Source organism: Salmo salar, chromosome ssa26 (assembly GCF_905237065.1).
Source record: "Salmo salar chromosome ssa26, Ssal_v3.1, whole genome shotgun sequence".
In the NCBI taxonomy this organism is placed as follows: Eukaryota; Metazoa; Chordata; class Actinopteri; order Salmoniformes; family Salmonidae; genus Salmo; species Salmo salar.
This window is the reverse complement of record NC_059467.1, coordinates 10,646,799-10,790,977: the sequence shown is the minus strand read 5'-3', so window position 1 is coordinate 10,790,977 and position 144,179 is coordinate 10,646,799. Positions and strand designations below refer to the sequence as shown.

General features: G+C 42.6%; 5 protein-coding genes and 2 long non-coding RNA genes across 11 annotated transcripts in view; 2 read left to right on the top strand and 5 right to left on the bottom strand.

Moving 5' to 3' along the window:
* Positions 1 to 2,621, bottom strand: part of LOC106587134 (apoptosis regulator BAX) — a 6,039-nt gene extending 3,418 nt beyond the window's left edge. The window contains exons 1-4 of the mRNA XM_014175180.2: positions 2,546 to 2,621; positions 2,254 to 2,406; positions 1,510 to 1,558; positions 1,258 to 1,419 (exon numbers count right to left, since the gene is read on the bottom strand). Of these exons, the coding sequence (XP_014030655.1) occupies positions 1,258 to 1,419; positions 1,510 to 1,558; positions 2,254 to 2,320 (278 nt within the window). The 5' untranslated portion in view covers positions 2,321 to 2,406; positions 2,546 to 2,621. The remainder of the gene's footprint in view (positions 1 to 1,257; positions 1,420 to 1,509; positions 1,559 to 2,253; positions 2,407 to 2,545) is intronic.
* A 34,965-nt stretch (positions 2,622 to 37,586) lies between these two features.
* Positions 37,587 to 91,152, top strand: LOC106587130 (anoctamin-1). 5 transcript variants are annotated; one of them, XR_006762250.1, is made up of 27 exons: positions 38,874 to 39,289; positions 43,557 to 43,729; positions 54,329 to 54,673; positions 66,286 to 66,384; positions 66,806 to 66,957; positions 68,942 to 68,996; positions 69,399 to 69,450; positions 69,638 to 69,693; positions 69,780 to 69,821; positions 73,101 to 73,165; positions 73,348 to 73,482; positions 76,236 to 76,396; positions 78,158 to 78,240; positions 78,364 to 78,375; positions 79,674 to 79,745; positions 80,903 to 80,977; positions 81,868 to 82,069; positions 82,335 to 82,446; positions 82,637 to 82,694; positions 83,047 to 83,147; positions 83,378 to 83,520; positions 85,528 to 85,680; positions 86,208 to 86,260; positions 86,420 to 86,604; positions 87,602 to 87,707; positions 87,869 to 88,628; positions 88,761 to 91,152. XR_006762250.1 is itself a non-coding variant. In XM_014175175.2 (26 exons), exons 2-26 carry the CDS (start codon positions 43,622 to 43,624, stop codon positions 88,079 to 88,081), a joined length of 2,838 nt encoding a protein of 945 aa, XP_014030650.1. In that variant the 5' UTR covers positions 37,587 to 37,826; positions 43,557 to 43,621; the 3' UTR covers positions 88,082 to 91,152. The 5 variants fall into 5 exon arrangements, 4 of the variants coding, with proteins under 4 accessions (XP_014030650.1, XP_014030648.1, XP_014030647.1 ...); XM_014175175.2 differs by lacking the exon at positions 38,874 to 39,289 and adding an exon at positions 37,587 to 37,826 and having other exon boundaries at positions 87,869 to 91,152; XM_014175173.2 differs by having other exon boundaries at positions 78,367 to 78,375; positions 87,869 to 91,152.
* On the bottom strand, positions 37,862 to 38,854 carry LOC106587133 (uncharacterized). Its single transcript, XR_001324374.2, has 2 exons — positions 38,498 to 38,854; positions 37,862 to 38,028 (listed from the first exon to the last, which is right to left on the bottom strand). It is a non-coding gene; the product is annotated as an uncharacterized lncRNA (long non-coding RNA).
* LOC106587132 (uncharacterized) lies at positions 78,372 to 82,005 on the bottom strand. The gene is made up of 2 exons (XR_001324372.2): positions 81,804 to 82,005; positions 78,372 to 81,576 (listed from the first exon to the last, which is right to left on the bottom strand). It is a non-coding gene; the product is annotated as an uncharacterized lncRNA (long non-coding RNA).
* Positions 91,153 to 92,342: 1,190 nt separating the features above from the next.
* LOC106587129 (FAS-associated death domain protein) lies at positions 92,343 to 93,776 on the top strand. The gene is made up of 2 exons (XM_014175171.2): positions 92,343 to 92,703; positions 93,139 to 93,776. The coding sequence occupies exons 1-2, from the start codon at positions 92,406 to 92,408 to the stop codon at positions 93,426 to 93,428; spliced, it is 588 nt and encodes a 195-aa protein (XP_014030646.2). The 5' UTR covers positions 92,343 to 92,405; the 3' UTR covers positions 93,429 to 93,776.
* A 142-nt stretch (positions 93,777 to 93,918) lies between these two features.
* LOC106587128 (low choriolytic enzyme) lies at positions 93,919 to 117,273 on the bottom strand. Its single transcript, XM_014175170.2, has 10 exons — positions 117,220 to 117,273; positions 117,032 to 117,122; positions 105,715 to 105,721; positions 105,525 to 105,599; positions 105,287 to 105,433; positions 105,072 to 105,189; positions 104,135 to 104,313; positions 94,637 to 94,718; positions 94,338 to 94,462; positions 93,919 to 94,079 (listed from the first exon to the last, which is right to left on the bottom strand). Coding segments are annotated over exons 2-10 (813 nt in total). The 5' UTR covers positions 117,110 to 117,122; positions 117,220 to 117,273; the 3' UTR covers positions 93,919 to 94,077.
* Positions 117,274 to 133,551: 16,278 nt separating this feature from the next.
* Positions 133,552 to 139,342, bottom strand: LOC106586996 (high choriolytic enzyme 1-like). The gene is made up of 9 exons (XM_014174780.2): positions 139,241 to 139,342; positions 139,051 to 139,135; positions 135,780 to 135,786; positions 135,613 to 135,687; positions 135,379 to 135,519; positions 135,164 to 135,281; positions 134,738 to 134,883; positions 133,964 to 134,088; positions 133,552 to 133,703 (listed from the first exon to the last, which is right to left on the bottom strand). Exons 2-8 carry the CDS (start codon positions 139,120 to 139,122, stop codon positions 134,006 to 134,008), a joined length of 642 nt encoding a protein of 213 aa, XP_014030255.2. The 5' UTR covers positions 139,123 to 139,135; positions 139,241 to 139,342; the 3' UTR covers positions 133,552 to 133,703; positions 133,964 to 134,005.
* Between the last annotated feature and the right edge of the window lie 4,837 nt (positions 139,343 to 144,179).

The following is a 144,179-nucleotide window of genomic DNA, read 5'->3' as shown; positions in this document are numbered from 1 at the left end:
ATCTATGCATAGTCACTTTAATAACTCTACATATATGTAAATATTACCTCGACTAACTGGTCCCCCCGCACACAGACTCTGTACCGGTACCCCCTGTATATAGCCTCGCAATTGTTACTTTACTGCTGTTCTATCAGCGCATGTGACGAATACAATTTGATTTGATTTAAATAGATGGAAGCCTGTACAGAAAACAAATATTGCAAAACATGCATCCTGTTTTCAACAAGGCACTAAAGTAAGGCAAATCCAATACAAAACATTACTGAGTATCACTCTCCATATTTTCAAGCATAGTGGTGGCTGCATCATGTTATGGGTATGCTTGTAATCGTTAAGGACTGGGGAGTTTGTCAATATAAAACAGAAATGGAATGGAACGGAGCTAAGCACAGGCAAAATCCTAGAGGAAAACCTGGTTCAGTCTGCTTTCCACCAGACACTGGGAGATTAATTCACCTTTCAGCAGGACAATAACCTAAAACACAAACCCAAGTCTACACTGGTGTTGCTTACCAAGAAGATAGTGAATGTTCCTGAGTTGCTGATGTAACCGATGTGAAATGGCTAGTTAGTTAGCGGTGGTGCGCGCTAATAGTGTTTCAATCGGTGACGTCACTTGCTCTGAGACCTGAAGTAGGGTTTCCCCTTGCGTTGCAAGGGCCGTGGCTTTTGTGGCGCGATGGGTAACGATGCTTCGTGGGTGTCAGTTGTTGATGTGTGCAAGGGTCCCTGGTTCAAGCCCAGGTTGGGGCGAAGAGAGGGACGGAACCTACACTGTTACACTGAGTTACAGTTTTGAGTTAAATCTACTTGAAAATCTATGGCAAGACCTGAAAATGGTTGTCTAGTAATGATCAACAACCAATTTGACAGTGCTTGAAGAATTTTGAAAACAATAATGGGGAAATGTCCAGGTGTGGAAAGCACTTTGAGATTTACCCAGAAAGACTCACAGCTGTAATCACTGCCAAAGGTGATTGTACAAAGTATTGACTCAAGGGTGTGAATAGTTATGTAAATGAGCTATTTCTGTATTTAACTTTCAATCAATTTGCAAACATAAAAAAAAAAATATATATATACACACTTTTGTCATTATGGGATATTGTGTGTAGATGGGTGAGAAAAACAAAAATGTAACCCATTTTGAATTCAGGCTGAAACACAACAACACTTTGAATAAGTCAAGGGCTATGAATACTTTTTGAAGGCATTGTAGCTAATATGCTAATTCAGAAGAAAATCATGTCATACTGTTGTAGCTCAGCATTTCTGTTCAGGTCATCAGCGATCAGCAGCAGCTGGTGTACCACGTCTTTGACTTGGTGGTCCTCTTGTTCGTTGGGTCTGCCACCAAGGTCCTCTGGAGCCAAATGCCTCGCTGGGTTTTCTGCACTGATCCTCTCTATGACATACCTTCATGGATTAAAAAAATATTTTTGTGTTAAAATGGATAATGTGATAATCAGGATGGATACTAATGGTAATAGTGCCAAGTTTATTTACCCTCTTAAAACAATAGCTCCTTGTTCCATAATTCTGTCGTCGTTGACATCTGTTACAAAGATTTTGTTAGTGATTTTATGTTTTTATTATCAATGTTTAATGACATGACAGTTTATTGTGGTGATTCGATAGACGTGTTTAATCACGCATTGTGCTCCAATTCAATTGGTATATACTTTCTCACTCCCAGGACCTACATGTTTACTTTATGATGTAGACTTTGTACTTCACTGTACTTGGGGGTTAGAGTTATGCCGCGTTCAAAACAACTGGGAACTCGGGAAATCTGACTTCCAACTTCAGTGCATTCAAAACCACTGGGAACTCGGGAAAAAAAAATCTATTTGAACAGTCATACAACTCGGAATTCCAACTCTGGCCTCTTTCTAGAGTTCCGACCTCGTACTACACTTTTTGATTCACATTTGTTACAGTGAAGTGACGTCAGAGGATATTCCTATGGACTTCCAAGCCCAAAGTGTGTAGGCCAAAATAGTTCTAGATTGTTAGTGCTAGATTTTTTTATTTTTGAAATAGCCGACCTCACTAAGACTTTTCACCATTTCGCTAATTAGTCTAGAACTAGGCCTACATGCTGAGAGAGCAGAGAACAACATGAAGTCTAGCTTCGACCGCAAGTAAGGATTCTGACGGGAGCTCATAGTTAGTTAGTTGACAATATTTTTGATTTTAAGACATTTAGGTGACGACCTTTCAAAGTCTCATGCGCCTATTCATATTTACCTTCACCCCCGAATGCACCCTGAGGCTCATCTTCGCCAGTTTTCCTTCTTTCTCGGGAGTCTGCCATCGACGAGAAGTACTGGGGCGAAGAAGTCCTACAGCTCCTGATCTCCTCAGCGGGTCTGTCCCAATCAGTAACCGCAAGCCGGGGATCTAAAGAAAAAAACGATTAGACTTATGTAGACGAATCAAAAAATGTTACCGCTGTTTACATATTTCTCTCCGGAAAAACACCAGAGACTAGACAGAACAAGGAAGTAACACGGAAATAAACAGTGGGTTGTGCAAGTACCCAGGGCTGCTTGTGTGTCTGAACTGCGCCTCTTCTTCCTGTGCTTTCTGGCAGAGTAGATACTATGTTGCGTATTGCTGCCTCTCACAGTTTGGAACGTGCATTGCACATTCGTTCACAAAGAAAAGGGAAATGGAAAAATAAACAAATTGCACCACCATCTAACCCAGGGATGGGCAACTCAAGTCCTCGGAGGCCTGGTTGGTGTCACACTTTTGCCCCAGACCCAGATAACACACGAACTCCAGTAATCAACTATTCATGATCTTCAGTTTAGAATGCAATTTGTTTAATCAGCTGTGTTTTCTAGGGATGGGGAAAAACTGACACCTCTCTGGCTCCTGAGGACCTGATCTAACTGAGTGTAGAAAACATTAAGGCCACCTTCCTAATATTGAGTTAATTTAACATGTGACATCGATAAGGGATCATAGCTTTCTCCTGGATTCACCTGGTCAGTCTATGTCCTGGAAAGAGCAGGTGTCCATTTCTGATCTCCAGCAATATTGCCACCCCCACAATTGAAACACTACATTTTTTCCACCGAAACTGCGTCGCACCAAATGGCACGCATCACAGACAATGGGGATTTCCAACTTCCGTCGATCCAACTTAACACTCAACCCCACCCCAGTTATCACTCCTTTCAGCGGCGCTCTGCTCCGGAGAGCAAAGCAGGACCGGTGGCGTGACACTGCTTTCATCCCGAGTCTTGAAACGCCTTCTCCCTCTGAGCAGCAGACACACAAGAAATCCCACTCAGGATACTTTGATTGAATTGACCGAACCCAACTCCTTCCATAAACGGATCATCCAAAAGGCATGGATCCACTTTCTCCACAAATCGTACTCCCACTGGGCCAGAGTCATCCAGGGCATTTTCCTGATCATTGGGGTGACCTGGCGACGCAGGTTCTTTCTCCTCACTTGTCAGGTTCAATTTCAAGTTCACTATCCGTCGACTGCTCAGTGTTTAAGTGTGTAACATGCAATTTTATCTCCTGAACTTGACCCAAAGGAGAAAGTCCTCGGCTTGTATTTCGCAGTCGGTTTGGGTTTGTACCTCGCACTCTTCTTTCTGCTTCTTCTCGCCATCTGACCTCTTCCTTGACTGGGCCTCCAACATGAATTCCATCTCCATGTGGGACTTCAGGAAACTCAGGATCTAGCCACTGGTACTGCCATGCTCCCTTCCCGGTCCTACATTGTAGTACAGTGTAGCCCAGGGGTTATCCAACTGGGATTTGCCTGCCAGATAGAAAGCATGCAGAAAAGATAAGCTATTTTAAAATTTTTATAATACCATCTTTGAGAACTAACAATAAAATAAAGACTAGATAGTCAGGGAGAATCGAAAATGAAAAAAAGGGGCATTCATAACAAATGCTCATTGATTTTGTTGTTTGAGCAGAAGATCACAGCATTAACTATGGCAAAATGCATAGATTTGCAGGAAATTAGCTTACAAACCGCAAAATTGTCTCTCAGCTCCATGCGAAACTGTGTAGCATTGCTGGAAATTAGCTTCAAATCTGCGAAATGTTCTCTCAGCTCAATGGAAAAATGTGTAGAATTGCAGATCATTAAGCATTACAACAAACAGAAAAATGTCTCTCCACTGCAATGATACCTTTCTAGCTAATAGACTGTTAGAGTTTACACTTCCTTTTCCAATGTTCTGTGGGGAGGTCAAATAATGAAACTGTCTAACAAATCTATTAATTTAAAAATGGATTACTTCTACTTGACAAGACATTCATTTTGTGCTAACATATGATGGGGTCCCTAGGTTGCTGGTTTGCCTGGGCGGGGGTCCCTGTGGAAGAAAAGTTTGAAAAACCCTGGTGAAGCCTAGGCTAAATTATTGTCTTTCATGATTTAAAAGGTACAGGCATTACACTGACTGAGACTCACATCCTTAAATTAACTTAATTCAATTACACAATAAAACAGAACATTCACGCACATTATTTAAATTAACATTTTAGTTAACAAAGTTGTGAATTTGGGTTTATGCAGACACTGCAATGCTTTATTAGTTTGAACTGAATCAATACACTGCATTCATGGGATTTACCTTTTCACAATTTTTTTAACTCAAACTACAAACTTGTTGGGGATGTCGCTGTTGCCCTATGGAATTCTCCTCTACTAGAAATAGCCTATCAAGGAGGCAATCTGTAGGACGACACCGACGCAGAGCAGCACCAAAATAAACACAGCATTGTTACATGGTCACTAATAGCCTAGCCCTAGGTGGTGCTGTGTCACTTCTGTTTTGATGAGCAGACATGGGATTTTAGTGTCCCAACCCCCCTCCTTCACACTCCACCTGTTTCCCTCCAGCCATCTTGCTTGTCTGGTTTTTCTACCACATAACAAAAGCCCAGTGGACTCTGTCTCACTATGCCCGCATGGAAGACACGTGGGGTATTAGGCTCTACTACCAGCTCCCACATTGCCATATGGTGTGATGTTGATAGATTTCCACTACCAGTGTAAGCAGGTAGCCTATTGTGGCTAGGGGAGAGCCTATTGGTTTACTGGACACCCCTGAGCATCAGACTGGTTCGGTACACCACTTTAGGCCTGTCCTAATGTAATTATGTGGTGTGTGTTTTGGACAACAATCACTCGAGCCATTGTCTGTTCACCCCGCTACCATCCATAGGCGAGGTCAGCACAGGTGCAACAAAGCTGGGACCGAGAGACTGAAAAACAGCTTCTATTTTAATTTTTTTTGACCTTTATTTAACTAGGCAAGTCAGTTAAGAACAAATTGTTATTTACAATGACGGCTTACCAAAAGGCAAAAAGCCTCCTGCAGGGACAGGGGCTACGATTAAAAATAAAAAATAAATAAAATATAAATACATGATAAAACACACATCCCGACAAGAGAGACAACACTACATAAAGAGAGACCTAAGTCAACATATCAAGGCAGCAACACATGACAACACAGCATTGTAGCAACACAACATGACAACAACATGGTAGTAACACAACATGGTAGCAGCACAAAACATGGTACAAACATTATTGAGCACAGACAACAGCACAAAGGGCAAGAAGGTAGAGACAACAATACATCACACAAAGCAGCCACAACTGTCAGTAAGAGTGTCCATGATTGAGTCTTTGAATGAAGAAATTGAGATAAAACTGTCCAGTTTGAGTGTTTGTTGCAGCTCGTTCCAGTCGCTAGCTGCAGCGAGCTGAAAAGAGGAGCGACCCAGGGATGTGTGTGCTTTGGAGACCTTTAACAGAATGTCACTGGCAGAACGGGTGTTATATGTGGAGGATGAGGGCTGCAGTAGATATCTCAGATAGGGGGGAGTGAGGCCTAAGAGGGTTTTATAAATAAGCATCGACCAGTGGGTCTTGCGACGGGTATACAGAGATGCCCAGTTTACAGAGGAGTATAGAGTGCAGTGATGTGTCCAGTAAGAAGCATTGGTGGCAAATCTGAGAGCACCCTTACCTGCCGATCTATAAATGATGTCTCCATAATCTAGCATGGGTAGGATGGTCATCTGAATCAGGGTTAGTTTGGCAGCTGGGGTGAAAGAGGAGCGATTACGATAGAAGAAACCAAGTCCAGATATAACTTTAGCCTGCAGCTTTGATATGTGATGAGAGAAGGAATGTGTACCGTCTAGCCATACTCCCAAATACTTGTATGAGGTGACTACAGCAGGTAGCCTAGTGGTTAGAGCGTTGGGCCATTAACCAAAAGGTTGCTAGATTGAATCCCTGAGCTGACAAGGTAAAAATCTGTCGTTCTGCCCCTGAACTAGGCAGTTAACCCACTGTTCCTAGGCCGTCATTGTAATAAAGAATTTATTCTTAACTGACTTGCCTGGTTAAATAAATAAAAAAGCTCTAAACTCTCAGAGGTAGTAATCACACCTGTGGGGGGAGGGGCATTCTTCTTACCAAACCACATTACTTTTGTTTTGGAGGTGTTCAGAACAAGGTTAAGGGTAGAGAAAGCTTGTTGGACACTAAGAAAGCTTTGTTGTAGAGTATTTAACACAATATCCGGGGAGGGGCCAGCTGAGTATAAGACTGTATCATCTGCATATAAATGGATGCGAGAGCTTCTTACTGCCTGAGCTATGTTGTTGATGTAAATTGAGAAGAGCGTGGGGCCTAGGATCGAGCCATGGGCTACTCCCTTGGTGACAGGCAGTGGCTGAGACAGCAGATTCTGACTTTATACACTGCACTCTTTGAGAGAGATAGTTAGCAAACCAGGCCAAAGACCCCTCAGAGATACCAATACTCCTTAGCCGGCCCACAAGAATGGAATGGTCTACCGTATTAAAAGCTTTGGCCAAGTAAATAAAAATAGCAGCACAACATTGCTTAGAATCAAGAGCAATGGTGACATCATTGAGGACCTTTAAGGTTGCAGTGACACATCCATAACCTGAGCAGAAACCAGATTGCATACCCGAGAGAATATTATAGACATCAAGAAAGCCAGTCAGTTGATTATTGACGAGTTTTTCCAACACTTGATAAACAGGGCAAAATAGAAATAAGTATATATCAGTTAGGATCAGCTTGATCTCCCCCTTTAAATAAAGGATGAACCATGGCTGCCTTACAAGCAATGGAAACCTCCCCAGAAAGGAGAGACAGGTTAAAAAGGTCAGAGATGATAGGGGCAGCAACCTTAATGAAGAAAGGGTTTAAACCATCTGACACAAATGTTTTTTTGGGGTCAAGTTGAACCGTTTCACATGTACCAACAAAAGCCTGTGATCATTCTACAGTGGTCCCTACAGCGTATGATCAAACCGGTGTGATTAGAACGCTTATTTAGAACGTCCAGTTTCAATTGACGCAACAATCAGCATATGAGCTGGCCACTGTTTTTTTCACATAATTTTTTTTCACAAACACAGTCCTTACAAAGTTATGTCCAGAATGTGACCAGTTTATTTTTTGGATGCAATGTTCAGACATTCACAGAAGTTGCTACAGCATAACACAATCATTCAAACCGCAAAATGTAGGCTACATTTGTCCTAGCGCTAACTGAGGAAAGATTTACGGAACACATGCGGTCATATTTTTATAACTCTCAGCTGACAGAAACTACAATATGAATTAGCTGATAGCAATTACTATTTATAATTAATCACATCACGAGTGAGCTCACCATTGATCGAAATAATTGAGTAAAACACTTTCTAGAAATCAAAAGTAATTCGACGATGGGTAGTTTGTGCGCTCCAGCATGTTTGTTTTTTCGCATCAACCAAGAGAAGAGACAAGATGAGTTTGGTCTGTTTATGGTATGCATGTTGAAGGGGGTGTGTCGTCTACGATAATTCACTTCCCTTCATTCACATTCTCCTCCTCACAGCTGCCCATGTACCTTAATGTTGATGATGTGGTTGTTACTGACAAGATGCACTTTTCTGAGCTCTTTAATCACCACTTCATTAAGTCAGGATTCCTATTTGACTCAGCCATGCCTCCTTGCCCGTCCAACATTTCCTCATCTCCCACCCCTTCTAATGTGACTATCCCCGATGCTTCTCTCGCTTTTTCCCCTTCACCGTTACAAAGTTTCTCCCTGCAGGCAGTCACTGAGTCCGAGGTGCTAAAGGAGATCCTTAACCTTTTCATACACGAGTTCCAAATATTTCTAATGGTCGCCCCAGCGTGAGTTGTTTTATGCTTGCGATATCAGAATGCACTCACTGTTCCAACAGGACAGTAAACACGCACTGCCTGCTAATTATCTATAGGCTATGTTTCAACTTGTCAATTTGAAATGATTTTCTAACAACAGTTTGAATTGAGGTGTGTTCCGCCTCCTCATTAATTTACATAGAAGTAGCCCATTTCAATGTTGCCAATGCCATCCTCCTCTCTTTCATGTTGACAAAAGGGCCTATGACTCTGTCATACATTACATGCTTTTGGTTTTTGTTGTCCTGGGCTACCTGGCTAAAATGCTTGCTCAATAGCCTAGCTTCATGGGCAACGATGAGCCAACTAGTTAACATTAGCCTACTACATCTAGCTACATATTGAACTTCCATCCTCTCAGGCCAGGGACACAATGTATGAATTTATGGTTGAATCAGAACCGCCATTATAATCAATGGCCAGTATGGAGAATTAAGGTAAAACCACAAGTCCAAATCCCTATTTCCATCCATATCCATGGCTAATTTAGGAAAGGGACAATTTTATCTGCCTAGTTAGCCACCAGAGGACAACAAAACAACGAGATGCAACAATTCAAGTTTTTTCTGTCAATTACCTTTTGCTTTTGATGTGATTGGTGTGAAGCCAAATCCAAACTAGCTTCCCTTGACACTTTCTTTTGGTGCGCCAGGAACATTCACAGTTGAACTCACTCAGTTTAGCTCAATGCTGACTGGCTATTATTTTATGCTTTTTTATCAAGGGAAGCCAAATGCTCGCTGGCTTCCTTTGCATTCAATGCTATGGTTGGCAACAATGTCATACTCTTTTTAACCAGACAGCATTAGATATATGGGCTACACATACAGAGACAGACAGGCACTGTTTCGCTCGCTCGGATGCTTTCTCTGGTGACATACATTCAGCCTGTTGCGAGTTTAAGGAAAATAATTCAACACAGAAAGACGAAAGATACATCGTCTTTTTCTTGTTAGATTTTTTGGGGGAAGCCTGGCATCCATGAATACATGTCACTGTCACAGGTACACATAGGCATGTGACAAAATCACACAGACACATACTAAGGCAAAACGAATATCTAAACAAAGTCTATTGTATAATGGTCACAGTACCAAACCCTATGACACACGAAACACTTAACATGCTTGGAGCAGTACAGGGTCAGCATTGCCCTTAGCAGTTTAGGGGCAAAGTGACTTACTCATGGCGGTAGGGGATGGCACCTGAAAAAGTGATGTAGGTGTGGAGTAAACTTGTCTGAGAGCTCAGAGCTGAAGACCTAGATTATGCCTATACTTAAGCTTATCAGTGTGATGCAGTCTTGTGGCCTGAAGAAGACCTATGTGAGAAACCAGTCTGTCCCGTTGGTGACGTAACCCAGATTTGTGAGGAGGAGGTGAAATGAGTGGTGGAGCGTAAAGCATGCTTTTGTGTTGAGTAACCTGTCTTGATACCTAAAGAGGATAGAGTGGCAGGCCAGTAGCTGGAAGGTTGCCAGTTTGAATCCCATGGCTAACAGAAATAATCTGGGGGGTGTGAACCAGACAATTGCTGGTTTTATCAAACCTGGGGCCTCTTGTTACCTTGCTGAACTATGTTGGTTTAAATTCTGGGTATGATGGGGAAAATCTAGTGAATGTGACCCTGCAACTGGAAGGTTGCTGGTATCTAATCTCAGATGCTATCTCCTGCCATTGTAACTCAGTTGGTAGAGCATGGTGCTTTCAATGTCAGGATTGTGGGTTCAATTCCCAATGGAGACCAGTAAAAAAAAAAAAAAAAATGTATGCATTCACTACTGTAATTCGCTCTGGATTAGAATGTCTGCTAAAATGTAAAATGTTGTGCCCTTGAGCAAGGTACAACCACAAAATGGTTCCAAGGTGTAATCTTCTTAATCTCGGGGGAACTAACGCAAGTCTTCAGGTATCACACAAGGTTACTCCACACAAAACTACCAAACCACCTCTGTTACACAGAAGAGACCCATCCTGGCACAGACTCGAATCTAACCCAGGTCTCAAGCAAGGTGACTCATCATGATACACAGCCTGTTTTGTGTTTGGTGTGTCAGGGGTTGGATAATGTGACATGAAAAATATAAGTTCCAGTTATACAATGAAACTTTTATTTAGAAAATCTCTATCCACTGATGTCATGACTGATTTCATAAAGGTGCTATGAATGCCTATCTATAATCATGTCACGACTTCCGCCGAAGTGGGCCCCTCTCCTTGTCCGGGCAGCGTTCGGCGGTCGACGTGACCGGCTTTCTAGCCATCGTCGCTCCATTTTTCATGTATCCATTTGTTTTGTCTTGTTCCCTGCACACCTGGTTTTCATTCCCCAATCAATTCATATGTATTTATTCCTCTGTTCCCCATCATGTCTTTATGCAGGATTGTTTGTGTTACATGTATTTTGATATTGTGGATATTGTTACGCGCATAACTTTTTTCCTATGTTCCGTGTTTTGGGCACATTTTATGTTATTTTTGTGCTGTCATTTTGACCGGAATAAAAAGTGTGCCAGTTCACTATGCTCTGCTCTCCTGGACCAGACTTCGCCTCCGATACACACTCTTAACCTCTCTGGTATAAGTGGGACGGTAGCGTCCCACCTCAACAACAGCAAGTGAAATTGCAGGGCGCCAAATTCAAAACAACAGAAATCCCATAATTAAAATTCCTCAAACATACAAGTATCATACACCATTTTAAAGATAAACTTCTTGTAAATCCAACCACAGTGTCCGATTTCAAAAAGGCTTTACGGAAGCACACCACGTGATTATGTTAGGTCAGCACCCAGTCATAGAAAACCATACAGCCATTTTCTAGCCAAGGAGAGGGCTCACAAAAGTCAGAAATAGCGCTTAAATTAATCACTAACCTTTGATGATCTTCATGAGATAGCACTCACAGGACTTCATGTTACACAATAAATGTGTGTTTTGTTCGATAAAGTTAATCTTTATGTCCAAAAATCTCAGTTGAAATTGACGTGTTATGTACAGTAATCATTGTCTCAAACAAACATCCGGTGAAATTTCAGAGAGCCACATCAAATTACAGAAATACTCATCATAAACATTGATGAAAAATACAAGTTTTATACATAGGATTAACTATAAACGTCTTGTTAATCCAGCCACTGTCTGTAACGGCTGTCTGAAGAGAGAGTAGACCAAGGTGCAGCGGAGTTAGTGTTCATCTTCAGGAATTTATTAAACAACGTGAACACTATACAAAAACAAGAAAACCGACAGCCAAACAGTACTGTCAGGTGCAAACACGAAACAGAAACAATCCCCCACAAAACCCAAAGGAAAAACAGGCTCCTTATGTGTGACTCCCAATCAGCAACAATGAACTACAGCTGTGCCTGATTGGGAGCCACACACGGCCCAAAACAAAGAAATACAAAAACATAGAAAAATGAACATAGAACGCCCACCCAATGTAACACCCTGGCCTAACCAAAATGAAGAACAAAACCCCTCTCTATGGCCAGGGCGTTACACTGTGTCAGATTTCAAAAAGGCTTTATGGCGAAAGCACACCACGCGATTATGTTAAGAAAACCATACAGCCATTTTCAAACCAAGGAGAGGTGTCACAAAAGTCAGAAATAGTGTTAAAATTAATCACTTACCTTTGATGATCTTCATCTGGTGGCACTCCCATGTCTCCATGTTAGACAATAAATGTTCGTTGTGTTCGATAATGTCCCTCTTTATGTCCAAAAACCCCAGTTTTGTGTTTAGTTCAGTAATCCAAAGGCACAATGCGCGCTCTCAACATCCAGACGAAAAGTCTAAAAAGTACAATAAAAGTTAGTAGAAACATGTCAAACGATGTTTAAAATCCTCAGGCTGTTTTTGTCATAAATAATCAATAATATTTCAACCGGACAAAAGCTTCGTCAATAGAAAAGGAGAAACAAGAAAGGCGCGCTCCCGATCACGCGCTGGGCTCATGTCTGGAAATGTCCACTGTCCACTCATTGAAAGTGCTGTATCTCCCTCATTTTTCAGAGTAAAAACCTGAAACAATGCCTAAAGACTGGCCACATGTAGAAGAAGCCATAGAGATAGTGAACTGGGTCCTAAGTCTTTGTATGGTGGATAGGCTTTCAATGGAAAAACATCCTTTCAAAATAATAGTACTTCCTGGATGGATATTCCTCAGGTTTTCACCAGCCATATCAGTTCTGTTATACTCACAGACATTATTTTAACAGTTTTGGAAATTTTAGAGTGTTTCCAATCCAAATCTACTATTATATGCATATCCTAGCTTCTGGGCCTGAGTAGCAGGCAGTTTAATTTGGGCACGCTTTTCATCCAAAATTCCGAATGCTGCCCCCTACCCTAGTGAAGTTAACAAATCAAGTATAGTGTTACCAGAGAACGTGTGTTTGTTTGTGTGTGTGTGTGTGTCAGTGTGGTCATCGCAGGGGCCAACAGGCAGAATTTCATCAAGACTGCCACAGAGGCAGCCGATAGAGCCTTTATGTGGCTGTGGATCAAGAGAAATGATCAGTGAGCGGCATAGTGCTACTTGGACACATGTCTGGGCTTGATCAACCCCGGCTGGGTCACCTGGGTGAGGGTGTCAGATGTTGAAAGACCCAAAACACCAAATTGACCCCATGTTACATCACTGATGATGTGTCCAAGTGCATCGCAAGATGTATATTTCAAAACCCTTCAGTATAACTGATAAGGGAATTTATATGTTTAAGGTAATGACTAAAGAATTTCACCCTGAAACGTAATTATTAGATTATGTAACATGTATTATGAATAATTAGACAAATGTAACTATTAGTAATTATTAGATTATGTAACATGTATAATGAATAATTAGAGTGATAAACTTAAGTCCAATAAGGTTTGGCCGAAACAAGTAAGGGAGAGAAATGTGTGTGTGTGACTAAGAAAATACAGAGGACAATTAAACTATTCATGACCTAACCTGGTTAGAACTCTAAGAAACTTACGACAGGAAGGGAGTCCTGTCAAGGTCCCTCTAATCTCGGGAGGATAGAACTGCCAGCTTGGTAGTGATAGACGAGGAATGCGGACTGTGGGGAAAGATACATCCCACCTACTGTTTGTGTGTCTGTATGTGCGTGTAAGGAGGTGGGGGAAATGGGAGTTATAAAATGTCATGTCTTTGCATTCTGGACTTTAGAAAATTCTCTGAATAAACTGTACGGACCTTTTGCATAAGCTGAGTCTTTGCCTAATTATTATTAAACCCAAGGTCTTACAAACCTCGGGGATTGGTCAAAGCTTAAATAATTGTTAGTTATCATCATTGGGATTGAAAATTCTCATGACAGCTTGGTCCTTCGAGCCGGATCTCAATATATGCTTCTGTCGGTCCATGTAGACACCGAAACCATGCACGGGTGGATGAAATATCCGTAGATTAAAGACCTGGCACCAGTTTGAGGGTTCTTTACAGGCCGGTGGCGAACTGGTATACGACAGAAACGGTGACGAGATCCAACCAACATTGAAACCTCAGCTGCAAAAAATAAGGTCAGTGCTCTTTATTCACGGATTCAGGGGATAATATCTGTATGATTGCATTAAATTATGTAAAGGATTTTAATGTACTCTGGGTGTTAGACACTAAAATATCCGAAGGAGTTTATATCTGGTGACCTGTCTTTAGAATTTTGTGTGGAGAAAAAATGTTTTGAAGGGAACCAAATATTCTGTGCAAATGGAAGATAGGAATTAGGTGTAAATTCAACAATGAAGTAGGGTCCGAAATTACCCTAGGCAACTGTGGTCACTGCCGATTTAAAATAGCTAATGGTGAGACCTAAAACATATAATAGGGTCAAAAGACGTAGGCAGAAAAACGTAAATTGGAAGGCGAAATATAATAATACAATTACAAGAGAGGAGGTTAGAAACATGATTATATTAACCTGTTGGGGCTAGGGGGCAGTATTTGCACAGCCGGAAAAAAACGTACCCGATTTAAACTGCTTACTACTCTTGCCCAGAAACGAGAATATGCATATAATTAGTAGATTTGGATAGAAACCACTCTAAAGTTTCTAAAACTGTTTGAATGGTGTCTGTGAGTCTAACAGAACTGATATGGCAGGCCAAAACCTGAGAAGATTCCATACAGGAAGTGCCCTGTCTGACAATTTGTTATCCTTCTGTTGCATCTCTATTGAAAATACAGCATCTCTGCCGTAACGTGACATTTTCTAAGGCTTCCATCTGCTCTCAGAAGGCGCCAGAAAGTGGAATGATATGTCTGCAGTCTCTGGGTGAAGTACAGCAGCTCTGTTTGTTACTGGTCAGGCTGGGGACAGTGACACTGGAGATGTGCGTTCATGAGAATTCTCCATTTTGTTCTTTCAGCCTTTGAATGAATACAACGTCGCCCGGTTGGAATATTATCGCTATTTTACGAGAAAAATCGCATAAAAATTTCTTTTAAACAGCGTTTGACATGCTTTGAAGTACGGTAATGGGATATTTTGAATTTTTTTTGTCACGAAATGCGCTCGCGCATCACTCTTCGGATAGTTACCTGAACACATGATCAAAACGGTGCTATTTGAATATAACTATGGATTATTTGGAACCAATACAACATTTGTTGTTGAAGTAGAAGTCCTGGGAGTGCATTCTGACGAAGAACAGCAAAGGTAATCCAATTTTTCTTATAGTAAATCTGAGTTTGGTGAGGGCCAAACTTGGTGGGTGTCAAATTAGCTAGCCATGATGGCCCGGGCTATGTACTCAGAATATTGAAAAATGTGCTTTCGCCGAAAAGCTATTTTAAAATCTGACACCGCGATTGCATAAAGGAGTTCTGTATCTATAATTCTTAAAATCATTTTTATGTATTTTGTGAACGTTAATTGTGAGTAATTTAGTAAATTCACCAGAAGTTTGCGGTGGGTATGCTAGTTCTGAACATCACACGCTAATGTAAAAAGCTGTTTTTTGATATAAATATGAACTCGATTGAACAAAACATGCATGTATTGTATAACATAATGTCCTAGGAGTGTCATCTGATGAAGATCATCAAAGGTTAGTGCTGCATTTGGCTGTGGTTTTGGTTTTTGTGACATATATGCTTGCTTTGAAAATGGCTGTGATTATTTTTGGCAGGGTACTCACCTGACATAATCTAATGTTTTGCTTTCGCTGTAAAGCCTTTTTGAAATCGGACAATGTGGTTAGATTAACGAGAGTCTTGTCTTTAAAATGGTGTAAAATAGTCATATGTTTGAGAAATTGAAGTTATAGCATTTATGAGGTATTTGTATTTCGCACCACGCGATTCCACTGGCTGTTGTTGGGCAAGCGTCCCACCTTGCCCAGGGAGGTTAATATAGGTTGCCTGTCTAAATACATTTAAATAGAAGGGGATAGTCAGATCTCTCGGAGGAGCACATCTAGGTCTGATTATCCAGTGAAGAAGGGAAACCTAATATAGCAGTGTGAGATACGAGATATTAATCAGTCAAAAGTCGCAAGGAACAACGGAAAAATGGGCTGTCAACTAGGACCTTACAACCCATGGGAAATAGCTTATAGTTGTATACGTGTGAGACCTAAAGTCCGATCGAAAGACACCTCTATAGATAAAGTTTCAAGAAAGGAAAAGAACACACATAGATTGTGAGAAGGGAAACACATAGATTGTGAGAAACAATAGTCGGATTTTTAAAAAGGCACACACATAGAAAGTTTTAAACAAGGATAAGAAGATAATTATTTGCATGCGAGATAGATGTATTGATCAGTCAAAAGTCATAAGGAACAGCAAATAAAAGTAGAACTTATTGTTGTATACGTGTGAGAACTAAGTAATATATCAAAAGTCATATCAATAATTATTCTGAAGATCCTAGAAGAAGTTAACGGGAGGTATTTATAATCATAGAAAGTAAAAGTACACACACATAGATTAAGGATAATAACAGATTATAGAAACACACACATAGATTGTGAGAAGAAACATAATAACAACAATAGTAATTGAATAAACATGGGTAGTAAATCCTCTAAGGGGATTCCGGAATTAACCGGAGATAAGAGATATATGGAGGGCAAGGTTAAAGAAACATTTATTTTGGCCCAAAATGGAGAAAGAAGTACGAATTTGATGGACGGTTAAATATAGAAAAACTAGAACTCATGGTGAGGACAGAGAAGCAACAGGCAGAAGGGCTTGATACCGCTAGGGTGTAGCTGTCTGAAGCCCGGAAAAGAAGGCAAGAAGGCAAGTGTAGAGAAAGAGAGAGAGAGAGAGAAAGTTTCTAGTAGGATATCAGCAGGGGAAAATGATGTGCGTGTGAGACCTAATAACTTATCAAAAGTCACAATAGTAATTATTCCTAAATTCTGAGAAGGAGATAGAGAGAGGGACACAAGTTCGAAAAGAAAGAGACAACGAGAGCAAGAGTAATGAGAATCATCGCCGGAGTAATGCTTGGACCTTTAAATTAGGGCTATTTTCTGGGAATTGTCTCGGCAGTACGTGCCTGATTATACGACTATAGAGAATTGTAGATAGGGTTATTTTCGGGGAGTCTTCGTCATTTCAATAGCTTTGGTGGTTCAGTGGTAGAATTCTCACCTGCCACGTGGGAGGCTCGGGTTTGTTTCCCAGCCTATGCATCAATGGACTAAAATCTGGGTTTCTGATTGTAATTCAACTATTGGTTTTGCCTGGAAAGATACGGTCGCTAGTGTTTAAGATATAAACTGAACGTTTTAATAGCTTGTTTAGTTTAAATTGAACGACTAATTCATTCAAAATAATAGCGAGGCCATTTCGATGTAATACGTTGTCTGTTGCCTAAATGGTCTGCTGGAAATAACATATTGAGAATGGAGTCGTATTTAAATAACTGAATCAAAGAAGAGACAGTTATCTAAATCTAATGAATTCTAATAATAAGCAGATAGGTAATTGCGATAGAGTTGTGCCCACCGAAATGTGTTTTTTATTCTAAAAGAGTTGACTGATGCATTTTATAAATTTGGCGATTTACATGTTATTTTTAAAGTCTTGGAAAGAAAAGTTAAGTTTCCGTGGAGCATGGAGGAGGAGGTGTGGGGTGCTTTGCTGGTGACGCTGTCTGTGATTTATTTAGAATTCAAGGCACACTTAACCAGCATGGCTACCACAGCATTCTGCAGCAATACGCCATCCCATCTGGTTTGTGCTTAGTGGGACTATCATTTGTTTTTCAACAGGACATTGACCCAACACACCTCCAGGCTGTGTAAGGGCTATATGACCAAGAAGGAGAGTGATGGAGTGCTGCATCCGATGACCTGGCCTCCACAATCACCCAACCTCAACCCATTTGAGATGGTTTGGGATGAGTTGAACCGCAGAGTGAAGGAAATGCAGCCATCAAGTGCTCAGCATATGTGGGAACTCCTTCAAGACTGTTAGAAAAGCATTCCAGGTGAAGCTGATTGAGATAATGACAAGAGTGTGCAAAGCTGTCATCAATTAAAAGGGTGGTTACTTTGAAGAGTTGTTTAAAACTTGTTTGGTTACTACATGATTCCATATGTGTTATTTCATAGTTTTCCCTACAAAGACTATGAAATATCATTTGATGTCTTCACTATTTTTCTACAAAGAAGAAAAAAATAGTAAAAATTAAAGAAAAACCCTTAAATGAGTAGGTGTGTCCAAACTTTTGACTGGTACTGTAGTGTCTTCGGAAAGTATTCAGACCTCTTTACTTTTTCCACATTTTGTTACGTTACAGCCTTATTCTGAAATGTATTAAGTAAAACAATTCCCTCAGCAATCTACACTCAATACCCCATCATGACAAAGCAAAAACAGGTCTTTGAAAATGTGTGGAAATGTATTAAAAAAAAAAAACGATATGGCCCTCGAGCCAAAAAGTTTGCCTACTCCTGCTCTAAGGTGAAGGGTAGAGTACCGGGTGGTTGCCGGCTAGTAACAGTGACTAAGGTTCAGAGCAGGATGTTCTAACTCACCTCCACTGTACACGCAATCCCATATTTTTGTTTATATTTTTATTTCACCTTTATTTAACCAGGTAGGCTAGTTGAGAACAAGTTCTCATTTACAACTGCGACCTGGCCAAGATAAAGCAAAGCAGTGCAACACAAACAACAACACAGAGTTACACATGGAATAAACAAACCTAGAGTCAATAACAAAATAGGAAAAAAATCTATATACAGTGTGTGCAAATGAGATAAGATTACGGAGGTAAGGCAATAAATAGGCAGTAGTGGCAAAGTAGTTACAATTTAGCAATTAATATACAAAACGTTATGGCCTATACTTATTGGCCTAAATCTCCAGGAAACCAAAAGGTTTAGCAGTTACAGACGGTATAATACAATGAGGGTCAGACGGAAATACAGCAGTCGTGTAGACACAACAAATTGTAGACACATTATATTTATGGAGCCACCACAGGTTCCTCTCGGTTCCTCTAGATTCCAAGATGGCATAGCAGTTCAGACGTCTTTGTCTTCGTCTTGTTGTGTCCCGTGTATATATCTTTTTTTTCCCTTCGTATGTATTTTTTTACATTTTAACCTCAGTTTCAACATACTCTCCTGGAACCTGCCTCACCCAATGTGGTATGGATCTGCTATTTTCTATACTTTAGAACAGGAACCTCCAACAGAAGCTAGCCAGCTAATTAGCTACTAGCTAATAGTCAGTTAGCCACGGCTAGCGGTCATCAGCTAACCTTAGCCTGGTCAACTCCTGCCAGTCTGCACAGCGCGTTTCAACCCAGAGCTTACCGGACTGCTCTATCTCCACATCTCCAGTTTCCTACCGGGGTTCCGCTGGCGGAACGGGGTTCCGCTAACAGAACTCCTAGATGTAAGAGGTTAAATGTTTGTAAAATAGTGGTACAGTCTGCGGCCATTTAGGAAGATGGCTGCCATGGCTCCCAGGGACCAAATCTGTGGTGGCTCCATATCTAAATCTTTTTAGGGTCCATAAATCAAGCTTTGTGACATATTTGGTGCCATTACCTCAAAGCAGTCTCTCTGACGTGAAATGGGGGCCAAATATGTGGTGGCTCCATATTCAATTATTTTAAGGGTACATAAAACAGCATCTCTTCCAAATGTTGTGCTTTTATCAAAAAGTGAATGATTTATCAGCTTAACTGCCCCACTAGAGGTTATAAGTGAACTAAACATAAGCTTGTTTAGTTATGTTAAAATGGCAGCTGAAAACAGTCATACTATAACTGTGTGTTATTCAAATATGCATTTATAAATAAGCCTTAACAACAGTAGATAATATGATTTAATAATGACCCCTAACATACTGGGCTCAATCATGGCAACAAAAAAAAAAGTATGTCAAAATGTTACCTTAATTCATAATGCCCAGGCACTTTGATGTCTCTTATAGACTATCTTCCAATAGGGAAGTGTTTAAAATGTATTACTGATTTCATCCACAGTTGTTGCCTTTTAGAGTATTTGTTTTTCATGTGTCTTTATGGCTGCAAGAGGACTTTAGAGAGGCAGTATACTGTGGTCGAATAACCTGAAATGTGTGCCACCCACATGTTAGGGCACGGCTTTATCTAACATCATCACATTGTGTACACCATGTCTGGTCATTTGTGGAAAGGCATGTATGACTACTATGCAGAGCAGACATACTGATTCCCCATAAAATAACACTTCACTTGCCCTTAGGGCATCAAACTAACCAAAGTGATTAAGTCGTGTCTGAGAATTAGCCTGTGATATTTGCCTCCAAGTCTCCAGAAATGAGAGTCAAAGCATCATAGCCACAATGCACTACACTGCCCCTGTACTAGAGGCTTGTAGAGTACGTTTCTATTAAAGGGGCAGTGCAGTGTTTTGATGACATTATCACACTATGTGGTCGAAATGATACTCTGAAATTGTGAAAATTATGATAATGCTCTTTTAGTGTAAGAGCTTTTAAAAAAAACAACAACTGGAATTTCAGCCTGTTCAGGTGGGATGGAGTTTTTGGCCCACAGCACGACACAATCTGATCTCATTATTCTGACCAATGACCAGTCATCTTTAATTTGCATATGTATCCTCCTACTTTCAAGGGGTAAGCGGGGTAGGCTCTAGTCTAGAGTCTAGACAATCCTATCCACCAATCCGGGCTGTGTACTGTATGTAAATACACTGCTCAAAAAAATTAAGGGAACACTAAAATAACACATCCTACATCTCAATGAATGAAATAATCTTATTAAATACTTTTTTCTTTACATAGTTGAATGTGCTGACAACAAAATCACACAAAAATAATCAATGGAAATCCAATTTATCAACCCATGGAGGTCTGGATTTGGAGTCACACTCAAAATTAAAGTGGAAAAACACACTACAGGCTGATCCAACTTTGATGTAATGTCCTTAAAACAAGTCAAAATGAGGCATTAGTAGTGTGTGTGGCCTCCACGTGCCTGAATGACCTCCCTACAACGCCTGGGCATGCTCCTGATGAGGTGGCAGATGGTCTCCTGAGGGATCTCCTCCCAGACCTGGACCAAAGCATCCGCCAACTCCTGGACAGTCTGTGGTGCAACATGGCGTTGGTGGATGGAGCGAGACATGATGTCCCAGATGTCACCCCACACCATGACTGACCCACCGCCAAACCGGTCATACTGGAGGATGTTGCAGGCAGCAGAACGTTCTCCACGGCGTCTCCAGACTCTGTCACGTCTGTCACATGTGCTCAGTGTGAACCTGCTTTCATCTGTGAAGGCACAGGGCGCCAGTGGCGAATTTGCCAATCTTGGTGTTCTCTGGCAAATGCCAAACGTCCTGCACGGTGTTGGGCTGTAAGCACAACCCCCACCTGTGGACGTTGGGCCCTCATGCCACCCTCATGGAGTCTGTTTCTGACCGTTTGAGCAGACACATGCACATTTGTGGCCTGCTGGAGGTCATTTTGCAGGGCTCTGGCAGTGCTCCTCCTGCTCCTCCTTGCACAAAGGCGGAGGTAGCGGTCCTGCTGCTGGGTTGTTGCCCTCCTACGGCCTCTTCCACGTCTCCTGATGTACTGGCCTGTCTCCTGGTAGCGCCTCCATGCTCTGGACACTATGCTGACAGACACAGCAAACCTTCTTGCCACAGCTCGCATTGATGTGCCATCCTGGATGAGCTGCACTACCTGAGCCACTTGTGTGGGTTGTAGACTCCGTCTCATGCTACCACTAGAGTGAAAGCACCGCCAGCATTCAAAAGTGACCAAAACATCAGCCAGGAAGCATAGGAACTGAGAAGTGGTCTGTGGTCACCACCTGCACAACCACTCCTTTATTGGGGGTGTCTTGCTAATTGCCTATAATTTCCACCTGTTGTCTATACCATTTGCACAACAGCATGTGAAATTTATTGTCAATCAGTGTTGCTTCCTAAGTGGACAGTTTGATTTCACAGAAGTGTGATTGACTTGGAGTTACATTGTGTTGTTTATGTGTTCCCTTTATTTTTTTGAGCACAGTGTATATTTCAATTTTGTATCAACATGCCCACACGATCAGACTGAGCATTTCAATGGCAAAAGGAGGCTCAGGGAAATAAATGTTAAAAATATTTTTTTTGTAATTTTCATGAAATAAATACACACTGTGATTTATTAGACACAAAGTGATGATTTAAAAATAACATAAAACACACAGCATTCCATTCCAGTTGAAAAAATCACTCCGACATCCAGCGGTGCTCTATCAATCTCGGTTGCCCTCTCTTTATCTGTGAGAAAATGTTCTCACTGTCTGCTCTAAGGGATTGGATCTGCCAGCTTGTTTTAATTTCAGCCTTGTCATGACAGGATGTGTAGGGGGCAACAGGAAAATAACAATGCATGGGAAATGGTTAATGCACTTATTTTAGACTAGAGTGTTTGCTGGTGTGAGGAGGACACTCGAAACGCTTCCCATAGAGAATTAGAACCCGTGTTTTGCAAAACCATGGCTGGTGATTTTGCCACAATCAAAATATTAGGGTATTTGTTTTGACTTTGTAACTGACAGATTAACCTTGACTTAACTCTGAGGTTACATAAATAATGTTTTACTGATGATAAAAGATAGGCTTGAAAACACATTCAAGCTGTTTCTCAGCCAAACCTAAATAAGCTGATAATCAGAATAAGATATGAACATAGATCTTCCTTCTCAAACAAACTCCAGTTATGTTTAAATTTCATTCTTTGCCATCTGTGAATGTCAACCATCAGAGTATAAAAAGGAGGAACACTGGTAGCATACAACATTCAATCCCTACCCATCTCTTTGTTTGACCTGTTTAGCAGAAGTACGATCATCCATGCAAAGAGATCCCTTACACTAATCAAAAGGCCACAGGGCATGGGTAAAAGTGGAAGCGGAGCTGGTGAAGTTAATTGTAGTCATTGCTGTGTGTGTGTGTGTGTGTGTGTGTGTGTGTGTGTGTGTGTGTGTGTGTGTGTGTGTGTGTGTGTGAGAGAGAGAGAGATAGAGAGAGCGAGAGAGATAGAGGAGAAAGTAATTCAGGCTGGGAGGGTCTATGTCTAGCAAGACACACAGATGTTGACCAGAAGGAAGCATTTGTGAAACTGTCCAATCTTCTGTTTGTCCAGCATTCTCATGGGAGTGTGTGTGTGTGTGTGTGTGTGTGTGTGTGTGTGTGTGGGGGGGGGTTCATTAAGTGTAAACAACTTCCTCTCATGCTTGTCTTCCTCTCCTATACATATCAACTTTTCCACAGTGAAGTTTATGAAATGATGGCCTTGTAACTTTCAGGGACGAAAAAAAACTAAGCCCCAGGGCGTATGATTTCTTAATCTGGCCCTTCATGCGCAAATGACAGTCCACTAAGCATTTACCATTTGGGTGCACCTCAAAGTGGAGGTGTTACTCATGGAGCAAAACATTTATTTATTTTAATAACGAAACACCTGCAACAGGACACAGACATTTTAGAAGATATATGTTTGGCCGAATCGAAAACAAAGATAGTATCACCAAGTTAAGGTTGGTTTAAAATTCTCTGTGCTACCCCAAACAGTACCTATCCTGTAAGGGTTATTGACACATCACATTAGCCCGTAACAGTCTGCTAGCTACCCTCCCCCACAACTACACACACAGCCCCAGGAAGATGTTCTGCACTCAATGGAAGCAGAAATGCCTCTTTTTATTTCATCATTCAATAAAGGGTGTGTCCAAACAAATGTCACACAAGGAAGTGTAGGGAAATATGACAAAGACAAGAGGAGTGGCAGAGAAAGCTTGGTTTGTTTAGAGTAGGGATAGGCAACACCAGCCCTTGGGGGCCGGCCAGTCGTGTATAACCGTAGCACAATTTTAGTGACCTTTTCTGCCATGTTTTGAGACATGGTTCGAACCCACCCAAGGACACATGAATTACAGGAGGAGGGAACCAACTATGATTAACTAGTTTTACAGAAGAGGAGTGTACCCACTGTGATTAACTGAGTGCCTCTTTAGAGCAAGGCATCTATATCCTGTGAGATGTAAAGAAAAAAAATCTGATGTTAACACACTTTCAATATTCTACCTTGGCAGTTACATGCTTCATGATCAACACCTATTTATTAATTTCTTCATGCAACAAACCTAGATAGTTGTTTTAGGTCTGTTTAGTGTAAACGGTTTGATATGGGAATGTAAACACATAGCTTTTGTTTTTCTTAAAAATGGGACTCGTCTCCTTTACACCTCATGTAACACCTGATTTACTTAACAAGAGGCATATCTCAATAGGATGTTCCAGGTAAATCATGACATAGCAAAAGTGGGGGCTTTCCTCTTTTGTTCTCTATTGTTCCTCTATTGTTCCTCTATTGTTCCTCAAGCAAGATTAAATCACAAATTCCCATCAGACCAACACCTTGAATGACTGAAACGTTGTGTCTAAAAAAAACATTATTTTGTTAAAAATGTATTTTGTAACCTGTGTACTTTACTGTATTTATAGTTGGGATATTGCTCAAAAGTAAAAGTTCAGACATTGCTGGAGGACATCGTGCATTTGGAGGACGTTGCATTTGCCATTGTAATGTATATATAAAGACAACACGAAAAAACAAGAGAAGATTGCTGTACGTTGAGGTTTAATTTAATGAAATCATACTTGAGTAAAAGTAAAGTTACCTTAATAGAAAATGACTCAGTAGAAGTGAGTTATCCAGTAAAATACTAGATGAGTAAAAGTCTAAAAGTATTGGTTTTAAATATACTTAAGTATCAAAAGTAAAAGTATAAATAATTTCAAATTCCTTATATTAAGCAAACCAGATGACACAATGTGTTTTTTTTCAAATTTACAGACAACTAGGGGCACACTCCAACACTCAGACATCATTTACATACGAAGAATTTGTGTTTAGTGAGTCCGCCAGATCAGAGGCAGTAGAGATTCTCCTGATAAGTGTGTTAATTGGACCATTTTCCTTTCCTGCTAAGCATTCAAAATGTAATGAGTACTTTTGGGTGCCAGGGAAAATGTATGGAGTAAGAAGTACAATCTTTTTTTTAGGAATGTAGTGAAGTAAAAGTAAAAGTTGTCAAAAATATAAATAATGAAGTAAAGTACAGACACCCCAAAAAACTACTTAAGTAGTACTTTAAAGTATTTTTACCTAAGTACTTTACAGCCCTGATAATATATCCAGTGATATACAGCAACGTATGTACAGTAAAGTAAAAGAATGGACAGTACCTGTGAAATAAATACAAACCACTTCCATCAATGGAAATCTTCAGCTCCTATTTATTTCAGTCACTCTCCCTTCCCCACCATCCATCTCTACTTTTCAGTCTCATAAAAGGCAGACTGTTGGCGCATCCGCCAATGCCCTGTGTCAGGTACAGAGAAAAAACTTTGGCTAGGCAGTAGATATTTTCCTGCCACTCAAGGAAAGCCGGTATGTGTGTGATGGCTGTTGGAGCCTTGTTTCAGCGACTGGTGGCAGAACCTGTACAGACGGACAGAGGGATGTTGCTCTAAGGATTTTCTCTTTCCTCAGTTTGCTCCTTCCTCACTGCCTCCCTCTGCTTCGAGGCCTCCAGCTCCCATTGAAAGAAGGCAGCGGCAGCAAAATTCTGAAATGGTATCCTTGAATTGGTGAGGCTTTCTGCTGTGTAAGTGCAGGTGGTAGGGTACGTGACTGGGACACTGACCATTTTACTCTCTGCAGTAAAATAATGTCACAGCTGTGTGTCCCTAGGAGCTTCTCTGGGCTGGTGTTGAGAGCAAAGCAAATCTACCCACTTCAGGATCTCTTCCTCCCCATGGTGCTTGGCCAGTAGGACATCACTGGCAGCTTTAAGGGGCTCTGTCCATCGGTCGTGGTCCAAGATGAAGAGGCAACCTCATCTCTTGATGGGTCCAGTGGAGAAGCTATCATGGGCAGTGGTGATGTGGCTGGCAGAGGTGTGCTTGGAAGATCTGAACGAGGCACAACATTATTTTAATGACAAAGTCTTTACTATACATGAACCTAAATCAAGTGTGTGTGTGTGTGTGTGTGTGTGTGTGTGTGTGTGTGTGTGTGTGTGTGTGTGTGTGTGTGTGTGTGTGTGTGTGTGTGTGTGTGTGTGTGTGAGAGAGACAGAATGAGTTAGTGCCTGCGCACACAAGTATGTGTGTGGTATCTTTCAAATGATCTGTATCCAGCAGGAACTCTTCAGAGGAATCCTCTTTTGTTGTGGCAGGAGCTGGTGCCAAAGGGGAGCGGAGCAGGACAGCCTGTAGAGAAGACCACTGTTAGAGCTGGGCCTGTTCTGCTGGGGCCTGAGCAGAGAGGAGAGCCAGAAGGTCATGCATGTCATTCCTCTCCTGAAATAGAGATCCAATTATCTTAAATGAGAATAATCATAAAGCTAAACTACGTGAGTAAGTGAGTGCATGAGTGAGTCTGTGATTGAGAGGCAAAGAGTGAACTGTGTGATCATGTCGCTGTGGTGTTTCTTTTTTGTTGCATTCAGTCACAAAATGCACAATATTAGCTTTTCCAGACTGCTCAGTGTACCCGCCCTGGCAATCCCTGGTGTGTGTGAGTTCATATGACACATAAGTTTGTCAAGCTGACCGAGTCCTTGTAGTAGGACATTCAATGAACTTCTCAGGGCTACGTGGGACGCTAGCGTCCCACCTGCGGGACACACTATTCAACAGCCAGTGAAATAGCATGGCACGAAATACAAAACAGCAAAAATCAAAAAATTTAATTTTCTCAAACAATGAACTATTTTACACCATTTTAAAGATAAGAGTCTCGTTAATCTAACCACATTGTCCGATTTCAAAAAGGCTTTACGGCGAAAGCAAAACATTTGATTATGTTAGGACATAAACTTCACAAGAAAAACCACACAGACATTTTCCAAGCAAGGACATGCATCACAAAAACCAAAAGTACAGCTAAAATATTCACTAACCTTTGATGATCTTCATCAGATGGCACTCATAGGACTTCATGTTATACAATACATGTATGTTTTGCTCGATAAAGTTTATATTTATATCCAAAAACAGCATTTTACATTGGCGCGTGATGTTCAGAAAATGTATTCCCACCAAAACCTATGGTGAATGTGCACATCAATTTACAAAAATACTCATCATAAAATTTACAACAGTTATTGAAAGAATTATAGATACACTACTCTTTGACGCAACCACTTTGTCAGATTTCAAAATAACTTTACGGAGAAAGCACATTGTTCAATATTCTGAGTACATAGCTCAGCCATCGAAGCAAGCTATACAGCTACCCGCCAAGTTCTGGCATCAACAAAACTCTGAATTAGTATTATAAATATTCTCTTACCTTTGCTGATCTTCGTCAGAATGCACTCCGAGGACTCCTACTTCCACAAGAAATGTTCTTTTTGTTTGAAATACTCCATATTTATGTCAAAATACCTCCGTTTTGTTCGTGCGTTCAGATCACTATCCAAAAGCATAACGTGCGAGCGCAGTACCAGAGACGAAAAGTCAAATAGTTCCAATACCGTTCATAGAAACATGTCAAATGTTGTTTACAATCAATCTTTAGGGTATTTTTAACATCAAAATGCGATAATATTCCAACCGGGCAATAGCGTATTCATTCCATGAGAAAAAGAAGGAACGGCATGCTCACGGGCTCGCGCATCAGCAAGCCCTTTGTCCTCAGGCAGTCCACTCATTGACTGAGCTACTATTCTCTGCCCAGTAACAGAAGAAGGATGAAAAAACTTTCTAAAGGCTGTTGACAGCCAATGGAAGCCTTAGGAAGTGCAACGTGACCCCACAGACACTGTAGTTTCAATAGGGATTCAAAAGAAGAACTACAATTCTCAGATTTCCCACTTCCTGGTTGGATTTTTCTCAGGTTTTTGCCTGCCATATGAGTTCTGTTATACTCACAGACATCATTCAAACAGTTTTAGAAACTTCTGAGTGTTTTCTACCCAAATCTACTAATAATATGCATATTCTACTTTCTGGGCCCGAGTAGTAGGCAGTTTAATCTGGGTATGTTTTTCATCCGGCCGTGAAAATACTGCCCCCTATACTCAACAGGTTTTAACTTTGGCATCAACTACTATCAACAGTGTACAGTAAAAAGGATATCAAACATTCAGATCTGTATTGACATAGGCTTAATCATGTGAAGTTACAAATCTTCTTGGGCTTAGTCATCACTCAAGTTTAACAACGGATGTAGATTACAGTGTGTACGCACTTCTCGACCGTTGTGATATGCATTAATTGGCACAACAAATGCATTACATATCCGTTTTTCCACCTGAGTGTAGACTAAGGCTGGTCATGATCCAATTCTTGTCAGTTACTCTAAATCCAAATATGAACATGAGTGATCTTAATTTTACTCAATACTAAGTCATAACTCTTAAGCCCCTTTTTTTTTTTTTAATTTCGACTAAAATTACATACCAAAATCTAACTTCCTGTAGCTCAGGCCCTGAAGCAAGGATATGCATATTATTGGTACCATTTGAAAGGAAACACTTTAAAGTTTGTGGAAATGTGAAAGGAATCTAGGAGAATTTAACATATTAGATCTGGTAAAAGATAATACAATGAAAAAAACATCAGTTGGTAGATGGCAGCAGTGTATGTGCAAAGTTTTAGACTGATCCAATGAACCATTGCATTTCTGTTCAAAATGTTGTATCAAGACTGCCCAAATGTGCCTAATTTGTTTATTAATAACTTTTCATGTTCAAAACTGTGCACTCTCCTCAATAAAATAGCATGGTATTCTTTCACTATAATAGATACTGTAAATTGGACAGTGCAGTTAGATTAACAAGAATCTAAGCTTTCTGCCAATATCAGATATGTCTATGTCCTGGGAAATGTTCTTGTTACTTAGAACCTCATGCTAATCGCATTAGCCTACGTTAGCTCAACCGTCCCGCAGGGGACCCACCAATCCTGAAGAAGTTTTAATTATGCCAAAACTTTTCTTTGGTCCTTCCTGCTAGGGTCAGGTGGCTTCATGTTCGGGAATGGAGGACCTAGGGTAATGGAATATTAACATGAACTATGCATAACTTAGGTAGGCCTAATAACTCAGTAGGCCTAATAACCACACATATTTAACTGCCAATTTACTGTTAGTTTCCTTCAGTTGGTATAGATGAGAGAGAAGTGTCCTCCCTGTCTCCTGGGACGGCACCCAGGAGACAAGGAGAGCAGTTCTCGTGTCAAGCCGAACTCTAGAAAGCAGATGCACCCCTCCTCCACTTTGGGGGAGTCTGTCTTCTGCCCGAGAAGGGTACTACGGTCTCTTGGACCGTAGTACCGTGTAAGTGGGACCATTTAAGTAAGCAAGGACGACTGACAGAAACTAGGTAAACTTTATTTAAGAGAGCTAAGCTAGCAGTGTGATAGCAAAATGAGGGGAGAAGTAACGCTACAAAGTGTAGGTAGAAATAGCTAGCACAAAGAGTGAGCTCTAATCGTGTGCTGTCCGACTTTAGCTGTGGAGCTAGTCCAGGCGTCAGCTAGCTAGCATTCACCCCTTGGGCTAATATCCTAGCTATTGCTAGCACACTGCTAGCTGGAGAGAAAGCGTGTTCTTCACGATCTAGATAGGTTAGCTTTGCCCTGCAGCGTGGCCTAACCTAATCTCAAAAATTATATTTTCTCTCTTCCTCAATGGTGTGAAAAAGCAGCAAGAAGCGGGAAGCTAAGTGGACTAGAGGGGGGAAGGCTGTGGCGCTAGCTTCGACAGGAGACTGAGACGTACATTTTTCGGTACGTGTGCTCAATTCTTATGAAGAGCTGGCCTTCTCCGCAAGGAAGAAAACTAATCATGAAGTGAAGGATGGAAGTGTGGCGCCTTATAAGGAGTGGGGTTCTCTGACAGATGTTGTGTGATTGGAGCTTCCTGTGACTCTGCCTAGAAGGGTGTGTCCCCATAGTGAGAGACCAAAATTAGTATTTGAAAGAGGACCCACTTTCACCATACCAAACTGTTAGTTGAAGGCAAAACACATATGGGTTGTTTCACAGTTGTAACTTAAAGTGAATGAAGAAGAATGCCTGAGTAGTTGGCCAGTCCGCATGGATACAGTCATCGGGATTGTGGTTCGTCACATGAGAGTTTAGCCTAGCTCAGGTTACCAATGAACTGACATCATGAAAAGGCTCCAGAAAACTCATCAAATGAACAATAGAATGAAACCAATGCTTTGATAAATTTGAAGGGAAATTATTTTTGACACCACCCAGAATGACATCCCTAGTATTATATATTCCGTTGTGGATTAAACTGATGTGTTTAATGTTAGTGGTTATCAATTGAGATAGGCCTGTAGGCTATGCACCTGCATTTGTCCAGAGCACTGCAGGAAACATTTTACATATGTAAAGTCACTGTTGTTGCAGAACCATTTGGTAGGAAAATATATTCACATCGTCCCTCGTTGAAACTTGGAGACACAAGCCAAATGGGTATACCATAGAGCATGATCGAGAGTGCTTGCCTATATACTTCCCGCTATGGTGTCTGTGAGGGCACTGGCAGTGCCATTGAGGCAATCTCCATTTTGAAGTCATCAATTTTGTTTTTCACGATTGGCTGATCCCTCCTGATGATGTAGTTGACAACATTAAAATGGTGGAAGCTCTCAGTGGCACTGCCATTGCTAAAATGGCATTTTGGCCACTAGAGGCCTCTATCATTCTCTATTTGGGGCAGGTACTGAAGATGCAAAGCATTGCGGCAAATTTGACCTTTAGGCACTATCCAATGTTTTAATTACATACGCTGACTTTCTCTGTTTCCTATTTCTATCAGAATCAAACGTCAGTAGGCCTAATAAGCACACATATTTAACTGCCAATTTACTAGTAGTTCCTTTCAGTTGGTATAGCTTTCCATTTAAACCTTTGTTCTTTACCTTAATTTGCTTCCTCTGTAAACGACGTCACGGCCGTTTGGTTGTTACTGAGAATCTCTAACAGTTTAAAATATTTTATGTAAAAAAATGCATGTAACCTACCGAGTGGTACAGCGGTCTAAGGCACTGCATCGCAGTGGTTGAGGCGTCACTACAGACCTGGGTTTGATCCCAGGTTGTGTCACAGCCGGCCGTGACCGGGGGAGACCCATGAGGCAGCGCACATTTGGCCCAGCGTCGTCCGGGTTAGGGGAGAGTTTGGCCGGCCGGGATTTCCTTGTCCCATCGTGCTCTAGCGACTCCTTGTGGCAGGCCGGGCGCCTGCAAGCTGACTCCGGTCACCAGCTGGACGGTGTTTCCTCCGACACATTGGTGTGGCTGGCTTCCGGGGTAAGCGAGTAGTGTGTCAAGAAGCAGTGCGGCTTGGCAGGGTTGTGTTTCGGAGGACGCATGGCTCTTGACCTTCGCCTCTCCCGAGTCCATAGGGGAGTTGCAGCCATGGGACAAGACTGTAACTACCAATTGGATATCATGAAAAGCGATAAAAGTACAACAACAACAAAAATATATGTAGGCTAATTAAATTATTATGGAGTGGAGCACAGACCAAGCAGTTTGAATGTGGCACATCGTGCAATACTTGACCGTGTCATCACACAGTTCCGTGGACAACAGACCAGTTTATTGTACACTATTCCCTATTATAATTCCATGTACAATAATCTTCCAACATTACCTTGGGTTAAAGAACTGAATGAATCAAACCCCCCCTTTTTTTGGCGTAAAGGTTCTCCAACCTATTTTTCCATGAGTGTCTAGGGATCATGAAAACTTCCCTAAAACTACATATTGTGAAATATCTAAGTGTTTTTAAATCTACACATGGGTTCCGAAACAGAGATATCCAATTGCGGACTTGTTTCATCGCTGCAACTCCCCAATGGGCTCGGAGAGGCGAAGGTCGAGTCATGTGTCCTCCAAAACATGACCTGCCAAGCCGTGCTTCTTAAGACCCACCCGCTTAACCCAGAAGCCAGCTGCACCGATGTGTAGGAGGAAATAGCGTTCAACTGACAACCATCAGCTTGCAGACACCCGGCCCGCCACAAGGAGTCGCTAGAGTGCGATGAGCCAAGTAAAGCCCCCCCCGGCCAAACCCTCGAACCCCAGGCTGTAGTGATGCCGCAGTGCCTTAGACCGCTGAGCCACTCGGGAGGCTATATGCCTATGTTTTGATCACTATCTACCGTTGAGCTCTAGTTGTACCTTATGAGATCTAGAAAATATTGCCATTTATAAAATTGTTCTAGAGTAGTTCAAAAAGTCAGGTATGCTCTGACCGTTGAGTGTTGAAATGTAATGCTTCCCAAGCTGAAGGTGTGCGCTGAGTATAGGCACGGTGCAGGAACCTTGCAGTCAGAATTCTAAACCAGGGGTGCCCACTGGGCACAGACATCCATTCAACATCTATTCCACATCTACTCCATGTTGTTTCAACGTAATTTAATTGAAATTATGTGGAAGCAATGTTGATTCAACCAGTGTGTGCCAGTGGATGGGCACCTCTATTCCCCAGGGGTCTGATTTGTGACATAATTTTGCACCAGACCCTGCTAACACATGTATTGTAACTCCAATAAATTGAAGACCACTAATCATGGGCTTCCATTTGGAACGCAATTACTTTTATCAGGTGTGTTAGCTATTAGGGATGGGGGAAACAGTGTGACACTAATCAGGCCCCCGAGGGCTGGAGTTGCCTATCCCTGCTTTAAACAAACCAAACTTTGCCACTCCTTTGCTATCTGTCGTATTTCCCTACACATCCATGTGTGATGTTTTTCTTGACACACCCTTTATTGAATAATATATATATATATTTAAAGAGGCATTTCTGCTTCCATTGAGTGCAGAACATCTTCCTGTGGCTGTGTGTGTAGTTGTGGGGGAGGGTAGCTAGCAGACTGTTACGGGCTAATGTGATGTGTTAATAACTGTTACAGGATAGGTACTGTTTGGGGTAGCACAGAGAATTTTAGACCAATCTTAACTTGGCAATACTATCTTCGTTCTCGATTTGGCCAAACATATATCTTCTAAAATGTCTGTGTTTAGTTGCAGGTGTTTCGTTATTAAAATAAATACAGGTTTTGCTCCATGAAGTAATACAACACGCCACTATCTTATCTATTTTAAATGTTCTCTCAGTGATCGAAACACCCCACTTAGGTACAGACGTCAGTTCAATGTCTAGTTTTGATTTTCATTTGGTTGAGTTGTCAACTAATGTGAATTCAACTACAAACGAACAAACAACGTCACCTTGTCATTGGATTTAGGTTAAAAGTTGGGTGAAGATGACATTTTGCAAATCCAATGAGTTTTCCATTTTCATTCAGGCGCACCGGTTTGTATCAAGAACTGCAACACTGCTCGGTTTTTCACGCTCAAGTTTCCCCTGTGTATCAAGGATGGTCCACCACCCAAAGGATATCCAGCCAACTTGACAGAACTGTGGGAAGCATTGGAGTCAACATGGACCAGTATCCCTGTGGCCCCGCTTTCGACACCTTGTTGAGTTCATGCCCCTACAAACTGAGGCTGTTCAAAGGGGGAAGGGGGGGGGGAACTCAGTATTAGGAAGGTGTTCCTAATGTTTGATATAATCAGTGTATCTATCTTCTTTTTTGCAGGATATAAAAAGGATAATTCAACCTTCTGAAAGATGCATTTAAGGTTGTGTATAATTTCAGCCGGTAGTGCTCACGAGCCAAAATAGGTCCCCAAAATTGTGCACAACTGTGTACAACGTCATCCATCTCATATGTTGTACACAGTTGTGCACAATTTTTGGGGACCCATTTTGGCTGAAATTATATACAAATTATATACAAAACCTTTAAACGCATCTTTAAGAAGGTTGAATTGTACCCTGACAATGGACACCTAATAGCTGTAATTTAAGGTTGCTTGTGTAACCCTGGTTCTCTGATAATATGAGTGAGGTCTCTCACTATGGGGACACGCCCTTCTAGGCAGAGTCACAGGAAGCTCCAACCACACAACATCTGTCAGAGACAGAGTGGGGAATCCCATTCATTATAAGGTGCCACGGTCCCATCCTCTAATTCATTATCAAGCATATGTTTTCTTCCTTAAGCTAGTGTGAAGGGAAACTTGGTGAGAGACCTCACTCATATTGTCAGAAAACTGGGGCTATGCAAGTAACCCTAAGTTAGCTTGAAAATACTTGTTTTGTTGTCTCACTATGGCGATATAGCCAATCCCGTAGCACTCATATATTCCCTGAAGCTAGGTAGTCGTGACAGAACCATCTCTCAGAGTCCCCGAACTAAGAGACATCTGCACCGAGCAGGGGCAAAGACATCCATTCTGTAGAAGCTATAAAAAAAATGAGGGGTAACCAACGTACCGGATAATAAGTCTCTATACAGAGATGCTGCAAGCGATGCCCTTGAGTGGTTCTGAACACGGTAGAAAAGAAACCCTCAAGACTCACCAGGGTAGCATACCAGTGCCAACTTAATGGAAGAGAGAGAGGCGTCCTGCCTCTTAGGGCGACACCCAGGAGGCAGGGAGAGCAGTTCTCGTGTCAAGCCCAACTCTAGAAAGCAGATGCACCCCTCCTCCGCTTTGAGGGTGGTCTGTCTTCTGCCTGAGAAGGGGCAGGGCCGTTCACTGTATGAGATGTGCCCTGCTCATCTCCGCCGCTGGGGACAGACCCCTAGGTCAGGACTTCAAAGAGGCTGCAGTGAAGGACCGCTTGCCCCAGGACAAAGTGGGTGGGATCTGGAGTCCCTGGATGCTGAGACCTGTCCACAAGCCTGATGACTCACGCACACCAGAGGTAGGATTTTATAGACATAACAAGGCTCTGTGCCCCTTGGCAAGGGGACATTAAGTTATATATTTCTGGAGACAGGGTGCTGTTAGCACGGAGTGGAGACAGTGCTAGGTGACAGTGCTATATACAGTGCAATATAGCTATATACAGTGCTATATTTACCCGTCTAGCCTCGGCTTGAACTTAAAGCGGAACTGAGGGGAGCTTTAGCTTGGAGAGCACTTGTGCCCAGAACAACCATGTTTTAGCTCAGCTTTGGCTAGAGGTTGTAAAAAATTGCCTTGACACAGTAGCTGTCTTGGTTTTAGAGTCTCTCGGACCGGAGGACCGCGTAGGTGTGATCAGTTAAGTAAGCAAGGACGACCAACAGAAAGTAGGTGAACTGTGCAAGAGAGCTAAGCTAGCCACGTGCTAGCTGAGGTACGCCACGTGAGAGTTTAGCCTAGCTCAGTTTAGCAGTGGTAACACTAGCCTTGCCAGGTTAGCTAGCCTGTTTAATGCTGTCTCGTGGACTGAATCACTGAATAGTGGGACCGTTTCAAAAAGTAAGCACAAGCAACTGGGTGCTAGGTGAACTATATACGAGAGTTAGGCTAGCAATTTGCCAGACGGTAGCTAATACTGAGCAGGCATTCGCCGCAAGTGCTAGTAACCTGGCTTAAGCTTGTGCCCTGGCTTAAGCTGACACAGACCAGTTCTAGATAACGCTGTACAACACTCAAAGGACTAGGGGTCGCCGAGAGCTGCCTGAGCATGTAAACTGGGTTATGCGTATGCTAGACGATGCTTAGCTGTGAGGTTCTTGTAATTGGCAATAGCTAGCTAAGTGGTCACCCAGTGGACTACTAGCTTAGCTATAGCTAGCACAGTGTTAGCTGAAGAGAACCATGTTGCTATTCGGTCTAGAGAGCCTCTTTTGACCATACTTCCCTGCTGTATAACTGGTCAGTTTATCCGTAACTAGTAATTCCAGAAATGTGAGTGCTTGGCTTAGTTCGCCCAGTACGGTGAAAGCAGTAGCCATAACTCTGAGAGAGACTGTTCTGTCAGACAGGTTATGTGTGTACTACTCAAAGCCTGAACATGAGGTCTGTAAAGATTAGCTAGCTAGTAGCAGCCTAGTGGGCTAAACGCCTAGCTGTAGTTATCACTTCGTTAGCCGGAGAGCACCGCGTGAGGGTGATACTCTAAAGGCTGAAAATCTCCCACAACTGTAGTATGGAAAGGCAAAACCAGTTAGTCTAGCCAGTGCGGGCGCTGATAAGCTAAACGAGTTGATAAGTAATGCTACCAAGTGTAGTTAGAAATAGCTAGCAGAAAGAGTGAATTCTAATGGTGTGCTGGCCAATGTTAGCTGTGGAGCTAGTCCTGGCATTAACTAGCTAGCATTCACCCTTTGGGTTAATATCCTAGCTATTGCTAGCACACCGCTAGCTAGAGAGAAAGCATGTTCTTCGTGAGCTAGCTAGGTTAGCCTTGCAGCGTGTTCTAACCAAATCTCAAAAGTCTCTTTTCTCTCTTCCACCATGGAAGAAAAAAGCAGCATGAAGCGGGTAGCTAACTAGGCTAGAGGGGTGAAGGATGTGGCGCTATCTTCGACTGGAGACTGAGAAGTACATTTTTCGGTAAGTGTGCTCAAACTTCACGACGGGATGCTGTTATCCTACACTCAGTGGCGAGTGCTGAACAGGTCACCTGTGAACAGTTAAGCAGGACAGAAGTGGTTCAAGTCGTGCTGAGGAGAGATAGAGATCTTGCCTTTGCTGTAAGGAAGAAAACAAATCATTAAGTAGAGGATGGGTGCGTGGCGCCTTATAAGTAGTTGGGTTCTCTGACAGACGTTGTGTGATTGGAGCTTCCTGTGACTCTGCCTAAAATGGTGTGGGACCCACAGTGAGAGACCAAAATTAGTATTTGAAAGAAGACCACCATACCAAACTGTTAGCTGAAGGCAAAACACACATTGATTGTTACACAGTTGATTACTACATAAAGTGAATGAACAAGAATTCCTGAGTAGTTGCACGCTCTGCATGGATACATTCATTGGGATTGTGGTTTGAGAAGACCACAGCCTCTACCAAAGGACTGACATCATGAAAAGGCTCCAGACAACTCATCAAATTAACAATACAAGGATACCAATGCTTGGATAAATTGGAAGGAGAAATCATTTTTGTTACTGCCCAGAATAACATACCTATTTGTCCAGAGCACTGTAGGAAACATTTTACATATGTAAAGTCACTGTTGTTGCAAAAGCATTTGGTAGGAAAATATCTTCAGATGGCCTTTCATTGTCCATTGATTATTTGCATTAAAAAAAGTCCATCAGCTGAATATGATTATTTATTTTTAACCTAATTACATCCATCCCCTCAACAGGTATTTCTATTCCATTTCCCATCTGTGTTTTCAACATTTTAAACAAGACTGTATTCACAGACACAGGCTACTTTTTAAAGATGTGACAGAACAGGTGGTTGAATCCAGATGTGAATGATGCACAATATAATACTTTTTATGCATGTACTGTCACTTTCCTACTGCATTTAGAAGTCTCAGGTTGTCTGGCTCTGATCTGAGAACAGCCGAGAGTGCCATCCTGTTGGACCTTATTCCCTACTGCATACCAGTCCCCACACGCCCAGGCTGGAATGTGTGTGTGCAGAGATTTTGAAAGCATTCCTAATGTGTTGAATTGCATTTCCTATTGTCATCCTAGGCTTTCCTGATATTGATATATAATTGTTCTGAATCACAGACTTGCAAGACTATTTGTAAACTTCAATGGTAATCCAATGTCAAACTCTGTAGGCTATTGTTTGTTGTGGCACTAAGGTGATGAGAACAACACATTTTTCCTGATTCATCCTCGAGGAGGGAGTAGTAGCAGGGAGGTTGCTGAGCAGGTAGACACAGGCAGAGAGGAAGAAGCCAAGGGGGAGGATTTATCCTTCCCAAAATCTGTCTGCGTGAGATGAGCCATTTTTTTGTATGGAGGTCTATAAGAGAGTGTCGAATTACGTAAGGCATATTTCATCAAATATAAATGTCATAATGTTTAGGCTGTTACAAATGTACTGACATAAGTGGAAGCAAGTGGCATACCGGTAACTTTGAGAAAAACTACTTAGTTGGTTCACTGTTGTTTTGCCCTCTCATTGGCTAGAATGGTCCCACCTGATCTCGTTTGACCCTAAACATTGAGGACACGTATTTCTTGTCGGCTATCTTGTCATTATAACATATAATCTTCGACACAGGTGAGTCGCAGAAAAAAGGTGAGACTGGAACCATGTGTGAAAGTGCAGTTTTTTATTGTGCTGAACTAAGGTAGGCCTAATTGCTGTCTTTCAGTAATTTCAGTAAATATTGTTTCGTTTTACCAAGTTCATTCAAAGCGCAGGTGCGTTTCGTTGTCGCGGTGGTGGCTTCCCTGGTGTTTCCTTGTGGCATCCCGGTTACCTAATCGTAAAGAGTATATTTTCAGGAATGTTTCGAAAATCAGATTATCCACATGTAAATATAGGGCTACGAAATGTGTCTACATATAAAAACACGTTTTTAAATATTTTGTTAAGTATAGTTCCCAAGATGAAAACAATTTGTTCCGCAATGGCGATAAAACATTTAATACTTCAACTTAACTGTGGAGGCTCACAACTTAACTGTGGGCACACAGCCAAAAGTGTAAACATGATGCAATTGACATTTTAACCTGTATACATAATTGAGATATTGGAGAGTTACATTTTGTACCATGATCATGCTCCTGACAAATGTAAGCATCTTACAGAACGAAGTCGTTCCCACGCCGGCTACGTAAAATTCCAATTCCGCAGGTATCCAGAATGTCCCCCCATAAAAGTGAGATATCGTGTGCGACTGCACATCTAAATTTTACATTCTGTACATGTTCTAGTGTACTTCTGACCTTTTTCTTGATCGCTTCATCTGTGACTGTCCCTCTGGGTTCGGACTGTCGCCTCCAGGTATTGACTTGGTGAAATGCCCTCATTCGAACTACTATATACTGGGTTCTTTCATTGAAAAAATAAATCCATTGATTTGCTCATTTTTGGGGTTCACCAAATCAGCAATCAATAATTTGATACGGTTATGAAAAGCCGAGTGCATGACAGTGCAGGTCAAATCATTACATTATTAGAACTCATAGAACCATATGCACTGTATGTAATATGTTGCCGCGTAATATGTTGCAGTCAAATGAGTATCGTAATGCATGAAACATCTGATTTTGACGGATACCCTCACACCTACCCATGTTGGAGGAGACATCAGATCGTGGCGTGGGCGGCACCAGCTGTCTTTTGCTGGTACTCTCACCACCACTTTTACCATCCTAATGATGAACTGCACTACAGCTATTTTGCGCGACGTATTGTGGGAGGGCACATAATGCACATTATATAGTTCGTAACGCGTATGGATTAGATGTCTTGTTTAGAGAGCGTGAGGCTCTGTAGTAGGCTAGCCTTCGCGGGGAAGCAGTGGGACATTTGTGGGAAACCCAACGTTTCCATGCCACACCATAGCATTGAGCCCACGGGCGCAGTGAAGGCATCGGCTAGATAGATGGTTTTCAGAGCGTGGAGGATATAGGAAATCTGTTGTGATCACCGGTTTAAATAGTCTGTTCAAATGGAGAGACATGGTGATGATGATGATCCGATGCAAGCCATAAACAATCATGATAAAGTATATGGTAAGTTAATTCTGTTTGAATAATGGTTCATTTGAAATTATTTTCTAAATGTAGGCTATAAACTCCAATAAAAAGCGCACCACAGGTAGTCTATGGTTGCATAAAGTAGAGCTTTATTTGATGGATGAATATGCGGCAGATTAGCGTTTAAGAGCGTTGGCCAGTAATTGAAAGGTTGCTGGTTAGAATCCCCGAACCGACTAGGCGAACAATATGTCCATGTGCCCTAGAGCAAGACACTTAACCCTAATTGATCCTCTAAGTCGCTCTTGATAAGTGCCTGCTAAATGACTAAAGTAAATGTAAAATAGGAAGGCAGGCAGGCTGTAGCCTTCAATTAACTATATATAAGCCCTCTCGATTTAGTTTTAACACATTATTTGTACATGTTTATAATGTAGGCAATTTTGGGGGTTTGAAAAGATTTATTACACATTTTTCATCATGACCATTCACTATAATGTAGCTTTGAGAGGTTTGTTTACCTGGATGTCAGTATTCTGAGACAAGTGTTCATTGTGGAACGAGTTGGACTACCCTAGGCTACAGTAGCTGAGAGAGACGCACAGACAGATATGTTTATGTAAGCACGACTCTATTCAAGCATGCCTTATACTATCATTCAAAAAATTCCAGCTTGAATTCATAAAAACAAATATGTTAAGAAATATGTTTCTGACAGCTTTTGGTATATATGGTATCTATCTACGACTGCTATTGAATTATTGTAATGTTGAATGGGATGAGGAATGGAATTCGCATAGAAAGGTGTTTTTTTCTGATAAGCATGAAGGCTGGTTCATAGTTGAGAAATGTCCATCTAATTGGTGAAATTTCATTTTGCATTAGCTACTCCATCACATCATATTCCTTCAGCTGTCAATAACTTCACATAGGTTTGTTTCATGTTGATATAGCATATCAAGCTTCTAAATCAGAATAAATTCACTTGACTATTTGGCCATTTTGATTCATATAGCATCTTTATGGAGCGATACAAAATATTTTTTGTATCATTACTGAATATTACTGAATTGTAAATTCCAACACAGAATTTTGCAGTACAAGACATCAGGTCACAGATTTTGATTTGAATGGAGCTGTCAGTGTAATTATATTATGTAATTCTTAAGCCTATTATGGTCCATATCAGGCTCCTCCAAATTTCAGCACACACTCCTTTTTTCTCCTACAGTGAGGGGAAAAAAGTATTTGATCCCCTGCTGATTTTGTACGTTTGCCCACTGACAAAGAAATGATCTGTCTATAATTTTAATGGTAGGTTTATTTCAACAGTGAGAGACAGAATAACAACAACAAAATCCAGGAAAACACATGTCAAAAATGTTAAGTTGATTTGCATTTTAATGAGGGAAATAAGTATTTGACCCCCTCTCAATCAGAAAGATTTCTGGCTCCCAGGTGTCTTTTATACAGGTAACGACCTGAGATTAGAGCACACTCTTAAAGGGAGTGCTCCTAATCTCAGTTTGTTTCCTGTATAAAAGACACCTGTCCACAGAAGCAATCAATCAATCAGATTCCAAACTCTCCACCATGGCCAAGACCAAAGAGCGCTCCAAGGATGTCAGGGACAAGATTGTAGACCTACACAAGGCTGGAATGGGCTACAAGACCATCGCCAAGCAGCTTGGTGAGAAGGTGACAACAGTTGGTGCGATTATTCGCAAATGGAAGAAACACAAAAGAACTGTCAATCTCCCTCGGCCTGGGGCTCCATGCAAGATCTCACCTCGTGGAGTTGCAATGATCATGAGAACTGTGAGGAATAAGCCCAGAACTACACGGGAGGATCTTGTCAATGATCTCAAGGCAGCTGGAACCATAGTCACCAAGAAAACAATTGGTAACACACTACGCCGTGAAGGACTGAAATCCTGCAGCACCCGCAAGGTCCCCCTGCTCAAGAAAGCACATATACATGCCCGTCTGAAGTTTGCCAATGAATCAAATTAATTTATATATCCCTTCTTACATCAGCTGATATCTCAAAGTGCTGTACAGAAACCCAGCCTAAAACCCCAAACAGCAAGTAATGCAGGTGTAGAAGCACAGTGGCTAGGAAAGACTCCCTAGAAAGGCCAAAACCTAGGAAGAAACCTAGAGAGGAACCAGGCTATGAGGGGTGGCCAGTCCTCTTCCGGCTGTGCCGGGTGGAGATTATAACAGAACATGGCTAAGATGTTCAAATGTTCATAAATGACCAGCATGGTCAAATAATAATAATCACAGTAGTTGTCGAGGGTGCAACAAGTCAGCACCTCAAGAGTAAATGACAGTTGGCTTTTCACAGCCGATCATTGAGAGTATCTCTACCGCTCCTGCTGTCTCTAGAGAGTTGAAAACAGCAGGTCTGGGACAGGTAGCACGTCCGGTGAACAGGTCAGGGTTCCATAGCCGCAGGCAGAACAGTTGAAACTGGAGCAGTAGCACAGCCAGGTGGACTGGGGACAGCAAGGAGTCATTATGCCAGGTAGTCCTGAGGCATGGTCCTAGGGCTCAGGTCCTCTGAGAGAGAGAGAGAGAATTAGAGAGAGCATACTTAAATTCTCACAGGACACCGGATAAGACAGGAGAAATACTCCAGATATAACAGACTGACCCTAGCCCCCCGACACAAACTACTGCAGCATAAATACTGGAGGCTGAGACAGGAGGGGTCAGGAGACATCTGAATATCTGAATGATTCAGAGGACAACTGGGTGAGTGTTGTGGTCAGATGAGACCAAAATGGAGCTCTTTGGTATCAACTCAACTCGCCGTGTTTGGAGGAATGCTGCCTATGACCCAAAGAACACCATCCCCACCGTCGAACATGGAGGTGGAAACATTATGCTTTGGGGGTGTTTTTCTGCTAAGGGGGCAGGACAAGTTCACCGCATCAAAGGGATGATGGACGGGGCCATGTACCGTCAAATCTTGGGTGAGAACCTCCTTCCCTCAGCCAGGGCATTGAAAATGGGTCGTGGATGGGTATTCCAGCATGACAATGACCCAAAACACACCGCCAAGGCAACAAAGGAGTGGATCAAGAAGAAGCACATTAAGGTCCTGGAGTGGCCTAGCCAGTCTCCAGACCTTAATCCCATAGAAAATCTGTGGAGGGAGCTGAAGGTTCGAGTTGCCAAATGTCAGCCTGGAAACCTTAATGACTTGGAGAAGATCTGCAAAGAGGAGTGGGACAAAATTCCTCCTGAGATGTGTGCAAACCTGGTGGCCAACTACAAGAAACGTCTGACCTCTGTGATTGCCAACAAGGGTTTTGCCACCAAGTACTAAGTCATGTTTTGCAGAGGGGTCAAATACTTATTTCCCTCATTAAAATGCAAATAATTTTATAACATTTTTGACATGCGTTTTTCTGGATTTTTGTTGTTGTTATTCTGTCTCTCACTGTTCAAAGAAACCTACCATTGAAATTATAGAATCATCAATTCTTTGTCAGTGGGAAAACGTAGAAAATCAGCAGGGGATTAAATACGTTTTCCCCTCATAAAGAGCACCCAAGGGCCCTTATCTGTGAAAAGTTATTACAAGGATTTGACTTACAGTATATAGGAGTCTTTGACTGTCAGAAGCTGTCCCTAGCATTGCCGAGGGTAGGGGAATCCTTGTAAGTCATTGCCCAAGAAAAGGCAGATACTTGGTGGGGTTCCATTGTATTCCCTCTAGAAGATTTTCTCAATGTACTGTGAAAGGCATCTCAATGATTCCTAATCAAAGACCAGATCTGTATGTTGTCTAGGTACGCTCAGATATTAAAATATTTATAGAAATATTGTCATACAGGCATGTGGGGTGACAAATGAACGAAAGACTAAGCGGTAAACCAAAACAACATTGGCCTTTAGGCCATGAGAGATTCATGGACGTGCTTACACAACCAGTGCTTTTACATTAGCTCTTTGAAAAAACCTTTTTTGCTCAACATTCACACAACGTGCACATAGATGTTGAGTGCAATTTAACTACGGTCAGATTCTCAGTGATTTATAGTCAGCTATATAGGTACTTCCTCATCCACATTGTTGGTTTACCCTAGAAATGAATACCCAAAGCATGTTGGTTATTTTTTTTGTGGCTGTCAAGAACCTCATCAGACAATACACAATGGTGGGATACTTCTCATGCCATTGAGCTGGACAGTACACTCTTAGCACCATTTGACCTGGAAGCACATCTCAGAGTATCAAATACTTACAGTATATTGTTCCATACTAATCATATCTCTTTCCTCCCACACAGGTAAAACTTTCCTAGTACACGACCTCTCTGGTAGTCTTCTCCCTGAGTTGGAAGAGCAAGGCGCCATGAGGAGGAATGACTATTATATCCCTGTATCCGGCGAGGAGAAGGCAGCTGACTTTGGGAACACTAAGGATGGTGGCGTTAGCCAATATAGCAAGTATGACTCCATCGTAAGTGGTCTTCTCTACATTGGGAATGTGTATTTATTAGGGATCCCCATTAGTTTTTGTTAAGGCAGCAGCTACTCTTCCTGGGGTCCAAACACATTAAAGCACTTACATCACACCTAAAACAAAAGATAAAACAGTACATCATATAACATTATTACACCACTACATATCTACAATACAAAATTCAAAAGGCACTCGCACATCTGAGCAATCTTGTTGCAGGTGCATGGCAACAGTTGAAACAGGATGAAGGAAAAAAGGAAACTGCACACTGCTCTTGATAGTATCACTGATATTTAATAAGCTTTACGTGTCGGCCTAACGGCCTTCGTCAGAGCTTTTGTGAATTTTCTGAAAACAGCACCTCTATGTAGACCTAGCTCCACCCACATCCGTTCCACGTATGGAAAGGGGTTGGAGGCAAAGGAAAAATAAATAAGTGCTACCAAACATAACAATATGCATTTCACAAATATTACAAAAGTGTATAAATAACACGCATTGAATACGTCCATAAAACCACAATGAGGACATAGCAAGTTTTCATTAATCATTGAGTACATCATACGAAAAACATCAGAGTAATCTTAAATAGGGACATATTTCAAATTCACAACATAACATACATAGGCATTTCATCATTAAGTCCTTTAGGAAATAATGTTTGGAGGGTGAAAATCCCAAAACATTCTCTTTTACTCAGAGTATTATTAATATCACCTCCCCTGTCTGATATCTTAACTTTCTCTATGCCACAAAATCTAAAGGTAGAAATGTCATGCTTTAGGTCATTAAAATGTACTGCGACTGGATAATCCCTGTCGTTTCTCCTGATTGAACTTTATGTTCACTAATTCTCTGTTTGAGAGAGCGGGAGGTCTTACCGACATAGCAGAGACCACATGGACATTTAATAATGTAAATAACATGGGTGGTGGCACACGTAATGATATCGTTTATTGGAAACCGTTTTCCTGTGTGAGGGTGGCAGAAATATTTACACTTCATCATATTGTTGCACTGTGCGCATCCTCTGCATTTATAGCTACCATTTGGTAGAGGGCGTAAAAGAGCCTGGCTGATTTTTCTATCGCGGCTGGCAGTTGGCATGAACCAATTTATCGCGTAAATTGCGACCTCTCCTTTACACAATGAGTGGTGGATTTTTAAATTCAGCCGGCAAAGCTGGGTCCGATGATAAAATATGCCAGTGTTTCTTGACCACACCTCCCACTTTTCGCGAATTCAAAGTATATGTGGTTGTGAACATTACGGAGTGTTCTTTTGCTTTAGCGGGTCTTTTTTGTAACAATTCATCTCGTGTTTTTCCCAATGCCAAATGAAGAGCTTCATCCACACATTGTGGCGAATAGCCTCTTCTTAGAAACCTAATGCGCATCTCCGCTGCTTTTTCTAGATAATCATCTTTGGAGTGGAATATACGGCGCAGTCTGAATTCTCTCAAACAGAGAATTAGTGAACATAAAGTTCAATCAGGAGAAACGACAGAGATTTTCCAGTCGCAGTACATTTTAATGACCTAAAGCATGACATTTCTACCTTTTAGATTTTGTGGCATAGAGAAAGTTAAGATATCAGACAGGAGAGGTGATATTAATAATACTCTGAGTAAAAGAGAATGTTTTTGGATTTTCACCCTCCAGACATTATTTCCTAAAGGACTTAATGATGAAAGGCCTATGTATGTTATGTTGTGAATTTGAAATATGTCCCTATTTAAGATTACTCTGATGTTTTTCGTATGATGTACTCAATGATTAATGAAAACTTGCTATGTCCTCATTGTGGTTTTATGGACGTATTCAATGCGTGTTATTTATACACTTTTGTAATATTTGTGAAATGCATATTGTTATGTTTGGTAGCACTTATTTATTTTTCCTTTGCCTCCAACCCCTTTCCATACGTGGAACGGATGTGGGTGGGGCTAGGTCTACATAGAGGTGCTGTTTTCAGAAAATTCACAAAAGCTCTGACGAAGGCCGTTAGGCCGACACGTAAAGCTTACTAATATCAGTGATACTATCAAGAGCAGTGTGCGGTTTCCTTTTTTCCTTCAACATATCTACAATACAACATGTATAATAACACCATACAACAAGATTACAATGTACGTGTGTGTAGAGTGCGTGTGTATGCGCGTGTCTGTACAGTACCTGTGTGTATGTATCTCTTCACAGTCTCCGCTGTTCCATAAGGTGTATTTGTATTTTTTTTTATCTGATTCTACTGCTTGCATCAGTTACCTGATGTGGAATAGAGTTCCATGTACTCATGCCTCTATGTGCTACTGTGCACCTCCCATAGTCTGTTCTTGACTTGGGAATTGTGAAGAGACCTCTGATGGCATGTCTTGTGGGATATAATTCAAAATAATGTGACCCCCCCCCCCCCCAAGATCAAAGTATCAAAGCATTTAATAAAGTAGTTCAAAGCGTGTAAACAGCTGATGGGCATACAGTTGAATTCGGAAGTTTACATACACCTTAGCCAAAAACATTTAAACTCAGTTTTTCACAATTCCTGACATTTAATCCTAGTAAAAATGTCCTGTCTTAGGTCAGTTAGGATCACCACTTTATTTTACGAATGTGAAATGTCAGAATAATAGTAGAGCGAGTGATTTATTTCAGCTTCTATTACTTTCATCATATTCCCAGTGGGTCAGAAGTTTTCATACACTCAATTAGTATTTGGTAGCATTGCCTTTTAATTGTTTAACTTGGGTCAAATGTTTTGGGTAGCCTTCCACAAGCTTCCCACAATAAGTTGGGTGAATTTTGGCCCATTCCTCCTGACAGAGCTGGAGTAACTGAGTCAGGTTTGTAGGCCTCCTTGCTCGCACAAGTTTTTCAGTTCTGCCCACAAATTTTCTATAGGATTGAGGTCAGGGCTTTGTGATGGCCACTCCAATACCTTGACTTTGTTATCCTTAAGCCATTTTGCCTCAACTTTGGAAGTATGCTTGGGGTCATTGTTCATATGGAAGACCCATTTGCGACCAAGCTTTAACTTCCTGACTGATGTCTTGATGTTGCTACAATATATCCACATCATTTCCCTTCCTCATGATGCCTTCTATTTTGTGAAGTGCACCAGTCCCTCCTGCAGCAAAGCACCCCCACAACATGATGCTGCCACCCCGGTGCTTCATGGTTGGGATGGTGTTCTTTGGCTTGCAAGCCTCTCCCTTTTTCCTCCAAACATAACGATGGTCATTATGGCCAAACAGTTCTATTTTTGTTTCATCAGACCAGAGGACATTTCTCCAAAAAGTACGATCTTTGTCCCCATGTGCAGTTGCAAACCGTAGTCTGGCTTTTTTTACGGCGGGTTTTGGAGCAGTGGCTTCTTCCTTGCTGAGTGGGCTTTCGGGTTATGTTGATATAGGACTCGTTTTACTGTGGATATAGATACTTTGTACCTGTTTCCTCCAGCATCTTCACAAGGTCCTTTGCTGTTGTTCTGGGATTGATTTGCACTTTTCACACCAAAGTACGTTCATCTCTAGGAGACAGAACGCGTCTCCTTCCTGAGTGGTATGACGGCTGCGTGGTCCCATGGTGTTTATACTTGCGTACTATTGTTTGTACAGATGAACGTGGTATCTTCAGGCGTTTGGAAATTGCTCCCAAGGATGAACCAGACTTGTGGATGTCTACAATTTGTTTTCTGAGATCTTGGCTGATTTCTTTTGATTTTCCCATGATGTCAAGCAAAAAGGCACTGAGTTTGAAGGTAGGCCTTGAAATGCATCCACAGGTGCACCTCCAATTGAATCAAATGATGTCAATTAGCCTATCAGAAGCTTCTAAAGCCATGGCATCATTTTATGGAATTTTCCAAGCTGTTTAAAGGCACAGTCAACTTAAACTTCTGACCCACTGTAATTGTGATATAGTGAATTATAAGTGAAATAATCTGTCTGTAAACAATTGTTGGAAAAATGACTTGTGTCATGTGCAAAGTAGATGTCCTAACTGACTTGCCAAAACTATAGTTTGTTAACAAGAAATTTGTGGAGTGGTTGAAAAATGAGTTTTAATTATTCCAACCTAAGTGTATGTAAACTTGAACTGTATCAAATCCTGGGTGGAATCTTTGTTTTGATCCTCAGTCATCATTTTTACCACACTAAGATGAAGTTCTGTGTATAATTACTGTATGTTAATAACCTACAACTGTTCAAAATAATCTCTTCAGCACTGTTCAACTGGCTTTTGAAGAAAGAAATGGTGCAAATAATGAATTCTCATAGGAAGTCGACCTCATGTACTGCCCTGTGTTAGCGGTGTAGAAGGTTAAAAAGTCAGAGTTGGTGTTCCTCTCTTGATGAGGACTACTGCCCCATCACTATGAAGACTGCATTAGGTCAAACTTGTGGACCTTCCATTGGGTCAGAGGGTCATTTGGACAGTCATTGCGGTCTTGGTCTATCTAATCACAGACACACTGGAATGATTAAGCAAGCTGATATACGCACCTAAAGCAGTTAAGAAAGGTCAAGTACGTTGTTCGAAAACAGAGTCAATTAAATCAGTGCGGAATGTGGATGTATTGTTATGTATCAAGTGACTACTAAAGCAGACACTGATGGATTTTTGTTGTTTGTTGCGAGGACCTATTTCCAGAATTAGATTTATCTATATCTACCCTCCGATGTCAACAACTACAGACCAGTACCCCTTCTTTCTTTTCTCTCCAAAACTCTTGAACGTGCCGTCCTTGGCCAGCTCTCCTGCTATCTCTCTCAGAATGACCTTCTTGATCCTAATCAGTCAGGTTTCAAGACTGGGCATTCAACTGAGACTGCTCTTCTCTGTGTCACGGAGGCTCTCCGCACTGCTAAAGCTAACTCTCTCTCCTCTGCTCTCATCCTTCTAGACCTATCTGCTGCCTTTGATACTGTGAACCATCAGATCCTCCTCTCCACCCTCTCCGAGTTGGGCATCTCCGGCGCGGCCCACGATTGGATTGCGTCCTACCTAACAGGTCGCTCCTACGAGGTGGCGGGGCGAGAATCTGTCTCCGCACCATGTGCTCTCACCACTGGTGTCCCCCAGGGCTCTGTTCTAGGCCCTCTCCTATTCTCGCTATACACCAAGTCACTTGGCTCTGTCATATCCTCACATGGTCTCTCCTATCATTGCTATGCAGACGACACACAATTAATCTTCTCCTTTCCCCCTTCTGATAACCAGGCGGCGAATCGCATCTCTGCATGTCTGTCAGACATATCAGTGTGGATGACGGATCACCACCTCAAGCTGAACCTCGGCAAGACGGAGCTGCTCTTCCTCCCGGGGAAGGACTGCCCGTTCCATGATCTCGCCATCACGGTTGACAACTCCCTTGTGTCCTCCTCCCAGAGTGCTAAGAACCTTGGCGTGATCCTGGACAACACCCTGTCGTTCTCCACTAACATCAAGGCGGTGACCCGATCCTGTAGGTTCATGCTCTACAACATTCGCAGAGTACGACCCTGCCTCACACAGGAAGTGGCGCAGGTCCTAATCCAAGCACTTGTCATCTCCCGTCTGGATTACTGCAACTCGCTGTTGGCTGGGCTCCCTGCCTGTGCCATTAAACCCCTACAACTCATCCAGAACGCCGCAGCCCGTCTGGTGTTCAACCTTCCCAAGTTTTCTCACGTCACCCCGCTCCTCCGCTCTCTCCACTGGCTTCCAGTTGAAGCTCGCATCCGCTACAGACCATGGTGATTGCCTACGGAGCTGTGAAGGGAACGGCACCTCCATACCTTCAGGCTCTGATCAGGCCCTACACCCAAACAAGGGCACTGCGTTCATCCACCTCTGGCCTGCTGGCCCCCCTACCTCTGAGGAAGCACAGTTCCCGCTCAGCCCAGTCAAAACTGTTCGCTGCTCTGGCACCCCAATGGTGGAACAAGCTCCCTCACGACGCCAGGACAGCGGAGTCAATCACCACCTTCCGGACACACCTGAAACCCCACCTCTTTAAGGAATACCTAGGATAGGATAAAGTAATCCTTCTAACCCCCCCCCTTAAAAGATTTAGATGCACTATTGTAAAGTGGTTGTTCCACTGGATATCATAAGGTGAATGCACCAATTTGTAAGTCGCTCTGGATAAGAGCGTCTGCTAAATGACGTAAATGTAAATGTAAATGTATTCATTCTGAAATTAAAATGATGCAGTATTGTTGTTCAGCTATCCTATAGTGACCCTACGGATGTTATGTTCAAACCTCTCCCACAGGACTTAGCTGAAAGTGAATGGGCATGATAATTAGGTGGCTTAGCTTCAGTAGCCATACACCTGGAAAGGTTGATATGCAAATGTGTAAGAAGATATGCATGCCTCTCTAGAATAAGGGGGCCTGTGGCTGAGTAATAACACGATTGATATGCATGCTGGTTTTACTCACAGCACAGGAGCTAGGAGGTGGGTGGCTGAAGGAAGGGTACTGGTTTTCTCCGTTCCTTTATCTATAAAATGCCGTAACCACATCCTTATTTTCCCTGTGAGGAGTGACCTTTGCTGTGACTTCCTGTTCTGAGGGGGCTGAGGCTTGTCGTCCAGTGGGATGCTTGGACTGAGATGTTTTTCCCACATCTAGAGCTCTTTTGTCTCTCGATTATCAATTAGGTTTGTTTTCCATAAGAAAACAACTGTTTGTTCTCAACAAAAGCGATGAATTGCAAGCAAATAATTGCAGAGCAAATATTGTGTTTGGGTGTGCCGTACCAGTAGAGAGAACATACAGGTGAGGCCATTCAAACTAGAGTCCTTAAACAATATCTACACATATTTAGTTTGTGTTGTCGTGTCTTTGGCATCATTAAAATGGAAGACATGTTTATCAAATAACTCTTTGTAATTATTATTACGCGATTAAACTGATTAATCGTGTAACTGTAATTAACTAGGAGGTCGGGGCACCAAGGAAAATATTCAGATTACAAAGTTATAATTTTCCTAATATAACTTTCAGATATTATAATATCTGATCGATTAGTCTCCTGATTAATGATGTTATTTACCTTGGTCAGTCTCATTCCAAATGTCGTAAATTGTTGGTTATCTGCACGAACCCAGTCTTCGCTATGAGTCATCCATTCATCAATTGTCTTAAAATCATTTATTTACTAATCTAAGTAATTCACAGAAAAGCATAACAAACGGATATGGTTACAAGGAAATGATAGGAGAATGTGCCCTAGTGGGCTAAACCGGCATGGGGGCTTGTTAGACAAAAGGGGAGTGTGGGTCAGCTGAGAAGGCACTACAGAGTTGATACATATTAACAATTGAAATGCTAATCCTTTGCATACGAATGCTCACTCATTCGGGAACAATTGCAATCAAAATATATATATTATTTACGCTCAGTGTGTCGTCGGGATCTTTGTTGGAGAGTTTTGTTCTGTTAGTCTGTCCTCTCTGTCTCTGTCTCTGTGTGTGTCGTGGTTATAATAGGTAGTTCAGAGTGACATTCATTAATGTCGTTATAGGACGGATGTTTCGTCGGTCTTCGTGTTCAATGATACCGAATTCCTAGCTGCAGACTAGTAATGAATATCAAAGACTTGTTATTATTCTGTCGGTATCAATAGTCTAAGAGTTTAACCACGTGGTATGGTTAAAGTTCAGAACGAGGAATGCATGGTCAAACCTTGGCTCTCTCTTCTCGAGGTAAGCTGGTCTGGTGATAGAAAATCTGGGTGGGATTTATATTCGGAACATAGAAAAGGCTGTCTCATGATGCCAGGTCCTGTCTGTGTCCCTGGGGGCGTGCCAAGGACTTAGTTAAGACTCCAAAGGGAATTTGAGTTTCCTTCATTAACCTCTCTGGGCTAGGCGGGACGAATTCGTCCCACCTACGTAACAGCCACTTGCAGCCTGTGGCGCGATTTTCAAAACATTAAAAATCCTATTACTTCAATTTCTCAAACATATGACTATTTTACAGCTATTTAAAGACAAGACTCTCGTTAATCTAACCACACTGTCCGATTTCAAAAAGGCTTTACAACGAAAGCAAAACATTAGATTATGTCAGCAGAGTACCAAGCCAGAAATAATCAGACACCCATTTTTCAAGCCAGCATATAATGTCACCAAAACCCAGAAGACAGCTAAATGCAGCACTCACCTTTGATGATCTTCATCAGATGACAAACCTAGGACATTATGTTATACAATACATGCATGTTTTGTTCAATCAAGTTCATATTTATATCAAAAACCAGCTTTTTACATTAGCATGTGACGTTCAGAACTAGCATACCCCCCGCAAACTTCCGGGGAATTCGCTAACATTTTACTAAATTACTCACAATAAACGTTCACAAAAAGCATAACAATTATTTTAAGAATTATAGATACAGACCTCTATGCACTCGATATGTCCGATTTTAAAATAGCTTTTTGGTGAAAGCACATTTTGCAATATTCTAAGTACATAGCCCAGGCATCACGGGCTCGCTTATTTAGACACCCGGCAAGTTTAGCACTCACCATAATCATATTTACTATTATAAAAGTTTCATTACCTTTTGTTGTCTTCGTCAGAATGCACACCCAGGACTGCTACTTCAATAACAAATGTTGGTTTGGTCCAAAATAATCCATCGTTATATCCGAATAGCGCCCGTTTTGTTCGTTGCGTCCAGACACTATCCGAAATGGTAAAGAAGTGTCGCGCGCATGGCGCAATTCGTGACAATAAAATTCTAAATATTCCATTACCGTACTTCGAAGCATGTCAACCGCTGTTTAAAATCAATTTTTACGCCATTTTTCTCGTAGAAAAGCGATAATATTCCGACAGGGAATCTCCTTTTCGGCAAACAGAGGAAAAAATCACAAAGGCGGGGGCGGTCGGGTCACGCGCATAAGCCCAGAGTCCCTTGATCGGCCACTTGAGAAAGGCGATAATGTGTTTCAGCCTGGGGCTGGAATGACGACGTTCTGTTTTTTCCCGGGCTCTGAGCGCCTATGGACGACGTGGGAAGTGTCACGTTAGAGCAGAGATCCTTAGTAAAAGATAGAGATGGAAAAGAAGTTCAAGAAATGGTCAGACAGGCCACTTCCTGTAAAGGAATCTCTCAGGTTTTGACCTGCCATTTGAGTTCTGTTATACTCACAGACACCATTCAAACAGTTTTAGAAACTTTAGGGTATTTTCTATCCATATGTAATAAGTATATGCATATTCTAGTTACTGGGTAGGAGTGGTAACCAGATTAAATCGGGTATGTTTTTTATCCAGCCGTGTCAATACTGCCCCCTAGCCCTAACAGGTTAAACAGTCCAAAATCACATTTACCCAATTTCACAAACAGTTCCATCCTTATTCATTCATTTTATACAACCATTAGATATAAGTCTCACAACTGAGGCTATTATATAAACAGAGCCATGGCAATGTGGCCGTATTGTCTCATGAGTTTCATAAAATTTTACCAAACGGACCAATTCGTAGCTGGATTCTTCACCGATCTTTTATACCTTCTCCAGAACATAAATGTCGTTCAGTTCTCCAGTCCTGTGAGGTGGAATAATTCCTTTGTCTCTCTATGAAAACACCCTGTCTTTATACTGTGGCCATGAGGCGGGACATTTTCTTAGGAATTTACGACCGCTCAAACAGGGCCTAGGTAGGGGGGGTAGGGGGATGGTACATAGAAAACCCAAAGAGGGTTAATGCATACAATCAATTTTGAATGAGTAATTTTAAAGTAAAAATAACTATATCCCTATTATATATCAATGTGTGTCACTATACCTGTTAGGTTTGCTCACGAAAGCAGGAGGGGGGGAAGTCAAGCGCAGGAGACACTAATCCGTGAACACACGTTTAATTGGTATTCACTCAGTCCAAATCTAGGTAGGGCAGGGCGCATAAAACAAATGCCCAAAATACCAGCCCCCACACAATGCAGGGACGCAGCCCACAATAAACTCTGCGAAAACCACAGGCAGAGGGAAACACCTGTTCCTCAGAAGAGAAACTTCCTGACATAAAACAATCACGCACAAACAACAAGCCTACATAGCACGACTAAATAACCCCCCCACTAAACAACTAATACAAATCATGTATTTAAGGATAATGGAGCAAAAATGTTTTTAGGTCACAGGCGAAGACAAGCACCAGAGTCACTTTGTTACCATATGTTCCTCTGAGTCGTACTGTAAAATAGCGTTTAATTGATTTGGTCACTGGTCTTACTGTACAATATGTCCTTATGAGTTGGATTAGGACATGTAGTATTATGAGAAAGTCTAACGTAATGTGTTGAAGGGTGCAAAGATTATTTTGTCATCTTTTGATGGGCATCATTTTAATCTGTACAGAATGATTAAATTTCCCCTCCTTGAAGAAGGCAGTAGCAGAGATGGGGTTGAGTGCACTGATTTATCACTGTGGAGAGAGGGGATTTGACTATCCACAAGGCTTAAGCTTTTGCAATTTAAAAGATAAGCAAATGTACATACAACAAACTCTCACAGGCTAGAACACACATGTCTTCTCCTCATGATCTGCCAACATGTCTCCATTAAAACTACAATCCCCTTTCTATCTCTTCTCAGCCATTGAACTCCCTCAAGTCAGATGAGGCAGCCTCAGACCCAAAGCAGGGGCCTACATTCCAGGACGGCCAGCGGCGGGTGGACTATGTTCTCACATATCATGTCCAGAAACCCCCGAGTGTTTGCCGCAAGACATACCGGTTTGCAGATTACCACATCCTCAGGAGCCTGCGTCGCAGTCTGAGCATGATGAGAAGTGGGGACACGCCACCTTCCAAAGAAGACCCTGAGATTGCTGCCCACAATCATCGCCTTGACTACCATGAGGATGACAAGCGCTTCCGCCAGACTGAGTTTGAGGATAACCTTCGAGAGATGGGACTGGAGCTTGAGAAGGATGAGGGGGTGAGTTAGTGGCCTTGGACTGTTTGTTTTCCCCACAGTTTGGAAGACCTCAACAGTAGAACATCTCAAGAGGTCTTTTTGGAATAACCTAGCAATTAGACTCCTTAACCTAACTGATACAAAAATGTTGATCAAACTATTCTGTAGTAGACTCTGGGGTAATATTCAAGCCCTGGTGTGGTGGTGCATTTAGCCTAAATGCTTGCTTGTAGCTGCATTCTTTCACATCTTGGCAATCAATGTTCAGATGTTGTCTTTGAGGTCAGGTTGTTCTATTGAACACAACTTAATTCTCCATTCCTCCTTACTGGTTGACATTTGTCCATCTATTTTTCATGTAGCGATTGTATCCTGTATTTTTTTCATACTGGAACAAAGCGTTGAGGGTTTACTGTGATCAATTATGATTTTTCAAATCTACAATAGACCTGCATTCGTCACGTTATTGATCTTTATCAAATGAACAGCTTTCACCAAATATATATCTGATAAGAAAGGACAACATGTTGTGGTGGTTAATTTCTGTACTATCAAATGAGGAGAGACAAACTTATCACACAAGTCAGAGTTATACTTAAACTGAATCTTTATTAGTGAGAGCTTTGCAATAGTGATGGCTGGCCGACAAATCACCGTCTCTGATGATTCGTTGAGAGCCCCGAGACAAAAGTACAAAGGTCTTTTATAGTCAAGATACACCCCTTTCAACCTACAAGATGAATTAGGATCAGTTTCACTCTCCAGATCAGAGTTCACCCGCTCCATTCACCATGGCATGATGAGAATAGTGTCAACATCTTTTGTTCATAACAACAATCAATCCCTAATACATTAATGGCTTCACTCATATAGTTATTACCATACTAAACTCAAATCAATCCTTGAGTTTTAAAAATAATTCACTTTCCAAATCATAATTAAAAACCCAATTCATTATCCAACCAAAATTTAGAATGACATTGCTCAGTGATTCAAATTGGTCCTATCACTCAAAGTAAAAAAAAACTCAATTTAACACACATCAACATTGGCAGAATGTACATTTATATTAACATCCAGTATAATTATCCCATAATTCTACTATTAACTTTTTTTATCACGATTATAATACAGATCAGTATCTCAATGCATTCTTTAATCTAAATTACAATAATTTGATGTGTTGTGTAGACCTCTACAATCAACCTGATACTGCAAAAGTCTAAAACAATTTTGGGCACAGTTGACCAACCCCCCCCCTTCAGGCACTGATTCTTCTGGCGTCCTTTTCATCTTCTTCAGATAGCATTACAGTTGAAAGTGGATGGCCATGATAATGTCTCACCGGAGGCGCCATGACCTTTACCACCCATTATGTCTTGTCCATTCGTCAACCAGTATACCAGCAACATAAGATAAGTTTAGAACAGATTTCTTCCCATGCTCACTCCACGTGGACTCCCCTCACACTCCTGAGAAAAACATGAGAGAAGAGCAGTTGATAGCTTGGATTGGGTGCTGTACACCGGTTGCTGGCTCGGACTCATTTCTCTCGGTAGAAGTGGTGCGGACAGGGCAGTATTGAACACCTTTGTCACTCTTCTTCAGTCAGTTAGAGGGGGGTTTGAGGTACACGCACTGTTCGGTCCAATTATCTCTTCCATGTATTAAGATACCGGCTGATGTCACTTTTCATGATAACCTCGAAAGGATAGATCAGTTCAGTTCATTAACTATATGATAAATTATTTATTTGACCAATTATTCTTAATACAAATGTCTAAACATATGTCAAAGAGAATAACAAAACATTCTATTGAGACTATTCTTTCAAATTTGCTCATACTCCCCATCACACTGTCAACTTCATCACAGAGCCACAGGATCAGGAAGTGTGACCTATAACCCATCAGGAATGGAACAGAACAAACACAACAATACACTCCTTCACATATTACTCCATACACTCCTACACATCACTCAAGGTGTGTAAACTTCAATCCAAAACCTCAAAGGACTGTACCCTCCCCAATTTATGACACAACTCTCCATGTGAGTAATGTGTAAAAAAAACAAAACACTGCTACTGGTCAAAAAATAAAACAGAATTTAAAATAGCAAAATCAAATTAAAATCACTAATCTTAAGAACTCCATAAAGATAAATTATTCTACCCATATGGTCATAGGAAAATAGACTTAAGGCTGCCTACCCTTAGTCAAAGGCAACGCCCTCTCCTTCTTCACATTCATCCAAATCAGAAATATGGCTAATAACTATAAACTTCATCATAATTAACAATATTACAAATGTCCTTAAATTCATTATCCAAATGGCTTTCCAATGAGGGTGATCAAACCACAATGGAAGTCATGACAGAGGTCAGAGGTCATATAAACTCTTCAAAGAAGTGCTTCTTATTATATTGGACAAATTAATGAAAAACAGTCAAACATTTCATACATATGTTGTATCTCAGTTTCCAGTACATTCCTTTATCAAAAGAATTCACGTGTTTAATTAACTCAGGAAATAAAAACTTCTGAAAATTCCATGTGTGTGCGTGCCCCTTTAAGATACCTTGGCACTAAGACAAATGGAAAACTTACTAAACCCAAAGGAAATAGAACACACAAATCAAACATAGTATTTTAAACACCAACAAATTGTCATAACAAGTGTGTGTGTGGGTATTTGCAAACCTTAAAGTAAAAACAAACAAAAAATGGCCAGGCCTTATTTAATTTGGTAGTTTACGGCCTTAATCTCACTCACTCTCCCCAAGATTATAGTCCCAGGAAACATTTCAAAGAGAGACAATGAAACCCCCATATTCCCAGAAAAAACCCCACAAAACACTTTGTTAGCATTCATTATACTACACTGATTCAGCAAGCCAAAACTTGTAACTAGAAACAAAAGTCCACTGTACTCCCTCAAATCATTAATCATTAGTTTTAAATTTCCTATATTTTTATATGCGCTTAATTTAGCATGTGCTACCCTTAGATACAATTATCCTGGTATCATTACTAGACCAATTACCAACAAATGTGATAGCTGTTTCTCCTTAGATTGTTCCTGTTATCCCTCTAAATGTAACATTGTTTTCTGTCGCAATTGTGGTACATTTCTCAGCGTAAGGAATCAGTGATATTTAATCCCAGGCATTTAATAAAATGTTTTTTGAGACGTGTTCTCCTATGTCACCTTTAACATATGTACTTTGGGTGACGTCCATCAGTCCCAGAAGGAGGAATCCTACTCAAAACACATCAGATAATACAGTGTTTCATTAAGTGAACTTGACACCGAAAATAAACAATAAATAACCCCTTTCCAGTAATCTATACATTTCAACCTGTTACATACATCTAGTAAAAACAAACATGTTGTTTAACAAATCCGACACCTTTAAAAAGTTTTTGCTGTCTCATCAGCATAATAGTCAAAACTAACCTTTTCCCACTCTTAGCCACAATGTTGGCATGCCCCAAAGGTCAATACTGTTCAGCTTGTACATTAATGATCAACCCCCTGTCTGTACTGGGTCAGAAGTTCTAATGTATGCAGATGATACAGTGATATATGCATGCAAATAGCAAACAAGTTACACAAGAACCCCCTACTGTAATGGTCCAGGTGACAAAGTTGCTCAGGGACTCATATTTGCATCTAAATGTAAAAAAAAGTCTGCATCTTCCTCACAGAGGACAACTGACAAGCTCAACTGCCACTGAGCCAGATATTTATGTGTCAGGGGAAAAGCTCCAGGTGGTATCCAATTTTTAAGTACCTTGGCAGCATACTTGATTCCAACCTCTCTTTTAAAAAGCAAATGAAAAAGGTAACTCAAATAACCAAATTCAACCGAGCTAAATTCCAAATCGTATGAAATTGTTTGACTACAGAGGTAACAAAACGGTACTTCAAATCTGATACTCCCCAACCTAACATACTACTTGACTAGTTGGGCCCAAGCTTGCTGTACAACATTAAAACCCATTCAGTCTGTCTGCAAACAGGCTCTCAAAGTGCTTGATAGGAAGCCCAATAGCTATCATCACTTACATTCTCAGAAAGCATGAGCTCCTGAGTTGAAAAAATATTGTGCAGTACACTGACGCATGTCTTGTATTCAAGATTCTAAATGGCCAGGCTCCCCCTCCACTCAGTACTTTTGTTAAACAGAAAACCCAAACCTTATGGCAGCAGATCCACAAGGTCCGCCATGAGAGGTGACTGTATAGTTCCCTTAAGGAAAAGCACCTTTAGTCAATCTGCTTACTCTGTGAGAGCTTCCCATGTCTGGAATACCCTGCCATTAGATACACACAACTGTGATTAATGTGCACTGTCCCTGTAAAAATAAAATCAAACTCAAACTGCAATCCACTTTAATGAGCTGACATTTTTCCATATAATGGAAACAGATTATAATGTACATTAACTTCCTGCTCAAATTCACTGGTGTTACCTAAACTATAAAACCAAGCAACAATAATCAGAAACTGTCACAAAACGTTTCCGATTGAACTATTCAGACCTGAATCCCTTACAGCCCAATATAGCCCAGCGAGCACAACCAACTCTGTTATTCTTACCAGTAGGAAACAATATAACCCATACTCAAACAACGTCTGCCTTAACTCTATCGTAAAATTAAAAACAAACTTTACAACTTTCTCTTCTCTTTTGGCTTCACACTTACGAAATGTCCAAGACTTTAAAAATAACATGTAATGTGCTAAATGTATAAAATACATCAGTCAATCCATAAGAATAAAAAACACATTTCGGTGGGCACAACTCTATCGCAATTACCTATCCGCTATTATTAGAATTCATTAGATTTAGATAACTGTCTCTTCTTTGATTCAGTTATTTAAATACGACTCCATTCTCAATATGTTATTTCCAGCAGACCATTTAGGCAACAGACAACGTATTACATCGAAATCGCCTCGCTATTATTTTGAATGAATTAGTCGTTCAATTTAAACTAAACAAGCTATTAAAACGTTCAGTTTATATCTTAAACAAACACTAGCGACCGTATCTTTCCAGGCAAAACCAATAGTTGAATTACAATCAGGAACCCAGATTTTAGTCAATACCATATACCCAATGCTACTGAAATGACGAAGAAACCCCGCAAATAACCCAATTTTATAATTGTCTGTAGTCGTAAAATCAGGCACATACTAACGACACAATTCCCCCAAAAAAGCCTTAATTAAAAGTCCAAGCGTTTTTCCGGCGATGATTCCCACGTGCCAAATGAATAGATTAGCAGTTAAATCGACATTCATTGGCTAGAAAACAGATCTTGCGAATTATTAATTTTTTTGTTAATTTATATATTTAAAAAAAAATAAAACTAGATTGTTTTCTCATGCAACGTATTTCAATTACTTTACTACATCACATTAATCACACTGATAATTAGTTTGATGGATACCCTAGGCTTTGTACGACGTTATAAATTAAGTCGAGATTCCATCTTAACCTCTATGGCACCTACTCAACAGCCAGTGTAATCCCGTGGCGCGTTATTCAAATTCCTCAAAAATGCAAAACCTTCAATTTTTCAAACATATGACGATTTTACACCATTTTAAAGATAAGACTCTCGTTAATCTAACCACACTGTCCGATTCAAAAAGGCTTTACAACGAAAGCAAAACATTAGATTATGTCAGCAGAGTACCCAGCCAGAAATAATCAGACACCCATTTTTCAAGCTAGCATATAATGTCACATAAACCCAAACCACAGCTAAATGTAGCACTAACCTTTGATGATCTTCATCAGATGACAACCCTAGGACATTGTTATACAATACATGCATGTTTTGTTCAATCAAGTTCATATTTATATCAAAAACCAGCTTTTTACATTAGCATGTGACTAGCATTCCCACCGAACACTGCCGGTGAATTTACTAAATTACTCACGATAAACGTTCACAAAAAGCATAACAATTATTTTAAGAATTATAGATACAGAACTCCTCTATGCACTCTATGTCCGATTTTAAAATAGCTTTTCGGTGAAAGCACATTTTGCAATATTCTCAGTAGATAGCCCGGCATCACAGGGCTAGCTATTTAGACACCCAGCAGGTTTAGCACTCATCAAAGTCAGATTTACTATAAGAAAAATGTTGTTACCTTTGTTGTCTTCGTCAGAATGCACTCCCAGGACTTCTACTTCAATAACAAATGTTGGTTTGGTCCAAAATAATCCATCGTTATATCCAAACAGCGGCGTTTTGTTCGTGCGTTCTAGACACTATCCTAAAGGCTAAATAAGGGTGATGAGCATGGTGCAATTCGTGACAAAAGAATTCTAAATATTCCATTACCGTACTTCGAAGCATGTCACCCGCTGTTTAAAATCAATTTTTATGCCATTTTTCTCATAAAAAAGCGATAATATTCCGACCGGGAATCTGCGTTTTAGATAAACAGACAAAGGAAAAGAAAGCATTCGGTCGAAGCGGGCACGCGCCTAAGCCCATAGTACTCTGAGTGGCCACTTGCCAAAAGCGATAAAGTGTTTCAGCCAGAGCCTGCCTCGATATCGTTCAACGTTTTCCCGGGCTCTGAGACCCTATGGAAGACGTAGGAAGTGTCACGTTATTGCACAGATCCTGAGTCTTCAATAAAAAGAGCCAAGATGAAACACTACTTCTCAGAGAGGCCACTTCCTGCTTGAAATCTTCTCAGGTTTTGGCCTGCCATAGGAGTTCTGTTATACTCACAGACACCATTCAAACAGTTTTAGAAACTTTAGGGTGTTTTCTATCCAAAGCCAATAATTATATGCATATTCTAGTTACTGGGCAGGAGTAGTAACCAGATTAAATCGGGTACGTTTTTTATCCAGCCGTGTCAATACTGCCCCCTAGCCCTAACAGGTTAAGGGCAGTTTTATTTCAAATGTAGTACCCAGATGGAGAAAATCCAATAAGCGTTTATTACTTACATCATTAGGGTAAGTTAACCAAAAGTGGACACACTCCAATCAGTTTTTAGACAGTTGCCCAGACTTTGTAGACAGTTTAATAATGCTTAAACCTCATCTTTATCAAATTATCCATTAAAGATACCAACTCAAAACCTACGTACGTCTACGAATGGGTGGTTTAAATTGTATCTAATTATATTCCCAGTATTACTTTATCAAATCTCTAGTAATCGATTATACACGTACAATTTTTCATATATTCACAGAATCCATATAAATCGTAAGAAATTCTTAGGTACTCACGACAACCATTCCATTAGCTTTTTCAAGGACTCTCCACAGCTACGAAGCAGAACCAAAAAAATCTACTTTTGTTTCCCGGACAATGATCATGGAATCCTCAACGGTTCTCTAACCTCCCAGGGACCGCGGCAAAATCAAGCCTCTCAGGAACTATAGACCTTCCTCTGCTTTCTAAAATATCATCCCGCTCTCAATACCACCCCGTGATATTCTATGATGGGCAGTGAAGGAACAGAACCCCAAGATAACGTTATAGCAAAGCTTATTATCCAAATTTCAATAATCTGATTAAGCATATTTCTATATGTTACTGTCCAAACGTCAGATTAAGACTAATTTACATTTTCACACAACTCTCATATCACAGTCACACAATGCTATTCTCAAACATACCCAATCAATTAGTTGTTTTTGAACAATAATTTAACCTGCAGGAATATTTTCTATCTCATGATTAGTTCATAGGATAATGCAACTCATACATTTACATCTTTCAATACTTCTAAAATGGGGTATAGGTTTAAAACAATTACAGGTTTAAAACAAGTACAGGTTCACCTTACTATCTTATACTTTATCATACATGGTCTTAACTAGTTCACACAGATTCCGGATTGTTTAACATTAAATGGTCAAAACTAGTTCACACAGATTCTAGATATTTAACGCTAAATTACCAAACCCAGGGCATACCTGGCTAGCACATTTAAAATAATTGGAATTCACCACTTCTGAGGGTCAGTTAGACAGTCACACAGACACTTTTCAGAATGAGGTTCTTCTTCCAATAGGGTTTCTCCAGGTACCGTGCTTCACACAGAACCCACAGTCACCCTGGCCTCTCACCCCTACAGACCGCACCAATCCCCACTGTGATCAATTCACTGTCAGGACGGCTCTAGGTCGCCCGCAACCGACCAATGATAGGTGTCTTTGAGTCGACTAACTCTCAGATCATCTTCCACTGACTCGGCCCTGTTTACACCTGCAAGATGCCCCCCTCACACAGGAATACACACTCAGGGCCTACGTAACAGAGGCTTTTCTTAACTCAACTTTGCGTGCTGTTCGCTCACCTCTTTTAAAAATGTTTTTAACTATGTTTGAGATGTGGTATCAGATCAAAGGTGAGATCCCAAATTTGAGGGATCCCTCATGCATGATTTACCCATGTCGTTAGGAGTGGTCACCAAGTGAAGATTCCCATCCTCGTCGCCAAATGTGGTGGTTAATTTCTGTACTATCAAATGAGGAGAGACAAACTTATTACACAAGTCAGAGTTATACTTAAACTGAGTCTTTATTAGTGAGAGCTTTGCAATAGCGATGGCTGGTTGATGAATCATCGTCTTTGATAATTCGTTGAGAGCCCCGAGACAAAGGTCTTTTATAGCCAAGATACACCCCTTTCAACCGACATGACGAACAACCGATATATAGAATGGGTCACAAGGTTAAGCTTTGTATGAAAGATACTGTCTGCTATGTATTATAGGTATTTTCTGTGTCAAGTTTTCATTGTGTTGAGCGCTCCGACTCCAAACTGGAGCCACCTCTCCCTGGTACGGTATAGAACAGAAACATTAACTCATGCTCTGGAATGTTCTTTAGGTTTGTCGTGTCTTTGGGGGTACCGTTAAACTGAAGACATGTTTATCAATTAGCTCCCTGTAATTATTATCACGCGATTAAACTGATTAATCGTTTAATTGTAATTAACTAGGAGATCGGGGCACCAAGGAGAATATTCAGATTACAAAGCTATAATTTTCCTAATATAACTTTCCTGTACTATAATATTATATTCTATTATAGTATAGGCCGATTATCTTCTGGTTTAAATGGTGTATTTTACCTCGTGTTCAGTCTCATTCCAAACGTCGTAAATTGTTGTATCTGCACGAACCCAGTCTTTACTAAAATCATCCATACATCAATTGTCTTAAAATCATTTATTTACTACACTAAGTAATTAACAGAAAACATACAAACATTAATTATCGTCACAAAGGATTGGTATAGTAATGTGCGCTAATGGCTAACAGGCATGGCTGGTCTGTTAGACAATGGGTCATAAACGGTCAGCTGAGAAGGTACACAGAGTTCATTAATATTAACAATTGACAATTGAAGGCTCGCTCATTCGGGAACAATTGCAATCAATATATATTTACGCTCGTGTCGTCGTTCTTTGTTGGAGTGTCTGTTCTGTTGGAGAGTCTCTCTCTAGGTTAGAATGGATCTTTCAAAGCGACATTCATTAATGTCGTCATAGAATGGATGTTTCGTTGATCTTCGCATTCAATGATATAATTTACTTAGCTGCAGACTAATAATTAATATCAAAGACTTGTTCTTATTCTGTCGATATCAATAGTCTAAAAGTTAACCACGTGGTATGGTTCACTTTCAGTAGAGGAATTGGATGGTAAAACCTATTGGCCATGGAGTGGAGGCCTGGTCTAAAGAAATATAAATCAGGGAGGGTTTTATAGTGACCCTTGAACAGGCTTGTCAAATGACGCCTGGTCCTGTATGGGTCCCTGGGGGCGTGCCTATGACTGAGTTAGACTTGGTTACAGAAATACAATTCTATCACATTACATCAGTACATCGCATCTCAATGTATTACAAAAGCTTTATCCTTATTAATACATTCTATACACCCATTATGATGCAAGTCTCAAGCTGAGGCTATTATATAAACAGTTTTATGGTAATATGGCTATATTGTCTCTTCTGAGTATCACAAAATTGTACCAAGCGGATCAGTTCGTAGCTGGATTCTTCACCAATCTTCCATACCTTCTCCAGAACACACATGTCGCTCGGTTCTCCAATTCTATGAGTTGGAAGAATTTCCTTTGTCTCTCTATGAAACATGTGGTAGGAGATTCTCCTCTTAGGGTTTTTACAACCCTTTCACACAGGGCCTGGGTTGGGGGGAAGGTAGGTTGGGTGGTGGTGAAAAAGGGAGGGGGTCAACTGTCCTCCCTGTACCAAAAGAGGCCAACGTCATGACAGGTTTTATCACCCAAAAGACATCGTAAATCTCCTGTCAGAGTTCTCTGCCAGAGGCCCATCCTCAGTAGAACACACACACAATAGTTAAGAATACTCTATTCTGTTGAATAAAACAACCATTTGATGCAATAAAAGTATTATAAGATAATATTGCAATTTTGCCACCATAATGTGCAATAGTAATTATTTTCAGCCTTACAAGCAAAAAGAGGCCTATTGTCATAGGTAATTGCATACTGTACCCCCTAGAGTGGCTATTGACCCATTAATCATTACTCATTCATCATAAATCATTGCATTGATCAAGATACATTGTGTGTCCCATTCAGATTGAAAGACCTTTACAGCGTAAAACATATTTGGTTTTTAAAATCCATGGGAAACTGCCCTGTATGAAAGAGTAATGGTAAGGCCTAGTTCCTAACCACTCCATTTTGCAGACCACTACTGAAACCACTTTAAAAAAGCTTTGACATGTGTTTGCTGTTCTATCTTTTATCGTCGATATGTGTTTCGTAATGTCTGTTACGCGACATTTCGCAGATAAATGGTAGGAGGCATGTGGTTCTGTGGGAGTTGGTTTCCCATTGCATGCATGAAGAGGTCTCTTACCATTTAGTGAGTGTTGCTAACAAAGGAGTTTTGTTTTGAGTGATATTAAGGCAAATTCAAAATGATTTCATACTTGTTGACAACATCCTTATGCATTGTTGAGTAAGTCTGAACATAGTTTATTCAACCCTCCTTGTTTTCTTTTATTAACTTACTTTGTCCATGAATGAGGGTTGTTTGTGGATAATCGAACCAGAGGCCCAAAATAGAATTGGCAGGATCTTTTCTGCTTGATATTGCTGTGGAAAGTGTAGTCTGCCACGGTGTTCTCAACAGACAGGGCCAGGACCCTGAAGTGGGCTGGGAGGTATGAGGAAGTATGTCAGGAGCATATGAGAGGGACTTACATAACCACTGTTGTTGTTTTATAGAGGAGATTGTGGAGAGAGAACTTTTGTCCGGTATATATTAGACTATCAGACATCGTTTTGTATTCAAGTGGATACAGTCTTTGACTGACACTAACCAACAACAATCCTTGCTACTGTAGCATTGCGACTTCTTTTCAGTTGCAATGCTGCAGTAGCATTTCTGTGCTTTACCTTGGAAAGACTTACTGTAGTCCTTAGAGACGTGACAGTAGCTTTATTCTAGGTATGCATGTATCACCCAGATAAAACAGGGGAAACTTATTTCAATACACATAAAATATCCATGAAAACCTTTTGCCTGATTTTATTATTGTTATTATTTTATTCAACATCACATTCTCTGTTTTCCAGAACAAAATCCCAGGAATTGGCTTCCTGAAGATCCATGCTCCCTGGAATGTGCTCTGTCGGGAGGCAGAATTCATGAAGCTCAAGATGCCCACCAAAAAGGTATGGCCTGCCTTTAGATGGATCACTGATCCGTTTCTATGGGAGGGCAACACCCGCTCAGCCCAGTCGAAGCTCTTCTCTCTCTCTTAGCACCCCAATGGTGCACAACTTCCGAAAACATGTACAACTCTTTTTTGAAGAGTATCTCCCCACCCCAAAAAAGTAAAAAAGCGACTTTTTCTACTAGCACTGACGTTGCTGATAAACACATTGTTGAAGGAACATGTCCTTGATACGATTGTGATGGGTTGTTGTCTCACCTAGCTATCATAAGATGAATGCACTAAATGTAAGTCGCTCTGGATAAGAGCGTCTAATTGACAAAAAAAAAAAATGTTTTAAAATAAGAATAATGTAACTGATAGCCTTTCATGCACTCATTTCTCAACATGTCTTCTTCCTGTTTCCCCTTTCCCTTCAGGTGTACGAGGTCAAACAGGGAAGTAATGTGGTGGAGAGGATCAATCTGTTCATCCACAAAGTGACTGCGCCACTTCATCCTAAAGTGGAGCCAAATAGACCCCAAAATGTGAAGCATCTTTCTCACCCGTTCTCCCGGGAAAAGCAGCACCTGTGAGTACAGTAGTAGCACTGAGACCTGTGGCATGGGTTCAGGGGTTTAGGCTCACCATTGAACACATTCTGACAAGTGATCAATGACGCAGAGCTCAAAGGTTAATGGGTTTACTTCCAGTACTATGCATGTGAGAAATTCAAAGTGGCCTGAAATGTTTGTGATGCAATAGGAAATAAATGTATTTGCAATTCAAGACATGGGTACACTGCAAGGGTATAGCTATTGAAATTATTACAGTACTGGTTGTGGCGTTATTAACACTATAACCGCTAAAGCAGTCATTTTGACTGCGCATGAGTTTAAAACAATTATTACTCTGCCATTTTTTAAAGTTTTGCCGCCTCAGTCCTTGACTTTTCCTAAATAAGAATATATAACACACTGCCGTCGTTAGAATCTCAATATGACAAACAGAACTGGAGTTCTAACCAGTTTTATGAGGACATGCCATAAAACTAATAATTGGGTGGAGTACACAGTGAGAGGGTGCGTAATTTACAATGGCGAGACGACCAAGATGAATGGATGCGCATGTTGCGTTAGCGATGCTACAAGATCCGATTGAAAACAACTCAGATGGCGGGAGGAAATTAATCATGACATCTCTGATGATGATTCTTCTGATTCTGAGCCTCAGCCTGAATAACCTACACCTTCTAGAGATGAGCGCAAAAAAAAGCCAGAATGGTGGGCACTGCGTAGGTTCCCCCGCCATTACCAAATGTAACAGTGAGACAGGAGAGCGGAAAGGATGGCACCATTTAGATAGAACAAGCCGATGACATTTGCTACATGGCGATTATCAACTCAAAATGTCACTACGGGGTAAGAAGACACTGCCTGGGATCTGTCTGTTGAGCTGAAAGCGTTCATTTTAATCCTGTTTGTCCGTGGAGCATTCGGTGGAAAGAGTGTGCATATGGAGAGCTTCTGGTCAGACTTGTATGGGATACTTTTATTTGGAGAAAACATGTCACGGGATCGTTTCAGAGAGATCATGCATTACCTGCATTTTGATAACAAACTATTTATTAAGCACATTTGGGCTTATAATGATGTTTAGGCTACTGATGTTTTCGTCGTTAGACACAATCAAATGATAATTTTTGCGATCGCATATATGAAATATATTAATTACACTGTTAGTGTTGCAGTCAAAATGACTGATCATTAGCTTGAAGGGGTGTCCCACAAGGCCCAGTGGTTTCAATGTTCAAATATTTTAATTAGTGAGCTGGATGCTTTATGTGCAGAAGATGTGATTATGTATGAATGATACTGGCTGCTACCTGTAATTATTCATCTCAGTAGGTGCATTTCCCCATAATGTGATCTGTCTGAGTTGAAATAAATGGAATTTAAATTGTTCTTCTACCCGCAGTCTTCACCAGGCTTGAGCTCTTTGTCATTTTTGACATGGCTAATGGCCCCACTGTGCCTTGACAGTAATAATGTAGAGGTGCAATCACCAGGCACAAAACCAACGGATACAAAATCAACAGAAACAAAATCTGAACCATGATGTTGTTTGGAAGACATCCACACTGCGATTTAAATATTATTTTTAATCCGAGATTTATCCTCTGTTCCGGGAATAGTTCATCTGCATTTGGATGTTAGAATATTATGTATTGTAAAAAGCACAACATTTGAATGTGTTTTGAGGGAGGCTAGTAAACAAGCTAGGTTTTATTCAAGAGAGTGGGCATAGAGGTTACAGGCTATTTTGAGCTCCTGACTCAATGAACACTGTGTAGGCCAGGCTTCTGACTAACACTAGCTACCAAGACATGTTGCAACCGTATTATCCCTGTAGCCACCCTGTGTTGTATGTTTGGTCTAAATAATGACAATGTGTGTGACATCCTGGCCACAAAAAAAACTGCTCTCTACGTACCTACAAAACTAACATACTTTCTCCTGGTTGAGTACATGGCTCTTTAAATAAACCGCTGACAGAAGGCTCCTCTGTATTAACAGGTTTGATCTCTCAGACAGAGAGTCTTTCTTCGACAGCAAAACCAGGGCCTCAATAGTAAGTACTATAGATCTGCTTGAATTATGGGCAAGTCAATAAAAAGCCCTTCTCACCACAAGTAAATGTATGATTTGTTCATGTAATTGACTTTTCATTGGATTCCTTCTCAATCAGCGTATGTTGCTCCCAGTGGAGATGGTGTAGAACTTTACTGCTCAACATAAACATCAGTACTGAGCTAAAATGACTTTTGGAGATTGCTGTGAAGTTTGAAAACAACTTGTCCATCAATGCATTTAGAGTTGTTCATTAATGGCCGGGAGCTGAGGTCCATTTCTTAACAAATTCATGGCACAGGGCAGAAATCCTGTCTTATTTGGATGGGATTCTTACCTGAGATCATCTTAATACATTGCAGAAGTACTTTTGTATTTATTTTCATGTTTTTTACCCATTTAGGTATATGAAGTGTTGAAACGTACAAGATGCACTAAAGCCAAATACACCATGGGTAAGCCAAGCCATGTCCCCTATCTCTTAGGGATATTACAATGAATTTGGATCCTTTAGGGATGTAAATGACATCTGTCTTATCTTTCTAGACAGCACTACATGTAGTATGCTGTAGTAGAATATTATTGCTATTGCATGCCTTCTGTTTGATAGTAAATTTGATCTCTTGAAAATGACGATTACAGGAATCACCAGTCTCCTTGGCAACGGTGTTTACACTGCTGCGTACCCTCTTCACGATGTGAGCATATTACCACACATATCAATACCCATGCGAAGCCATGTACTCTGTAACCAGATATCATTGTGTCATTACTTGTCTTGCAGGGGGATGTTGACGGCATGGGGGCGGAGGCCAATGACAGAAAGGTGAGACGAGCAAATCATCGGTCATGTCAATATGCAATCAATGAAACTACAAACCAATCCATTATTTGTGTCACTGTTAGCGATTCTCATAAACCATTTTCTTTTTGTGAGGACAGGAAAGTCTTGTCGATAGCGTCAGAGCATATTGAAAAGGTTAAAGCACAGAATTCAAACGCTTTCTAAACACAAGCCGTCAGCAACGCTGGAGAGGAAAAGCCCCCTTTGGCTTAGATAATAATTATACTGTATGTATTGAAAGTGTCACCACGGCAACAGGCTTAATCCCTTTTTACCATCCTCAAGCATTGTACGACAACCAGTCTGGTCGAATCTAAGCGATTTAAGCCCAGAGCAAAGGAAATCTAAATCCTCAGAGAAATCCTCAATTTCCAAGCTGCCGTACGGCAGTGGTATGTTTTTTCCCACCCATCTGGTGTAGTCCGTGCACAGAGCAAATCGAGTGCTCTGTCACAGAAATGACTTATGTCCTTGAGATGACGACATGATTACATTTCAGAAGCGACGTCGTTATGAGTTGTTCCATGGTTTGTTGTTTTTCCAGTCCTGTGTTCTGTTACGCTAGGCTGGTCTATGATGAGTCACGAGCATCACTAATTTGTCTTGCAAAGTGGGAGCTCTGTTTGGGAACAGACAGGGCCATTTGGGTGGGGGATAGTAACCTACTGAAGCTCTGTTCAGTGATGTGCCATTGGGACTACTGTTCAGTGTTCAGTAAAAAAATAAAATATTTGTGAGGCTCTGATGGCATGACCCCTGGGTGCCCATTTCCCAGCCTGACAGTGATGCCACTTCATTAGTGAAACCTCATGTATGACAGGCAGATGAGTGCAACATGAGACCAACAGTGAAATTCACTTATATTATTTCATGCAGATGCACGCTAGGGACTACTGAGGGGCAATATAAGCGTAATCTAAATAACATTTGATGCGCAAGGATGACCTTGACCTGTCAGACCACAGCAACCTGTCCCTACATGCTGATCCTGGGCCCAGTTGCATAAAACATCTTAAGTGTTTCCCTTAAGTACGAAAGTCCAGAGAGGACATATGAATACAAATAATTCCCTCGTTATCGAGATCACAACTTATTTATCCCATGATCACTACATAACAAAAGTTGTTTTGTGGAGATCACGAGAAACTCTATAAATAGGAGTGGACGTAATGATGATAGACTGTCAGTGTGGCTGGGCGGCAGAGCCCACAGTGGATCGGCGCATGCGTTTTTATTGATTGCTACACTGAGGGATGGTACATTTCATGCTAACATCATGCTTTCATTTGTGTATGGCGCTCATTATCAGTTTATAAGTTAGAATGTTAGCAGGCTAAATGTTCCTTAACTTGACCTAAGAGCTTCTGAGCTTGTGGGGTATTTAAGCCCTGAATGATGCCTGACAGGCAGCTCCGTCTCCCAGGCCGAGTGCCACCCCAAAGACCACAGCCAATCGCATGCAAGCAACAACGCAGATAACTTGGCTGGTCTTGTGAGCGAGCGAGCTATCTAGGTAGTCTTGTTAGCTGGCTAGTATCTCGGGCTCTGCAGTAGTCACATTATTATTATTATGATTATTATGATTATTATTTATTATTATTTAGATTATTTATTTTTTTTACCAGTTTTTCTCCTCAATTTCAATTTTGTCTCATCGTTGTAATGGGCTCGTGAGGCTCGTGGGCTCGTGAGGCGAAGGTTGAGTCATGCGTCCTCCCGCCAAACTGCGCTTCTTAACACCCGCCCACTTAACCCGGAAGCTAGCTGCACCAATGTGTCAGAGGAAACACCATTCAACTGGCGACCGAGGTCAGGCTCCCGGCCCGCCACAAGGAGTCACTAGAGCATGATGAGTCAAGTAAAGCCCCCCCCCCCCGGTCAAACCCTCCCCTAACCCGGACGACGCTGGGCCAATTGTGTGCCTCCCTATGGGACTTCCGATCAAGGCCGGTTGTGACACAGCCCGGGATCGAACCTGGGTCCCCTAGGGAGGCCCAGTAACATTATTTCTGACACCTTTATCGGAATCCCACAGTTCTTACCTTTCTACTAAATGAGGGTAGTATACACGATTATGCATAATTTAGAAAATGCCACCAGAGGGGGTCAGAGTTTAACAGGTTAAGGGTGTTTTATGGTAGTTTGAAGGCATGTACTTTAGAAATAGTATCTGGTTACCATGGAGATGGCCTGATTCAAAGACATCACATTTATTTTGTGAGCTAGCAAAATAGAACTTCTACAATCAAGACAGGATAGCCAAATTGCTTCCGAAGATGATGAACCACATTTCTTGTAGTTATTTCTTTCTCAAATTGTTTCTATTAGTTTCTACTAGCTGTAAAGCTATGGAGTGTGCATCTTCCATTGTTTAGCTAGGTAGCTTAGCTGGTTGATGTTTTCCTATTGTAACCAGGGCAGATAAAAGCAACATTCACCTCCACAAATGCTGTTCACATTGATATCCACACTGAATGAAGCAGTTAAGGGACTTCCATAGGCACCCTTCAATTTTTTACTTAATTTAAGGGGGAATTCACCTTAAAATGTGTTCTGCAACTGACTAAAGTTAAGGAAACTTTAAGGGAAAAGATCAGGGGAAAATAAACTTAAGGGGTTTTATGCAACCAGCCCCTGGGCCTTAATGGCACTGATTTCTTTGGCAAAACTCAGGCTGTAAATATAGCATTGTGATGTCACGTGTGCGCCCTCTCCGGCCTCTAGGTCACCAGGCTGCTCGTTATGGCGCACACCTGTCACCATCGTTACGCACACCTGCGTGTCGTCAGACTCACTTAGACTCCATGACTTCCCTGAATACCTTCCCTATACATGTCACTCCCTTTGGTTCCTTCAAACGAAACATTGTTTCTGTTTGATTACTGTGTGCTGTTAGTGTTTCTTGTTTTTGTATTATGTTCCGTTTATTTTATTAAAACACTCACTCCCTGAACTTGCTTCCCGACTCTCAGCGCACATCGTTACAATTGAGATTACAGCACAGCTGTGACTAGTAATGGCTATGCAATATTTCATAAGGGCTTTGTAATGGGACTGACCTTTTCCTATCAGCATTGTTTAAATTAATAATTTGCATAATGAATTTAAATAATTTATGAGCAAAAACGGACTTTTCCTCTGTTCTATAATGAGACTCAGAAGTAAGATAAGAAGCTATATTAAATGTAGTCTTCCATCATGGTTTTGCCTCTAAGTATTGTTTAATTTAAGATGTTGTTTTACCCGTTATTGTCTCATCAGATCTTGTATGAAGAATGGGCAAGCTACAGTGTCTTCTACAAGTACCAACCAATTGGGTTAATCAGGTGAGAGAATCCTGCTCTAAACTCCAAGACATGATAATGCAGAGACTATATACTATACTGTATTGTAGCAATCAAAAAGACAAAGCATTATATCATTGGCTTGAGTTAATGTTAGTTAATCACCATATCTGAACTGATTCCTGATGTATGTACTCAGTGCTGCTTTCCTTCCTCTCCTGCAGGAAGTACTTTGGGGAGAAGATTGGCCTATACTTTGCCTGGCTGGGGGTTTACACCCAGATGCTGATCCCTGCTGCCATAGTGGGGGTCATAGTGTTCCTGTACGGCTGTGCCACTGTGGACAATGACATTCCCAGGTACACTGACCTCTTACAACTACACCCACAACTACAGTTAAATCCACAACTTACATGGTTAGATTCCGAACGACGTGGAAGCACAAGTGATGGTTTATCAATAACCCAAGAGCTGCTAAACACAGTGTTGTAACAGTTGCCTTGCACAGACATGCTGTGATTTGTTATTTGCTTTTCATTTTGAGTCTGTGCGTTCTTGGTGTTTTTTTCCTGTATGTATCTATAAGCGACCCTACCTGTGTAGGGCCTTCTAACAGTCTGTTGGCCTGAGTTAAGAGACACTGCCAGTTAGGACAGTGTGTCACCTTGGCCATAAACCAATGCTCCTGTGGATTTTGCCGCCACACAGTCTACCTAGAGCAGAACGATTGGGCGGCAGACCCACTTTATGATCACATATCCCATCAGGACATTCCCTATCCTCCTGTAGGTTTTTGCTCCAACCCCAGTAGTAACAAACCTGATTCAGCTAATCAACCAGCTAACTATTAGAATCAGGCGTGCTAGATTAGGGCTGGAGTAAACCTGCAGTACGGTAGCTCTCCAGCGGCCTCGTTTGTCAACCATGCATACATTTCTCACTAGATTCTGGCGTCTGTGGACATTCTAGGATTTGCGTGCTCAACAAGCTGTTGCAAGCAACATATTGTAATGGCTGTTGAAGGGAGTAGACCAAGGCGCAGCGTGTTGAGTGCTCCTATTTGTTTTTATTATACTGACACACTATAAACAAAACAAGAAAACGACAGCCAGCAGTTCTGTCAGGTTAACATGAACTAAACAGAAAATAACCACCCACAAAACACAATGAGAAAACCCCTACATAAATATGCCTCTAATCAGAGGCAATGAGATTCAGCTGCCTCCAATTAGAGACCAACCACAAACAATTCCAACATAGAAACAGAAAAACGAGATATTTAAACATAGAAATAGAATAACATAGATCAAGCCAAAACCCCAAACACACAAAACAAACACCCCCTGCCACGCCCTGACCAAACTACAATAACAAATAACCCCTTTTACTGGTCAGGACGTGACAGTACCCCCCCCCCAAAGGTGCAGACCCCGAAATGCACCTCAAACAAAAAAAACCCCACAAAAACAACCCCAAACTTAAAGGGGGGGACGGGAAGGTGGCCACCGTCAACGACGGTTCTTGTGCTACAACCCCCCCCCTTCCCAATCCTCCCCCCTACGGAGTTGGCTCAGGAGCGGGACGCAGACCCCACTCCACCACAGGCTCACCCCACTTTGGTGGCGCCTCTAGAGCGGGGTCCCTCGCCGCCGGCGCCAGACTGGCGGGCGACTCTGGCTGCGCCGGACTGGCGGGCGACTCTGGCTGCGCCGGACTGGCGGGCGACACTGGCTGTGCCGGACTGGCTCTGGGAGCAGGCACAGGACGCACCAGGCTGGGGAGACACGCAGGAGGCCTTGTCCTTGACCGAGGCACTGGATACCCTGGGCCGTGGAGGCGCACTGGAGGTCTCGAGCTGAGAGCCTGCACAACACGTCCTGGCTGGATGGTGACCTTGGCACGGCACGTGCGGGGCGCAGGCACAGGACGCACTGGGCTGTGCTGACGCACTGGAGACAGTGCGCAGAGCCGGCGCAGGATATCCTGGCCCGAGGAGACGCACTGGAGGTCTGGAGAGTAGGACTGGCCCAATCCTTCCTGGTTGCCTCCACCTGTTCCATGGGAGGCGATCCCTGGTCAGGATGTGACACATATACACGTTTTTATTGATAGTTCACACCCATACTGTATTTCTGCGCTCGTTAATGAGCGTTACAGCCCTACCTGGAAAACACCCTCTATTCATCCTTTATGGTAATAAAAATGCCTTTATTTGCTGTATAATTTGGAGACGTTGAAACTAGACCATGACAGATTATAAAGGAGAGAGCAATGGCAAAGTGGATCACATTTCTGTAAAGGCGTGGGCAGAATGTTTTTGCAGTAGTTTTTTTAAAACCCCCAAAAATTCATGCTGCCTATACCTAGTGCCAAACACTGGCCGCACATTCTACAAGATTGATTTTCTATTGAACAATTTAAAAGTAAATGCTGCCTACAGCCAACACTTCTAATCAAAATACGAATTGCCGTTCAATGTTTTGTTTATCAGTACACGATTGTGTTTCTGTCTCCTACCTTGGTATAGGCTCTGAGATTAAACAGGCCATTGTGTTGAGCTCCTATTGCACAGCAATACTGTCACCTACCCATACTGTCATAGGCTACCGGTCTATTTACTTTCGAGCATGGTTGGCTATTAAATGAGCGACGGAATGGTAGCCTAATATTTGTTGTGCATCAGTAAATAAATGCTGCTATGCCATCTTCTTACCAATGGCAAATGCATCCGTTTTATCATTTAGACCTATGTTTTTATTAGCCTACCAGAATTACTGTTCATCAACCACCTCCATTTCCCAAAATGACAGTATTTGCTTGCAATACAGTTGCTCAACCACTAGAAGTTGTGCGTACGCGTGGTCTGAGATTTGCGTGGAGATACGCACACTTTCCCGTCAAGTTCAACATTTTGATAAATACCAACCTTTTGCGGGAACTGGCGCATGCAAGGTTTAGTCTTTTTTATTTTGTGCACTATTACGTTTTTTTTTATTCCTCATTGCTTTTGGACTCTATAGCCTCTCAAACTGGTAATTGAGTTTATGCTGACCATTCTGGTTAGATCTCTTTAGCTGAGGCTTTCCACTAATGTTCTTCTCCCTCCACTCAGCATGGAGATTTGTGATCCAAGAAACAACATCACCATGTGCCCACTGTGTGACCGCGCTTGTAGCTACTGGAAGCTGAATACCGCATGCGGCACGGCCAGGGCCAGCCATCTTTTTGACAACCCGGCCACCGTCTTCTTCTCCATCTTCATGGCCCTCTGGGGTGAGCCGCCCCTCCCATGTTCTCTACCTCATCTTCTGCCAATAAAACAATGCCATCTGCTACAGACCACAGGACCAGGCAGAGTCCTGTAGAGCAACCTGGTCTCAGAGCCACCCTACTTTTGTTTATGACTTAAATAACCATATGTCTTATGTAACCATACCAAACATAACATGTCATACTAATTTCAGTGTCCCGGATTTACATTTACTATGTTACATCTAGTCTATGAGACCAGGAAGTGCAGGAGCCACAGGAGACCAGTGTCAGTTGCCATTAGAAGATTATGAAAATTAAGATAATGGTTTGGATTGTAGGTTCCTATATTTGGAGGAGATAAGATCGTAACCTGTTTGAGTTTCAGAGATGTTGAGCTTTTTGACTATATTTGAAGTATAAACCCTGGTCCTTTCGCTTTGTCTTTCTCGTACTGTAGTCATTAAGCAGGGGTGGTTATAAAAAAAATACTGCGGCAATTCTGATACTGTTCATTGCAAAATGCGATGATTTTGTCCAATTTGTCACAGATACGCTGAGGGAAAAAGTTTGACATGTGGCTTGATTGAACCATATTATGCGGTAAATGTGCCGTGATTGGTTGAAATTGTCCTCTTTGTTATGCTGTGATCGGTCAGTTTGAATGACATATTACTGCAATGATTTGACTGTTTTATGCGGTAAAAGTGCAGTAATTGGTCAAATTTGCAAGCCCTTGCATAATAGTTTTGAAAACCAAACCTTAGGCAGTAACTAGACCTAGGGTCTGATTTCAATGTTGGACTCTTTTGGCATAAAGCAGGGGCATTCAACCAGGGGTCCGTGGATGTACTGCAGGGGGTCCGCATTTTTCCCAAATGTATTGCTAGCACCAACAGAATAAAGGAATTTTGAATTACATACCTACAGTAGAAAATAGGACAATATCTTATTTCTAATGGTGTCAACTTTATTTCTCAACTCCTAATGTTGAGCAAATAACACTCATTGGAGCCAATTACACTAACTGGAGTATCTGACAGACTTTAGAAAATCATCTGCGAATAGGCTACAGTGTGGCTGCTGGTCAGCTTTCTTGACTTGGATATACATTGTTGCCAACACATGGCTAACCTTTGTTTAAACAGCTGCTCTTAGGAGTTCTGAGTTACCTTTCTAGCTTATGGGCTATGTTAGTTTACACTTTCTCTTCCAATTATGTTGGGAGATCAAAATAATGAATAACTATCTACCAAATCTATACATTTTCATATATTAATTTTCTCCTTGCCATATTAATATAATTTTTTGCTAATGTATGATGGGGGTCCCTGGGCCTCCGGTTTGCCTGGGAGGGGATCCCTGGGCAAGAAAAGGTTGAATACCCCTGGCATAGAGGAACTTCAACATTGGAGATCAGAGGTTATTTTTAATGAGTGCATTTCACAAGTGGCTAGTTTTACATCAATTACCTTTCTAAAACCACTGCAAAAGGTTTTGCCTTCAAACTTTTGGTTTGAATCGTGACGTCCTGGCATGTCTGCCTCGTGGTTTTCTGTCTGAATAGGACCCGCCCTGGATAGAGGTAGTGATGTAGGCAGAGATGTAGTTCCTCTATGCCAAAAGAGTCCATCGTTGAAACCAGACCCTGGTCACTGTTGCCTAGTGTCTGGATTTCGAGACTACGCATAATAAGCCGGCTATTGTTGATTTTGCAAAAACTAATTTTGATCGCAAAAACCTGGAGGGCCTGATTTTAAGGATGGGTTGTGTTTTGTTTCCCAGCTACCATGTTCATGGAGCACTGGAAGAGAAGGCAAATGAGACTCAATTACATCTGGGATTTGACTGGCTTTGAAGAGGAAGAGGTGAGCCTATGCCCTTGTTTTGGACCTGTTTGTCCAATTTGGACATGAACGTCTAATACAATGAAAAATGATTTCTCCTCTTAATCATGTTTTTTATGTTTTATATTATGGTGGTTCCTGAAGCAGGCACACAAGGTTTGAAATTGATTTTATTTATTAACTTAATTTTCTAGCAGCTTTCTCTACAGCTACTGTTACTCAATACTAACCAACTTCCCCCGGCAAGGTTTATATCACTCTCCCTCACTCTGACATTCTTATCTATTTCAGACAGAATTCATGGTATGTTACCAGTAAAAATAAATAATAATAAGGCATTGTTTACATGACCCCCTTTCAAACAGTCCCTTATTTGCCACTTTGAGGGGTGAAGGGGAGGGGTGGAAGTAGCCTAGTGGCGATCTGGCCATAGTTTCAAGTTTCAAAGTTTATTCACCACATGCACAGGATACAACAGGTGTAAAACAGTACAGTGAAATGCTTACTTGTGAACCCTTTCCCAACAGTGTAGTGATGAAAGTAATAATATAGATAACATAAAATAACAAATAAAAACACAAGAAATATGAGAAGATCAAGACAATACTGCAACAATTACTAGGTCTTGAGGCGGAATTTAATGTACCACATTTTTTTTTACCCTTTTTAAATATAAAGAAGACGTAGTATAAAGGTGTTTTTTTGTTGTCTAGATATGGAAGGAATATCTGTTCTCTCTTTTTGTCTCTCTCTCACTAAGGTGCTTCTTAACATCCCCTGTCCTTTAAAAAAAAAACTGTTTAGTCACTAGGAAGCACCTACTGATGTTAGCAGAGTTGACAGTTGTTTCCCTCATACCTGCCTTACCACCAGGGCGTCTGGTAAACTGTGCTTCATGACTGCCTGCCCCGGTTCTCCCTCGGCTCTTTGCATGTCAGAGATGGTTAAAACGCACTTGCTTAGCCTTCTCCGTTTCTGTCTGCTCGCACAGTTATGGGCTTGTTTCTGTTACATATCAAATGACTGCAGTGACTGTTTATGTTTACTGGTAGATGGGGTAAGGTTGTTAAGTAGACAGGCAAGATAATGAATATAACATGTAGAGGTATTCTAATGGGTCTCCTAATCAATATGAGGGTGAAGTAAACAGTTCCAAATGCATGAATGCCAAACCCATTTTTGAAGGCCTGCATCCCCTCTTACAGATACTGTACTCCTAACATTGTTCTGTCACACATTTCCTCCTGTATGCTAGAAATGTTGGTGGTGTACCCCGCCGCACTGCGCTGAAACACTTAGCGGATGACGAGTTTTGTTGTGTGGGTGTTGCTATGTACTTGACAACTGGTTAAAAACGCCATTTGACCTGGATGATGTCAGTTCCTCCGTTTTGAGTCAAATGTGTCGATACCGCTAGACGAGCTTGTTTATTAATGTGCATCTGTCCGCTCTAGGACCACCATAGGGCTGAGTATGAGATCCAAGTCATGCAGAAGACCCTGAAGAAACAGGATATGTATCCCAAGGTAGGCATTTTCCTATCACTCATGTGCCTCTTGGTGGGCTGTCAAACAACACACATATTATTACATTATTTATTTCAGTCTATGTATGCATCCATGCATAGAATAAATTATTGAAGATTATTTATGGTGTTCAGTGTTTCTCTGTCTATTATTTTGCTGCATCAAGTGTCTGTTGTGCTGGTGCTCTTGACTTATAGTGCCAGAGATGGGGACTGGAACCATCCTAATGGAAGCACACAGACTGCTTCACCTCTCTCTCTCTCTCTCTCTCTCTCTCTCTCCCTCTTGTCTCTGGGCGACATTTCCTATTCGCGAACACACATGCACTATGAGTAAAGGCACCGTTGCGTAACACGTGGCGTTTGTCGCCTCCACTTTTTGTTCTCTCGTGAACTGCACCATTGTAAAGTTATCGTCACAGTCCAAAACTTTATTCAATGTCACCGAAGAATGCCAACCTAAAGTTGGACTCTTATATAGATTGCCTCAATTCTACTGCCACTGTCTCCACATGCACGTCTCATCTTTTTTATTTTACCTTTATTTAACTAGGCAAGTCAGTTAAGAACAAATTCTTATTTTCAGTGACGGCCTAGGAACAGTGGGCTAACTGCCTTGCTCAGGGGCAGAACAACAGATTTGTACCTTGTTAGCTCGGGGATTTGAACTTGCAATCTTTCGGTTACTAGCAGTCTATAGTAAGCTGAACAACCTTCACTGTCTCTATTTACTCCTGCATAACAGCACATGTTGGATATCAACACATGCTAGGGTGGTTGTTTGTCTGGCTTCCTCTGAACTGCATCTCGTGCATGTCAGCTCCTTTCTCGTCAGACGACGAAGGGGTCATCACATTCCCTTTCTCATCTGGAAACACGGTCTGAAGTCGCTGACCCTCTTTTTATTTTAGTATTTATGTTGTTTTTTTTTAGACACATTGAGATGCGATTTGACTGCACAGTTTCGTGTCCAGGAGCTCAGATTATGTGTGCTTGGTTGGAGCGGTGTTAGTCCGCTCGGGGCGAGCGTCGCCCTGTCTTGTTTGGAAATGGCTGTCAGCATAAGCAATCACGGCTGAGGACACAAATCGCTGTCAGATAGTTGTTTCGGTTTGCTCCTATTTCTCACCTGATTATGTATTAATTACTCTGTTTCAGGATAAAAAAGTGAAACTGACGTGTACAGACCGTGCACCAGCATATATGATGGGACTTTTCCTAATGCTTTTTATGGTAAGTTGATGTGCCCAAGGCCCACACAGCATGTTAGTCTGTGGTATTAGATCCAGGGATGTCACTAGGATCGGGCTTTCAGGGATTTAGCCCTGAATGATTTTGGGTTAGCCCCAAGTCTTTTGCGCTGCTGCGATGGTGTAAAAAAAAAAAAAAAAAGTAAACTGAATGCGTCGCTTAGTTCGTAGAGCCGGAGGTTACGTGAATTTCCCAAAGTCATCCAACCGTTATAATAAACGTAAAGCATTTGCCGTGTGTGGTCAACTAGATGGTAATTTCAGCACCATTTTGATTGGGACATTGGCGTTGTGCTGCCTTGAGACAAGCACAGGAACTCGTCTTCATAAATCAATGTCTGATTTTTGTTTTCACTGAATCTCCATTTGTATATTTGGTTACACAATTAGGCTGGGAAACTTTAGCTAAGTTGAAGTGAGTGCTCATGATCATTAGTCTAGCAATTGAAAGCAATGCAGATCTTCTGGACACACACACAATTAGGCCTACAGGTAACTGCCAAAATAATGGAAACACTTCAGTAAATGAGGGATACAAAGTATTTTGAAAGCAGCTGTGGACAAGTCCAGTCCTGGAGTGTCCTGACAAAAGGAAACAAAAATATTTAGGTTGACTTCATCCAGTGTCCAGAAAAATGTATTTGCATGGTATGCAAATATGTGCATGTTTAATTAGATATAGCCTAATTTCCATATTTTAACACAATATTTCAGAAACATTTTAATACAAAAAAAGTATTTAATTTGTGTTTACATTCAACTGGTAGAAGTTGATTTGTGATATGATTAAGATAAAAAAATATATATACCTTATTAGGGTGCCTTTAACCTTTGACTTCATGAGCTGTTTTTCTTCTCTTGTCTCCTCTGCAGATTGGTGTGACCTTTGCTGTAGTGTTCGGGGTCATCCTGTACAGAATCTCCATCAAGGCTGCCTTACACATGAGCTCCAATCCCACGGCTCGCTCCAACATCCGGGCAACTGTCAAGGGCACCGCTGCTGTCATCAACCTGGTGATTATCATCATCATGGATGAGGTCTACGGTGCCATAGCTCGCTGGCTCACCGTTCTTGGTTAGTCCCTCAAATATGAAAAGGAGGCTGTGGTCACACAACTGTACCATATTAGCAAAGCTCTCCCTGTGTTAGACCTTGCAGTCCATCTGGGAGTGCTACCTGTATTGACTGTATTTACCAATTTTATTTTACTACATTTGTAACTACTTTTTGGTGTTGGCAACAAAAGCTACAGTTCTGGATTATAACCCCCTTGACCACTGAAACCTCTTCAGTTCTTTATCAATCAAGCGATATAAACTCATTGTGTTTTTATTCTCAGAGGTGCCAAAGACTGACAAGAGTTTTGAGGAGAGGCTGATAATCAAGACCTTTGTTCTGAAGTTTGCCAATGCCTTCTCCCCCATCGTCTACCTGGCCTTCTTCAGGGGCAGGTTGAACTCTCCTCTGCTCTATTTGACTAATAAGCTTCTCCACAACTCAAACATCTTAACAGTTATTCGACCATAGATACACTTTCGCCATAAAACCTGATTTTTAATGTTTAATCATTTGTTTTGTAGTGTGATTTACACCTCTTAAGGATAGTGGTCAATGAATATTTTTCAACCTGTATGTCCACAGAATGGTTGGGCGTCCTGGGGACTATGTGTATGTTATCGGGTCGTACAGGATGGAGGAGGTAATCAACTGTGTTCACCTTTGTTTATCTTTAAACATTGACCAGAATGCCTTTAAATGTTGACCAAAATAAGTTCTAATGATTCAGTGCTGGATAATCAATGGAAATATTACCTTATGCTGTAATGGTTATAACCCTCCCTCATTTACGAAGTAACGGAGGCAAGATCCGCTGCAGGTGTCCCAGGGCAGTTGTATAGGTTCCAGGACTGGTGCCCTTGAGCCCTATCCTAAAGACAGTTTGCATTGTAGATAAAATCAAAGCTAACCAAACTTCAAACCTGTTCGATGGAGATTACCTCTGTTATCTGTGTGTCTGACGGGGTTGACTGCTGTCTCGTCTGTTACACCAGTGTGCCCACGCAGGTTGCCTGATGGAGCTGTGTATTCAGCTCTGCATCACCATGCTTGGCAAACAGCTCATCCAGAACAACCTGTTTGAAATTGGCATCCCGTAAGTACAGTACAGAGCAGGCGCCGTTCTGTCTGGATGAAACTAGGACATTATCACACACCCACTCTCACACACATGCAGGCACACACACACACACACACACACACACACACACACACACACACACACACACACACACACACACACACACACACACACCCAAGCAGTAAAAGAAAGATGCTCAGGGCTAGACTCATATTACTACCGTTTCTTTTCTCTGCTCAAAACAGTAAAATAAAGAAGCTGATCAGGCGTCGGAAGTCTGACATGGACTCTCAGCAGCAGGAGGACTATAACATGACCCTACAGCGTCATGAGAAGGACCACTTCCTGGGTCCCTTTGTGGGCCTCAGCCCAGAGTACATGGAGATGAGTGAGTCATATGTCAGTCTGTCCAGTAAATCTCCTGACAGCTTTCTGAGGATCAGCCGCCCTCAGCCCACCCTATTCCATATGCTCCTTATCACACGAGGCAGAAGGGAAATGAACTACTGCAGTGTGACGTGAGTAGAGATTTGGAGCAAAGGATCATGGAGATCATAGATATATTATTTCATTCTAGGGGGTGTGATAAGCATGTCTGATTGGGTTTTCCCTTCTAAGGTCAACTAATTACTGCCAATGAATTACTTCTAATGTACTGTGCACTACATACATAATTGGTCAACGAATGCACATTAGTTGACCAATTATTTTAAGCTCTTGCTATTGAGGTCAGGCCTTTTGTGGGGGTTTTATGCAGGGACGACACAACCGTGTTTGTATGAAATTGTCAACTTTTATAAATGTCACTGATTACTGCGTAAAGAGCAGTGCTACCGAGGGTAACGTTTTCTTGCTTGCTAATTCCAGTAATCACTTTATCGACCGCATGGCGTGACATTTGATTTCATGATGAGAAACGTTACCTCATGCCGCTCACGGTATTAGATCCTAATTCGTTGTAAAACCTCCGATGTGGAACCCTTTCTAAAATGCGTGTTCTCTGCATGAGATCATCTCCAGTGGAGAAGCAGAGAACTGTTTTGTCTATGATTCCCACGTAGGCCACGTAAGTGGATTTAGTTGACCTGATTTTGCTTTAGTCCTTAGATGTCTTTATCAGTGGCTTCTTTCATAATTGCAGCGTCCGACTGAATAACTGGACAATCTCAAAAGCATGTTCATTGAAAAGACGCGTTTTGTAAGACGGAGATGGGGGAAACCTCAAACGTCCGTACATCTGTGCCATAACATACTGATACTACTACATGACTTACTGTATACCAGGAGCGTTGCGCCAGTAACTGAAAGATTGCTGGATCGAATCCCCGAGCTGACAAGGTAAACATCTGTTGTTCTGCCCGTGAGCAAGGCAGTTAACCCACTGTTCCCCGGGCGTGGATGTCGATTAAGGCAGCCCCCCCCCTGCACCTCAGGACTCAGAGGGGTTAAATGCGGAAGACACATTTTCAGTTGAATGCATTCAGTTGTACAACTGAATGGGGTATCCCACTTTCCCTTCTTTTTCCCACACCATATCAGTCATAAGAAGCCTTACTGCTCCCTCTCACTATCCGTGCAGTGGATAAACCTTGAATAATTACTGTATGGAATTCATTCACAGTATTTTGAACTAAAGTGTTTATAATGCAGTTCCGTACCCTGATACACAGAGGCCATAAAGAAGGATTATGGTAATGATTCCAGGGTTAGTTCAGTATGTCTAGTTATTATTTATACTGTACAACTTTATCAACTAGAAATAGTTCATCTCTGGGTAGCAGCTATAGAAGCACAGTCATATTATTGTAGCATAGCAGTCCTATATACACTGACTCAAAGATTCAGTCCATCTTTAGGTTGGTAGGCATGCCTGTTTTTAAGTGGCTTTTTCAAGGGTACTCAACTGACAACCAGCTAGGTTTAATATATGGATGCAGCAGACATAAAACCTGCACACAGGCACAAAAGGCCAGAGTGTTTGAACTCATTCAGAGTGCGAAGTGGGCCATTTTTGTATATATTTTGTTGCTTGGATCTCTGGAAGTTTTACCCAGTACATTTCAGTTTTACCCAGTACATTTCAGTTTTACCCAGTACATTTCAGAAAGCAAGTGCAGAAACATGGCGTGTCCTCATTCCACCATCTCGTTCATGTTCGTCTCTCATATGTTCTCCTTGTAGTATGTACTGTGTATTTTAAATGTAAACGCATATCTAGCGTAGTCTGGTATTAAGAGTAGACTGTTATAGGCTTGTGCTCCTCTTTCCACTTCGCTCTATACTCGTGCTCCAGTTATCTAATTTGAGATCTAATCTACCCAGCATGCTTTGTGTTGATTTCCTTGTGGTTATAATGTCCATTTGAATATCTTTTATTTAATTTTTTTACTTGCAGTCATCCAGTTTGGGATGGTGACCCTGTTTGTGGCCTCCTTTCCCTTGGCACCACTCTTTGCTCTGCTCAACAACATCATCGAGATCCGTCTGGATGCTAAGAAGTTTGTCACAGAGGTCAGGAGGCCCATCGCAGCCAGAGCAAAAGACATTGGTACAGGAGGTTTCCATCTCCACACTTTAACAGCACTGGTCTATTGATGCTATACTAAAAGGAACATTTTTACATAATTGGAGATCCCTAGACTTGACCCGACACAATAGATACCAAATTGAATTAGATTGCAGGAGTTTCCCATCTGAAAACACAGGTCCCTCACAAATGTTTTGGTCTTGTTTGTGTGAATACATAATTGAGTCAGTCTCTGACTTTGACCAAATATTGTGGCTATTTGGTTTGAATGCAGTACATTTTTAGCCTACAATAATGCAGTAAAATCTAATGATCCTTAAAACCCCTTATTAACAATCCATTCAGTATATCAGTGGGATATACTTTTTATGTTCATGTTTTTCTGGTGGTGCACATTGATGGTGTGACCATTCTACATTTCTTTAACCAATGAATCAACCATTGCATCTACCATTTTTAATTAAAATAGGTACATGTTATGAAGCCTGCTTGTTTACCCAGTTATTGGTGTTTTGGGCATATCTCTATATCTTCTTTTGTTCTCTCAGGCATCTGGTATAATCTTCTGAGAGGGCTCAGCAAAGTAGCAGTCATTGTAAATGTAAGTGCATACCTTCACATTTAATAAAAACATTTAAAGTGCTCATTATTTCCAGGTCTGTCATCAATATTATACAATGTTGACATTTTTGTCATTTGCATTAGTGGACATTTGAAAATAATTTTGGTCATAACACTCTCCACTGTCTGCTCTCTCCAGGCGTTTGTGATTTCCTTTACGTCAGACTTCATCCCTCGACTAGTCTACCAGTACATGTACAGCCCTGATGGCTCCATGCACGGCTTTGTCAATCACACTCTGTCCTACTTCAACGTCAGTGACTTCAAGCCTGGCACTGCCCCTCTGCAGCCTATGCACCTGGGGTATGAAGTGCAGATATGCAGGTAAGATAGTCAAAATATTATTGCCCCCCGCGATGAAATCGGGTAGGGAACTATGAATCTGTCTCCGTGTGTACGTCACCATTGGCCCGATTTTGACGAAACTTGGGTGAATGATGTCTTGCCATAGAGGTCCGGCATTTACAAAATGACACTGATTGGCCAGATGGTGGTGCTATAACAAGCGATTGAAAATTACAACTTTGAAAGGTCACGCTCCTCACTCTGTTTGACATAATGTCATGAAATTCGCAACATAGGTACCTCTCCTCACAAGGAACAAGTTTGCCTCAGCGACCCATAAGGTCCACCATGATGGATTTTTCCGCCATTTTGAATGTTGTGAAAAACACTAAAAACGCAATTCTGGTACCGAAATGATCGATTTGCACGAAACTTGCACGAAAGGTCTCAATGCAATATTTTCCAGACTAGTAATTAAAACAACATGGCCGCTATTGACCAAAGCTAATGTACATTTGTTTTTGCCATGTTTATGACATGACACCTTAATGCATACTTTTAAATTGTATTATGTGAGCTAAACATAAAGTAGCTAACGTAGCTACCGCCAGCGACATGTGATACAGCTGCCCGGTGAAGTAACTGCTGCCCAGTGGGAAGCAACATTGGTAACTGGGAAACACCTCGATACTAACGTTACACTGTTGCACTTGTCATTCACACCAACTTGTCATTGCGATAGCTTGTTGCCATGTCACGGTGACATCCAGATGGTGACCAACACTACAAGTTATTTCTCCCTCGCCCATCGAAATAATCACTTTATTTGACAAGTTTTAACAAGAGCCATGCTGCTGTTGTTCCCAGCTAGCTAGCAATTAACTAGCGCTGCATCATTCGTGCGGGGCCGACATGTTTACTGTGCCTTGTTTTCAAATAGGTATTACATCATGAGAATGTGTGTGCAGTCTATCATACTCGTTGGATGCCTTGTCATTTATAGTAAATCATTTTGCCAATTCTATCCTTTCTCCAGATACAAAGACTACAGAGAGACACTATGGTCCAACACCCCTTATGACCTCTCCAAGGAGTTCTGGGCTATACTGGCTTGCCGGCTGGCCTTTGTCATTGTTTTTCAGGTCAGATGCCTACACAAAAACAAACCTATGAGTCTTTGAGGGTTCAATCTTTTTATGCTGAAAGCATTTTATCATATCCTTTTGAATGACTGTTTTTGGAGTTGTATTGAAGGAATTGTGAAAGAAATGTCCCGATCTCTACCATCTGTTTTCCCTTCTAGAATGTGGTGATGCTGATGAGTGACTTTGTTGACTGGCTGATCCCAGACATCCCCAAGGACATCAGTCTGCAGATCCACAAGGAGAAGATCCTCATGGTGGAGCTCTTCATGAAGGAGGAAGAGGGCAAGAAGCTCCTCCGAGACAACCACACCAACCAAAGTCCTTTTCAGCCCCGCTCTCGCCCTGCCTCGCATACACCTTCTAACTGCTAGTGCCCTAGGGGGCGGCTCCATCTGTCCGTTCATCTGGTCTGTTTAAAAACCTTCAGCCCCTCTGTCTGGACTTGCACACTCCACACACACACACAGGCTTCTGCACCTGCACCCCTTCTGACTTGTAGCAAGTCATTGTCCATCTTTTTGGTGAACCAGGTATCAGGCAGAAGGCTCAGAGTGCTTTTTCTCTCTTTTGCACAAAAATAGTACAATGCAGGAAAACATGTAGATCTTTTTTGAATATGCAATTTTGCTAGCTAATGTTTTTATTTTGTAACTTTTGCCTTTTTAAGACACTGAGATCAGGTAAAGGAGCTTGCCATTCTGCCTGTTTACCATGCCAATTTTCCCTTATGTCATGTTTTTATGTCCTGTTTGTTATTATACTAATTCATAACGATCATGAGCTAGGTTTCCATCCAATTGGACAGATTTTCATGCAAATATTCTAAAATCTGCATAAAAACAACATGCACATTTTCCCACCAGAGATGTTTCCATCAAATTGACATGTTGCAGATAAAAGTATGTGCATGATGACGTAGTACACATAAAAATACCTTTTGCAATTAAATTCCCACGTACTGAATAAAAAAATAGCCTACAAGTTAAAGGTTTCCATCACATTTTCAAATTTACTGATGGTTTTCTCACAAAAAAATTTAACGTTATATAGCGAGTGTTCCCACTCTGGTATTGGCAAGTGCGCTCTAGCCAACGTATCTGCGCGCTATTGGCTAGAGTGCGCATATAGCCTACATGATGATATTATGGACAAAAGAGCGAGATAATTTTTTTTGTCAAATAGCATCCAAGCATCGATGATCATATCACCAGAATAAGATCCTCGATATTTATTGGAAAGGAGCATCAAGCTCATCACCTAGCACTTTCACCACCATGTGAAATTCATCATCATTTATTTAATCTGTAGCCTAATAAACTGCTTGCTTTCCCGACGATTCGTAGTGGCAGGACCACACGTCATCGCATGACTCCCAAGTTTACTTCGATATGATGGTTATTCCACCGATATTTCTCGCATAATTAATTTTACCTACACAAAAAGAACCCACCTTGCCGATCGTATTTTGTCAACATTTGCTAAGTTTATTAAACATTTTACTGTTTCCATCTGACCTGTCATGACTTTTTTTACCCTGACATGTACTTTACTAGCATAAAAAGGTTAGATGGAAACCTGGTTACAGAAACTTTAGAATAGCCATGTTGTGAATAAAATTCTAGCAATGCTCTGTCAAACATTTAGACGGGAACAGTGGCCTACATTTGTGTTTCATAAGCACAAATTATTTTGAAGGAGTTTATTTTCTGATTAACAAAAATTTGAATGGATCAAGGAGAGGAAGAAGGTATTTTGTATATCATTTGTAAGTAAACTATACTTTTTAATGCATATCCAATACATAGTCAATATTGAATCCTATCAATATACACAGTCTACAAAACATTAGGAACACTGTCCTAATATTGAGTCGCACCCTCTTTTGCCCTCAGAACAGCCTTAATTAATCACGGTATGGACTCTACAAAGTGTTGAAAGCGTTCCACAGGGTTGCTGGCCCATGTTGACTCCAATGCTTCCCACAGTTGTGTCAAATTGGCTGGATGTCCTTTGGGTGGTGGACCATTCTTGATTCACACAGGAAACTGTTGTGTTTAAAAAAATAAAAAATAAACAGCAGCTTTGCAGTTCTTGACACACTCAAACCAGTGCGCCTGGCACTTACTACCATACCCCGTTCAAAGGCACTTAAATCTATTGTTTTGCCCGTTCACCTTCTGAATGGCACACATAAACAATCCATGTCTCGAGGATTAAAAATGATTCTTTAACCTGTCTACTCCCATTCATCTACACTGACTTAAGTGGATTTAACAGGTGACATCAATAAGGGATCATAGCTTTTAACCGGTTTCACCTGGTCAGTCTGTCGTGGAAAGAGCAGGTGTTCCTAATGTTTTGTACACTCAATTTAATTAAAAAAAATCTTCACACAAGTTAAACCACAACATTAAAATGCCTTTTTAAAACCGCATGATTTAATTTAATTTAATTTAATGATCAAACCAAGGCCATATTTACAAATGAAGCACGAAAACAAACGAGAAGAGAAACATTTGTTTCTATCCTTTGTGGTACCATGTCCCTGTTTTGCTTGTTTGTGACCACTGTTTTTATATGATCTGTAAATCTCTGTGTTTAGGAATGAGACAGACCTTTGATTTAGTCCTTTTTTTTGTGCCATAAGACTTCTGATCAAACAGGTGTTTTTTGTTTGCTTTGATACTTCACTTCAATGGAATGACATGGAACCTGCCCCCCCCCCGACTGTTGGAATGAATTACATTATTCACAATTAACAATTATGATATATTTTCAATGATATGTACAATATTTAACTGTCTTAAACCTCTGTTTTGTGTGTCTACGGTATTGAAATGTATCAACATCGACCTCTTGCAATATAATATGTTTGGAATATTACATTACGCCTGGATGATACTGATTATATAACATGTCTTTCATTTTGCTTATAGAAAGAACTCTGACCATTAACGTAGTCTAAAATGTATTTGTTAGGACACTGCAGAATATTGCATTACCTCATATTTTAATTTCTGACGCAAGGACATGTTCTTGTTTTGTTGGGGTTTTTTCAACTACTAATCGACCTTTAATATGGTATGTTCATTGTATGACTTATAGGCCGACGCTGAATTGCAGCCACAATACCTTGTTTTTGATTCGAGTGGCATCTTATTCCCAACTGATCCTTAGATATTTCAGTCCTTGATATTCCTCTTGATATAGATTTAACTGGAGCAGTAGAGAACAACTTGGTGTTTTTAAATATTTACCTGAATTGTACAGCAACATCACAACTATATTTGATTAGGATAGTACTACATTTATTTCGGTTGCGATTTTTATTTATTTATTGACAGCAGGGCTTATATTTACACTAGAGGTCTCTGTCAGCCTAAAATGAGATTTTTTGGGGGATGTTTGAATTCCAATAAAAGAATACAAGTTATGAGAAGTATACTGTATGTATGTATGCGTGTCATGTGTTGTTTGTATAATTGATGTCTCATGTTAGCAATACAATGTGTTCACCCTGAACATGGAACAAAAACGCAACTAGTGTTAATCAAAAGCGAAACATTGGCAAGAGCTGTCGTGTGGGTGTGTGTAGCGAGGAGGGGCTAAGCAGAGGGCCTATGGGGACGTGACTGAGGCCAGGAGAGAATGGGGTGAGGATGTGAGAAGGTGTGTGGAGAGATATAGAGAGAATCCGTTTTATTTGTATTTAAGGATATATATACAGATGGTTCAAAGGATTCAGTGAGTGGAAGGGTGGGGGCTGGGGTATATATCCCAGATTTTAATGTTAGAGTATGTAAGCGGTGAACTGATTGTGTCTGTGTATACGGCAGAGGTGATGGCCATGATTGTAGGTTTGAGATGGGTGGAGGAGGTGAAACCACAGAGTGGCGGTCTGCTCTGACTCGGCTGCATCGCTGAGTAGTGTGAAGAAGGGCAAGTTGAATTGGGGAGACTTGTTTTGTGGAGATGACGGTGCTGTTAATGGGATTGGAGAGGATGGGAGTGATGGTCATCTTTTGTTGTGTTCCCAGCCACGTGGGTGTGGAGGGGTAATGAGAAGGCAGACGTGGTGGCTAAGAGTGCTGTGAGGAGAGAGGGGGTAGATATTCAGGTCCCGCATGGCCGCAGAGAAGTCAAGTCTTTGATCCGGGAAAAAGGGCTCGATCTTTGTCAAAGGGAGTGGGACACTAGTAGTAGAGGCAATTTTATGGCATGCATTGGTCAGTAAAGGAAGAGGAGGGGAGTATGGGATGCAGGAGAGATGAAGTTGTGTGGAGTAGACTAAAGTTTGGGCACACAGGTTTGAATGCCACGTTGTGGATGATAGGGAGACAGGAAACGGGTGTGTGTGTTTACCGGAGGAAACGGTGGAACATGTGTTGGTTATTTTGTGAATTGTATGAAGTAGACCGGGAGAGGTTGTGTGACAGGGTTAGAGATGCATGTTCGGGTGGTGTAGTGGGGGGAGACGAGAGGAGGGAAGTGGTGTCTAGGGGTCTATTTCACTTTCTTAGGGGAACAGGACTAATGAAGAGAATTTAATGTGGTTTGGCCGTGCCTGGCCTCCCAATCCAGTACAGTAGGTGGCGATGTATACACCTTGAAAGTTGAATGCGATCCGCCAACCCAATCCCAAAGAAGACGGGCTGTCGTGTGTGTGAGGAAGTTACTTGGTTTACTACTGCCAAGATGAGCGCATTTAACAGCTTTTTGCTGAAGATTTCAGGTGAACTTGTTGGTGATCAATTGGAGAAAATGAAGTTCCTTTGTATTAATGAAATAGGGAAAAGTCGTCTCGAGAAGATGACCAATGGTTTACAACTTTTCACGGGTTTAATGGAAAGAAATAAACTTGGACCTGACAACACAGTATTTCTAGTTTCGCTTTTGAAAGACATTGGTCGCCTAGATCTTGCAGACAAAATGACCAACTGTGAAAGTCAATATGCTGTGTCACCTAATGATCTTCCTAACGACGAGGAGCAAGGTAAATTAAGTGGTTATCCCCACTCACGAATATTGATGGCAAAATGTTGACATAGCATAGGCCATTTTTTCTTGGGCTGTGACGCCTGTTTCAACAGTTAAATGGGAGGTGTTGCTTAGTCATTCTACAGAGGGAAGTGCCCTATGTCTTGTTGAATGTAAGAATATTTCAGGAAACATGACTTCATGTTATTTGGGGAACCCTGTCACAATTGCTATGAAAGATATTAGGCTACATTGTCACTATCTTTCTGACATGATCTCCCATACAGTAAATGTTTGCCAGTGTAAATAGAATATTTCCTCTGAGGGAAAATATGAAATGCAACTGTATCCCTCAGATAATGTATAGTATACTGTATATAGTGCAGTGTGTTGGAAATATGACTTTTGTAGGGGACTTATTTACATTCCATGGCATCTTCTCTTTTGCCAGCAAAACTTGACATTGCAACCAAAGTGATCACTGACAACCTTGGAAGGAAGTGGCGAGCATATGGCCGTAAACTTTGCCTGCCAGAGGCCAAACTGGACCATATCTCACAGAAGCACCCTAATGACCTGGAGGAGCAAGTGGTGGAGCTTTTGAAGGAATGGCGAAAAATGCAGAAAGCTGAGGCCAAAACAGACACTTTGATACAGGCCCTTCGCTCCTGTGATCAGAACTACACTGCTGATCTGATACAGACAGAACTTGAAAAACTTAAAGCCAATGGTGGACAGTGAAAGTGTGACAAACAATATTCATCTCTTCTCAGGCCTCTGTTATTTTCTTATTTACCCAATGGATTATTTATTCATTGCTTTCACAGTGATTTTGGTACTTTTATAAGATTCAGTAAATCACCACAATTTGTTGGCAATATTGGTATACCAGTATACTCATGGACCAGTATAATTTTATGCAGAGTAGCCCAGTGCACTCTCGGTACATACATTCCTACTACGTACTGTAAGGGAATTTGGGGGAAACTTGATTGAACTATGGATATTATGAAATTATATAGATAATGTGCATTCAAATTTGATATTGATGTATCCACTGTTGAGATTAGTAAAATTTTGTTGAAAGAAGTCTTGCTGGTAAAAATAATTGTCTACTTATTTAATACTTGTTTAAAGCATTAGAATACTTATGTTGAGTAAAGCATGTTGAATGGACACATATTTGGAGAACTGTATTGAAAGGAAGGATCAATACAGATTAAGCTTTTGATTTCAGTTGATCAGATTTTTATTGTGATTTATTAGAGGTTGCAGTCTTGATGTTTTGAGGCAAATTACATTCTAACAGTTCTACCACTAGAGGTCACTCTACTCCTTCAGCGGAATGATCTTGAGTCCATCGGAAGTGAGACCACAGGTATCCGAGTGTTTCTATTGGGGGAAAATGATACCTTTGTTGATTACTTACTCATGCACATAAAGCTATGTCCATCGTAATTTATCCTCCCACCCTCAATGTCACAATTCTCACCGTTATTAAGCTCTAGATATATTAGAGCTACATTAGCTCTGGGGAAGAGGCATCCAGGAGGTCGGAACGAGGATGTTTGATCCAGTCAAGCAGCCTTGGCCTAGATTTTAATCATCCAAACCCAAGTACAGTAAGTTGTTCAGTGTGGCAGTACTCACAGCAGCCATACAGCCTGTTCAGCCTGTCGATGTCGTTCTTGCTCATCTGAGTGGCCTCGCCGAAAGACACGTTGTTGTTGGGGATGGGCTCCATGGTGGGGCGGTTGTTCTTGGAGAAGGCGTACCTGGAACCACACCAAATCACAATACATGCCTATTCAACAATGTCACTGCTGAAGGTACGATATAGCTTGGCCTGAATGAAAGCTCACAGGAATGGATGGTGTATTAGCGCTTGCAATACAATAGGGGTCCACTCCAGAAATATGTGTAATGATTATAAAGACATCATAGCTGACCTGTGGTACTGCATGACAGAGTTGTAGTCATAGGAAGTTCCCTGGTTCAGGGTGGCGATCTTTTCGAATGCGTACTTATACTCTGGAAAAACATAATACAAAATGTTCAGAGAGTTGATAGGCTGTGTTTCAATCTACTTCATGAGCAAGGTCAGTAAGGGGATTAGATTAAGATGGCCCTGGTGCCCGGGTGTAAAGTGAATGCATTCATTTTGGAAACGGGCTGCCTCTACTCTGGCCAATGGCGAATTGGGCTCAAATCAAAAGTGGAGCATGTTAAGCACGTGGAGTAATGTAGGATTCTGTGTTTTAACATGCAAAGGTGATTGCTTTTAGTAAAAACTTTTGGGCTCTATTCAGTCCGTATTGCAGAAGTACAGCATCATTTAAATGTAAAGGCAATATTCCTGTGTTAGGGGAGACTGGATTCACATATGTCGGCTCAATCGGAAATGACCATGACATTTCTATAAATCAATCTATAATGCTTCAGCTATACAGATTGAATAGAGGCGAAGATCTGCCTCCCCAATAAAAACTAGTTTAACAATTCAAACATATATTTTATGGAAAAGAGATGTAGGCCTATGTTTCTGAATGATGCATCATGCTGCCTTGTTGACAATAAGTCAAAAGGCTCAAATTATGGTTCGATTTCAGCAGGTCACGCCTCCCCACCGATTATCCATTATATTGGCCAGATAGGCTACTCCATTGGCCACTCTTAACTCTAGCTAGGCTAGGGTTTTGAGGTTAGGGTTAAGGTTGAGGCTAAATTCAGGAGTTAGATTAAATGGTTAAGGTTAGGAAAAGGGTTAGCTAAAAGGGTTAAGGTTAGGGGACGGGGTAGCTAACATGCTAAGAAGTTGCAAATTAGCTAAATATAAGAAAGTAGTTAAAAAGGTGCTAAAATGCTAAAGTTGTCCGTGAGGAGATTCAAACACGCAACCTTTGGGTTGCTAGACGTTTGCGTTACACACCCACCCCATCCACCCGACCAAACACCCTCCTTTCGTTTTTGCATTAAGTACCTTCTGTCTTATGTAACCATACCAAACATAACATGTCATACTAATTTGAGTGTCCCTGATTTCCATTTACTATGTTACGCCTAGTCTATGAGACCAGGCTGCCATTCTAGCCAATGAGAAGGCAGATACAAGTGTGACAACAGGGACAACTCTGATGTAAAGTGTTTTTTCTCAAAGTTGCCAGGATGTCATGTGTCCTACGTATATCATTACACTAATAACAACCTAAACATTACACAACTTCTATTTGATCAAATAAGCAACGCATAGCAAATAAGAAATTACATTTTTTGTTAACCAAATTCGACACTCTCATTGACCTCCAAACAAGAACTCGCCACATGCAGGAGAAGACTCTTCTCTTCCTCTCTGGCCTCCCAGACCAGCTTCACCCAGTAAAGTGACTGGCCATAGCCTGGTGCGACCCGGGCTAGCTAAATTGAATCCCCTCATTTGTAGAAAAGGCCCTTCCTTTCAGCCAATCAGCATGTCCGAATGTAAATTTGGACTCTGGCCCATCCCACTGAAGGTCAGAGTGGTTGTCTTGTCAGCAGATAAAGAGGAAAGTTGCAAAAAGGATCAAAGTTGTTGATGAAGATAAGTAGTTTTTATTATCTATTATCCATGCATAGTCACCTTACCCCTACCTACATGTACAGTACCAGTAAAAAGATTGGACACAACTACTCATTCAAGGGTTTTTCTTTATTTTTACTATTTCCTACATTGTAGAATAGTAATGAAGACAACACTATGAAATAAAACATATGGAATCATGTAGTAACCAAAAAAAAGTGTTAAACAAATCAAAATACATGTTATATTTTAGATTCTTCAAAGTAGCCACCCTTTGCCTTGATGACAGCTTTGCACACTCTTTGCATTAATCTCAACCAGCTTCATGATAAATGCTTTTCCAACAGTCTTGAAGGAGTTCCCACATATGCTGAGCACTTGTTGGCTGCTTTTCCTTCACTCTGCGGTCCAACTCATCCCAAACCATCACAATTCGGTTGAGGTCGGGTGATTGTGGAGGCCAGGTCATCTTATGCAGCACTCCATCACTCTCATTCTTGGTCAAATAGCCCTTACACAGCCTGGAGGTGTGTTGGGTCATTGTCCTGTTGAAAAACAAATGATAGTCCCACTATGCGCAAACCAGATTGGGATGGCGTATCGCTGCAGAATGCTGTGGTAGCCATGCTGGTTAACTGTTCCTCAAATTCTAAATAAATCACTGACAGTGTCACCAGCAAAGCACACCCCACACCATCACACCACCTCCTCCATGTTTGACGGTGGGAACCACACATGCAGAGATCATCCGTTCACCTACTCTGCGTCTCACAAAGACACAGCGGTTGGAACCAAAAATCTAAAATTTGGACTCATCAGACCAAAGGACAGATTTCCACCCGTCTAATGTCCATTACTCGTGTTTCTTGGCCCAAGTAAGTCTCTTCTTCTTATTGGTGTCCTTTAGTAGTGGTTTCTTTGCAGCAATTCGACCATGAAGGTCTGATTCAAGCAATCTCCTCTGAACAGTTGATGTTGAGATGTGTCTGTTACTTGAACTCTGTGAAGCATTTATTTGGGCTGCAATTTCTGAGGCTGGTAACTCTAACGAACTTCAAATCAAATCACAGTTTATTTTTCACGTGCGCCGAATACAACTTACAGTGAAATGCTTACTTACAGGCTCTAACCAATAGTGCAAAAAAGGTATTAGGTGAACAATAGGTAAGTAAAGAAATAAAAACAACAGTAAAAATACAGTGAAAAACAGTAGCAAGGCTATATACAGTAGCGAGGCTACATACAGAGACCGGTTAATCAGGCTGATTTAGGTAGTATGTACATGTAGATATGGTTAAAGTGACTATGCATGTATGATGAACAGAGAGTAGCAGTAGCGTAAAGAGGGGTTGGCGGGTGCTGGGTGACGGGACACAATGCAGATAGCCCGGTTAGATAATGTACTGGTTGGTCGGGCCAACTGAGGTAGTATGTACATATGTACATGAATGTATAGTTAAACTGACTGTGCATATATGATAAACAGAGAGTAGCAGCACCTTAAAAGAGGGGTTGGGGGGGCACACAATGCAAATAGTCCGGGTAGCCATTTGATTACCTGTTCAGGAGTCTTACAGTATGGCTTGGGGGTAAAAACTGCTGAGAAGCCTTTTTTTCCTAGACTTGGCACTCTGGTACCGCTTCCCATGCGGTAGTAGAGAGAACAGTCTATGCCTGGGGTGGCTGGGGTCTTTGACAATTTTTAGGGCCTTTCTCTGACACCGCCTGGTGTAGAGGTCCTGGATGGCAGGCAGCTTAGCCCCAGTGATGTACTCGGTCCTCCTTTTCCTGTAGTCCACAATCATCTCCGTAGCCTTGGTTACGTTGAGGGATAGGTTGTTATTCTAGCACCACCCTGCCAGGTCTCTGACCTCCTCCCTATAGGCTGTCTCGTTGTTGTCGGTGATCAGGCCTACGACTATTGTGTCGTCTGAAAACGTAATGATGGTGTTGGAGTCGTGCCTGGCCATGCAGTCGTGGGTGAACAGGGAGTACAGGAGGGGACTGAGCACGCACACATCAAACTTATCTATTGCAGTAAAGGTAACTTCCTTTCCTGTGGCGGTCCTCATGAGAGCTTGTTTCATCCTAGCGCTTGATGGTTTTTGCGTCTGCACTTGAAGAAACTTTAAAAGTTCTTGAAATTTTCCCGGATTGACTGACCTTCATGTCTTAAAGTAATGGACTGTCGTTTCTCTTCGCTTATTTGAGCTGTTCTTGCCATAATATGGACATGGTCTTTTACCAAATAGGGCTATCTTCTGTATACCACCCATACCTTGTCACAACACAACTGATTGGCTCAAACGCATTAAGAAGGAAAGAAATTCCACAACTGAACTTTTAACAAGGCACACCTGTAATTGAATTGTATTCCAGGTGACTACCTCATGAAGCTGGTTGAGAGAATGCCAAGAGTGTACAAAGCTGTCATCAACGCAAAGGGTGGCTACTTTGAAGAATCTAAAATCTAAAATATATTTTGATTTGTTTAACACTTTTTTAGTTACTAAATCATTTCATATGTGTTATTTCATAGTTTTGATGTCTTCACTTATATTCTGACCCCGAACAGACACTATATCCTCATGTACCCCGTAGTGCCGGAAGACGTGCGTAAACAAGGCCTCCGCAGCCTGTAGGGCCGTAGGGAGACCGGGCAGAGGGAGGAGACGGCAGGACTTAGAGAAACGATCCACAACGACCAGGATTGTAGTGTTCCCCTGTGAGGGGGGGAGATCGGTAAGGAAATTGACCGACACGTGCGACCATGGCCATTATGAAACGGGTAAGGGGTGTAGCTTACCTCTGGGCAGGTGCCTAGGAGCCTTACACTGGGCGCACACCGAGCAGGAGGAAACATAAACCCTCATGTCCTTCGCCAAGGTAGGTCACCAGTACTTTCCACTCAAACAGCGCACCATCCGACTGATGCCTGGATGACCAGAAGAGGGTGACGTGTGGACCCAATAGATCAACCGGTCACGGACAGCAGATGGAAAGTACATACGCCCAGCGGGACACTGGAGGGGAGCGGGCTCTGCACGTAACGCCTGCTCAATGTCCGCGTCCAGCTCCCACACTACCGGTGCCACCAGGCAGGAGGCCGGGAGTATGGGGATAGGATCCATGGGCCGCTCCTCTGTGTCATACAGCCGGGACAGTGCGTCTGCCTTCACGTTCTGGGAACCTGGTCTGTAGGAAAGGGTGAAAACAAAACGGGTAAAAAACATGGCCCACCTTGCCTGACGAAGATTCAGTCTCCTTGCTGCCCGTATGTTCTCCAGATTGCGGTGGTCAGTCCAGATGAGAAAAGGGTGTTTAGCCCCCTCAAGCCAATGTCTCCACGCCTTCAACGCCTTGACAACAGCCAACAACTCCCGGTCCCCCACATCATAGTTTCGCTCTGCCGGGCTGAGCTTCCTCGAGAAGAAGGCACAGGGGCGGAGCTTCGGTGGCATGCCCGAGCGCTGGGGGAGCACGCGTCCACCTCCACTGTAAACGCCAAAGAGGGATCCGGATGGGCCAGCACTGGAGCCGAGGTAAGCAGAGCCCTTAGGTGACCAAAAGCCCTGTCCGCCTCAGCCGACCACTGCAAACGTACCGGGCCCCCCTTCAGCAGGGAGGTAATGAGAGCCGCTACCTGACCAAAACCCCGGATAAACCTCCGGTAGTAATTGGCAAACCCTAGAAACAGCTGCACCTCCTTTACCGTGGTGGGTGAGTCGGCCAATTACGCACGGCTGAAATGCGGTCACTCTCCATCTCCACCCCTGAGGTGGAAATGCGGTACCCTAGGAAGGAGATGGACTGCTGGAAGAACAGGCACTTCTCAGCCTTGACGTGCTGTACAGGTCATGCTCCAACAGTCGACCAAGCACCCTGCGCACCAGGGGACACATGCTCGGCGCATGCAGCGGAGTGTATCAGAATGTCATCAATATACACCACTACACCCTGCCCATGCAGGTCCCTGAAAATGTAATCTACAAAGGATTGGAAGACTGATGGAGCATTCATCAACCCGTATGGCATGACGAGGTACTCATAATGCCCTAAGGTAGTACTGAACGCCGTCTTCCACTCGTCTCCCTCCCGGATACGCACCAGGTTGTAAGCGCTCCTGAGATCTAGTTTGGTGAAGAAGCGCGCCCGTGCATTGACTCAATCGCTGTGGCTATGAGAGGTAGCGGGTAACAGTACTTCACAGTGATCTGGTTTAGGGCTCGATAGTCAATACACGGGCGCAGACCTCCCTCCTTCTTCTTCACAAAAAAGAAACTCGAGGAGGCAGGTGAAGTGGAGGACCGAATGTACCCCTGACGCAGGGACTCGGAGACATATGTTTCCATAGCCGCCTTCTCCGCCTGTGACAGGGGATACACATGACTCCTGGGAAGTGTGGCGTCTACCTGGAGGTTTATCGCACAATCCTCCCAACGATGGGGTGGTAATTGAGTCGCCCTCTTCATAGAGAAGGCGAGAGTAAATTCGGAATATTCGGGGGGAATGCGCACGGTGGAGACCTGGTCTGGACTCTCCACCGTAGTAGCACCAACGGAAACCCCTAAACACCTTCCCGAGCACTCTCGCGACCACCCCGTGAGAGCCCTCCATTGCCATAAAATAGTGGGGTCATGACAAGCTAACCAGGGAAGGCCTAGCACCACGGGAAACTCAGGGGGTGTCAATGAGGAAGAGACTGATTCTCTCCTCGTGACCCCCCCCCCGCGTCACCATGCCCAGGGGAGTGGTGGCCTCCCTAATCAACCCAGACCCTAATGGTCGACTGTCCAGAGCGTGAACTGGGAAGGGCCTAACCACTGGAACAATAGGGATCCCTAACCTATGGGTGAATGCTCTGTCGATAAAATTCCCAGCCGCGCCTGAATCGATGAGCGCCTTATGCTGGGAATGCGGGGAAACTCAGGAAAGTTAACATGCAAAAACAGGTGTGCAACAGAAGGCTCTGGATGAGAATGGTGCAGGCTCACCTGGGGTGATGCCAGAGTGCCCTGCCTGCTGCCTCTACCCCCAGAGGAACCAACCCGACATCGACCGGCAGTGTGACCTCTGCGACCACAGATGGTGCACGTGAAGGCCCCTCCTTTGGCCTCCCTGAGCGCAGCACCTCCCAGCTCCAGGCACCTCCCAGCTCCGCTCCAGGCACCGGAGCGGTGGTGCTGGGAGAGGGAACCAACAGAGCCCTCTCTGAACGTCCGCGGGTGGCCAGCAGGTTATCCAGCCGAATGGACAGGTCCACCAGCTGGTCAAAGGTGAGGGTGGTATCCCTGCAGGCCAACTCCTGACGGACATCCTCATGCAGGCTGCAGTGATAGTGGCGATAAGGGCCCTGTCGTTCCATCCCGCTCCGGTGGCCAGGATACAAAAGTCCAGGGCGAACTCCTGGGCGCTCCGCATCCCCTGCCTCAGGTGGAAGAGACGTTCACCCGCCACTTTACCCCTCGGGCGGATGGTCAAAGACTGCCCGGAAGCGGGTGAACTCCTCGAAGTGGTCCAGCGCCACATCTCCTTCTACCCACACGGCGTTAGCCCACTCCAGGGCTTTCCCCGAGAGGCACGAGACGAGGGCGTACACCCTCTCATGTCCCGAAGGAGCCGGGTAGACGGTCGCCAGGTACAGGTCCAGCTGCAGCAGGAAACTCTGGCAGCGTGCCGCCGCCCATCATACTCCCCGGGAAGGGCGAGACGAATCCCACTGGGACCGGGTGCAAGAGGGGCGAGTAGTGGCGACCCCTGTTGTGCTGGTGGAGGCGCTGGAGGGACTCCCTGTCTCTCCCAGCGGTCCATAGTCTGAACGACGCGGTCCATCACAGCGCCGAGATGATGGAGCATCGCGCTACCTCGACCCCTACAACAGGGGTACCTGCTTCTGCTGACTCCATAAGATGGTGTGGTATTCTGTCAAAGTATGCGCAACTGGTCGAAGGAAGTCAGGTGCAGGAGAGCAGAGATGAGTGAACAGGAAAACAGCCGGACGCAACTGCGTCACAACACTCCGGTCCAAGGAAAAAGGCGATAGCGCACAAATCACACAAATAGGTACAAAATAACAAAACCACGGGTTACAACAATACCCGGCGCAAAACTAGCCTGTAGCGTCACACACGTAATGATCAAACAATACCACACACAGACATGGGGGGGAACAGAGGATAATATACACATAGAGTAATGAGGGGATGTAAACCAGGTGTGTGGGAAAACAAGACAAAACAAATGGAAAATGAAAAGTGGAGTGGTGATGGCTAGAAGACCGGTGACGCCGACTGCCGAACGAACACGGAGAGGGACCGACTTCGGCGGGAGTCGTGACAATCACTCACGTCTGTAGCCATGAAGTGCTTTGAAAGGCTGGTCATGGGAAAGGCCTGATCACAGACAGCGAAAGGCTGGTCATTTGAAAGGCTTGATCAAAGACAACGATGAGACAGCCTATAGGGAGAAGGTCAGAGACCTGGCAGTGTGGCGACAGGACAACAACTTCTCCCTCAACGTGATCAAGACAAAGGAGATGATCGTGGACTACAGGAAAAGCAGAGCCGAGCACCCCCCATTCTCATGGACGGGGCTGTAGTGGAGCAGGTCGAGAAAAAAATTGTGAAGAGGGCACGACCTACACCTATTCCCCCTCAGGAGACTGAAAATATTTGGCATGGGTCCTCAGATTATCAAGTTCTACAGCTGCACCATCAAGAGCATCCTGACTGGTTGCATCCCCGCATGGTATGGCAACTGCTCAGCATCTGACCACAAGGGGCTGCAGAGGGTAGTGCATACGGCACAGTACATGACTGGGGCCAAGCTTCCTGCCATCCAGGACCTCTATACCAGGCAGTGTCATAGGAAGGCCCTAAAAATTGCCAAAGACTCCAGCCACCCTAGTCATAGACTGTTCTCTCTGCTACCACACGGCAAGCGGTACCGGAGGTCCAAAAGGCTCCTTAACAGCTTTTACCCCTAAGCAATTTACATTTTTAGTCATTTAGCAGGCGCTCTTATCCAGAGCGACTTACAGTAGTGAATGCATACATTTCACTTCATGCATTTTTTTTTTTGTACTGGCCCCCCGTGGGAATCGAACCCACAACCCTGGCGTTGCACACACCATGCTGGCATTGCAAACACCATGCTCTACCAACTGAGCCACAGGGAAGGCCGATAAGACTGCTGAACAGGTAATCAAATGGCTACCGGGACTATTTTCATTGACCCACCCTTTTTTAGTGCTGCTGCTATTCGCTGTTTATTATCTACGCAAAGTCACGTTACCCCTACCTACATGTACATATTACCTAAATTACCTCGACTAACCTGTACCCCGGCACATTGACTCGGGACCGGTACACCGTATATAGCCTCGTTATTGTTATTTTATTGTGCTGCATTTTTTTCTTCTGTTTTTATATTTTTTTACTTTAGTTTATTTAGTAAAGATTTTCTTCACTCTTATATTTCTTAAAACTTCATTGTTGGTTAATGGATTGTAAGTATAGCATTTCACGGTAAGGTGTTGTATTACACCTGTTGTATTATATTTTATTTGATTGGGAAAGGTGGAGTCCATCCGAGGGACTAGGAGCCAACCACTCAGACGGCTTCAGCAGCTACCTGTGTACTAAACAGAACAACTGTAATATCATCTATAGGCCTCAAGTTTGGAGTCTATAGATTACACTAATGTTACAGCTGGACAAACAAAAAGTAAAAGCAGGCATACTGACAAGTCATATGCAACCCCAAAGAAGTCACACATTGAAAACCCCAGTGTCTATTGTTAGAATTATCAGTGAGATAGAGGCACTCCATTTCTTATCATTACAAATGAATGTCAGTGAAAAGGAAACAGAATAAAGGCATGGTATCAAACCATCAATGATGTTCTCCCAGGCGACACGGATGTGGTTGTCACGGTCGCTGCGGGTCTGCTCATGGTTAAAGCCCAGGGCGTGAAGGAGCTCATGCTGGACGGTGCTGTGGTACAGGCAGCCCTGACGGGCCAGAGACACAGTCTGAGCATTACCCCGACGGCCAACATAAGAGTAGCACCTGGGAAGAAGAAAAGAGGAGGGTCAAGGTGCACCAATCCAATGCCAGAAATAGGGCATTCCCTAATCATCTAGTTTATTGTAAAGGTTTTAGGAAACCTCAGGGTAATGGGTTCATAAGAGATGAATGGTGGTTGGAATCACCTGACATTGCAGGTTTGCAAAAACAACTATTGTATGGATTATGATCTTCAAAGGGAAATTCAATGAACTATGTGTTGATGTGACATTATAATTGTTTAAGGATGTTATTGAAATTCTAGAGCTGAGGATATAAGGCAGCGGAGGATCAAGGCAGACCATTAAATCCAATGCCAGAAAATATCCTAATTATGTATATAGTCAGTTCAGTAATGCTGCGTTCGTTATCAATCAAGTGGGAGGTTGGAATTTACCCGTTGTGAAGTCATGAAACTCGTTGAGAAACCCTGATTGGCTAATGGCCAACAACTTGTGTAAACCATAAAATAAAAGTGCAGATGTCATGTTTGTAAACTAATTATAGTGTTCAAAAACCATATTCATTGATTGCTTTTTATAAATAACGTTTTGTCGTCTCCACTTCCCACTTGGTTACGAACGCAGCATAACGTTCAGAAAACTTCAGGCTAATGAAAGATAAAGGTAAATCATGAAGGATAAAGGAAACGGTTTGCAAAAACAATTATTGTATAGATGTTCCTCAAAGGGAAATTCAATGAATAATGTGTTGATGTAATATTCTATTTGTTTAACTATGTTATTTAAATTCAGGATCACCCGCTGCGATTCTCAATGCTGAGGTAGTCCCTTTCGTTCTGGCGCTGGAAGAAGCGGATGCAGGTGGTTTCGGCGAAGGAGTCAAGACCACGCTGGATGATGGCTACTTCGCGAGATGCTGTTGTAGATGAACAACAACAGATAGTAAAATTATTGTATCGCTGTTACAATATCTCAACATATGAAATGAAATGTACACGAAAGTGAACACTTACAGAAGTGGTTGGCAATGACGTAGGGCACCCAGATGTTTCCGTCACTGTACTTTTGCCACATGCACCCGCGGGCGGTGCAGGGGTCAGCGTTCTTCTCAGAGGGCATGGCAATGTCTCCCATCAGAGTAGGCTCATCGGCTTCGGGGGCTTGAGAATAGAACACGTAGAACAGGTTACTCTGAGGGCTAGTCAAAAAATGCTCTTTAATCCTTGAGCATTGAACATAGTGCCAACTTACTGAGATCCCTGTTGGCTCTGGCCAGCAGCTCACCAACAGAGAGCTCAGCAGAAGTGTCTTCCTCAGCAACATTCTCTGTAAAAAGGACATTGGATCCATTAAGTCTGCTAAATCATGACATGACATTGTTAATATTTTTCATATGGTTGGAAATGTGTGATAGTGCCAAAATAGTTTTTGTTCTTCTCACCTTTAGACTTCGGGGAACAACATGAAATAAGACAGACAATGACAAAGTAGAATACAAATGAAATGAATGTAAAGTGTAATATATTTATTGTGTGAAGTTTTTTTAAGGTCACAGCAGGGATGGACAAAAATGACAAAATACAATTACAAAATACCCTAAAGACCAACAAAATAAATTACAACATACGTTTTCATTATTTTAGCAAGTAGCCCCCTTAACAACAACATTCTCAGTACTGGTTACAGATATGTTTTACTTGCTATGACTGTGATTGTGTTTTTTTATATACTTTAGTTGAATCCACTACCTGTAAGTCGCTCTGCATAAGAGTGTCTGCTAAATGATTCAAATATAAATGTACAAATGAACAACTGAAAAGCAGACCGTTTTTGTATTGGCCTTGTTTCAGGGCAAAACTCATAAGAATAATACTATGTATGCTTTGCAAGTGTTCATTTCTACATCAACATTAACATTTTGGTCATTTAACAGACATCCCACAATATAGTGCCATCCAAGCAAACCAAAACTGGTTCTGTGCAAGTTCTCATAACGCAAAAACTGTCCAGTTGTGCTGATAATTATAGAATGTTTGTATAAATCACTCACCTGATGTTGCAAGAACGTTCCTAGAACGCATTTTGTCTGTTGTGTAAAGGTTCCCAGAATGTTTTATTAGGTTGTGGGTACAGTCTGGTGAGAAGATTTTTGGAACATCACAAAAGATATGTTCCTTTCCAGTTGTGCTGACATTCAGATCATGTTCATATCAGGGTGCACAAAACATTCCTTTGATGTTGCAAGCATGTTAACAGAACAGCCTTTCTGAGTTCTTTAAAGGTTGCCTGAACATTTAATTAGGTTGTGGGAACAGTGTGCGTACATTACAAAATATACTCAGTTGTGATGATATTCAAGCAATGTTTAAGTTAGATTGCACAAGACATTCCTATAATGTTGTAAGAATGTTGACAGAACACCTGGTCCTTGTTCTTTAAATGTTCTTAGAACATTTAATTAAGTTATGGGAGTTGTCTGGGGATGTTGAACGAATATTCAGAAATTACGCATTCCGACCAGCAAAATAAAGTTAGGAAACCGTTTGAACCCCAAAAATGTAACGGTTTATATAATTCCTTTCTGTTCCTTTTTAAACCTCTGAAGTATATATAGTTTTACATTTAGCTCAACATTACATTTCTTCACCAATCAGTGCGGATAGGGCAGCTTGCAAGCTATAGCTGTTTACATGCATTGGACAGACAAGTGTAGGGTGTGAGATGCGGCTGCAATTTTGCAGGTTGGGAGAGAGCAAGAGAGGGTGGAGGAGGTGTGAAACATGATAACGATAGTATCCTTAACTAGCATTAAAAAAGTAAATCCATTCTTCTCTAATTAAATATCTCTCTCCCTAATTTCTGAATCACACTTGTAATGTCAGTAGGCTACAGTAACCTATGCTTCAGAGGGGGAGGGGAAGGTAGCCTACACACACCCACTGGCAAAGATTTTCCGCTGTAGGCAGACAATGGAATAAGTTTATGAGTGGCAAGAGTGAGGGCTTTGCATGGGAGCTTTGTTGTGTTTCTTGTGGGACTGGAAAAAAATGCAAGAAATGGAAAATAACGATTTTAACTGTTTTCCATGCTTTTAAAACAATGGTTTTGTTCCAGAACAGTATACAGTTGTGGCCAAAAGTTTTGAGAATGACATAAATATTCATTTTTACAAAGTCTGCTGCCTCAGTTTGTATGATAGCAATTTGCATATTCTCCAGAATGTTATGAAGAGTGATCAGATGAATTTCAATTAATTGCAAAGTCCCTCTTTGCCATGCAAATGAACTGAATCCCCCAAAAACATTTCCACTGCATTTCAGCCCTGCCACAAAAGGACCAGCTGACATCATGTCAGTGATTCTCTCGTTAACACAGGTGTGAGTGTTGACGAGGACAAGGCTGGAGATCACTCTGTCATGTTGATTGAGTTCGAATAACAGACTGGAAGCTTCAAAAGGAGGGTGGTGCTTGGAATCATTGTTCTTCCTCTGTCAACCATGGTTACCTGCAAGGAAACACGTGCCGTTATCATTGCTTTGCACAAAAAGGGCTTCACAGGCAAGGATATTGCTGCCAGTAAGATTGCACCTAAATCAACCATTTATCAGATCATCAAGAACTTAAAGGAGAGCGGTTCAATTGTTGTGAAGAAGGCTTCAGGGTGTCCAATAAAGTCCAGGAAGCGCCAGGACCGTCTCCTAAAGTTGATTCAGCTGCGGGATCGGGGCACCACCAGTACAGAGCTTGCTCAGGAATGGCAGCAGGCAGGTGTGAGTGCATCTGCACGTACAGTGAAGTAAAGACTTTTGGATGGCCTGGTGTCAAGAAGGGCAGCAAAGGAGCCACTTCTCTCCAGGAAAAACATCAGGGACAGACTGATATTCTGCAAAAGGTACAGGGATTGGACTGCTGAAGACTGGGGTAAAGTCATTTTCTCTGATGAATCCCCTTTCCGATTGTTTGGGGCATCCGGAAAAAAGCTTGTTCGGAGAAGAAAAGGTGAGCTCTACCATCAGTCCTGTGTCATGCCAACAGTAAAGCATCCTGAGACCATTCATGGGTGGGGTTGCTTCTCAGCCAAGGGAGTGGGTTCACTCACAATTTTGCCTAAGAACACAGCCATGAATAAAGAATGATACCAACACATCCTAGGAGAGCAACTTCTCCCAACCATCCAGGAACAGTTTGGTGACGAACAATGCCTTTTCCAGCATGATGTAGCACCTTGCCATAAGGCAAAAGTGATAACTAAGTGGCTCGGGGAACAAAACATCGATATTTTGGGTCCATGGCCAGGAAACTTCCCAGACCTTAATCCCATTGAATCTTGTGGTCAATCCTCAAGAGGCGGGTGGACAAACAAAACCCCACAAATTCTGACAAACTCCAAGTATTGATTATGCAAGAATGGGCTGCCATCAGTCAGGATGTGGCTCAAAAGTTAATTGACTGCATGCCAGGGTGGATTGCAGAGGTCTTGAAAAAGAAGGGTCAACACTGCAAATATTGACTCTTTGCATTAACTTCATGTAATTGTCAATAAAAGCCTTTGACACTTATGAAATACTTGTAATTATACTTCAATATTCCATAGTAACATCTGACAGAAATATCTAAAGACACTGAAGCAGCAAACTTTGTGGAAATTAGTATTTGTGTCATTCTCAAAACTTTTGTTCACGTCTGTAGATCACTTGCATTCCAAGTTGTGATTCTGTTCCTCTGAAAATGTCTTTCTGTTACGGTTTTCTGTTCTGTTCCCTGAACCGGTTCCAACCCCTGGTAGGAAGGTTAGTGTACATAGAATTATAATAGGGAGAATAGTGTACAATAGAAGGCTATATCCTTGTCTATCACCTGCACTAACCATGGAACTGTGTGATGACACGGGCAAGTATTGCACCGTGCATAAGGTCCAAAATGTTACGGCTTGGTCTGCATTTTTTTTTGAAGACAACATGCCTTTTTTTATATTATCAACTGTTACTAATGGTCCTCAGCAAGGAAGCAAATCAAGTTAAACCAAACAATGTAATTAAATTGAATGATAATGTAGGCAATACAACTGAAGGGAACTAACAGTAAATTAGCAGTTGAATGTGCGTGGTTAGGCCTACCGACAGTCGAAATTGACAGTGGCTAATGTTTAATATGATAGAAATATGAAACAGAGGAACTCAGGGTAGCCTATAAATAAAACATTTGAGAGTGCCCATCCCTACAAGTTAAAAGGTTGTTAAATAAAAATTCTGCATAATGGCACAGCATTTAAAGAAATGTACTGTGGGAAAGTTGATATGTTGATATGCATCAGTTTTACATTTCTCTGGTAGAATCGGGAAGTTACGATTTCGTCTGTATTCGGCTGCTCATAGTGTACCACAAAGTCTACCATTCATAGTGAATGCAGATACCACCTGCTAGATAGATGGGGCGTGCCCACAAACTTGGATAATTGTTTACTTCGAACGACCAACACAATAATCTCAGAACTTCTCTAGGCAATTTAGTTTTTTTAAATGTTGATTCTTCACTAACGTTTGTCATCATGCCCCTGTGGTGTCTGGCAGTGCTAATTACCAGAGGTGTGGACTCGAGTCACAAATATGATGACTTGCAACTCGACTTTGACTTTAACACCAATGACTCGTGACTTAACCTCTTGACGGTCGCCTAGGATAGGGGGCGCTACAGCGATTTTTGAAAGAAATTCGTGCCCATTTTAAACGGCCTCCTACTCAAACTCAGAAGCTAGGATATGCATATAACGTTTCTAAAACTGTTTGAATGGTGTCTGTGAGTATAACAGAACTCATATGGCAGTCAAAACCCCGAGACAGATCGTAACAGGAAGTGGAATTCTGAATTGCGGACTCAACTTCATCACTTTGCCTATAAATCACACCGTGAGCAATGGTTCATTGAGCACTTCCTATTGCTTCCACTAGATGTCCCCAGTCTTTACAAAGTGGTTTGAGCCTTCTACTGTGAAAACTGACACAATGAGAGTCTGTGGAACGTGGTCACATGAGGAGGGCCATCACCATTGTGACGCCGGCGCCCCTGGCTACCCTCCCCTTTCGAAACGTTTTGAAAGACAATGCAATCGTCCCCCTTGAATGTTATTGGAGCTCTGGTTGAAAAAGGCCTTAAAGATTTATGTTATACAACGTTTGACATGTTTGAACGAACCTAAATAAAAAAAAAATGCATTTTATTGAAAGAGGAGTCCCGCGGTCGACGGAGCTTTTGGAGCAGCCTTCAGAACGCGCTAACAAGAACAAGCTATTGGGACGTAAAGATTAACTTTTTCGAACGAAAATACATTTGTTGTGGACCTGGGATTCCTGGAAGTGCTTTCTGATGAAGATAATCAAAGGTAAGGGATTATTGACAATAGTATACAAGAGTAGATTTGATATGCGATTGTTCCAAGATGGCGCTGACCTGTAACGGTAGCCTATTTTTCTGAGTATCGCATCCCCTTTTATCGCAAAGTGTGATTACCCAGTAAAGTTATTTTTAAATCTGGCATTACAGGTGCTTTCAAGAGATATTCATCTATAAATCTTAGAATGACAATATTACATTTAAAAAATGTTTTCGAATAGTAATTTTGTAAATTGTAGCGCTGTTTCACCGGATGCATTTGAGGGAAAATAGTTAGTCAACGTCACGCGCCGATGTAAAATGCTGTTTTTATATATAAATATGAACTTTATCGAACAAAAGAATGCATGTATTGTGTAACATGATGTCCTAGGAGTGTCATCTGATGAAGATTGTCAAAGGTTAGTGCTGCATTTAGCTGTTTTTTGGTTATTTGTGATGCATGTGGTTGGTCGGAAAATGGCTATGTGGCTACTTTTACGATATACTCCTCTAACATAATCTAATGTTTTGCTTTTGCTGTAAAGCCTTTTTCAAATCGGACAACGTGGTTCGATTCAGGAGAGGTGTATCTATAAAACGATATAACATAGTCCTATTGTCACGTCCTGACCAGCAGATGGAGCTGTTGTAGTAGTTTTGGGGTCAGGACGTGGCAGTCTTGTGTGTGTGATTGTTCTGTGTTGGTCTTGTGACTCCTGATCAGGAACAGCTGGGTATCGTTGTTCCTGATTGGGAGTCATATATGTAGGAGTATGTTTGTCACTTGGTTTTGTGGGTAGTTGTTTTTACACTGCGTGTATAGCCTGTAAAACTGCTACTGTTGTCATTGTTTTTGCAAGTGGATGCTTTAATAAATAACCATGAGTATTCACATACCTGCTGCGCCTTGGTCCATTCATGAAGACAACTGTGACACCTATATTTGAAAAAAATATATATTAAATTTTGTTATGCTAATGACGATAGGATTTTTCGCTGGAAGCCCGACCAGGGGTTAACTTGGACTTGAGCCTTTTGACTCGACCTGACTTGATACCCTCCCCAAGCCCAAATATTAAAAATGATGCTATTAAAAAAGTGTGCAGCGCATCAACTTCATTTAACAGATTACAGTTTGAATCGGACAGCAGCCAATCAGATTGTGCCAGTTGAGAAAAAGTTGTGTGTGGCAGTGCAGAGGAACGTCTGCGGGTGAATTCAGATGGAGCCCTTGGAAAGATGATACCCAAAATGATTATTTTTGGATATAAAGATGACGCTGTATCAACAAAAAACGGATTGCAACTTTCAAAACATGCGGGAAGAAAATTACAGACGGAGGCGCAACAATTTCCAACTTTGTTCGACATTTGAAGCTGCGCAAAGAACGGTAAGTCGTGGCTAATATAGCAGACAGCTATATAATTTATAACTTTACTAGTGTAGCATGTAGGCTAACGTAACGTTAAATCAATGATCCGCCACACAGTCAGCCAGTGCAGGAATGTGATCATTGCACCCAAGATTGAGCTACAACTGGCTAGGCAGTTGGTAGCCTACATCCTGCCTGATGTTACTGCTGTTCCTAAAACCATTGACATACGTTAGCCTACTGTAACCACACAGAGAGAGAGAGAGAGAGTGTGTGTGTGTGTCTTAAGGTTGGGCGATTGTGTACAAGCCTACATCGCCCGATTGAACCCCATAGCGATCCTCGATAGTTGATCACTACTGGGGCGGGGGGTTTGGGATCTTTCTCAATGTACCAAAAGTAAAAGTATAAATAATTTAAGCAAACCAGATGACACGATTCTGAAGTTTTAAATTTACGGATATCCAGGGGCACAGTTCAACACTCAGAGATAATTTACAAATGAAGCATTTGTGTTTAATGAGTCTGTCAGATCAGAGGCAGTAGGGATGACCATGGGTGTTTTCCTGATAAGTGTGTGAATTAGACAATTTTCCTGTCCTGCTACGCATTCAAAATGTAACAAGTACTTTTGGGTGTCAGGGAAAATGTAAGGAGTAAAAAGTACATTATTTTATTTTTGGAATGTATTGGAGTAAATGTAAAAGTTGTCAAAAATATAAATAGTAAAGTAATGTTCAGATGCCCCCCAAAAATACTTAAGTAGTACTTTAAAGTATTTTTACTTAAGTACTTTACACCACTGGTATTCCAACATGCTTTAAGGAGCTACAAATTTGAATGCTGAGAATACCATTTTCTAAATGTTCTTGAAATGTTCTGAGGACATCCGAGACAAAGTAAAATGTATATTGCGTGAACTTCAATAGAATATTATGTTAAACCTACAACAAATATGCTATGAACATCATAAAAACTGCATGACTTATTTCAAAATTGTGGAACATTATGGTAATGTTTGTGCAACCTGCGTGAATATCACAATAATATTTTAGCAACATCCCAGACAAGTCCCATAACTTAACTGCAAACCTTTAAATAACTTAGACCAAGTGTTCTGTCAACATTTTTACAACATTAGCGTAATATCCTGTGCAACCTAACTTTAACATTGTGTGAATGTCATCACAACTGAGCATATTTTGTGTTTTGGGAACCTATCTCTTGTCATAGCTACACATTATTTGTTCTGGGAACATTCTTGTAACATCAGGTGAATGTTTTTTTTGCACCCTTTTTGTAAATGTAACATTTGTTTAACCAGGAAAAACCCACTGAGACCCAGAGTCTCTTTTTCAAGGGAGACCTGTCCAAGGCAGCAACAATCTATACATTACATAATTAAAACATACAACAATACAATATAATACAACATGATCCAGCCTAAAAAAGGCATTTACACTCCTCCGTAACACAGTCTCCCTAAAATAAATATTGTATAATCATCCGCACAACTGAACAGTTTTTGTGTTTTGTATACATATCCTTTGTGATGTCCCCATAATGTTCCCACCAGACTGTTCCCACAACCTAAAGATATATTCTGGGAAACCTTTAAAGAACAGACTAAATGTGTTCCGGGAACATTCTTGCAACATCAGGTGAATGTTTTTTGCACTAAAATAAACATTGTAGAATGACTTGCACAACTGGACAGTTTTTGTGTTTTGATCTCCTGTCACAGCTTCACATTATTCCCACAACCTAAAGAGATGTTTAGGATTTGTTTTGTAGATTTTTTATATTTTTACCTCCTTTTTCGATGTTGTCTCATCGCTGCAACTCCCCAACGGCTCGGGAGGCGAAGGTCGAGTCATGCGTCCTCTGAAACATGACCCATCTAACCGCGCTTCTTAACACCCGCCCGCTTAACCCGGAAGTCAGCCGCATCAATGTGTAGGAGGATACACCGTTCAACTGACGACCGGGGTCAGCCTGCAGGCGCCTGGCCAGCCACAATGAGTCACTAGAGCACGATGAGCCAAGTAAAGCCGCCCCGGCCAAACCCTCCCCTAACGCGGACAACGCTGTGCCAATTGTGCGTCACCGTATGGGATTCCAGATCACGGTCAGTTGTGATACACCCCGGGATCCAACCCGGGTCTGTAGTGACATCTCTAGCACTGTGATGCAGTGCCTTAGACCGCTGCGCCACTTGGGAGGCATTTTTAAGGCACTTTTAAAAAACATACCAAAATTTGTTCTGGGAACGTTCTTAATTAACACCAGGTGAATGTTTTTTTGTACACTAAAAGAAAATCATCCACACAACTGAACAGTTTTTGTGTTTTGGGAACATATCTTTTCTGATGTCCCCACAATGCTCCCACCAGACTGTTCCCACAACCTAAAGATATATTCTGGGAAACCTTTAAAGAACAGACGAAATGTGTTCTGGGAACGTTCTTGTAAAATCAGGTGAATGTGAAGCATTCAGAGCCCTTGACTTTTTCCACATTTTGTTATGTTACAGCCATATTCTTAAATGGATGAAATCGGGTTTTTTACTCATCAATCTACACACAATACCCCATAATGACAAAGCAAAAGCATGTATTTTTTGCTAATAAAAAAATGTATAAACTGAAAAATCATATTTACATAAGTATTCAGACGCTTTACTCAGTACTTTGAAGCGCCTTTGGCAGCGATTACAGCCTCGAGTCTTGTTGGGTATGACGCTACAAGCTTGGCACACCTGTATTTGGGGAGTTTCTCCCATTCTTCTCTACAGATCCTCTCAAGCTCAGGTTTTCAGGTCTCTCCAGAGATGTTCGATCGGGTTCAAGTTCAGACTCTGGCTTGGCCACTCAAGGACATTCAGAGACTTGTCCAAAAGCCACTCCTGCTGTGTGCTTAGGGTCGTTGTCCTGTTGGAAGGTGAACATTCGCCCCCGTCTGAGGTCCTAAGCGCTCTGGAGCATGTTTTCATCAAGGATCTCTCTGTACTTTGCTACGTTCATCTTTGCCTCGATCCTGACAAGTCTCCCAGTCCTTGCCGCTGAAAAACATCCCCACAGCATGATGCTGCCACCACCACGCTTCGCCGTAGGGATGGTGCCAGGTTTCCTCCAGATGTGACGCTTGGCATTAAAGCCAAAGGGTTCAATCTTGGTTTCATCAGACAGGAGAATCTTGTTTCTCATGGTCTGAGAGTCTTTAGGTATCAGGGCCCTCTCATTCCATCCCTCGCTGGCAGCCAGGGTCCTGAAGTCCAGTGCGAATTCCTGTGCGCTCCTCATCCCCTGTCTGAGATGGAACAAGCGTTCCCCCGCCGCTCTCCCCTCAGGTGGATGATCAAAGACCACCCTGAAGCGGGTGAAATCCTCATAGCTGACCAATGTTGCGTCAATATTTCCCCATTCCGCGTTGGCCCACTCAAGTGCCTTCCCCGACAGACAGGAGATGAGGGCGGACACGCTCTTGTATCTCGAGGGAGCCGGGTGGACGGTGACCAGGTAGAGCTCTAACTGGAGCAGGAACCCCTGGCACCCGGTAGCCGTCCCATCATATGCCCTCGGGAGCGAGAGCCGAATCCCACTGGGTCCAGGTGACGGAGGGGTGGACAGTGGTGTGGGTTGTGGTGTTGGTTGGAGTGAAGTTGATGGGGTTGTGGGAAAAAAAACTTTTTCCCATCGCTTCATGGTGAGCAACACGCGATCCATGGCTGTGCCAAGATGTTGGAACATCGTCGCGTGCTGCTGGATGCGTTCCTCCACTGGTACCGGAGGACTGGGTGCACCTGCTGACTCCATAAAAGAGGTGCATGATTCTGTCGGGGGGGTACTGTCACAACTTCCGCCGAAGTTGGTGCCTCTCCTTGTTCGGGCGGCATTCGGCGGTCGTCGTTGCCGGCTTTCTAGCTGCTTTCTAGCTGCCACCGACGTTATTATTATTTCCCTATTTAACCCTCTGGTTCTCATTATGTTTTGGTGCGTGATTCTGTCAAGTGTCAGTTGTGCAGAGGTGAGGACAGAGTCAGGTGCAGGACACAGAACTGAGTAAAATAACGTACTTTACTCAGAAAAAATTATCAGCCAATAAATTCACGCAGGGATAACAAACCCTAACACAAAAGACTAACACAACAACCAGGAAACAATCACGCACCAAAACATAATGAGAACCAGAGGGTTAAATAGGGAAATAATAATAACGGAATGGGAACCAGGTGTGAACAATCAAGACATAACAAATGGAAAAAGAAACGTGGATCGGTGGCAGCTAGAAAGCTGGCGACGACGACCGCCGAACGCCGCCCGAACAAGGAGAGGCACCAACTTCGGCGGAAGTCGTGACAGGAAGTCACTGTGCTCTTAGGGACCTTCAATGCTGCAGAAAGTTTTTGGTACCCTTCCCCAGATCTGTGCCTCGACACAATCGTGTCTTAAGCCTCTACGGACATTTCCTTTGACCTCATGGATTGGTTTTTGCTCTGACATGCACTGTCAACTTTGGGACCTTAGACAGGTGTGTGCCTTTCCAAATCATGTCCAATCAATTGAATTTACCACAGGTGGACTGCAATCAAGTTGTAGAAACATCTCAAGGATGATCAATGGAAACAGAATGCAGCTGAGCTCAATTTCGAGTCTCATTCTGTTTTTTATTTTGAATACATTTCCCAAAATTTCTAAAAACCTGTTTTTGTTTTGTCATTATGGGGTATTGTGTAGATTGCTGAGAAAATAATATTTAATCAATTTTAGAATAAGGCTGTAACGTAATAAGATGTGAAAAAAGTAATGGGGTCTGAATACTTTCTGAAGGCACTGTATATTACAAAATACTCAAAGGTAATGGAAATACTGCAATTCTCTGGGTCCCAGTAGATCTCAGTGTTACTGGGGTCCCAGTAGGTCCCAGTGTTACTTTGGATATGCATTGACTGTTCGATAGTTTAGCAAAGCAGTCAATCTTATGGCATGGTTGCTCCGTATCCTGTGTCACTCACCTCAGTCAGTTCCTCAGCCCAAGCAGAGGACACCAGTATTAGGGCCAGGAGACCCACAGTGAACTTGAACACAAACATGGCAGCAAAAGGACTGCAGGATAAACACAACCACATAGTGAAAATCATTAAAACCAGCCATAGTGTTAGTCATTGAAGCTCACTCACACAATACCGAGCACATTGCTTACCTCAGAGCTCCGAGAAAGTATGAGTGAAATGGCAGTAGTTAGGGTTGTTTTTTATACTTTGTCCTCAGGCATATATACACGTAGATAACGGACCCCCAGATAAGGGAATATGAGCACAGAAATAGGCAGACAGTTGAGGACATTAGGTGGGAATTCTGCAGGAAGTCCTTGAAAAGGGTGTGAAACGTGACATGTGTGAGGTGTGCATGTAAACCTTTTGTGTTCTTATGTTCGACCTTGAGGACTTCAAAGCAGGTGCTTTTTTTCATATTCCGAAATAGTAGTTATACTTTGAGGTGTACATTTTTTTTTCTCAAAAAGTTGATGGATCTTTTTCGTAATTTTTTCATTGAACAGAAATCAACTTATTTTTAAATACACAACATGTTGGCAATCTCCGAAAGACTGCTCCAATAACACACTGTGAAGTCTTCTGATGTAATATCTGCTGCTGTGAAATCTTTGTTGGCAGCCCACATGCTCCATTAGGTGTCAGTGTGTTCTCTCATTCAACATAGATGTTACATTACTCTTGTGCACATAGTGTAATCAAAGGTTGTCTCTTATACTGTAGGCCCATGGATGGGCCTAGAAGTAGCTTGTTATCTCCTTATTGTTGGATTTGTTAACTTTATTTCTCTCTAAGGTGGCCTGATTTAGTCATTTGAACGTGTGCAAGAACACACTGGATAAGATTGTAACGGTTTCCAGCAAGGTCATAGAGGGGCAACCGACACAATTATCTGAGGTTTTTCACAAATAGACTTAAGTAGTTGGGAAAACAAATAGGCTACCATCCTTGAGTGTACTGGACTGTACCTCTACAGTGATTGTAACCTCCTCTCCTCATGTCATTGTTTCAGACTTCCAAAATGCAAAAGTAAGAGAACAACGTTACATTTCCTTTATCCTGTGTAATAAAGGATTTTCTGTCTGTGGGTGTGGGAGTTGCTATTATGGAACCCTTTCACAACCACTATGAGAGATAATCTTTGCTTTAGATCTCCCATACAGTAAATGTTTGCCCGTGTAAATAAAGCACCTGTCAAATAAAATAAAAAATAAAGATGGAACATATAATTTTATTCGTTTATCAAGAATGTCTCTGAAATATTTTAGTTTTTTTGTGCTGGTGATGTACATTTACATCGCTGGTACCTTCTCTTTTCCCAGCAAAACTTGACATTGCAACCAAAGTGATCACTGACAACCTTGGAAGGAAGTGGCGAGCATATGGCCGTAAACTTGGCCTGCCAGAGGCCAAACTGGACCATATCTCACAGAAGCACCCTAATGACCTGGAGGAGCAAATGGTGGAGCTTTTGAAGGAATGGCAGAAATGCAGAAAGCTGAGGCCAAAACAGACACTATGATAAAGGCCCTTCGCTCCTGTGATCAGAACTACACTGCTGATCTGATACAGACAGAACTTGAAAAACTTAAAGCCAAAGGTGGACAGTTAAAGTGTTACTGTCATGACTTCCTCCGAAGTCGGTCCCTCTCCTTGTTCGGGGGACTTTCGGCGGTCGACGTCACCGGTCTTCTAGCCATCGCCGCTCCACCTTTCATTTTCCATTTGTTTTGTCTTGTCTTCCCACACACCTGGTTTCAATCCCATCAATTACATGTTGTATATTTAACCCTCTACTCCCCACATGTCCTTATCCGGTATTGTTGATTGTAAGACATTATGTCTGGCGTGCGACGGGTTTTTTCCCATTGTATTCATTTATTGTGTTTGTTCACGGTGATTTTATTATTAAACTGCACCGTTGTACATAGTCTTTGCTCTCCTGCGCCTGACTTCTCTGCCGCCAGTACGCACACATTACAGAATACCGGACCAAACTTATGGAGTCAGCAGGAGCAGGTACCCTGGGAATAGGGGTGGAGGAGCGCGTCCGGGAGCACGCAGCAATGCTCCACCATCTTGGCACCGGTATGGACCATGTTGTCCAGAATATGGACCGCTGGGAGAGACAGGGAGTTCTCCCAGCGCCTCCACCAGCACAACGGGGTCTCCACTACGCGCCCCTCATTCTCCTGGTCCCAGTGGGATTCGTCTCTCCCTTCCCCAGAAATATGATGGGACTGCTGCGAACTGCCAGGGGTTCCTATTACAACTGGACCTATACCTGGCAACCGTCGACCCGGCTCCTTCAGGCCGTGAGAAGGTGTCCGCCCTCGTCTCGTGCCTCACCGGGAAAGCCCTGGAGTAGGGGCAACGCAGTGTAAGAGAGGGAGATGTGGCGTTGGACCAGTTTGAAGAGTTCACCCGCCGTTTCTGAGGGTAGAGCGGCGGGTGAGGGCCTCTTCCATCTGAGGCAGGGGACGAGGAGCGCCCAGGAGTTCGCTCTGGAGTTTCGGACCCTGGCTGCCGGCGCGGGATGGAGCGACAGGGCCCTGATCGACCATTATCATTGCAGTCTGCGCGAGGACGTCCGTCGGGACTTGGCCTGCAGAGACACCACCCTCACGTTCGACCAGCTGGTGGACCTGTCCATCCGGCTGGACAACCTGCTGGCTACCCGCGGACGTTCAGATCGGGGTCTGTTAGTTCCATCCCCACGTGCCCCCTCTCCGATACCCATGGAGCTGGGAGGGGCGTTGCACAGGGAGACCGGAGGGGATTCCAGCTTGTGCCCATCTGTGGCTGCAGAGGTCACACACGGGGAAAACTCAGGGAAAGTGACATATACAAACATATGTGCAACAGAGGGCTCTGGATGAGAATGGTGCCGGCTCACCTGGCGTGACGCCAGAGCGCCCTGCCTGCTGCCTCGATACCTAGAGGAACCAACCCGGCACCATTCTCATCCAGAGCCCTCTGTTGCACATATGTTTGTATATGTCACTTTCCCTGAGTTTTCCCCGCATTCCCAGCATAAGGTGCTCGTCGATTCAGGCGCGGCTGGGAATTTTATTGATAGAGCGTTCGCCCATAGTTTAGGGATCCCCATTGTTCCTGTGGCTGTGCCCTTCCCTGTTCACGCATTAGATAATTGACCATTAGGGTCAGGGTTGATTAGGGAGGTCACCGCTCCTCTGGGCATGGTGACGCAGGGGGTTCACAAGGAGAGAATTAGTCTCTTCCTTATTGACTCGCCTGCATTTCACGTGGTGCTAGGCCCATCCTGGTTAGCTTGTCATAACCCCACTGTTTCTTAGCCACAGAGGGCTCTCACGGGGTGGTCGCGAGAGTGCTCGGGGAGGTGTTTAGGGGTTTCCTACTACAGTGGAGAGTCCAGACCAGGTCTCCACCGTGTGCATTCCCCCTGAATATGTCGATTTGGCTTTCGCCTTCTCTAAAAAGAAGGCGACTCAATTACCACCCCATCGACGGGACGATTGTGCGATAAATCTCCTGGTAGACGCTGCACTTCCCAGGAGTCACGTGTATCCCCTCTCACAGGCGGAGACGGCAGCTATGGAAACATATGTCTCCGAATCCCTGCGTCAGGGGTACATTCGGTCCTCCACTTCACCCGCCTCCTCGAGTTTATTTTTTGTGAAGAAGAAGGAGGGAGGTCTGCGCCCGTGTATTGATTATCAGGGTCTGAACCAGATCACTGTGAGGTATAGTTACCCGCTACCGCTCATAGGCACAGCGATTGAGTCAATGCACGGGCGGGCTTCTTCACCAAACTAGATCTCAGGAGCACTTACAACCTGGTGCGTATCCGGGAGGGAGACGAGTGGAAGACGGCTTTCAGTACCACCTCAGGGCACTATGAGTACCTCGTCATGCCGTACGGGTTGATGAATGCGCCATCCGTCTTCCAAGCCTTTGTAGACAAGATTTTCAGGGACCTGCACGAGCAGGGTGTAGTGGTGTATATTGATGACATTTTGATATACTCCGCTACACGCGCCGCGCATGTGTCCCTGGTGCGCAGGGTGCTTGGTCGCCTGTTGGAGCATGACCTGTACGTCAAGGCTGAGAAATGCCTGTTATTCCAGTAGTCCGTCTCCTTCCTATGGTATCGCACTTCCACCTCAGGGGTGGAGATGGAGAGAGACAGCATTTCAGCCGTGCGTAATTGGCCGACTCCCACCACGGTAAAGGAGGTGCAGTGGTTCTTAGGGTTTGCCAACTACTACTGGAGGTTTATCCAGGGTTTTGGTCAGGTAGCGGCTCCCATTACCTCACTGCTGAAGGGGGGCCCGGTACGCTTGCAGTGGTCAGCTGAGGCGGACAGGGCTTTTAGTCACCTGAGGGCTCTGTTTACCTCGGCTCCCGTGTTGGCCCATCCGGATCCCTCTTTGGCGTTCACAGTGGAGGTGGACGCGTCCGAGGCTAGGATAGGAGCTGTGCTCTCTCAGCGCTTGGGTACGCCACCAAAGCTCCGCCCCTGTGCCTTCTTCTCAAAGAATCTCAGCCCGGCGGAGCGAAACTATGACGTGGGGGACCGGGAGCTGTTGGCTGTCATCAAGGCCTTGAAGGCGTGGAGACATTGGCTTGAGGGGGCTAAACACCCTTTTCTCATCTGGACTGACCACCGTAATCTGGAGTACATCCGGGCAGCGAGGAGACTGAACCCTCGCCAGGCAAGGTGGGCCATGTTTTTCACCCATTTTGTTTACCCTTTCCTACAGACCAGGCTCCCAGAACGTGAAGGCAGACGCATTGTCCCGGCTGTATGACACAGAGGAGCGACCCATGGATCCCACTCCCATACTCCCCACAGTAGTGTGGGAGCTGGACATGGACATTGAGCAGGCGTTACGTGCAGAGCCCGCTCCCATCCAGTGTCCCACTGGGCGTCTGTACGTCCTGTCTGCTGTTCGTGACCGGTTGATCTATTGGGCCCACACGTCACCCTCCTCTGGTCATCCTGGGATCGGTCAGACAGTGCGCTGTTTGAGCGGGAGGTACTGGTGGCCTACCGAGGCTAAGGACGTGAGATTTTATGTTTCCTCCTGCTCGGTGTGCGCCCAGTGTAAGGCTCCTAGGCACTTGCCCAGAGGTAAGCTACACCCCTTACCCGTTCCACAACGGCCATGGTCGCACCTGTCGGTGGGTTTTCTGACCGATCTTACACTCTCACAGGGTAACACCACGATCCTGGTCGTTGTGGATCGTTTCTCTAAGTCCTGTCATCTCCTCCTTCTGCCTCGTCTCCCTACGGCCCTACAGACTGCGGAGGCCTTGTTTACGCACTTCTTCCGGCACTACGGGGTGCCTGAGGATATAGTGTCTGATCGAGGTCTCCAGTTCACGTCTAGGGTCTGGAAGGCGTTCATGGAATGTCTGGGGGTCTCGATCAGCCTTACTTCAGGGTTTCACCCCGAGAGTAATGGGCAGGTGGAGAGAGTAAACCAGGATGTGGGCAGGTTTCTGCTGTCCTATTTGCCAGGACCGGCCGGGGGAGTGGATGGCGTTCGTGCCCTGGGCTGAGATGGCACAGAACTCGCTTCGCCACTCCTCCACTAACCTCTCTCCCTTCCAGTGCGTACCGGGGTACCAGCCGGATCTGGCGCCATGGCATCAGAGTCAGACCGAGGTTCCTGTGGTGGATGACTGGTTCAGGCGCACGGAGGAGACATGGAAGGCTGTCCGTGTTCACCTTCAGCAGGCCGTGACGCGCCAAAAGGAGAACGCAGATCACCACCGCAGTGAGGCCCCGGTGTTCGCACCGGGGGACCGGGTCTGGCTCTCGACCTGAAACCTGCCCCTCCGCCTGCCCCTCCGCCTGCCCTAGTGTGCTCTACTGTACTGTACTGAACTACATGAATATACCTTGGTCACAATCCAACCCATTGTAACCATATTGTTCGGGAACATTGCCACAGCCAGTAAACAATAAATCCCAAGCTATTTTGTGCTTTTGGTATTTATTTTATTTTATTTAACCTTTATTTAACAGGTTATAAAGAGCTTCCTTCATTGCCTCCCTTTCACACACATATTTTTCTGTCACACACCCACACACGCACACATACACGGTCAAATAAACGCATACACACACAAATGTACTATTAATGTCATATGTTGTTATCAAGGCATACAACGCAGAATTTTGTTAGAAATATCATTCTATCAAAGAAAGGCTATTTCTAAGACTGTATACTATATTGCTTCATTTCCTGTTACAAAAGGCAATGGGGCTGGTTGTAACAGGTGGACAGAATGTGTTTGATGGCTTTTATCTCCATGTCAGAATAAGATATGAGGATAAAAAGGGTCCCCATTTCAACCCTCTCCTAATATTGAAAATAGTCTTGTAAGATATACTGGTGCTAAGAAATACAAAGAAGAATAAAACGCGTGATAACCAACCCTGGTCTCCGCAATTCATTCATTGCTCTCACAATGAGTTTAGTGCTTTATTTATATAATGGTGACATTCTATTGCTGCTTCAAAAACCCCATGTCATCATTCCAACCGCTGCTCAAAACTGTAGAGATGTTTTCAGTTATTTCTGGATAGAAGGTTAATGGCATGAATACAAGGCTATGCCCGTTTCTACTAAATCAGATTAAGTAAGAATGCTAACCTCCTTGCTTTATTCCCCGGGCAACAGCTCCAGCGATGACCCCAGCAATGACCCTAGTATTCAATACAACATCCAGGGCGAGCTACTGCTGGCTAATAGCAACTGCCCCGCCCTCGCAGGGCGACATCTAAATTAATGGAGAGGTTGTGCGTTGGGCTAGCAACCCACCACAGAAAAAGGCATTGCCACAAAACCTTGACAAAAATGTTATTCTACTCAGACTGACCCTGATGACTTGACCCTGGACCACCTTGACCATAAGAATAATGGACCCACACTCAACATTGCAACCTGGAATGTCCTATCTATGAAAAAAGATGTCTCAGCTAGTAGCCAAAGAACTGTTGTGCATGAACATTGCCATTGCTCTGCTAACTGAGGTGCTCTGGCACCTGCACCTCCAACGGCATGACCTCTCTCTGGTCAGGCAGAGAATTACATCATCAAGGTGTGAACCTAGCTTACTCAGCCGCTGCAAATCGGACCCTCATATCCTGGAGAGCAATACACAACCGATTCCTACTAGCCTGACTATGATATAACACGGCAAGCTGACAGTTATAGTGTGTTATGATCCAACAGCTGTGGCCTCAGAAGATGAAAATTACTTATTTTACACACAGCTGGAAATCCTAACCGATTGAACTTTGGCTCGGACAGCAATGGCTTTGATAACGCACTAGGACAACATGCCTCTTGCATCTGAAAAGACAATGGTAACAGACTCCTGGAATTTTTAACCAGCCACAGTCTAAGGACTCAACAATCCTTCTACTCTCATAAATACATAAATACATACATTCCAGAATAGATCACATACAGATCACATATTCACGAAACTCCACTGGCATACCTCCTCAAACTGCTGGGTCTACCACATTGCGGAATTTGCGAACACATATCACACAGGCTTCTATCCATGACCCTCCATCTTGACCTAAAACGCAATGCATCCTCCTCCAATCAACCCAGGTTTGATGTTGCTAAAGTACAGTTCCCTGTTGTAAAACAGATCTTCCAGCTTAAGCTGCAGAACCGCTTCTCTGTTCTCGCCCACAATATCCCAGCAAATCCAGAGGGGATCTTCAAGAACGAAATCACTGAAGCAGCTGCAAAGATATTTGGTCACAAAATAACAAAGGAGTACTTCATTTTAGGAAACTCTGAGTACAAGTGAGGCCAGAATTGTACAGAAGTACAGAAGGCTGAACTCCTTGTGCAACCAGGACAAACAGACGTGGCATGACACCCTTGCTGATGAAGCCATGACTGCCTCTACTCTAAGGCAAGCAACCACTGAGCCCCCCCCCCCCATGGCATCAGTGAAGGCACTTGATGGGTCTGAAAAAACTCCCCCACAGTCCTCAATCTCCCTCTCCACCTAGATGAGCTTTCCTTCTTCACATTGGAAGACTACACAGCCAAGTCAGAGCAACCTTCTGAAGAAGAGGTTGAGAAGGCCCTAGGAAAACTGAAGCTAGGCCCGAGCAGCAGGCGCAGACAACACCCCCCCCCCAGCCTTATCAACTCCATCTGGCAGACGATGACAATCCCCAAAGACTGGCTCCTGGGAGTCATTCTACCTTTCTGGAAGAAGGGACCCAAGGACCAGTGCCGCAATTACAGAGGCGTCACACTCCTCAGCATCCCAGGAAAAATACTTGCCCACATACTCTTCAAACGCATTCACCTCCTACTTCTGCAAAAACAGCGTTGTGAACAAAGCAGCAAGCCCTCTGGAAAGCCTTTAGGATCCTTTAGGATCCTAGGAAGTTCCAGGGAAGCTGACAAGCCTGCTGTCCCTGCTATACAGGAATACCCTCTCCTGTGTCCTCGTCAATGGCCGAACCCCTCACACATTTAATATCAACAGTGGCTTGAGGCAAGGCTGTATTTTAGCACCGACCATCTTCAACACAGCCATCGACTTTGTCATGGGAAGGACTGCTGCCTGAAGTATGTGTGGTACCAGATATGGGAATCTCAGCTTCTCTGACCTGGACTATGCAGACAATGTTGCAATCCTGGCTAAACCCATTGACATGTTACATCTTGCACTTGAAATCATGGATGAGGACACCCACTCAGGCACATGATCAGCCTGGACAAAACAAAAATCCAGTCCTTAAAGATGCACTCCGGGATCTTAAGAACAACAAATTTGTAGAATATCCCATGAAATGGATGACATAGTACACAATTGGATGACATAATCCACAAAAATGGGGACCACTTCTGGCTCGTGAACACCAATTTCAAAACCACTGGCTGAAATGATACAAAAGTTTGAGAGTGTAACTTTAAGTGACTTTGAACCCCCCTCCAACAAGCCTGTTATGGATACCTACCATCTTGGTGTTGATCCTAAGTGCTGCTACCTTGGAAGCACCCTAACAACTAACTGAAGGAGCAACACTGACATCTACCTACAGTACTCATTGGCCGGGCAGCCTCAACCATGACCAGCCACGACAACATCTGGAAACAACGGACCCTCTCTCTGAAAACAAAACTCTGCATTTACAATAGCATGGTCATCTGCATCCTGATGTACGGATCAGAGTCATGGACTCTCACTTTGGACCTCACACGTCACCTGGACGCCTTTGACTGCAAGGGCCTTCGCAGAGTACTGGGTAGAGCATGGCGCGACCACATCCCAAACTCTATAATACTCCAAAAGACCAACCAACCACCTGTCTCCACCCTGGTTAGATTCTCCCGTCTCCGACTGTTTGATCACCTGGCCAATCTAACCCACCTTTGGAGCCTGCCCTTATCCTCAAGGAGCCATGCCCAAACTGGCCACACCAAAGAGGAAGACCAAGAGCCAGAGATGGTCCCATCCAGTTGGATGACGACCCACATCACCTCGGACTCAGCACCACATCAGCCTGGGACCTGGCCCAGAATAGGATGGTGTGGAGATCCATATGTTGAGGTGCCACGCTCCAAGGAGCGAGCAAAGATGAGTGAGTGAGTGAGTGAGTGAGTGAGTGAGTGAGTGAGTGAGTGAGTGAGTGAGTGAGTGAGTGAGTGAGTGAGTGAGTGAGTGAGTGAGTGAGTGAGTGAGTGAGTGTGCCATTCTCTACAATATGGCATCAGCCATGGTTACTTACCCGTTTTAATTTAAAGTCGACACAATCCGGTATGAGGTATCTGGAGATTCTATTGACATCAGAGTTAAATAAGATAGAATAGAATAACTTTATTTTTCCCGCAAGGGAACTTCTTTTTGGTGTGGTTCAGAAAATAGATAAATAACATTAACATAGTACCTAGGTTAGGCTACACACAGTACCTACAGTTGAAGTCGGAAGTTAACATACACTTAGATTGGAGTCATTAAATCTAATTTTTCAACCACTCCAAAAATGTTTTGTTAACAAACTATAGTTTCCAAACATTGTTTACAGACAGATTATTTCACTTAAATTTCACTGTATCACAATTCCAGTGGGTCAGAAGTTTACATACACTAAGTTGACTGTGCCTTTAAACAGCTTGGAACATTCCAAAAAATGATGTCATGGCTTTAGAAGCTTCTGATAGGCTAATTGACATCATTTGATTCAATTGAAGGTGTACCTGTGGATGTATTTCAAGGCCTACCTTCAAACTCAGTGCCTCTTTGCTTGACATTATGGGAAAAATCAAAAGAAATCAGCCAAGACATCAGAAAACATTGTAGACCTCCACAAGTCTGGTTCATCCTTGGGAGCAATTTCCAAACGCCTGAAGGTAGCACGTTCACCTGTGCAAACAATAGTACGCAAGTATAAACACCATGGGACCACTCAGCCGCCATACCGCTCAGGAAGGAGATGTGTTCTGTCTCCTAGAGATGAATGTACTTTGGTGCAAAAAGTGCAAATCAATCCCAAAACAACACCAAAGGACCTTGTGAAGATGCTGGAGGAAACGGGTACAAAAGTATCTATATCCACAGTAAAACGAGTCCTATATCGACATAACCTGAAAGGCCGCTTAGCAAGGAAGAAACCACTGCTCCAAAACCGCCATAAAAAAGCCAGACTACGGTTTGCAACTGCACATGGGGACAAAGATCGTACTTTTTTGGAGAAATCTCCTCTGGTCTGATGAAACAAAAATAGAACTGTTTGCCCATAATGACCATCGTTATGTTTCGAGGAAAAAGGGGGAGGCTTGCAAGCCGAAGAACACCATTCCAACCGTGAAGCACGGGGGTGGCAGCATCATGTTGTGGGGGTGCTTTGCTTTAGGAGGGACTGGTGCACTTAACAAAATAGATGTCATCATGAGGTAGGAAACTTTGGTGGATATATTGAAGCAACATCTCAAGACATCAGTCAGAAAGTTAAAGCTGGGTCACAAATGGGTCTTCCAAATGCACAATGACCCCAAGCATACTTCCAAAGTTGTGGCAAAATGGCTTAAGAACAACAAAGTCAAGGTATTGGAGTGGCCATCACAAAGCCCTGTCCTCAATCCTATAGAAAATGTGTGGGCAGAACTGAAAAAGCGTGTGCAAGCAAGGAGGCCTACAAACCTGACACAGTTACACCAGCTCTGTCAGGAGGAATGGGCAAAAATTCACCCAACTTATTGTGGGAAGCTTGTGGAAGGCTACCCGACACGTTTGACCCAAGTTAAAATCAAATCAAATGTATTTATATAGCCCTTCTTACATCAGCTGATATCGCAAAGTGCTGTACAGAAACCCAGCCTAAAACCCCAAACAGCAAGCAATGCAGGTGTAGAAGCACGGTGGCTAGGAAAAACTCCCTAGAAAGGCCAAAACCTAGGAAGAAACCTAGAGAGGAACCAGGCTATGAGGGGTGGCCAGTCCTCTTCTGGCTGTGCCGGGTGGAGATTATAACAGCACATGGCCAAGATGTTCAAATGTTCATAAATGACCAGCATGGTCAAATAATAATAATCATAGTAGTTGTCGAGGGTGCAACAAGTCAGTAACACAAGAGTAAGTGTCAGTTGGCTTTTTCATAGCCGATGCTTGAGAGAATCTCTACCGCTCCTGCCATCTCTAGAGAGTTGAAAACAGCAGGTCTGGGACAGGTAGCACGTCCGGTGAACAGGTCAGGGTTCCAGCAGGTCTGGGACAGCATGTCTGGGACAGGTAGCATGTCCGGTGAACAGGTCAGGGTTCCATAGCCGCAGGCAGAACAGTTGGAACTGGAGCAGCAGCACGGCCAGGTGAACTGGGGACAGCAAGGAGTCATCAAGCCAGGTAGTCCTGAGGCATGGTCCTAGGGCTCAGGTCCTCCGAGAGAGAGAAAGAAAGAAAGAAAGAGAGAAAGAGAGAGAGAATTAGAGAGAGAGCATATTTAAATTCACACAGGACACCGGAAAAGACAAGAGAAATACTCCAGATGTGACAGACTGACCCTAGCCCTGACACATAAACTACTGCAGCATAAATACTGGAGGCTGAGACAGGAGGGGTCAGGAGACACTGTGGCCCCATCCGATGAAACCCCCGGACAGGGCCAAAAAGGGAGGATATAACCCCACCCACTTTACCAAAGCACAGCCCCCACACCACTGGAGGGATATCTCCAACCACCAACATACCATCCCGAGACAAGGCCGCGTATAGCCCACAAAGATCTCCGCCACGGCACAACCCAAGGGGGGCGCCAACCCAGACAGGAAGACCACGTCAGTGACTCAACCCACTCAAGTGACGCACCCCTCCCAGGGACGGCATGGAAGAACACCAAGTTAAACAATTTAAAGGCAATGCTTCCAAATCCTAATTGAGTGTATGTAAACTTCTGACCCACTGGGAATGGGATGAAAGAAATAAAAGCTGAAATAAATCATTCTCTCTACTATTATTCTGACATTTCACATTCTTAAAATAAAGTGGTGATCCTAACTGACCTAAGACAGGGAATTTTTACTCTGATTAAATGTCAGAAATTGTAAAAAACTGAGTTTAAATGTATTTTGCTAAGGTGTTTGTAAACTTCCGACTTCAACGATAGCTTCTAGGCTGAACTTGGTTACAAAAATAACAGAGGATAGGACAATGATAACACAACATAAAAACAAACTAAAACTAACAGTGCTTATGCCTCTCGCCATGGTGCTGGCTGGCTGGCTGGTATAGGCATCCTAGTTGGTATGTAGCTGACTAAGGTTATATATCATGTTAAAAACATTTGTGCTGCCTAGAATTAGCCATTCAAGTGAATAGTTTTTGCTAATTAATGATGACTATTTTGTTGGTTTTGTAGGATGCCATGAACTTCGATCTATTCTAAGGAAAACTGTGGAGATATTCTCCAACAGGCCGGATTTCCCTCTACAATAATTCCACAATAAAGAGGAAAAGTATGCAGTTGAATGGCTAATTCTAGGCTGCACATAGGTTTTTAACACAATATAACCCCAACCAGGTACACACCAACTAGGAGTGGCTGTTATGTCAAAAGACAACAATGTTGTAGAATATTTTTTCCCACTGCCATTGCTGTACAATCAGTTCCCTTATGACACAAAATGCTTTTAAAAGTTAATAATGACACGTGAAAAATGTGTCACGACTTCCACCAAAGGTGGTTCCTCTCCCTGTTCGGACGGCGCTCGGAGGTCGGCGTCGCCTGCCTACTAGTCATCACCGATCCCTTTTGCCATTTCCATTTGTTTTGTCTGTGGTTCTTTCACACCTGTTTTCATTTGCCTTAATTGCTGTTTGTATAATTACCCCTGTTTGCCTGCCTAGCTTTGTGCGGGATTGTTCCTGTGATGTTGTTCGCTAAGGTTGTGCCTTATTGGTTCTCACATTTTATATATAGTGTGTATAAGTTTAGGAGCGTTGCTTTTTGTTTCCTTCCGTGAGTAAGTGGTTTTCTCTGTTGTCAAGAGCGTTTGTTTTGGTATTGTACCTGACCTGTATGTTTGTGGGACTTGCCTATTAAATACGCATCTCGGACATCTCTGCTCTCCTGTGCTTGACTCCTTCACCTACCTCTACACAATTGCGTCACAGAATCCCGCACCAGTTCTTGATGGAGTCAGCATGAGCTGACGCGCTTCCGATATCTATGGAGGAGCGCGTCCAACACCACACGGCAGTATTATACCGTCTGGGGACCGCAATGGATCAGGTGATGGCGACGATGGAAAGATGGGAGAGAGGTGGCCTTCCTCCACCAGCCACACTCCAACCAGTCCCACAACCCTCTCCTTCGTCGCCTGGTCCAAGTGGAATTCGGCTCGCGCTCCCGAGGGAGTACGATGGGACGGCGACTGGGTGCCAGAGGTTCTTACTCCAGATGGAGCTATACCTGGAAACCATTCACTCGTCTCCTTTGGGAGGTGAGAGCGTGAACGCCCTCGTCTCCTGCCTCTCAGGCAAAGCCCTGGAGTGGGCCAACACGGTGTGGAACGATCCAGACTCGGCGAGGGACCACTACCCAGAGTTCACCCGTCGCTTCCGGGCCATGTTCGACCACCCACCTGAGGGCCGAGCGGCGGGTGAACGGCTGTTCCATCTAAGGCAGGAGATGAGGAGCGCACAGGACTTAGCCCTAGAGTTCCGGACCTTGGCCGCCGGCTCGGGATGGAACGACAGGGCCTTGATCGATCACTATAGGTGCAGTTTGCGCGAGGACGTCCGCAGGAAGCTAGCCTGTCGAGACACCACCCTCACCTTGGACCAGCTGGTAGACATGTCCATTCGGCTGGACAACTTACTGGTGACCCGCGGACGTCCGGATCGGGTCCTGTCAGTTTCCAGCCCCTCCACTCCGACGCCCATGGAGCTAGGAGGTGCTGCAGCGAGGGCGACCGGAGGAGGATCCCTTTCCTGTACCAGCTGTGGTAGTAGAGGGCAAACTGCTGGCCGGTGCTGGAGGGGCTCTTCTGGGAGTCGAGATGCCAGGCCGAGCATTGCTCGGACACCCCAGGTGAGTTGGCACCAGGCTCACCCAGAGTCCACCGTTGGTCAGATGTATGTGTTGATTTCTTTTCCTGAGTTTTCCCCTCATTCACGGCATAAGGCGCTAGTCAATTCAGGCGCAGCAGGGAATTTTATTGACCGCGGTTTTGCGCATAGTTTAGGGATCCCCCTTGTTCAGATTGATTAACCCTTCCCAGAGCACGCCTTAGATAGCCGACCATTAGGGTCAGGGAGGCCACGGCTCCACTGGGCATGGTTACGCAGGAGGGTCATGAGGAGAGAATCAGTCTCCTCCTCATTGATTCTCCTGCGTTTCCGGTGGTGCTGGGGATCCCCTGGTTGGCCTGTCACAACCCTAAGATTTCATGGCAACAGAGGGCTCTAAAGGGGTGGTCAGAGGAGTGCTCAGGCAGGTGTGTAGGGGTTTCCATTGGTGCAACGACGGCGGAGAGTCCAGACCATATCTCCACCATGCGCATTCCCTTAGAATATGCCGATTTGGCTATCGTCTTCTGTAAAAAGGTTGTGCCTTATTGGTTCTCACGTATTATATATAGTGTGTATACGTTTAGGAGCATTGTTTTTTGTTTCCCTCCTTCCGCGAGTAACTGGTTTTCTCTGTCAAGAGCGTTTGTTTTGGTATTGTATCTGACCTGTATGTTTGTGGGACTTGCCTATTAAATACGCATCTCAGACATCTCTGCTCTCCTGCGCTTGACTCCTTCACCTACCTCTACACAATTGCGCCACAATGTGAGAATTGTATGGCAAAGGGGTTTACAATGTGAGATAGATACGAAGATATGGTTGTATATTATTTCCAATAATTGGACAAAATGTCAGAGAATGTATTCAGTTGAAAGTTATTCATAAATTAGATTTTACTCTCCTTAGTTTACAATAGGACGGGTTTGTCACAAGACGATGTGTGTTGGCAATGTAAGGTAGAAAAAGGAACCCTACTACGTGCACTGTGGGAAAGCCAGGTGATGCACCCCTTATGGGACAAAGCCTAACAGTGCATGGAGGATGGCCGTGGAGTTCCTATTTCTAGATCACCCAGGGCTCGATTCAGTCCGTAGCACTGAAGATCCGTGCTGCAGCGCAATATAAAAATCAAAAGTCAGTGTTCCCGAGTTTGCGGAGACTGCATTACTTTCACATTTCAATCGTGTTATAACCTGCAACTTCTGCAATACGTATTGAATTGAACCCCTAGACTGTCTGAGTGACACGTCCGAAGTAAGAGGGATTAACCAGATACAATTTAAGAAACACATACAACAAGTTTGTAGAGTCACAAGCTTGATGTAGTCATTGCATGCTAGGAATATGGGCCCAAATACTAAACTTTTGACTAAATTGAATACGGGGGGACTAGATACGTAAAGTGCTTTAATTGCTAAACAGATATGAATGACAATGCCCTGAAATAAAATGTGAATTTCGGTACTGTCGCCTCTTACTAAACATTGATCTCAAATCCAAAATGCTGGAGTATAGAGCAAAATTAAACATAATAGCTTTACTGTCTAAATTCCTACTATGTACTATAAGACTTGGGGAAAACTTAGATAAACTATGAATATTGTACACTTTTATAGATATTGTGCATTCAAATTTTATATTGATGTATTTATTTTCTGTCGAGATGAGTTAAATGTTGTGAGGGAGAAGTCACTTATGTTTTCCTCAAACTGGTTATAATACTTTTCTAAGGTAGAAGTAAACACAAAATACTTTTATGATTGTATTTGTTATTCAACACAGTCCACAAATGTTTCTGTTTAGGGTTATTGTGAAGATGTTCCATAGCTGTAACACTTGTTCAAAGCATTATAATACTTATGTTGAGTAAAGCATGTATGGACACATATTTGGAGGACTGTACTGAAGTGGAAGGATCAACACGGATTAGCTTTTGATTTCAGTTGATCATATTTTTATTGTGATTATTAGAGGTTGCACAGCCTTGATGTTTTGAGGCAAATTGAATTCTAATAGTTCTACCACTAGAGGTCACTCTACTCCTTCAGCGGAGTGATCTTGAGTTCATCGGAAGTGGGGCCACAGGTTTCTATTGGGGGCAAAGGAGAAAACAATAGCTTTATGTGTATGATTAAATAATCACTATGTCCATCGTAATTTATCCTCCCACCCTCAATGTCACAATTCTCACAGTTATTAAGCTCTAGATATATTAGAGCTACATTAGCTCTGGGGAAGAGGCATCCAGGAGGTCGGAACGAGGCTGTTTGATCCAGTCAACCAGCCTTGGCCTATATTTTAATCATCCAAACCCAAGTACAGTAAGTTGTTCAGTGTGGCAGTACTCACAGCAGCCATACAGCCTGTTCAGCCTGTCGATGTCGTTCTTGCTCATCTGAGTGGCCTCGCCGAAAGACACGTTGCTGTCGGGGAAGGGCTCCATGGTGGGGTGGTTGTTCTTGGAGAAGGCGTACCTGTAACCACACCAAATCACAATGCAAACACAATTTAGGCCTGCTCAACAATGTCACTGCTGAAGCTACAGTACTGTATATCTTGGCCTGAATGAAAGGACACTGAGGAAGGGATGGAACGTTACGTATAATTGGGGTCCATTCCAGAAATATTTGTAATTATTAGAAAGACATCACGTAGCTGACCTCTCCTACTGCTTGAAATGAAATGTATGCATTCACTAATGTAAGTCGCTCTGGATAAGAGCGTCTGCAAAATGACTAAAATGTAAAAAAAAAAAAAAAAGTAATGTAAATGCATGACAGAGTTGTAGTCATAGGGAGTTCCTTGGTTCAGGGTGGCGATCTTGTCGAAGTTGTACTTCATGTCTGGGATAAACATATTAAAGACACTGTTCATAGAGCTGATAGGCTGTGTTTCACCCTACTTTATGAGCAAGATCAATCAGTTACAATATTAAACCGACATTAACAACTGTAGATTACACTACAGCTTGAAAAACAAAAGGCAGTCATGCTGACAAGTACAGTATTATGCAGCCCCCAAAATATTCTCTTATGTTAGAATTAGCAGTTAGAGAGAGGCAGTTTCTTATCATGTAAAGTGAAAGTAAGTTAAAGGGAAACAGGATAAATTAATGGTATCGACCATCAATGATGTTCTCCCAGTAGACATGGATGTGGTTGTCACGGTCGCTGCGGGTCTGCTCATGGTTAAAGCCCAGGGCGTGGAGGAGCTCATGCTGGACGGTGCTGTGGTACAGGCAGCCCTGACGGCCAACATAAGAGTAGCACCTGGGAAGAAGAGCAGAGGGTCAAGGTGCACCAATCCAATGCCAGAAACAAGGCCTAACTTAATCATCTAGTTTATTGTAAAGGTTTTAGGAAACCTCGGGGTAATGGGTTCATAAGAGATACATGGTGGTGGGGATCAAAAACTATTATTGTATGGATTATAATCTTCAAAGGGAAATTCAGTTACATACGTATTGATGTGACTTGCCTAGTTAAATAAAGGTTACATAAAATAATAACGTTTAATTTGTTTAGTAATGTTATTTAAATTCAGGCTCACCCGCTGCGAGACTCAATGCTGAGGTAGTCCCTCTCATTCTGGCGCTGGAAGAAGCGGATGCAGGTGGTTTCGGCGAAGGAGTCAAGACCACGCTGGATGATGGCTACTTCGCGAGATGCTGTTGTAGATGAACAACAACAGATAGTGAAATTGTTGCATCGCTTGTACAATATCTCAACATATGAAATGAAATGTACACAAAAGTGAACACTTACAGAAGTGGTTGGCAATGACGTAGGGAACCCAGATGTTTCCGTCACTGTACTTTTGCCACATGCACCCGGTGGCGGTGCAGGGGTCAGCGTTCTTCTCAGAGTGCATGGCAATGTCACCCATCAGAGTAGGCTCATCGGGGCATGAGTAAAGAACATGGAGAACAGCTTACTCTGGGGGCTAGTCCAAGAATTCATCTGCATCCTCTTAATTCCTTGAGCATTGAACCAACTTACTGAGGTCCCTGTTGGCTCTGGTCAGCAGCTCACCAACAGAGAGCTCACCAGAGGTGTCTTCTTCCACAACATTCTCTGTAAGAAAGAACATTGCTTAATCATGACATGGTTTTTATTATTTATATGCTTGGTAATGTGAGATGGTTCCAAAACTGTTTTTTTCTCACCTTCAAACTTTGGATGACAATGTGAAAAAAGACAGACGACAACGGAGAATACATATAAAATGAATATAGAGAATATGAATTCATGAAGAACAAAATACATGAATATACATCGAGCTCCAAAAGTATTGGAACTGTGACACATTTGTTGTTGTTTTGGCTTTGTACTCCAGCATTTTGGATTTGCAATAATGCAATGACTATGAGGTTAAAGTGCAGACTGACAGCTTTAATTTGAGGGTATTTTCATCCATATCACAAATGTTATACCCTCAAGGCATGCTAACTACTCACCGTTACAATAACAGAAGGCTAGCATTTTCTGGGGGGGGTATGATATTCATGCGTCTAACTTTCTCACTCATCATTTATTTTATTTTATTGAAATTTTATTTTTATTTCAACTTTATTTAACCAGGTAGGCAAGTTGAGAACAAGTTCTCATTTACAACTGCGACCTGGCCAAGATAAAGCAAAGCAGTTCGACACATACAACAACACAGAGTTACACATGGAGTAAACAAACATACAGTCAATAATACAGTAGAAAAACAAGTCTATATACAATGTGTGCGAATGAGGTGAGATAAGGGAGGTAAGGCAATAAATAGGCCATGGTGGTGAAGTAAATACAAAATAGCAATTAAACACTGGAATGGTGGATGTGCAGTAGATGAATGTGCAAAGTAGAAATACTGGGGTGCAAAGGAGCAAGATAAATAAATACAGTAGGGGATGAGGTAGTTGTTTGGGCTAATTTACAGATGGGCTATGTACAGGTGCAGTGATCTGTGAGCTACTCTGACAGCTGGTGCTTAAAGCTAGTGAAGGAGATAAGTGTCTCCAGTTTCATTGATTTTTGTAGTTCGTTCCAGTCAATGGCGGCACAGAACTGGAAGGAGAGGCGGCCAAAGCAGGAATTGGCTTTGGGGGTGACCAGTGAGATGTACCTGCTGAAGCGCGTGCTACGGGTTGGTGCTGCTATGGTGACCAGCGAGCTGAGATAAGGCGGGGCTTTACCTAGCAGGGTCTTGTAGATGACCTGTAGCCAGTGGGTTTGGCGACGAGTATGATTGAGGGCCAGCCAACGAGAGCGTACAGGTCACAGTGGTGGGTAGTATATGAGGCTTTGGTGACAAAACGGATGGCACTGTGATAGACCAATTTGTTGAGTAGAATGTTGGAGGCCATTTTGTAAATGACATCGCCGAAGTCGGAGATCGGTAGGATGGTCAGTTTTACGAGGGTATGTTTGGCAGCATGAGTGAAGGATGCTTTGTAGCGAAATAGGAAGCCAATTCTAGATTTAATTTTGGATTGGGGATGTTTGATGTGAATCTGGAAGGAGAGTTTACAGTCTAACCAGACACCTAGGTATTTGTAGTTGTCCACATATTCTAAGTCAGAACTGTCCAGAGTAGTGATGCTGGATGGGCGAGCAGGTGCGGCAGCGATTGGTTGAAGAGCATCCATTTAGTTTTACTTGTATTTAAGAGCAGTTGGAGGCCACGGAAGGAGAGTTGTATGGCATTGAAGCTCGTCTGGAGGGTAGTTAACACAGTGTCCAAAGAAGGGCCAGAAATATACAGAATGGTGTCGTCTGCGTAGAGGTGGATCAGAGACTCACCAGCAGCAAGAGCGACATCATTGATGTATACAGAGAAGAGAGTCGGCCAAAGAATTGAAGCCTGTGGCACCCCCATAGAGACTGCCAGAGGTCCGGACAACAGGCCCTCCGATTTGACACACTGAACTCTATCGGAGAAGTAGTTGGTGAACCAGGCGAGGCAATCATTTGAGAATCCAAGGCTGTTGAGTCTGCCGATAAGGATGTGGTGATTGACAGAGTCGAAAGCCTTAGCCAGGTCGATGAATACGGCTGCACAGTATTGTTTCTTATCAATGGCAGTTATGATATCGTTTAGGACCTTGAGCTTGGCTGAGGTGCACCCATGACCAGCTCTGAAACCAGATTGCATAGTGGAGAAGGTACGGTGGGATTCGAAATGGTCGGTAATCTGTTTGTTAACTTGTCTTTCGAAGACCTTAGAAAGGCAGGGTAAAATAGATATAGGTCTGTAGCAGTTTGGGTCAAGAGTGTCCCCCCCTTTGAAGAGGGGGATGACCACAGCTGCTTTCCAATCTTTGGGAATCTCAAATGACACGAAAGAGAGGTTGAACAGGGGTTGCAGAATAGGGGTTGCAACAATTTCGGCAGATCATTTTAGAAAGAAAGGGTCCAGATTGTCTAGCCCAGCTGATTTGTAGGGGTCCAGATTTTGCAGCTCTTTCAGAACATCAGCTAACTGGATATGGGAGAAGGAGAAATCGGGAAGGCTTGGGCGAGTTGCTGTGGGGGGTGCAGGGCTGTTGACCGGGGTAGGGGTAGCCAGGTGGAAGGCATGGCCAGCCGTAGAAAAATGCTTATTGAAATTCTCAATTATAGTGGATTTATCGGTGATGACAGAGTTTCCTATCCTCAGTGCAGTGGGCAGCTGGGAGGAGGTGTTCTTATTCTCCATGGACTTTACAGTGTCCCAGAACTTTTTTGAGTTTGTGTTGCAGGAAGCAAATTTCTGCTTGAAAAAGCTGGCCTTGGCTTTCCTAACTGCCTTTCCTAACTGCCTTATTCACGATTCATGCAGGATTATCCGTAATCATGGTAGCATCTACATTAATGAAGAAGTGTTTAGAAACATATTATATTCTTATTTACAATAAAAGTCACTCCAAAATGACACAATACATTGTTTACCATTGATTTCTATTGGGCACAAAATAATCTGAAACACAACCAAAACAAACAGCAAATGCATCCAACAACTGTGTAGAGTCACAAGCTTGGTGTGGTCATTGTGTGCTAGGAATATGGAACCAAATACTTAACATTTTACTACTTTAATACACATAATACATGTTTGTTCCCCTAAAATGGGGTGACTATGTACAAAAAGTGCTGCAATTTCTAAACAGTTCCCCCGATATGGATGAAAATACCCTAACATTTCTGCTGACAGTCTGCACGCTAATCTCATAGTCATTGTATCATTTCAAATCCAAAATGCTGGAGTACACAGCCAAAACAACAACAAATGTGTCACTGTTCCAATACTTTTGGAGCTCACTATATTTATTGTGTGGAGGATTTTTAAGTTCCCACTGTTACTGGTGTCCCAGTAGGTCCCAGAGTTACTTTGAGTATGCAGACTGTTTGACTGAGTTTAGCAAAGCAGCGATCTTATGGCATGGTTGCTCCATATCCTGTGTCACTTACCTCAGTCAGTTCCTCAACCCAGGCAGAGGACACCAGGGTCAGGAGACCCATAGTGAACTTCAACACAAACATAGCAGCAAAAGAACTGTAGGATAAATACAACCACATAGGGAAAATCATTAAAACCAGACAAAGTGTTAGACATTGAAGCTAGCACACAAGCAGTATAAATACCGAGCACATCGCTTACCTTAGAGCCCCGAGAAGGTATGGGTGAAACGGCAGTAGTTAGGGTCGTTTTTTATACCCTTTCCTTAGGCATATACACGTAGATAACGGACCCCCAAATAAGGGAATATGAACACAAAAATATGCTGACAGGTAAGAACATTTTATCTTGAGTCGAGGTTGCTGAAAGTCAGGTGGGAGTTCTGTAGGAAATCCTTGAAACGTGTGTGTGAAACATGACATGTGTGAGTTGTGCATGTAAACATTTTGTACCATGACATCATATCATGGCTAAATATGTTTGACCTTGAGGATTTCCAAACAGGTGTCCCCTTCTCTGTGTGTCATTCTTCCTTTTCAGGATGCATATAAGTAATTCAATTAATGAAGCCTCTTAATTGAAGTTAGATTTTTTTTCTGCTTTCATTGATTGCATTTTTTCATATTCAGAAATGGTAGCTATGCATTAAGGTGTGACAGGTGTGTTACACGTGTTAACATTTATTGATGAATTATTTTGATTTTTCTCATTGAACAGAATAAAAAAATATATATATACATGTTGACAATCTTCCAAAGGCCCCTCAAATAAAATGTTTACATTTGAGTAATTTAGCAGATGCTCTTATCCGAAGCAAGTTACAGTAATGAGTGCATACATTTTTGTTCACACAGGTCCCCCGTGGGAATCGAACCCACAACCCTGGCATTGAAAAGGCCAGTAAAACCAACTGAGTCACAAGGGACCACAATAACACATTGTGAAATCTTCTGATGTAATACCTGCTGCTAGGAAATCTTTGTTGGCAGCCCACACACTCCATCACATGTCTGTGAGTTCTCTCATTCGTCTTTATTTCAAGAGTGTTTCATAGATGGGCAGGTCTCACAAATTCAGGGTAATTTCTCTTAAATATTACATTACTCATTACTCTACTTAATTCCCTCATTAAAATGCAAATCAATTTTAAAAATTTTTGACATGCGTTTTTCTGGATTTTTTTGTTGTTATTCTGTCTCTCACTGTTCAAATAAACCTACCATTAAAATTATAGACTGATCATTTCTTTGTCAGTGGGCAAACGTACAAAATCAGCAGGGGATCAAATACTTCTTTCCCTCGCTGTATTTCCATTGATCATCCTTGAGATGTTTCTACAACTTGATTGGAGTTCACCTGTGGTAAATTCAATGGATTGGACATGATTTGGAAAGGCACACACCTGTCTATATAAGGTCCCACAGTTGACAGTGCATGTCAGAGCAAAAACCAAGCCATGAGGTCGAAGGAATTGTCCGTAGAGCTCCAAGACAGGATTGTGTCGAGACCTGGGGAAGGGTACCAAAATATTTCTGCAATATTGAAGGTCCCTAAAAACACAGTGACCTCCATCATTCTAAAATAGAAGATGTTTGTAACCACCAAGATATTTCCTAGAGCTGGCCGACCGGCCAAACTGAGCAATCTGGGCAGAAGGGCCTTGGTCAGGGAGGTGACCAAGAACCCGATGGTCACTCTGACAAAGCTTTTGAGTTCCTCTGTGGAGATGGGAGAACCTTCCAGAAGGACAACAATCTCTGCAGCACTCCACCAATCAGGCCTTTATGGTAGAGTGGCCAGACGGGAGCCACTCCTCAGTAAAAGGCACCTGACAACCCACTTGGAGTTTGTCAAAAGGCACCTAAAGCATCTCAGACCATGAGAAACAAGATTCTGTGGTCCGATGAAACCAAGATTGAACTCTTTGGCCTGAATGCCAAGCATCACGTCTGGAGGAAACCTGGCACCATCCCTACGATGAAGCATGGTTGTGGCAGAATCATGATGTGGGGATGTTTTTCAGCGGCAGGGACTGGGAGACTAGTCAGGATCGAGGCAAAGATGAACGTAGCAAAGTACAGAGAGATCCTTTTATGGAAACCTGCTCCAGAGCTCTCAGGACCTCAGACTGCAGCGAAGGTTTACCTTCCAACAGGACAATGACCCTCGGCACGCAGCAAAGACAACGCAGGAGTGGCTTCGGGACATGTCTCTGAATGCTCAGCCAAAGCCCAGACTTAAACCTGATCGACCATCCCTGGAGATGAGGAGCAATGCTCGCCCTCCAACCTGACAGAGCTTGAGAGGATCTGCAGAGAAGAATGGAAGAAACTCCCCAAATACAGGTGTGCCAAGCTTGTAGCGTCATACCCAAGAAGACTCGAGGCTGTAATCGGCGCCAAAGGTGCTTCAACAAATAAGTAAAGTGTCTGAATATTTATGTAAATGTGTAATTTACTGAAATGTATGTACATTTCAGTTTTTGCTTTGTCATTATGGGGTATTGTGTGTAGATTGATGAGGGGAAAAAACGATTTAATCATTTTTCAAATAAGGCTGTAACCTAATGTAATTTTTTTTCTCCCTTATTTTACCAGCTAAGTTCACTGAAAACACATTCTCATTTACAGCAACAACCTGAGGAATAGTGACAGGGGAGAGGAGGGGGATGAATGAGCCAATTGCAAGCTGGGGTTGAATAGGTGACCATGATGATATGAGATCCAGATTGGGAATTTAGCCAGGACACCAGGGTTAACACCCCTACAATAAGTGCCATGGGATCTTTAGTGACCACAGAGAGTCAGGACACTCGTTTAAAATCCCATCCAAAAGACAGCACCCTACACCAGTCAATGTCCCCAATCTATTTTGGTCTGGCCACAGCACCTCATCTACATCACAAGATACGTTCTCCCTGGCTAAACAGCGGGGAAAGAATCTTCTGGAGTGACGGATCCAGCCGCCGAAAGCTCCCAAATCAACTTCACCACATACATCCTCGATTGCCTGGAGAAGATGCATGCGCGCGAGACGATGGTGGTCATACACCTTCCATCGCCATGCCGAAAAAACCCCCTCTTGAATTGGGTTTAGGAATGAGGAATATGGTGGGAGGAATAGAACAATAAATTGTGGGTGGTCGATGTACCAGTTGCGGACCAGCGCAGCCCGGAGGAAACTCACATTGTCCCAGATGACAACATACCTGGGCTGCCCTGGTCCACCCTTCTACTCTGCTGGAATGAGGATGCCATGTAGTGTATCCAAGAATGTGATGAGAAGGGCGGTGTTGTAGGGACCAAGGTTGGCATGGTGATGGAGGACGCCTTCCTGGCTAACGGCTGTGCACATGGTGATACACCCTCCATGCTGTCCAGGGACATTCACAATGACACCGTGGCCAATAATGTTCCTTCCCTGTCCCCTTCTTTTGGCTAGGCTGAAGCCAGCCTCATCAATGTAAATATAAACGTGCTGAATTGCAGCAGCATCTAGCTCCAAGACTCTCTGAAACAGACAACAAGACAACATAGACCTAGAGCAGTCAATATGGTGAGGCACAATACACTGGATTACAGTACTGTAATGTGTCTATACAGTGCTGATATGATAGTAAATTCACAGTATAGTACTTGCACATATTCATAGCGCTGTTCTTTAACCCTCTCTGAGTTTCACTCAAATGGCACCTTGTAGACCTGTTTCATCTGGATTCGGTTGCGCTGTAATACACAGTCCAATGTAGAGAAGCCCACCTGGTGAATGTTATTGAATATTGTGTTGTCTGCAATTATGTGGTTCAGGATTTCTTATAGTCTAATGGTATTGTTTGCCACCACCGTGTTCACAATAACAGTATCCTGTTCTGGTGTGAACAGACGGGGTCTTCCACCATGGCGTGGCCGTCTCTCAGTTCTGCAGGAGATCCACAAATATGATATGATTGGTTACAGTAAGATAAAATAATCTACTTTCTTTCAATATGAAATGGCATTACTGTAACATTGGCCAACAATCACTGAGTAACATAGGCCTACTGATATGTCGGACTGCAGTATACTACAGTATACATACATAAAGAGCATAGTGTAGATGGTAGGTAACTTACCGGTTGTCATTTCTAAATGTACGGATGATAGATGTAACCGTGTAGCGGCTGAAGGTTAGCCTCCCTCATACTCAATTCATAAGTGAACAAGTGAACAATTCAGCAACTAGTGTTCACACCTGTGAGGAGTGGGTGTTGCCAACTGGTGTATAGAGCTTGGCATTGTGATTGGCGTTGCTTTCCAATGGGGCTAAAGAGATATTAATTTGGAATGTTGTGCCTAATGTAGAGAAGTGTGTGTAGTGTTTTGCAAAACGTGTGATATGGAATTGAAAACTGAGCGTAAAGCAGGAATTGTGCTTACAATTTTGCAGACTTGGTTTAGGGATTTGGTACATGAGTTTCAGGTTTCGGTGATTGTGTTTCAAGTTCCAATTTTAGTGTGTAAACAATTGGGAAAAACTGTGAAATTGTTTTCCCAATGTGTCCTTCTATTAACTAAATTACATTTTGTTCTTACTATGTATTGCATGATTGAGGAGATTATATGATGTTATAAATATTTGCAACGCATTACCAAATTGTCAGTAGGTTTCCACTTTCTTGAAAGGTTTCTTTTCAGCAGTTTTAAATGTTGGTAACTCATTTGTTAATGGTCAGTGGGTGTCACTTTAAAATATGGTATAATTTTGCAGTTATAAATGTTAATAACTCAGTTATACATGTTTGTAGGTCTGTCACTTTAATATAAGGTATACCTTTAGCAGTTATACATGTGGGTAAATCATTTATAGATGATTTGAGAGTCCACTCAGAGCTTAAACATACTGTACTTATAGGCAGTATTGGTTAATCATCACGACATACAAAATACCGTTCAAAAGTTTGCGGTCACTTAGAAATGTCTGTGTTCTTGAAAGAAAAGCACATTTTCTGTCCATTAAAATAACATCAAATTGATCAGAAATACAGTGGAGACATTGTTAATGTTGTAAATGACTATTGTAGCTGTAAACGGCTGATTTTGAGTGGAATATCTACATAGGCGTACAGAGGCCCATTATCAGCAACCATCACTCCTGTGTTCCA

Excerpts from the sequence above, each read along its gene's own strand:
- LOC106587130 (XM_014175172.2), top strand. The coding sequence starts at position 39,226 with ATGGAGAGACATGGTGATGATGATGATCCGATGCAAGCCATAAACAAT. Across the intron at positions 69,694-69,779 it reads CTGCGTACCCTCTTCACGAT|GGGGATGTTGACGGCATGGG; the intron begins GTGAGCATATTA and ends CTTGTCTTGCAG. Across the intron at positions 80,978-81,867 it reads TTTTCCTAATGCTTTTTATG|ATTGGTGTGACCTTTGCTGT; the intron begins GTAAGTTGATGT and ends TCTCCTCTGCAG.
- LOC106587129 (XM_014175171.2), top strand. The coding sequence starts at position 92,406 with ATGAGCGCATTTAACAGCTTTTTGCTGAAGATTTCAGGTGAACTTGTT. Across the intron at positions 92,704-93,138 it reads TCCTAACGACGAGGAGCAAG|CAAAACTTGACATTGCAACC; the intron begins GTAAATTAAGTG and ends CTCTTTTGCCAG.
- LOC106587128 (XM_014175170.2), bottom strand. The coding sequence starts at position 117,109 with ATGTTTGTGTTCAAGTTCACTGTGGGTCTCCTGGCCCTAATACTGGTG. Across the intron at positions 105,190-105,286 it reads CGTCATTGCCAACCACTTCT|CATCTCGCGAAGTAGCCATC; the intron begins GTAAGTGTTCAC and ends CATCTACAACAG. Across the intron at positions 94,719-104,134 it reads CTGGGAGAACATCATTGATG|AGTATAAGTACGCATTCGAA; the intron begins GTTTGATACCAT and ends ATGTTTTTCCAG.
- LOC106586996 (XM_014174780.2), bottom strand. The coding sequence starts at position 139,122 with ATGTTTGTGTTGAAGTTCACTATGGGTCTCCTGACCCTGGTGTCCTCT. Across the intron at positions 135,520-135,612 it reads CAGAGCCAACAGGGACCTCA|GCCCCGATGAGCCTACTCTG; the intron begins GTAAGTTGGTTC and ends TTCTTTACTCAT. Across the intron at positions 134,089-134,737 it reads CTGGGAGAACATCATTGATG|GTACGCCTTCTCCAAGAACA; the intron begins GTCGATACCATT and ends GTGTGGTTACAG.